Source organism: Eleutherodactylus coqui, chromosome 9, assembly GCF_035609145.1.
Source record: "Eleutherodactylus coqui strain aEleCoq1 chromosome 9, aEleCoq1.hap1, whole genome shotgun sequence".
In the NCBI taxonomy this organism is placed as follows: Eukaryota; Metazoa; Chordata; class Amphibia; order Anura; family Eleutherodactylidae; genus Eleutherodactylus; species Eleutherodactylus coqui.
This window is the reverse complement of record NC_089845.1, coordinates 153,868,086-154,012,264: the sequence shown is the minus strand read 5'-3', so window position 1 is coordinate 154,012,264 and position 144,179 is coordinate 153,868,086. Positions and strand designations below refer to the sequence as shown.

The window sequence follows — 144,179 nt, the reverse complement described above, 5'->3', positions numbered from 1 at the left end:
CTGCGTTCTACTGCAGATCATCTGTGCGGACACAGATTGTGGAATACGCAATTCAAATCCGGTTGTGTGAGGCCGGCCTTGCATGGGGTGATTATCACACAAATTATTGCTGAAAACAATGATTTTTGGTGATAGTCGTCCCATGTACACGCAGCCATTGTCAGGACACTGACCCAGAAATCACTCATTTATCAGTTACCTGGGTTTCAGCTCATCTAGATACCAATAGACGATCGGCCCGTGTAAACAGGAGTTGTTCAATCTTTGAAGGATGGCCTGGTTGCAGCAATTGGGGGCGAGCGGCACCTCTATTTACTGAATGACTACCGCTTCTGTGTGGCAGCCCAACAGCAAGAGTCACTGGGAAATCTGTCCGGCACTTATGCACTCTATAGCTGTCTTGTGTAAAGGTACCTTATATCAATTAGAATGCGGTGAAGATGGCGAGCGTGCAGCATCTAAGATATTCACATACCGTGGTCGGTCATTCATTGTGTATATCCACTGCCGCACTGCACACATAGCGTAGCATCATATAGAGTGCCTATATTATTAGCACAGTGTGCCAGCCATACTGCTTGGCGCTGCTACATCTGCACATAAAACAAAGGGATTTTCCAGTTACAATTAACCATTTTAAATCAAAGCCAAAAGGATTAAAACAAAGAGTACTTACCCGTCTTCAGCACCAATGATCCAGCGCTGCAGGACCAAGATTCCTCTGCTCTCTGTTGTCCGCAGAAGTCAGGTGACCCCTGCCTCCCAATCAAAGGCCGCAGCCTCACCACCTGTTCTCCTGGCATCAGCGCTCACATCCTAGACGCCATGATGCCAAGAGTTGGTAATAGTAATATGACCAGTCATCATTATCCAACTGGTGGGGGTCCGTTACTCAAGAGCCCCACCAGTCAGTTGCTTGAACAGTGGTTGAATGCTATGACCTCTTCTCAGGTCACTGACGTCACGTTCATCAGTCACGTGGCCCGAGAGCAGCTCAGTCCCATTCAAGTAGATGGGATTGAGCTGCTATAAAGGCACCGTAATAATACAATGTATGGAGCTGTACTTGGTGCACAGTGAAGCGGCTGAGGTGCTCACCTGAGTATCGCCGCCACTTGTAATAGCTGATCGATTGGCTTTTTGAGTGGCAGATCTGATAACTATTTCCTATCCTGAGGATCTTAGCCCCAGAACACCCGTTTAATCAATGTATAATGGAACGTTCTGCAAATTTCTCATATAGTTTGTGCTTTAAATCGTTAACGTTTTCAAAACCTCTGCTTGCTGTCTGTGAATGCAAAATTTACATCTAGAAAATAGCTTTCACAGTCAAGGGTCTATAAAAACTGTATCTAGTTACGGCAATGAACTGTTAACCTAACAATCTGAATGGATACATTTTACCTGAACTGATACATTGCAACAAGCTATCAGGACAGGAGAGGTGACAAGTCTATGATCCCTTGGGGGTCCATCCATCACTGGAACAAGGTGTCTTCCATTCTCCCTCATCGTGCGGTCGTGGTAAGGTGACGTTTGAGCGTCGGTGGAACATGCACACTGATGCTCTATATAGTCTTTGGTCTCTACTAGAGATGAGCGAGCGTACTCAGTAAGGACAGACACTCGAGCAAGTATCATCCTTACCGAGTACCTGCCTGCTCGCCCACAAAGATTCAGGTGCCGGCGTGGGTGAGCGCTGTGTTGCGGGAGTGAGCAGGAGGGAGAGGGGAGGGGGAAAGAGAGAGATCTCCCTCCCATTCTCCCCGCCGGCACTCAAATCTTTGCAGGCGAGCGGGCAGGTACTCGGTAAGGACGATACTCGCTCATCTCTAGTCTCTACATAAAACGACACATTTGTGCACCATAAATCCTTACTTTACAATCGAGCGGTATATAAAGGTTTCTACATCAGTCATCTTTATTATAGGTGTACATGTTACATCCGCCAACCGGCCTGCGATCTCCGTAACACAACACACGGACAACGCCACTGATTTCCATAGCAACTCTATGCACAAAAGCTGCAGCGGGCGAGGAGTGACGCCATCTACATAACAGACAGATAAGCAACAAATCATCAAATCAATCAGTAATCCAATTACACCTACTGCCAATGAAGGAGGACACAACTGCATCACTAGCATTATACAGGGTGCTGCAGATGTAGGCAGAGCATGTGTAGTATGTAAGCTCTTTGGAGCAGGACCCTCACCCCTATTGTTTCCATCAACTGATTACTATGTAACCGTGGTTCTGTAATTTTTGTACTTTTGTCTCTCTGTATTCCCCCTGTCTATGTAAGCGCTGCGGAATATGTTGGCGCTATACAAATAAAGACTATTATTATTAAAACCATTAATGACATAAATTGTAACAAATGGAAATGCAGGTGTGGCAAGAGCGAGCCGGACAGTCCACTAGCCCACGTCTGCCTACCCAACGCTCAGGAAGCGTCGCATCTAATCAGTCACGTATGCAGAATGCGTTGGGGGACAACCCCATCCTGCTGCCACCACATCGCTGAAAATATCCCAATTCTGGAGGACGAGACAAACAGAAAAGGGGAACAAGCTTAGCAATCCCGATGCGAGATTCCTGTCTAGATCATCACACCCGGAGAGTAGCCTCGCGCTATTTTCTTACATTGTTGTCAATGGAGAATAGATGCAGATTAAAAGAATTCCGCTTACATCCGTAAGGGAAAAAACTGAACACTTAGGGGACATTTAAAAGGGTTTTATGCCAGAATTCTGTTGAAGTCAAAGGAAGCCGTCCGACCCACAGCCCATCCGCAACTGGCATTGTAGATAGGCTGCGGGTACCAGCGTCATCGCCTAGCAACAGCGTGTGAAAGTTTCTTTTTTAAATATCGGTAGTGTGCATGTCTGACGGCGAGCTGCCACTGTCATCCGCATTACAGAAATGGCAGGTACGCAGGGTTGCAGTACGGAGTCAGAGCCAGATTCTGCTGCGAGCTCCCAAAGCGGAATCCGACTGGCTCATGTGCAACCGGCGTTAGTAAATTCCGCTCTTAGTTTCTGTTTGTTTCAGCGTGGCGCCTGTTTTTCAATCAGTTTATGGGTTGGTGATGGTTCTGTTAACAATGAAAACAAATGGACATACAAGCGCATAGTCATGGCATACATCCACAGCTCAGCTCGGTTTTTGAGGCGGGTTTTGCACCTATATACTATTAGCCCACCGTCACATGGCTGTAAAACTCGCAATAAATGTATGCGTTGCGAGACACACTAATATGAACCCCATTTTTTAATGCAGTCATACACATGAGTGAATCAGGAACAAAAACGGCTGCATGTCCTATCTTTTCACGTCCCTCGGAATGCATCGGCTATTGTTCTCAATGGGACAGTAAAACACATCACGCGGCGTGCGATGTGCATGTGAGATTTCCCATTGAAAACAATGAGAAATACCTGCCGATCCTCCAACTTGGCTGAAAGCCGCGCCGCAGGATCGCTACTTTACTGAATAGATGGAAGGCGCTTTTGACATAAAAATGCATTGCATCGCAGTGTAAACACACGTTGGCGAGTGCGATATCAAGCCGAGTTTCCACTGCTTATAAAACTCCCGATATCCTTAAAAACCTGCCCCTTGCCACCCGGCACACGTCTTCTACGTCACATGTTGCGAACACGCAAACACCGATGATGTTTAAACTTCAGAGATCAAGGAGGCAGAACAGAGAGCGCTTAATCATTTCCTAAACTCTGTAATTGCCCTCATTTTCCTAAGCTTCAGTTTCCCATTCTGTCATCAGTAAAAGGAGGAGGGGATTAGCAGCATAAATACAGTTATTAGGCTCAGAAAACCATTACACAAACCCCGATTATTAAAAAGGATCTGGCTGGCATTAATGTCAGCGCAGGAGCAGAGGCGGCTGAGACTCCAAGACTTTGTTAGCGTCTTCCTTACAGTCGGCGTATTATCAGATCCCTGGAATCGGATACATTTACCGTCTGCTGTGTGTGACATTTCTGAAATGTCAGATTTAAGGCAGCACAATGTATCTCGGCTCAGGTGTGCCAGAAACATAAGAGTCTTTTGTGGTTCATCTGAACCCTTTGATAATTACATCAGAGCTGTCGAGCCTTACGGATTGTGGCTCCATCCATGCTGCTGATTTCCATCACTACAATGATCATCAACACAAATGCGCATCAATAAACGCCAATGAGCCGAGCTACGGATTGCCATTAATCAGCCAAGAAGCTGCACCACCGTCTAAGCAGCTGGCAGCCTGGGCTTATAGTAAAGCATCTCATGTACACGGAGAGGCCACTTTATTAGAGACCCCGCCTAGTAGCGCACTGGACCTCCTTTAGGGCTCATGTCCACGGGCAAAATATGATTTAAGATCCGCAGCGGATCTCCCGCATGCGGATCCGCATCCCATAGGGATGCATTGACCACCCGCGGGTAGATAAATACCCGCGGATCGTCAATAAAAGGGATTTTAAAAAAAATGGAGCATGGAAAAATCCGGACCATGCTCCATTTTCGTGCGGGTCTCCCGCGGGGACGGCTCCCGTGGGCTTCTATTGAAGCCTATGGAAGCCGTCCGGATCCGCGGGAGACCTAAAATAGGAATTTAAAGTATTTACCATCCGGCGCGGGCGGGGAAGGTCAGCTGTTCCTCACGGCCGCATCTTCCTTGCTTCGGCTCGGCGGATGTGCCCGGCGCATGCGCGCGGCACGTCGGCGACGTGCCGCCGGTGTCAGGAATTCATCCGCCGGCCGAAAATGAAGATCCGGCCGTGAGGAACAGCTGATCTTCTCCGCCCGCGCCGGATGGTAAATACTTTTAAATTCTTATTTTCGGCGCTCATGTCCGCGGGGCAGGAGGGACCCGCTGCAGATTCTACATGTAGAATCTGCAGCGGATCTGATTTTCCCCGTGGACATGAGGCCTTAGGCTTCAGAACTGCAGCAGTTCATCGTGGTGTAGATTCCACAAGTTGGTGAAATCGTTCTGCGGGAATATCGGCCCCTGCGGACAGGAAACTTCTTGCAGTCGCTGCAGATTAGATGCAGGTGCTGACATATTTTGACCAGCTGACAAATAGGGCTCATTGATTCATGCCGCTTGCGCCAAATGCTGAGCTCCCATCAGCACGGTGCAACAGAAATCCGGGTCCATCTGACCAGGGGATGTTTTTCCGCTGCTTAGGCATACAACTTTGCACTCTTTTGCCCGCTGGAGTCTCGCCTTTCTGTTACAGGAGGAGAGAAGGGAGAGGAGGACATGATGGAAACCTTTATATATGTTACAGGAGGAGAGAAGGGAGAGGAGGACATGATGGAAACCTTTATATATGTTACAGGAGGAGAGAAGGGAGAGGCGTACATGATGGAAACCTTTATATATGTTACAGGAGGAGAGAAGGGAGAGGAGGACATGATGGAAACCTTTATATATGTTACAGGAGGAGAGAAGGGAGAGGAGGACATGATGGAAACCTTTATATATGTTACAGGAGGAGAGAAGGGAGAGAAGGACATGATGGAAACCTTTATATATGTTACAGGAGGAGAGAAGGGAGAGAAGGACATGATGGAAACCGTTATATGTTATAGGAGGAGAGAAGGGAGAGAGGGACATGATGGAAACCTTTATATATGTTATAGGAGGAGAGAGGGGAAAGGCGGACGTTATGGAAACCTTTATATATGTTACAGGAGGAGAGAAGGGAGAGGAGGACATGATGGAAACCTTTATATATGTTATAGGAGGAGAGAAGGCAGAGGGGGGACATGATGGAAACCTTTATATATGTTACAGGAGAGAAGGGAGAGGAGGACATGATGGAAACCTTTATATATGTTACAGGAGGAGAGAAGGGGACATGATGGAAACCTTTATATATGTTACAGGAGGAGAGAAGGGGACATGATGGAAACCTTTATATATTGGTACCGATCATATTAACATTAACTAGCGAAGTAAACAAAAACCAACTAACGCAGGGTAGATAGTGGAACAGCTCTCGTATTGGGGGGGGGGTTGTGATTCTCTGATCCATATTATAATGTGTACATTCCAGTCAGATGTCTTTTTTACATGCAGCCTGGTAAATATATAAAAGCAGCAGGTCTCTTGACATCCTCCATTCATTCATATGGGGTTCAAACAGATGGCGACGTGCTCATGCTGGCATCGGTCCCGTCAGGACTCTTTTTATTCTCTAGTATAATAAATGCAGTATTCAGTTAGGAAAAAAAGAACCCATTAAAGGATTTAGGTATTTGGGGGGATGGAGGTGGGGGGGTTCTAAGGGTCCGTGGAAATGTCATTTCAGGTTTAAGCCCTTATTCAGACAAGTGCGTGAAAACAGACCAGTGTTAATCAGTGTGTATGTCTGCCTGCATTGAGTGGGTTTGTTTTTTTCCTACTGTGTGTCATCTGTAACATCCGTCTAGTGCATTCAAAAAAATTATAAATTAAACAGAAGGAGGCCCAATTTTTTTTTCTATAGACACTTGGTAACAATCCACGAAACTGAGCGCACATAGAAGGTATCCAGGCATGCTGTGTTTTGGGTTTTTTTTTGCATACCCATTGACTTGAATTAGCAAACTCAGACCAAGATTGAAAACACAGACAGTCAGACTATAAAAAATATTGTGGTTTCCGTTTTTCAACAGGAACATATAGCGTTGCTCGCTGCGCTATTCGTTCCGTTTTAAAAATGGAAACCGGACAGAACAGAAGCAAACGAAAAGCCTAACTTTTTTTGAAAGCCCATTGAAATTTATGGGAGGGGGAAAACGATTATTTCAGTTTTATTCGGCATCTCTACTCCAAAAATGGAACAGAGAAACGGAAGTCCCTAATGGAGGTGTAATGCTGGGGTGAACGAGCCCCCATTGGGACAGGAGTATTCTCAGGCCATATTATAGCCTGTGAGGAAAACCTCTGCATGTCCTAGTCTCATGCATGGTAATAGCACATCAATGTGCAGGGTCTGTGGAGATCAGGTAGCATGCGGACAGGTGTCTTTGTGCTCTCCAATGTGTTTTGAGCCTGATACGATTAGGACTGTGTGAATACAGCCTAATGGAAGGTGCATAAGCATCGGAAAGATCTGCCACAAGTCCAAGGCAAATCAGCAACAAAATCCACATGTAGAAAGAAAATGCAAATGTTACTGGGTATTTAATTCTCCCCTATACAGGGGTAACATTTATTATAAAAATCCGCAGCAGAAATTGACATGCTGTGGATTTAAAAAGTCAATGTCTGCGTGTAAATTTCCCGCAAGCTGTGGATGTCATCCGTTAAAACCCCATTCACCGTGTTGCTACTGTATTCCACTATAGACTTTCCATGCCCAAATCTGCACAGATAATCTGCAGCAGTTCTGCTCCATGTGGACCGCGACTACTTACAAACTGCTCTTTGTAATGCCTGTCATAGGTATACACTGGGAGGGTCTCCTGACGTACCCCTCCAATGGTATTCATTGCCCTGAGGTTCTCATGTTAAAAAAAATGTAAATGGTAACTAATATTATACTGGATGTCTATATTCGTGCTTTTCCAAACAGCAAAATAAAGGTATACCGAGATAAAGTGGCCCGATGGAGGCCAAAGGCATCTGGGAGAGGGGCCTGTGGATACGGATGACATAAGCACAGCGGGCCTTCCCAACATATATGGCAAACGTCTGTACTTTGCTCAGCTTTCTGCATCAGTATGTTTGAGCCGGAAGCAGGAGCGGGTCCGAAACACAGAAAATCTGCAAATGTTTCCATTAGATTTCCGATCTTTTGGTTCTGAATGCTGGTCCACTTTGTAAACATGTCCAGTTGTCCCCACAATCCTCTAATACCTCCAGCTTACGGGGCAGGGATGCCGCGGACGCTGTGTGAACAGGTGTTTATTGACTTATTAGTGGAATCCGCAGCTGTCGTCCTCGTCGTTTTCCTCCCGCAGTCACAATCGCCGGGTCCTCTTTACTGCCCTGCAGTGAATTTCACTAATTAGCTGATTTGCATACGGTCGAGACTGAATGGAGCAATATGCATTCATTGTCAGAAAAAAATCAAGAACCTAGAAGGAGTTGTCCCTCGTACCACTACTAGGGGTGACCGACTGTCATATATACGATGCCCCCCCCCCCCCACCATCACACCAGCAGGGGGCAGTGTGCCGCTCCACAACAAAGTCAGGATTAAGGCGCTACCCCCGAGGTCTCCAGACACGAACACAACCGTCATCAGCGCCCAAACTAAACCAGGATTCATTGTTGAAGACAACCAGATTCCCCTTCGTAGCGTCCAGTTTCATCATTCACGAAATTACTGGAAACAGGTAATGATTCATGGTTTTCAAAAGCCGTACATGTTATGGGCACCATGAGACCAAATGTCCTTCTGCCGTTTGGTGGGCAGCATATCGATACGACCATCCAGCTTCTCCCATCCCAATAATGCGCCCCCTTCTGGTAACGGGGTGAAATCTCTTCTCTGCATCGTAGAGGCGCCTAGTGGCCAATAAGCTCTACAAGCGGATGAAGAGGTCACTCCACACAAGGAGCCTCCGAGAGCCTCTTATAGGCCAAGGGGGGAACCACATGTAGGGCCTCCGGGGACAAGACCGTCCATCTAATCACCACAACGCTCATCATTACAGATCTGCCTGAGATGGAACTGCAGGACGGGTTTCGCAGCAAAGTGACTCATCCACTTTGCTGCTGCTGTAAATGGCACAATTTTCTGTGCGGGAGTCTGGATGGCAAATCCACCCCATGGGAACATAACCAGAAAGGGGTTTCCCAAGTACCCCTAACATCGGAGGCGGTGGGGGGGACGGGGAAACCTCGAATATAAAAGCAAAACAAAATCCTCATTTCCCACGTTGCATTGCTCTGGTTTTCTGTTTTCAAGCACTGCAGCAGTCATGTGGTATGTTTCACCATGTGACCGCTGCAGCCAATGGATCTTGCAACAGGGATGTCACTAATGACATCCTAATAAACCCGCCAGGGGCTTCTACATTAGAAGCCGATGTGACAGGTTTACAGGACTAGGCCTTCTGAACGGGTGATGTGACCACTCAGATGCCGTGGTGACAGAAAGCCGAAGCAACAGTCCGGTGCCATGGGGAGTATAACAGGGAAGCCCAAAACTATATAAAATCAAGTAACTCAGCAAACCCCTCTAATGTCCCTATATACCTGCGACATCCATTTCCCCCGGATCCCCATACACAAGAATGGTCAGTTTGACTGAGCGTTCGTGGGGTTAAGGCGGTAAGTCGCAGCCAGGTGATACAGGCTATCCCCAGTAAGCATTGCATCTAGTTGGGGATATGGAGCCATATAGTAGGACACATAGTAATCACTGGTCTTTATAATGGACTCCATGTAGGGACGGTGCACATGGCTCCCATCATTAATAACACAATGTGCTATTCAGTCCAGGCAGTAAACAGACTTGGTTTTGTCTATGGGGACCAAACACACAGCAAAGAGACTGCAGGGCAGGGATGTTTCATGTCTCCTACAATCTTCATAGCAAGTAATATCACTAGTGATTTACTGATGGAACGGTCCCAGTCAGGCTGTTGTCTGCAGCGAGATCCACGACTAGTCCCCAGCACGGTCTGTGCGAGGCGGGCGGACACACCCAGCACTCCGGCCGCATGCCGCACTCTCACATTACAGCCACATTCATCAGTCGCTCGCTGCTCTCAGATGTCTTCTGCTTGTAGATACATTATTAATGAGTAGCCTTAGAACAAACCTAGTGGTCCATCGCCAGAGATGCGGGATGAGGGACATTTCCAAGAGCCCCCTACTTATATTCCAATACATCTGTATTTTATAGTTATGTCGGCCCAGCATAACTACATGAGAAAAGCCCGCACCCCTATATACTGTACTGTATACTCTGTACTAGCATGAGCCCCATGTACTCATCTGCACATGTGAGTATAGATCCAGCATGAGAGGGAGCCTAGGGCTTGAGCTACAGGGTGGTTTGGGTGGGATCTCAAAGACCTAAGGCTGGGCTGACACAAGAGGATTCCAATTGCGGAACCAGCGATCGGCGTCCGCAGCAAAACGCAGCCATTCAAAGCCTTTTAAAATCCCTTTTTCGTTCACACTCGCGGATACGAATTAAGTATTCTGCGCGCAAAAGAAAAGTCGCAGAATGCTCTATTTTGATGTGGACTCAAAGCGCACACGGACTCCATTGAAGTCAATGGAGACCATCTGACCTGCAGCCCATATGCAATTAGCATTGTGTATAGTCCGTGGGTACCCGCGTCATCGCTTGGAGATGGTGCGGGAAATACAAACATAAAGAAAAAGACTGTATTGCGCACAACCAATGGCGATCCACTGGTACGCAGGGTCGCGGGCCAGGCTCACAGCCAGAATCCCAAGCAAGCCTCCCACATGCAGAACCCAGTCGGCCCATGAGAGCCCAGCCTTATTCAAACGAACATGTCCAACTCTGGGCTGTAAAAAAATGGACCAATTCTAATCCGTGTGTCCATGCTGCCTCTGTACGGATTGCATGTGTCCAGCTTTAACTCTGTTTGCCATCACTGCCGATGCGCCAGATCTGGCGTACATTGTGTACGGGACCACTCAGCCAGTCTCAGGGTTCAATGGTGATTCTTTCACAGTCACTGAAGCCTGTGATTGGCTGAGCACAAAGGCATGTGACCGCCAGGTGGCTTCTTCTGGGCAGCAAGCGTCGAGTCGCCAGCATTGGACAGGAGCCTCTGAAGTAGGTGAACATGTATTTTTTTCTTTATTTTACACAATTTTAAAATCCTGGAAAAAAACGTAAGCCCTGGAAAACGGCTTTACAGCTACCGTCACACGGCAGCATTCTGGTCACTTGTTTGCATCAGTATCTGTAAACAAAAACGAGGAGCAAGAGCATAAAGACGAAGGCTCGCGGAATGATCCGGACGGCTTTGTGAGTTTTAGCATAACTGACTATTCTGTCCTCCAAAATAAGACAGAAAGGATAGAAAACCACGTCAAAAGTGGACAGCCGGCGGTTCTGTCCGGGGCTCCATATGGATGTTGTTTCCAGCCAGGAAGGAAAGACAACCCGCTCACATGTATAACATGCGGGTGAATCACCAGGTGAACCCCAAATACAACATAACCTTTATTTTATTATCTAAAATAATAAAGTACACAAAAAATATATTGTATAAACACAAGGAAGGTACATAGAGGAAGTCAGAGAATGCAGTCTCACCCTATTAGGCCGGCTGCACACAAGCGTGACGGGCTCCGCCGCGGAATATTCCGCGGCGAAGCCCGTCACGGCGCCCCCCTGAGACCCCATGCTTACCAGCGGATCCGCCGTTCTGGGTCCCGCATGACGTTTCCCCGCCCACCGCCGCCGCGTCACATGACACGCCCACTGCGTCACATGACGCTGTGTTACAGAGGGAGATAGCGTGAACGGACAGCTTCCATTGACTACAATGGAAGCCGTCAGCGCGTACACCCGCAGCAAATAGAGCATGCCGCGGGTGAGGATGGGAGATTTCACGGTGCGGAATTCCGCGGTGGAATTCCGCATCGTGAGCATTGTGCTATTAGGTTCAATAGAACCTAATAGCTGCGGGCAACGCAGCGGATTTTCGCCGCGAATTACGCAGCGGAAATCCGTTCGTGGGAAGGAGGCCTTACACCTCTACAATCCTACCCAAAACAGAGGGAGAGCAGCCCTGAAAAGGGTGATCCCACGCAGGAACGTAGCAAACACCCTAATGCATCCTAAAATGAGAACATTTATAAAAGGAGGGTAGATACAGAGAAAGAAAGAAAATGTAAAAAAAAAGTAACATTCAATATGTGAATATGAATTAAAGGGGTCTTCGAGGACTTTACTATTGATGATTTATCCTCAAGAATGGTCATCAATAGTTGATTAGTGGGGGTCCGCCACTCAAGATTTCCGCTAGTCAGCTGTTTACAGGATCTACCGCCAGTGTGGACAGCCTGGAAAAAGACCCTGCCGCAGCCCGGGTTGGTAATGCAGGTATTGGATTTGATGGGAGCTGCGTCTGCAACAATTTTGATGCACATTTCATCTTGGGAAATCGGCATGCTAATCCACAGAGGTAACCTATGTGTGGATCTGGGGCAATTTCAAATGCAAATCCACAGCAGAAATTTGAGGCTCACTTGCGAATTATGAGGTGAACCGCGAGGATTTAATATTGTGTGAATGAGGTGTCAGGGTATACGCACACATGTCACGATTCAGCTGATGTTTCAGATAGATACAGAGGATTTGGCAAATCCTGACATATGCCACCAGGTAACATACTGCCCTGATATATGCCACCAGGTAACATACTGCCCTAACATATGCGCCAGGTAACATACTGCCCTGACATATGCCACCAAGTAACATACTGCCATGACATATACTGCCAGATAACCTACTACCCTGACATGTGCCGCCAGGTAACCTACTACTCTGACATGTGCCGCCAGGTAACCTACTACTCTGACATGTGCCGCAAGGTAACCTACTACCCTGACATGTGCCGCCAGGTAACCTACTACCCTGACATATGCCGTGAGGTAACCTACTGCCATGACATATGCCGCCAGGTAACATACTGCCATGACATATGCCACCAGGTAACATACTGCCCTAACATATGCCGCCAGGTAACATACTGCCCTGACATATGCCACCAAGTAACATACTGCCATGACATATACTGCCAGATATCCTACTAGCCTGACATATGCCGCGAGGTAACCTACTGCCATGACACATGCCACCAGGTAACATACTGCCATGACATATGCCGCCAGGTAACATACAACCCTGACATATGACACCAGGCAACATACTACCCTGACATATGCCACCAAGTAACATACTGCCATGACATATACTGCCAGGTAATCTACTAGCCTGACATATGCCGCCAGGTAATCTACTACCCTGACACATGCCGCCAGGTAACATACTGCCATAACATATGCTGCCAGGTAACATACTGCCATGACACATGCCGCCAGGTAACATACTGCCCTGACATATGCCGCCAGATTGCTGGATGACTTACGTAATGTGTATGACCAGCTGTAGGGCCCTCAGCTTAAAGTCCAGGGGAGAAATCTGTGCCGTTGATGAGTTGCGCTCACGGACTGTCTGCACTGGATAGGATTCTAGTAAACGCTCAGCTAAGAAAAGTAATAGGTCTGTATGTGTTTTCAGTGTCTGGATTGTCCATATTCACTGACAGCAAGCATATATATTGAAATATATGAGAAACTGAAACATAAAGTCTACTGGTGACTAAAACAGTAGCCAATGCACCCAAGACTTTCCAAATGGTGACAAGATTTTTAGTCTTGTTGGCATTTGTGATGACTAATGAAAGGAATGGTTGTGCATGTAGCAGAAATGCTACACGCTGGATACATTTGCTAGATGGCCGGTCCCCGGGCGCAGACACTGCCAAGAATCAGAGGTAATAAAAATCAATATCTGCACTGCCCGTTCTGCTGCTCCCCTCAAAGCTGCATGGCTAGGGACCTGTAGAGAATCACACTGCCAGCAGCTCTTGTTATGAAGAGAAGGGGCGCCTGGCTACTGTCACTGTGATTGGGGGATAAGGGGCGCCTGATTGCTCTTACTGTAACTGGAGGGGGAGAAATGCCTGGCTACTGTCAGAGGGAGGCGGGTGGGGTGGGGAGATACTTGGCTACTGTCACTTTGATTGTAAGAGAGGGGACGCCTTGCCGCTGTCACTGTGATTGGTGGGGGGGGGGCCCTTGCTGCCATTACTATGATGAAGTAAGGGGAGGGCAACTGGCTGCTGTCACTCTGATTAGAGGATGGGGAGAGGGAGGGGCTTATGACTTCTGCTACTGTGATTGGTAGGGAATAGTCGACTGGCTATTCTCACTGTAAATGGGGACATGGCGCCTGGCTACTGTCACAGGGGGTGTCTGACCGCTGCAACTGTGATTAGGGGAATGCATGGCTCCTGTCATTGCGATTGGGGGACCCTGCTGCTGTTAGTGTGATGAGGGAGGGGCAACAAGCTGCTGTCACTAGGATTATGGATGGGGGTGCCTGACTGGCATTACTGTAATTGGGGGGTGCTGGGTACTGTCGCCGTAATTGGGGGCGGCTGGCAATGGTCACTGTGATAGAGGGAAAACATACACACTCGACTGCTGTCACTTTAATTAGGATAAAGGTTATACTGTGTGTGTGTTTGTGTGGGGGGGACAGTCGGCGTGTGATTATACTGTGAGGGGGGCTCTGCGTGTGATCATTATACTGTCAAGGAGGCTCGGCGTGTGACAATTATACCGTGAGGGGGGCTCGGCTTGTGATTATACCGTGAGGGGGGCTCGGCTTGTGATTATACCGTGAGGGGGGGCTCGGCTTGTGATTATACCGTGAGGGGGGGGGGGTCGGCGTGTCATTATACTGTCAAGGAGGCTCGACGTGTGACAATTATACCGTGAAGGGGGCTCGGCGGGTGACTATACCACGAGGGGGGCTCGGCGTGTGATTATACCGTGAGGGGGGGCTCGGCGTGTGATTATACCGTGAGGGGGGGCTCGGCGTGTGATTATACCGTGAGGGGGGGCTCGGCGTGTGATTATACCGTGAGGGGGGGCTCGGCGTGTGATTATACCGTGAGGGGGGGGCTCGGCGTGTGATTATACCGTGGGGGGGGGGGCTCGGCGTGTGATTATACCGTGAGGCGGGGGGGGGGGGCTCGGCGTGTGATAAAACTGTGGGGGGGGGCTCGGCATGTGATTATACTGCGAGGGGGGCTCTGCGCGTGATTATACTGTGAGGAGGGGTTCGGCGTGTGATTATACTGTGAGGAGTGGCCCTGCACGTGATTATACCGTGAGGGGGGGGCTCGGCGTGTGATTGTACTGTGAGGAGGGGCCCTGCACGTGATTATACCGTGAGGGGGGCTCGCCGTGTGATTATTATATATATGGCAAATGTGTATATTACAACAGAGTACTGTGTGTATTATACCATGGGGGGGGCACCTCAGTCTGGATATGTAGATGATTACTGGAAGGAAAGCTGCGGATGATCTGTATCGATTATACTCAGGCTCTGGCGGCACTCTGGGTGTGTACACGGCATTTATAGTACAGGATGTTACAGTCTTCTTTATCACTAATTACGTATTGTATGTATGTGAGATTGGTGACTAAAAATTTCTTTTGCCTCCTAAGTCATTTTTTTTAGTCTGCAGTGCCGTTGGAAAGTTGCAGAAGTTTCCATTTTCCAATGATTGAGCTTTATTTACAGATGAGCGGATGAGCTCTAGCAACATAATGTGCTCCGCGCTCCAAGTATTGGCAGACGCCGCACAGAGATACAAGAACTGGGCACCACAGCGATGAGGAACGGGCAGGACTCCTGGCACAGTACAGTGAACACACATGACAGTGCAGTATGCCGATAACAAGATGCCAAGTCCCAATGCTACATGAAGATGGAAACACTCGCTGCGCACCTCCAACCCTGCGATGAAAGGCGAGGAGTGTCATACCAAAATGGAGATGGATCTCGGAAATAGAAATATGCAAAACGGTGCAGCCGCCGGCGGATCATCTGCATGGTGACCCCAGAGATATAAATAGCCAATGCTATAAGGTTTCATATCATTCAGTCCCATCTTTCTCGGATTGCACACATCTTGGCTCCTCCCTCGGCTCTGAACGTGTCCTCGTAGCGGTGGGTATCACGCTGCCTGCGCCATAGGAGGGCACACGTTATTAATACATCAAGGGAAATAAGAGCCGCTTTATAAAACGGACAATAAAAGGTCTCATTTAATGTGTTTTAGAGAGCGGCAGCCGCGGTCCTGATCCCCTTGGTTCACGGTGATAGCACTGAAGGAGCCGCTCAGTGGCATCACTGCAGATAAACATGTGCCTTGAATATCAAGCAGCCCCGGCATCCATGTCACCTAATCCAACCTGTCACAACAGAGCGAGATGAGCAGGCTGAGCCCACATCATAACCAGCAGAATGAATGAGGATCACAAGCCTTAGCAGGAAATCCTCCCTCGTAATGTCCCTCGATCCGCGGCCCCCGCACCTCCTGGGAGAGGCCGGCATTGTGCTGCAGCAGCCGGGGGACAAGTAAAAGCCCTCTTATACACAACGACTAGCCTTCAAAAAAATCGTTTAAACGAGTAAAAACGAATGATAATCGCTCAGTGTGAACAGCCAACGACTGAACGTCCATTCGCTCATTTCATGTAAGCATAAAAATCATCGTTGGCTCCTTCGCTAATCGTTCGGTTTAAATACTGATCGTTCAGCCGTTCTCATTCACTGGTACAGTGAATGTGAATAAGTGAATGATTTAACAGGTGAAAGAGCAAACGCTTTATCTACCTGTATGAACAGGCGGCAGGAGTGAACGAGCGAACTCTGACCTCATGCGAACTGCAAAGCGTTAGGCATAAAAGCTCCTTAAGCCATCCCAAGTGTGTGGAACGAGACAAGCGCTTGGATGCCATGTGTCCAGCCTGTGCCAGCGATGCCCACTCTATATGTAATAATCGCGTATGGAGCCAGTCTTCACATCATATACACAGCCTAAACCATCGATGCCCAATCCATATGTACTAATCACGTATAGAGCCAGTGATGCCCAGTCGCCCCATGACTTCATGTAATAATCATGTATGAAGCCAGTCTTCACATCATATACACAGCCTGTGCCAGCGATGCCCACTCTATATGTAATAAGTACGTATGGAGACAGTCTTCACATTATATACTCAGTCTGAGCCAGCGATGCCCACTCTATATGTAATAATCGCGTATGGAGACAGTCTTCACATTATATATGCAGCCTGAGCCAGCAATGCTCAGCCTGTATGTAATAATCACGTATGGAGCCAGTCTTCACATCATATACTTAGTCTGAGCCAGCGATGCCCAGTCCATATGTAATAATCACGTATGGAGCCAGTCTTCACATCATATACACTGCCTGTGCCAGCGATGCCCACTCTATATGTAATAATCGCGTATGGAGACAGTCTTCACATTATATATGCAGCCTGAGCCAGCAATGCTCTGCCTGTATGTAATAATCACATACGGAGCCAGTCTTCACATTATATACTCAGTCTGAGCCAGCGATGCCCAGTCCATATGTAATAATCACATATGGAGCCAGTCTTCACATTATATACTCAGTCTGAGCCAGCGATGCCCACTCTATATGAAATAATCACGTTTGGAGCCAGTCTTCACATCATATACACAGCCTGAGCCATCGATGCCCAGTCCATATGTAATAATCAGGTATGGAGCCAGTCTTCACATCATATACACAGCCTAAGCCATCGATGCCCAGTCCATATGTACTAATCACGTATAGAGCCAGTGATGCCCAGTCGTCCCATGACTTCATGTAATAGTCACGTTTGAAGCCAGTCTTCACATCATATACACAGCCTGTGCCATCGATGCCCTGTCCATATGTACCAATCACGTATAGAGCCAGTCTTCACATCATATACACAGCCTGAGCCAGCGATGCCCAGTCCATATGTAATAATCACGTATGGAGCCAGTCTTCACATCATATACACAGCCTGAGCCATCGATGCCCAGTCCATATGTACTAATCACGTATAGAGCCAGTGATGCCCAGTCGTCCCATGACTTCATGTAATAGTCACGTTTGAAGCCAGTCTTCACATCATATACACAGCCTGTGCCAGCGATGCCCACTCTATATGAAATAATCACGTTTGGAGCCAGTCTTCACATCATATACACAGCCTGAGCCATCGATGCCCAGTCCATATGTAATAATCACGTATGGAGCCAGTCTTCACATCATATACACAGCCTGTGCCATCGATGCCCAGTTTATATGTACTAATCACGTATAGAGCCAGTCTTCACATCATATACACAGCCTGAGCCAGCGATGCCCAGTCCATATGTAATAATCACGTATGGTGCCAGTCTTCACATCATATACACAGCCTGAGCCATCGATGCCCAGTCCATATGTACTAATCACGTATAGAGCCAGTGATGCCCAGTCATCCCATGACTTCATGTAATAATCATGTATGAAGCCAGTCTTCACATCATATACACAGCCTGAGCCAGTGATGCCCAGTCCATATGTAATAATCACGTATGGAGCCAGTCTTCACATCATATACACAGCCTGAGCCCACTCTATATGTAATATATGATTACTAATTACTAGTATCTGATTGTATCAAATTTACAATTATAGACAACACAATGTAACTGATAACAAACAAACTGTTGTACCCTGTTCCTGTATTTGGCTCTTTAACTAATCATCTACAGGGGAGAAAAAGTAATTGAACCTTTGTGTCAACTTCTCCAAGAGTTAACTGGCAAAACATGTCTCAGTTAAAAGGGTTGTACCACAATTACAAGTTATCTCCTATCCAAAGAATAGGGCACAACATGCTCATCGGTGTGGGTCTCAGATCTAGAGAAAGGAGGTCCCAAGCCCTCCTCAATGTGGGGTTACTGCACCCCCCCCCCCCTCCCCCCACACACACACACACACAGTGAGGAGGAGACTGAATGGATCACTGGTCACACAAGCGCATCATTCACTTTCAATGGGACTGCGGAGATACCTGAGCGGGTGCCACTTGGCTACTTCCATCAGCCCCATTAAAAGGAGAGCTTTTCAGAAGGATTGTGAGAGCGATATTGGGCCGTCAATCAGGGCCCGATATCGCTCTCGCCAGTGTGCAGGAGGCCTCACAGCGATATCAATGCAGGCTGAAAAGCAAGCCCCGCAGTGACAGGAGAGAGGGACGCAGGAGTCCAGTTCTCAAGATCGGCAAGGATCTCAGTGTTGCGACCCCCACTGATCAGCAAGTTATCCCCCCTGCGGATTGGGGATAACTTGTAATTGTGGTAAAACCCTATTAAGGCGATGAGATTGCAAGTGCAGGTTTTACAGATGCTTTGCTCATTAAATAAAGGCATACAATGCATGGTTACAGGCAGATCTTTTCTCCTCAAGAAAGATTGGTTAGTGTCAATAGCGCCTCGACGTAAGCAACTTCTTTAACACCTGAGAAGTCATGTTATAGAGATGCATGAAGTTGGAAAAGGATACAGAAGCTAAAGCCCTAGATGTACAGCAGTCCACGGTTATCGTCTACAGATGGAGGACATTCAGGACTGTTCTACTTTTCCTAGGAGCGTTCTGTTATATCACACCAAAAGCACAATGGGTAATCCTGAGGCTGGGTTCACATGGGGCGCAATTACCATGCGGAGAGTCCGCACGGCAATTCCGCACGTGGTTCCTAATCCTGTGATTAGCCAGCAAAATGGACGAGATTTGGAAAAATTCTTCTTTACACGCTGCAGCCAAACCGCACAAAAACTGACATGTGGCACGGAATTCAATTCCGTAGCATGTCAATTCTTTTTTCGTTTCCGCAGAGGCCTCTCTCCTCTTTATGGGGAGAGAAAGCCGCAGCAGAATGCTGACGGCGAAACCGCTCCAAAATCTGTGGCTTAGGGCCACGGGTTTTGAAGCTGCACTTAACCCGCGGAAATTTCGTGCTTTTTCAGTGCAGCCATTCCGCTAGAATTCCGCTGAAATTCCGTCCCATATGACCCCAGCCTGAAAGAGGTGAGAAAGAACCCAAAATGAACTGCAAAAGACCTACAGAAGACTCTAAAGACTGCAGAAACTTCGGTTCATGTGTCCGCTATTAGAGGAACACAGACCAACAATGGTGATCACCAAGAGAGAGGGCACTGCAACTTATCTCCAGTTTAGCAGAGATCACATGGACACTCCAAGATGCTTCTGGAAAATGTTCTACGGACGGATGAGACAAAAATGGAAGTTTTTAATCACAAATGCACATCGCTATGTTTGGAGGAAAAACTCTGCACACCAACACCAAACCTCATCCTACCGTGAAGACGGTGGAGGGGCATTATGGCTTGAGGTTTTGCTCCTCAGCACCTGCACGCCTTCTGATTCTTGAGGGAACAATGACATCTAAGGTGGATCAGAACATTTTACAGGAGGAGAATGTAAGGGCCGCCATCCAGGACCTCCAGCTGAAGAGACGTTGGGCGATACAAGACAATAACTCAAATCACACAAGTAAAGAATGGTGAAAGAAGAAGAGGATTTGTATTTTGGAATGGCCAAGTCGGTATTATTGTATCTTGAAGCCACCGGAAGCTAAGGGTTTGACAGGGGAATGCCCCTCTGACACCCCTAGCTTCCGATTGGCTTCATTGAAGAAGGTCCTAGCAGCAGCGTCTGGATAGCTTTCTGCCTGCCCTGGAGGCTTAGGGATTGGTGTTTCTGTGAGGCTTACTTTATTACCTGTCAATGCTTCCATGTTACAGCGGTTACATGGAAGCATTTACAGCAAATAATGTAAGGCTAACAGGAATAGTAATCCCTAACCCTAACCGTCCAGGGCAGGCTAAAAGCAATCCACATTTTGGCAGGGGAGTGTAGACGCCGGCGCCGCTGCAGGCAAACTGCTGCGCTCTTCACACTACGCCCCACTGCCGCTCAGCACTGCTCGCATTTACCACTGCAGCGCTAACATCTAGCGACCACCGGCTCTCACCATCCTCCATGGCGGCCCAGGGAATGTGAATGGAGGTGGCAGAATACAGGCGGCAGGGAGAGTCACTGCGGCCCCGCTAAAAGGGAGCGGAGCGGAGCCGATGACGTTCAGCGGTGCAGCGAGGCCGCCGTCCTCTACAGAACCTGGGACCCCGAGGAATGGGAGACAGGCGTGCAGCAGGGAGAGTCACCAAGGGCCAGCTAAAACAGATCGGAGCCGATCACATTCAGCAGCGCTGCTGGAAGCCCAGCGACTACAGGACCTGTGAGCCCGATGATGGGGGAAACAGGCGTGCAGCCAATCACGAACAGGGGGGCATCAACCCCCTGTATCTTGGCTCCACCACTACTTCTGGTGGCGTCAAGATACAAGAATACCAGCCAAGTCCACGTCCTCACCTTACCCCTATGGAGATGCTGTGGCATAACCTGAAGAGGACTGTGCATGCAAGGCATCCCAGAAATAGTGATGAACTGAAAAACATTTGCAGGGAGGAAAGGTTCAAAAGTCCTTTTCAACATTGTGCAAATCTGATTTGCAGCTACAAGAAACATTTGGTTAGGGTGCTCGCTGCTAAAATGGGATCTGCAGGGTCTTAAATGCAAGGGTTCATTTAGTTTGTCTCCCTGCACTGTGAATGACTACCATAAAAACATGAGCGGTACAACTGTCTGCAGTTACATTGTATTTGCCTACAAAGTAGATACAAATCACACCACATTTTATTAGTAATCACTGCAAAAATCCAGGAAATTCCAAAGGGTTCATTTACTTTTTCTTGCAACAGTAAGTATAATAATGTCACATGGAGTCCAGGCCCCATTCTATACATATCACACATGTTATCAGTGTAGCTCCTCCCACCACATGGCAGTACACGCTGTAATACCCCATCATACAGGCTCCATGGACGCAGCTTTGCACATGGACCAGTAGGATCAGACTTCTATGACGTGAGGGCCAATAAGTGACAAGCAGGAAGCAATAATTTTCTGTTCCTTGGGGTAATTAAGTCTTAACACCTCCTTGCAGCGGTTGCTTCTGCCCCCCTCGGATGATTATTGGCGCTGCCTCGAATTTTACATACATTGGCACCATTTAGAATTATTGCGCTGCTGCCCATGTAATGTGTGAACACGCCACCTTCCCTAAACCAAGGTTTGCTCTTTGCAGCCCCTTCTGTATCCCATCTTATGCACCAAGTAGTCTGCAAACATCCCTTCAGAGTCCTTCTTCAGGCTCCGCCCCTTTTAAGGTTCAACCCCTCATTAGAATATTCTTTTTCCTGCTTATAGTTTATAATCATTCTGTTCTTGACACGGCTCTCTGCCCCCGACTTCCTCCTGATCGCGCGCTTATACATTACCATCAACTGGAGCAAGCAGCGCTGCAGTGTAAAGCATGGGGGGTATGAAAGAGCCGCTAGAAGGGGCTCTGACGAAATACAGCAGTTCTTAGACTACTTAAGACTCCAACACACAACATAGAAGGTAAAAAGCATCCATATGGGGGGCGCGCTAATAACAGGTACCCTACACGCTAATCACATGACCCCTCCTCTGGTGACCCTGACATGTTCCTGTGCCCCCAAGGGCTGACTCCACATTAACCCTTAACTATCCACCTACAAGGCTGATGTGAGCTCAGGAGGACCTGATATTAACCATATCTTCACCAACAGAACAGATTAACCCTTTACTGCTCAGAACAAGGAATAACCAGTTACTCCAGGATACAGTAAGTACCTCACATTAACCCTTCCCTCCCCTCACACATGGATAAGATGCTGATGTTACCTCACATTAACCCTTCCCTCCCCTCACACATGGATAAGATGCTGATGTTACCTCACATTAACCCTTCCCTGCCCTCACACATGGATAAGATGCTGATGTTACCTCACATTAACCCTTCCCTCCCCTCACACATAGATAAGATGCTGATGTTACCTCACATTAACCCTTCCCTCCCCTCACACATATATAAGATGCTGATGTTACCTCACATTAACCCTTCCCTCCCCTCACACATGGATAAGATGCTGATGTTACCTCATATTAACCCTTCCCTGCCCTCACACATAGATAAGATGCTGATGTTATCTCACATTAACCCTTCCCTCCCCTCACACATATATAAGATGCTGATGTTACCTCACATTAACCCTTCCCTCCCCTCACACATGGATAAGATGCTGATGTTACCTCACATTAACCCTTCCCTCCCCTCACACATGGATAAGATGCTGATGTTACCTCACATTAACCCTTCCCTGACCTCACACATGTATAAGATGCTGATGTTACCTCACATTAACCCTTCCCTCCCCTCACACATATATAAGATGCTGATGTTACCTCACATTAACCCTTCCCTCCCCTCACACATGGATAAGATGCTGATGTTACCTCACATTAACCCTTCCCTCCCCTCACACATGGATAAGATGCTGATGTTACCTCACATTAACCCTTCCCTCCCCTCACACATGTATAAGATGCTGATGTTACCTCACATTAACCCTTCCCTCCCCTCACACATAGATAAGATGCTGATGTTACCTCACATTAACCCTTCCCTGCCCTCACACATATATAAGATGCTGATGTTACCTCACATTAACCCTTCCCTCCCCTCACACATGGATAAGATGCTGATGTTACCTCACATTAACCCTTCCCTGCCCTCACACATGGATAAGATGCTGATGTTACCTCACATTAACCCTTCCCTCCCCTCACACATGGATAAGATGCTGATGTTACCTCACATTAACCCTTCCCTCCCCTCACACAGGGATAAGATGCTGATGTTACCTCACATTAACCCTTCCCTCCCCTCACACATGGATAAGATGCTGATGTTACCTCACATTAACCCTTCCCTGCCCTCACACATGGATAAGATGCTGATGTTACCTCACATTAACCCTTCCCTCCCCTCACACATGGATAAGATGCTGATGTTACCTCACATTAACCCTTCCCTGCCCTCACACATGGATAAGATGCTGATGTTACCTCACATTAACCCTTCCCTGCCCTCACACATGGATAAGATGCTGATGTTACCTCACATTAACCCTTCCCTCCCCTCACACAGGGATAAGATGCTGATGTTACCTCACATTAACCTTTCCCTCCCCTCACACACGGTTAAGATGCTGATGTTACCTCACATTAACCCTTCCCTCCCCTCACACATAGATAAGATGCTGATGTTACCTCACATTAACCCTTCCCTCCCCTCACACATGGATAAGATGCTGATGTTACCTCACATTAACCCTTCCCTTCCCTCACACATGGATAAGATGCTGATGTTACCTCACATTAACCCTTCCCTCCCCTCACACATGGATAAGATGCTGATGTTACCTCACATTAACCCTTCCCTTCCCTCACACATGGATAAGATGCTGATGTTACCTCATATTAACCCTTCCCTCCCCTCACACATGGATAAGATGCTGATGTTACCTCACATTAACCCTTCCCTCCCCTCACACATGGATAAGATGCTGATGTTACCTCACATTAACCCTTCCCTCCCCTCACACATGGATAAGATGCTGATGTTACCTCACATTAACCCTTCCCTCCCCTCACACATGGATAAGATGCTGATGTTACCTCACATTAACCCTTCCCTCCCCTCACACATAGATAAGATGCTGATGTTACCTCACATTAACCCTTCCCTCCCCTCACACATGGATAAGATGCTGATGTTACCTCACATTAACCCTTCCCTCCCCTCACACATGGATAAGATGCTGATGTTACCTCACATTAACCCTACCCTCCCCTCACACATGGATAAGATGCTGATGTTACCTCACATTAACCCTTCCCTGCCCTCACACATATATAAGATGCTGATGTTACCTCACATTAACCCTTCCCTCCCCTCACACATAGATAAGATGCTGATGTTACCTCACATTAACCCTTCCCTCCCCTCACACATGGATAAGATGCTGATGTTACCTCACATTAACCCTTCCCTGCCCTCACACATATATAAGATGCTGATGTTACCTCACATTAACCCTTCCCTCCCCTCACACATATATAAGATGCTGATGTTACCTCACATTAACCCTTCCCTCCCCTCACACATATATAGGATGCTGATGTTACCTCACATTAACCCTTCCCTCCCCTCACACATGGATAAGATGCTAATGTTACCTCACATTAACCCTTCCCTGCCCTCACACATGGATAAGATGCTGATGTTACCTCACATTAACCCTTCCCTCCCCTCACACATGGATAAGATGCTGATGTTACCTCACATTAACCCTTCCCTCCCCTCACACATGGATAAGATGCTGATGTTACCTCACATTAACCCTTCCCTCCCCTCACACATGGATAAGATGCTGATGTTACCTCACATTAACCCTTCCCTCCCCTCACACATATATAAGATGCTGATGTTACCTCACATTAACCCTTCCCTCCCCTCACACATGGATAAGATGCTGATGTTACCTCACATTAACCCTTCCCTCCCCTCACACATGGATAAGATGCTGATGTTACCTCACATTAACCCTTCCCTCCCCTCACACATGGATAAGATGCTGATGTTACCTCACATTAACCCTTCCCTCCCCTCACACATGGATAAGATGCTGATGTTACCTCACATTAACCCTTCCCTCCCCTCACACATATATAAGATGCTGATGTTACCTCACATTAACCCTTCCCTGCCCTCACACATGGATAAGATGCTGATGTTACGTCACATTAACCCTTCCCTCCCCTCACACATGGATAAGATGCTGATGTTACCTCACATTAACCCTTCCCTCCCCTCACACATGGATAAGATGCTGATGTTACCTCACATTAACCCTTCCCTGCCCTCACACATGGATAAGATGCTGATGTTACCTCACATTAACCCTTCCCTCCCCTCACACATAGATAAGATGCTGATGTTACCTCACATTAACCCTTCCCTCCCCTCACACATGGATAAGATGCTGATGTTACCTCACATTAACCCTTCCCTCCCCTCACACATGGATAAGATGCTGATGTTACCTCACATTAACCCTTCCCTCCCCTCACACATGGATAAGATGCTGATGTTACCTCACATTAACCCTTCCCTGACCTCACACATAGATAAGATGCTGATGTTACCTCACATTAACCCTTCCCTCCCCTCACACATGGATAAGATGCTGATGTTACCTCACATTAACCCTTTCCTCCCCTCACACATGGATAAGATGCTGATGTTACCTCGCATTAACCCTTCCCTCCCCTCACACATGGATAAGATGCTGATGTTACCTCACATTAACCCTTTCTTCCCCTCACACATGGATAAGATGCTGATGTTACCTCACATTAACCCTTCCCTCCCCTCACACATGGATAAGATGCTGATGTTACCTCACATTAACCCTTCCCTGCCCTCACACATGGATAAGATGCTGATGTTACCTCACATTAACCCTTCCCTGCCCTCACACATATATAAGATGCTGATGTTACCTCACATTAACCCTTCCCTCCCCTCACACATAGATAAGATGCTGATGTTACCTCACATTAACCCTTCCCTCCCCTCACACATGGATAAGATGCTGATGTTACCTCACATTAACCCTTCCCTCCCCTCACACATGGATAAGATGCTGATGTTACCTCACATTAACCCTTCCCTCCCCTCACACATATATAAGATGCTGATGTTACCTCACATTAACCCTTCCCTCCCCTCACACATGGATAAGATGCTGATGTTACCTCACATTAACCCTTCCCTCCCCTCACACATAGATAAGATGTTGATGTTACCTCACATTAACCCTTCCCTGCCCTCACACATAGATAAGATGCTGATGTTACCTCACATTAACCCTTCCCTCCCCTCACACATGGATAAGATGCTGATGTTACCTCACATTAACCCTTCCCTCCCCTCACACATGGATAAGATGCTGATGTTGCCTCACATTAACCCTTCCCTCCCCTCACACATGGATAAGATGCTGATGTTGCCTCACATTAACCCTTCCCTGCCCTCACACACGCAGAGGATACTGCGGTTACCTCTCCGCCATCTTCCCGGCGGTGCTCGTCGCACTGCTCTCCGGTTGCCGGTGCCCCCGGGGTCTCCGGGCCCTGTGGTGCGGGTTAGGATGGAGCTCGGGAGGCCATGAGGATGAGGAGGACGGATGTGGCGGATGATGAGGCCGCCCGTCCCCCCGCGATCACCGACAGTCCTCTCCTCTCGCTCTCTGTCAGGCAGCGGGGCCGCGCGGCTCTCCTCAGTGCGCGCTCCCGCCCAGTCACCTGCTGCTGAGGCGCGCTCCCGCCATCCCCGCGCCCCCCGGGACAGCAGCAGGTGCGGGGCGTATATTGCATACTTGTGTATGATTATTATATGTGTATATATGAGTCCATTATATGTAATTATGTGTACACTGTATATATAAGTGCCATATATGTAATAATTATATGTGTATACTGTGTATGAGTGCAGTATATGTGATTATTATGTGTACTGTATATATGAGTGCAGTACATGTGGTAATTATATGTGTATACTGTATATAAGTGCAGTATGTGTGGTTATTATATGTGTATATATGAGTGCAGTATATGTAATTATGTGTACATTGTATATATAAGTGCCATATATGTAATAATTATATGTGTATACTGTATATATAAGTGCAGTATATATGGTTATTATATGTGTACTGTATATATAAGTGCAGTATATGTGGTTATTATATGTGTACTGTATATATGAGTGCAGTATATGTGGTTATTATATGTGTATTGTATATATGAGTGCAGTATATGTAATTATGTGTACATTGTATATATAAGTGCCATATATGTAATAATTATATGTGTATACTGTGTGTAAGTGCAGTATGTGTGATTATTATGTGGGTACTGTATATATGAGTGCAATATATGTGGTAATTATATGTGTATACTGTATATAAGTGCAGTATATGTGGTTATTATATGTGTATACTGTATATATGAGTGCAGTATATGTGGTAATTATATGTGTATACTGTATATATAAGTGCAGTATATGTGGTTATTATATGTGTACTGTATATATGAGTGCAATATATGTGGTAATTATATGTGTATACTGTATATAAGTGCAGTATATGTGGTTATTATATGTGTATACTGTATATATGAGTGCAGTATATGTGGTAATTATATGTGTATACTGTATATATAAGTGCAGTATATGTGGTTATTATATGTGTACTGTATATATGAGTGCAGTATATGTGGTAATATGTGTATACCGCATATATCAGTGCAGTATATGTGGTTATTATATGCGTATAGCATATATAGGAGTGCAGTATATGTGGTTATTATATGCGTATACTGTATTATATGACTGCAGTATATATGGTTATTATATGTGTATAGTGTATATATAAGTGTAGTATATGTGGTTATTATATGCGTATACTGTATTATATGACTGCAGTATATATGGTTATTATGTGTATAGTCGATATATAATTGTAGTATATGTGGTTATTATATTCGTATACTGTATATATGAGAGCATTATATGTGGTAATTATGTGTGTTGTATATGAGTGCAGTATAGTGTGGTTATTATATGCGTATACTGTGCTATATGTCTGCAGTATATGTGGTTATGTGTTTGTATATGAGTGCAATATATGTGGTTATTATATCTGTATACTGTATATATGAGTGCAGTATATGTGGTTATTATATGTGTGTGTTGTATATGAGTGCAGTATATGTGGTTATTATATGTGTAGATTAGATTTTTTTGCACTGTACAGGACGGCAGGCCGCTGCGCTTTTGTTTCCAGTTGAAAAAACGGATCAGTTGTTTTTTACATTGTAGTCAATAGTAGATGGAAAATAACGGAAAACAATCCGTTGTCAAGCACTCTCCGGGAAAGAGACCGTGAAGACCAAAACGGAAATGATTTCCAGGATTCTGAAGGATCGGTTTAGTGGATTATTGTTATATTATGCATATACCCACGTGATGCACGGAGATTTTATGACTAGCGGTCCTGGAATATACAAAGTGGCCACAAAAATCAGCCAACCGCCGCACTGCTATGGGCGTCGTCCAAAAGAAATCTGTGTTGCCCATAGCAACCAATCACAATGCAGTTTTCATTTTACCTCAGCAGTATAAGAAACAGCAACCAATGACAGCGCAGCTTTCATTTTACCTTAGCACTTTAAGAAATAGCAACCAATCACAGCGCAGCTTTCATTTTACCTCAGCAGTATAATATATAACAACCGATCACAGCGCAGTTTTCATTTTACCTCAGCAGTATAATATATAACAACCAATCACAGTGCAGCTTTCATTTTACCTCAGCAGTATAAGAAATGCAAGCTGTGCTGTGATTGGTTGCTATCAGCAACGAAATTACAGGGGAAGTCGGTGAGTTTTCAATTTTTAATTCCGCCAGACACAGGCGAGCACGATATCGCGTACGTTGTCCCCGCGTATGTGAGGCGTTTTTGTGTCAAACATGTCTCGCATCACGCCAGGGAAGTAACAATCCTTCGGCGCAGCTGAAAGTGTTTCCCATTTTTTTCTAATGGGTAACCTCGCATGCATATCACACGCCGTGCAATATTTTTTCCAGCGCTATTGAAAGCAATGGGAGAGGCGTTCCAAGGGAACACCCAAAGATAAGACATGGCGCAAGTTTTTTCCCACACCGCAATGAGATGCGGATACAATCGTTAATGTATATGGGCCCATTTAAAAGAATGGGGTTCATATTTGTGCGAGATTTGTAGATCTCGCAGCGCACAAATATCGTGCCGCGTACGTGATTATGTGTGTGTATGTCAGTTAGATCATGTGTTAGGCCTCTCTCGGACGAGCGTATTGTCGTTGTGCGTCACAATACGCCATGCCAGTAGCCCATTTGTAACTACGGGGCCACTCACACTTTTACTAGTGCAAAAAAATATCGCAGCATGTACTATTCTGCTGTATTCCGCACACATAATGCCAAGATGGCGTCTGGGGATTGACAGCACGCAGTAAGTGCGCAGGTCATCGCGTAGTCTGAGCCCGGACTGGGATAAGGTCACACGTCCAGGGTTTGCCTCTTACAAATCCAACGGGGGTTAGGTCTCACTCACACAGGCGTTACGTATTCGGGTCATGTAATACGCAGCATATTTACGTGACCGAAATCCGAGGATTCCCTGCGTAATTCTGCGTCTTTTCATCACTACATATTTACACTCTAAAAAAAAAAAAGAAATCGCAGGAAGGTGAAGGCGGTTCTCCTTCCTGCATAATCATGCAGTGAATACGGATGTATCACGCGTGTTTTTACCACTCCCATAGACTTGCGTGGGCTACTGCGGTAATACGGGAAAAATTAGTATAGCCTGCAATGTTTTTCATGTGCGTGAAAAACAGGTTGGAATGCTCCAATGCAAGTCTATGGGCGCTGAGCCTTGTGTATTACGCACATGTAAAATACGCGTCCAAATTCCGCCCGTGTGAGCGAGCCTTTAAAGGGAACCTGTCATCAGTTCTTACCATACTAAACAGACTCAGTGCTAGAATTATCACCTTCATCAGTTTAGAAAACACGTTATCTCTAGAGATGAGCGAGCATACTCGCTAAGGGCAATTACTCGAGCAAGCATTGCCCTTAGCGAGTACCTGCCCGCTCGGGAGCAAAGATGTGGGTGCGGGCGGGGGGGCAGGGAGCAGCGGGGAACAGAGGGGAGATCTCTCTCTCTTCCCCCCGCTCCCCCCTGCTCACTCCTGCAACTCACTGCTCTCCCGCGCCGGAAGCCGAATCTTTTGCTCCCGAACAGGCAAGTACTCGCTAAGGGCAATGCTCGCTCGAGCAATTGTCCTTAGCGAGTATGCTCGCTCATCTCTAGTTATCTCTCTTCTCCTATGACGTGACTGGCAACTAGACGTCATCCACTTAGCGCTGAAAAATCTCGCACCACAGTGAATTCACTAATCCGCCGCGCATGCCCTGTCAATGGCGGCACAATATTTTGCGGCGCAGCATTGAATGATGTGCTATGATAGAGGAAGAGAGGGTTAGGCTTACAGGGAAGAGCGATGGTCCAGGCCGACCACCAGACCAGGCTGCCCAATGTACATGCTGCATGGGAACTTTTTAGGCCTCGTCTGCAGCAAAAATGGAATAAAAAAATCTCTGCGGGTCTCCCGCACATTGCGATCCGCGCCCATAGGGAATCATTGGGCATCCATAGGTAATTAAATACCTGCGGTTTTCATTTTTCCCTGGCGTGCGGATCGCACATGCAGGAAAACAGCCGCAGCGTGCTCTACGTGGTTTTCCCGCACAGACAGCCTCCATTGAAGCAATGGAAGCCGTCCAATCCGCGACACAACCGCGGATGACACTGTGGCTGTGCCGCGGATCCTCCGGAAAGCAGGAGTTTAATAAAAGAAGGCACGACGCATGCGTGCGGCTCGGCATCCCGAGCGCATCCACTGAGCAGAAGGAAGAAGATCCGGCCGTGACGGAGGAGAGCCCCGCAGCGTCCGGACAGATGAGTAAAGTGTAATTTCTGGCCTTATGACTGCGGGATGCTTTCCCTGGGATCCATGCAGGCCCGAGGACATGAGGCCTTAAACTGGTGTTTGTCAGGTACGGATTTATAACATTTGTGGGCGCAATACGCAGAGAATAGAAACCCATCGATTGCAATGGCTTCATTCACATTTCTATATTTTCCGCGCACATTTCGGTCACGCAAAAAAAAAAAAGGGAACATGATCTATTTTTCTGCATATTTATGCACTAAAGGTCCCCAGAGAAGTCAATGGGGGTATGCAAATGCGCAAGAAATACGCAAGGAAATGCGTGGAACACTGCGTAATTCGGCTGGAAGAAGACACGCCTGGAACTAATTATCCATCATTGTGTTTGTTTCGCCAGCGAGCAGAAGTGCAGTAAACTGCCGATACAAGTGTAAAAAGCCTTGTCCATGCGCCAGTACATTGCACTGCCGCTCACTATTCACACTCGTGAAGCCGAGCTAAGGCCGCCTGCACACGGACATATTTGCATTGCCCGCCCGGATTCCGCAGCAAATACCGCCCATAGCATGCTATGGAAAAGTGCTTTTTTTCTGCACACGAGCGGATATCAATTGGGATTTTCTGCTTGCAGAGGGAAAAATCGCAGCATGCTCTGTTTTAGTGCGGCGTCTGCATGAATAGCTTCCATTGAAGTCAATAGAAGCCGTCCGACCCGCGGCCCATCTGCAATTAACATTGTGGAAGGGTCGCAGATTCCGCGTTATCACTTAGCGACGGCGTGGAAAAAATCTTGCACTCAGCCTTTCCGGAAATGGGCGTTCCAACTGAATCGCCTGAAAATGGCATTGAGGCAGAGACCTGCATGAACCGTAGGATTTCATTACTCGAACACGGGCCACTTGGCTCATCGTGTGAGCAGGTTTGCACTCCTTAGCAGAACAAGTGCTCGAAAAGAACGGGATCCAAAGCGGTCTCTGCTTCAGTTTTGGGAGCATCCTGAGCCTGGTCGCCTCGTGTGCCCAAACACATCCACTGGTCCCAACACCTTCTAACAGTCCGGTCAGAACGGCTGGTCGGGGACAATTCATGGATACGACCATCCAGCTTCTCACACCGCAATAATGCGCCCCCTTGTGGTAACGGGGTGAAATCTCTTCTCTGCGCCGTAGAGGCGTCTAGTGGCTAACAAGCTCTACAAGCGGAAGAAGAGGTCACTACACACAAGGAGCCTCTGAGAGCCTCTTATAGGCCAAGGGGTGAACCACTTTTAGGGCCTCCGGTGACAAGACCGTTCATCTAATCACCACAACTCTCATCATTTGCATATCTGCCTGAGATGGAACTGCAGGACGAGTTTTGCAGCAAAACCACTACTCCTTCTAGGTACTTGATTTTTTGTTACAAGTGTATATGCAGGGTTGGGAGTACTAGCACTCAAACAAAGCAACATTTGGTCAACAGCTATCTAACAGGTATGGCCAGTTTAAGAGTTCTAAGGAAAATGTGAACCTTGAGAATGTCACTTGCCTCGAGATGTCTGATTAGTTACATGGTAACATAGTATGTAAGGCTGAAAAAAGACAGATGTCCATCCAGTTCAACCTATTACTCCCCAAATGTTGATCCAGAGGAAGGCAAAAAACCCCAATGAATTGGAAGCCAATTTTTCTAATTTAAGGCAAAAAAATTCCTTCCGGACTCCAATCTGGCAATCGGAATAATCTCTGGATCACCGACTCTTCTGAAGTAATCAAGTGACTATAACGTAATATTGTAATGCTCAAAAAAGGCATCCAGGCCCCTCTGATATCGAATTCGCCATCACCACGTCCTCAGGCAGACAGTTCCATAGTCTCACTGCTTTTACAGTAAAGAACCGCCTTTATGTCAGTGTAAAAGCTTTCTTTCCTCTAGACGTAGAGAGCGCCCCCTTGTTACAGTCCTGGTTATACATAGATGATGAGAGACATCTCTGTATTGACTCCTGATATATCTATACATAATTATTAGTCGCCCCTCAGCCGTCTTTTTCTAAACTAAATAACCCCAATTCTAATAATCTCTCTGGGTATTGTAGTCCGCCCATTCCATTTATTATTTCAGTTGCCCGTTTTTGTACCCGCTCAAGCTCTGATATGTCCTTCTTGACTACTGATCCCTAAAACTACACAATATTCCATGTGTGCAGTTCCAGGCAACCACAGGCATTGCTCTGCTCTTCCTGTGTGTATGGATCCTATATGTCTGTTTTCGTCCAGCACTGAGAGGGTTAACCAGTTCTCTAGTTCTCAGCTGCGCTGTTAAATTACTTGTGGCACTTCCCCTTTGCCTGAGAATTGATGTATGTTAGGTTCTGACACTCAGCTTTCCTAGGTCACTTACTTCTGTGTGCTCAGTCTGCTCTGTGTCTTGTAGGACTCCTTTGGCCTCCCTGTATTGGCTTCTTGAATATCTTTCTGTGTGTTTGTTTGTTTCCTATCATTTCCCATTCCTGTTGTATGGTTTGCTTCTGTCCTTTCCTGAATCTGCGTGCTCCTGCGTCTGCTGCCAATCCCTGCGTTTGGTACCCCATCAGGGATAGTTAGACCTGAGGTTCCAGCACAAGGCTGTCCTTATCAGGGCAATCACCTTGCTTGTAGGCATGGGACTTCCCATTCCCTTTGCAGCCAAGGGTCAGACTCTCATTTCCTGTTAACAGTCCCGCTTACTGTAGGAGTCAGCTGCCAACCAAACCAGGACTGGTCAGAGCCAGGCTGGTTGGTTGGTCCACAATCCTAACCCGGAACACTGACACTGGTTGCTCTGGTTAAGCTTACAGTTAACTAAAATCCCCAAGTCATTTTCCATGATAGTGTTACCTAGTGGTTGCCCATTTGATGTGTAATGGTTACATGTATTTCCTCTGCCCATGTGCATAATCTTACATTTATACTATAGAGTCTTAAATATAAAAAAACAATTGTCTGTCTATTATTGCTTAATACCCTTAGAACTAGGGGGTGTATGCCATCGAGACTCGGGAAATCGTCTATTTTAATTTCTTTAAGATGGCTGTTACGTTAGTCCTGGAGTGTTAACAGGAACCTGGTACGAGGGTAGCCAGAACGGACGCGAAAACTAGAAATACGGATGGCTAGATGCAGACTGAACAGAAAAGTGAGGTTATAGACACAGCGGGGCACTCAGAACCCCTCAGACTGAACCCACCTCGCAGCAGAGAGGACGACCCCACTTTCTTGCACGATGACGGAAGTCCGAGGGCAACCAGAATACTGGCAACAAAGAACAACTAGAGACAGACAAAAAAGTAGATTACTAGACAAACAACAAAAACAAATAGGGAACAAACCCGAGCACAGAAGCTCTGAGCAGGCTGACTGCTCAGGGAACACTGAAAATCATCAGCAACTCCCAGCCAGGAAGAGCTGGAATATATAGGGAAGAGGGAGAAGCCTTGCTGACAATTGCAGGACTAATTAACCTGGACTAGTAAGCACAGGAGATGTTAACCCTAACTAGTCAGGATAGAATCCACAGAAACAAAGGTGTGCTGTCAAATACTCAACCGTGTGCTGACTGTGACATGACAATGGTTCTGCACTTCTTCCTGGGTTAAACTGGTGACATTTAGTGGAGAGTTTACTTTATCACTCTGCATCTCATCTGGCATTTCATTTCCTGTGAATACACTGGAGAAAAAACTATTTAATAGATTTGTTTTCTCTTCATCATTCTCTATAATTTCTGCTACATTATTTATTAAAGGGCCAACACTTCCAGTAGTAATCTTTTTCCTGTTAATATAACTGAAGAAGAGTTTATTACTGTCTTTGGCAATAAGTCTCTCTGTTTCCATCTTTGCTGCTTTTATCTGCTTTTCACATAATTTATTGTTTTCCCTTTAGTCTTTAGTGCTTTTTCACTACCTTTTTGTTTCAGTAGTTTAAACACTTTCTTTTTGCTGTTTATTGCCCCCTTTTCATCTTTATTGAGCCACATTGGTTTCCTCCCATTCCTAACCCTTTAATTCCTGTAAGGTATGACCCACTCACAGTAAGTATTTAAGGTGTTTTCAAACACTTACCTTATTTTTGTGGACATTGTCCCAGTCACTAAGGTTAAGGGCAACTCTTAGCTGATCAAACCTTGCCTTCCTAAAGTTTAGTATTTTGTAGCTCCCCAATAAAACTCTCTCTTTTGAAAGATAAGTTGAAGTTTATTATACTATGGTCACTATTTCCCAGGTGCCCCCAACCTGCACCCCTGTTATTCTGTCAGGTCTGTTGGTTAATGGCCGTCCTTCTAGTCGGGTTCTTTACAAGTTGGGTGAGGTAATTATCTTTACTAATTGACAGAAACTTGTTACCTTTATGAGATCCGCAGGGCTCAGCTTCCAGTTTATATCTGGGTAGTTAAAGTTCCCCCATAATAATGACCTCATTGTGATTTGCTGCTTCATCTATTTGCTCAGTAACAGATTTTCAGGAATTTCTGTTATATTTGGTGGTCTATAAAAAACCCCTATAAGGATATTATTGTTGCTTTAGACTTCACGTGTTCGACGATCCCAATATTTGTATAATTGAGTCCCCCACTACTAAGACCGCCCAGCCTTCCCTGCACTCCTCCGGACACCAGCACCAGGAGAACAAGTTTAATGATATTTGGGCAAGAGTGTGGGAGCGCTACTTAGCCAACATATATAAACACAAATCAAATGAGGTAGTCTTCAACTTTGGAGATCAAGTAGCACAAATACTGTTCTCATTGCCCCAGGTTAAGAATCTGTCAGGAGTCACAAGGCATAAAAACAGAGAGGACCATCTCCCCAATTGTGTCTTGTGTACCTCTCTGTAGTGCTAAGCTGCTGTGCACACATAACATTAAGGTGGTGACTATATAGGGGACGCCCATGGACTCTGCTCTGGGGCGCTCATCACATATCCATTACTTCTATAAAACTGCTCATAACTAGAGATGAGCGAACGTACTCGTCCGAGCTTGATACTCGTTCGAATATTAGCGTGTTCGAGATGCTTGTTACTCGAGACGAGTACCACGCGGTGTTCCGGTTACTTTCAGTTTCCTCTCTGAGACGTTAGCGCGCTTTTCTGGCCAATAGAAAGACAGGGAAGGCATTACAACTTCCCCCTGCGACGTTCAAGCCCTATACCACCCCCCTGCAGTGAGTGGCTGGCGAGATCAGGTGTCACCCGAGTATATAAATCGGCCCCTCCCGCGGCTCGCCAAAGATGCATTCTGACAGAGATCAGGGACAGTGCTGCTGGTGCCGGAGCTGCTATAGGGAGAGCGTTAGGAGTTATTTTAGGCTTCAAGAACCCCAACGGTCCTTCTTAGGGCCACATCTAACCGTGTGCAGTAGTGTGGAGGCTGCTTTTTGCAGTGTTGCACTTTTTTTTTTTTTTTGTATATCGGCCGTGCAGAGCATTGCACCCTGCAGTAATTAGACATTGTCCAGGGCCAGTAGTGGTGAGGCAGGGACAGAAGACATATTTAGTGTATATAGGCAGTGGACCTTTCCAAAAACATTTGGAAAAAAAAATCTATTTGGGCTGCCTGTGACTGTCCTCAGTGTACTGGGTCTCTGCTGGGGGTAGTTGTCCTAATTCATACGCAGCCAGCTAAGTGTTACAGCAGGCTTGCGCAAAATTCTTTCCTGGCTCTGTGTTGCCTGTTATATCACCGCTGTATTCCTGTCCACAGTGAAACAGTCTGCAGTAATTTTACATTGTCCAGGGCCAGTAGTGGTGGGGCAGGGACAGAAGACATATTTAGTGTATATAGGCAGTGGGCCTTTCCAAAAACATTTGGGAAAAATCTATTTGGGCTGCCTGTGACCGTCCTCAGTGTACTGGGTCTCTGCTGGGGGTAGTTGTCCTAATTCATACGCAGCCAGCTAAGTGTTACAGCAGGCTTGCGCAAAATTCTTTCCTGGTTCTGTGTTGCCTGTTACATCACCGCTGTATTCCTGTCCACAGTGAAACAGTCTGCAGTAATTTTACATTGTCCAGGGCCAGTAGTGGTGGGGCAGGGACAGAAGACATATTTAGTGTATATAGGCAGTGGGCCTTTCCAAAAACATTTGGGAAAAATCTATTTTTGCTGCCTGTGACCGTCCTCAGTGTACTGGGTCTCTGCTGGGGGTAGTTGTCCTAATTCATACGCAGCCAGCTAAGTGTTACAGCAGGCTTGCGCAAAATTCTTTCCTGGTTCTGTGTTGCCTGTTACATCACCGCTGTATTCCTGTCCACAGTGAAACAGTCTGCAGTAATTTTACATTGTCCAGGGCCAGTAGTGGTGAGGCAGGGACAGAACACATATTTAGTGTATATAGGCAGTGGGCCTTTCCAAACACATTTGGGAAAAAAAATCTATTTGGGCTGCCTGTGACCGTCCTCAGTGTACTGGGTCTCTGCTGGGGGTAGTTGTCCTAATTCATACGCAGCCAGCTAAGTGTTACAGCAGGCTTGCGCAAAATTCTTTCCTGGCTCTGTGTTGCCTGTTACATCACCGCTGTATTCCTGTCCACAGTGAAACAGTCTGCAGTAATTTTACATTGTCCAGGGCCAGTAGTGGTGAGGCAGGGACAGAAGACATATTTAGTGTATATAGGCAGTGGGCCTTTCCAAAAACATTTGGAAAAAAAAATCTATTTGGGCTGCCTGTGACTGTCCTCAGTGTACTGGGTCTCTGCTGGGGGTAGTTGTCCTAATTCATACGCAGCCAGCTAAGTGTTACAGCAGGCTTGCGCAAAATTCTTTCCTGGCTCTGTGTTGCCTGTTATATCACCGCTGTATTCCTGTCCACAGTGAAACAGTCTGCAGTAATTTTACATTGTCCAGGGCCAGTAGTGGTGGGGCAGGGACAGAAGACATATTTAGTGTATATAGGCAGTGGGCCTTTCCAAAAACATTTGGGAAAAATCTATTTTTGCTGCCTGTGACCGTCCTCAGTGTACTGGGTCTCTGCTGGGGGTAGTTGTCCTAATTCATACGCAGCCAGCTAAGTGTTACAGCAGGCTTGCGCAAAATTCTTTCCTGGCTCTGTGTTGCCTGTTATATCACCGCTGTATTCCTGTCCACAGTGAAACAGTCTGCAGTAATTTTACATTGTCCAGGGCCAGTAGTGGTGGGGCAGGGACAGAAGACATATTTAGTGTATATAGGCAGTGGGCCTTTCCAAAAACATTTGGGAAAAATCTATTTGGGCTGCCTGTGACCGTCCTCAGTGTACTGGGTCTCTGCTGGGGGTAGTTGTCCTAATTCATACGCAGCCAGGTAAGTGTTACAGCAGGCTTGCGCAAAATTCTTTCCTGGTTCTGTGTTGCCTGTTACATCAACGCTGTATTCCTGTCCACAGTGAAACAGTCTGCAGTAATTTTACATTGTCCAGGGCCAGTAGTGGTGAGGCAGGGACAGAACACATATTTAGTGTATATAGGCAGTGGACCTTTCCAAAAACATTTGGGAAAAAAAATCTATTTGGGCTGCCTGTGACTGTCCTCAGTGTACTGGGTCTCTGCTGGGGGTAGTTGTCCTAATTCATACGCAGCCTGCTAAGTGTTACAGCACGCTTGCGCAAAATTCTTATCTGGCTCTGTGTTGCCTGTTACATCACCGCTGTATTCCTGTCCACAGTGAAACAGTCTGCAGTAATTTTACATTGTCCAGGGCCAGTAGTGGTGAGGCAGGGACAGAAGACATATTTAGTGTATATAGGCAGTGGGCCTTTCCAAAAACATTTGGAAAAAAAAATCTATTTGGGCTGCCTGTGACTGTCCTCTGTGTACTGGGTCTCTGCTGGGGGGTAGTTGTCCTAATTCATACGCAGCCAGCTAAGTGTTACAGCAGGCTTGCGCAAAATTCTTTCCTGGCTCTGTGTTGCCTGTTATATCACCGCTGTATTCCTGTCCACAGTGAAACAGTCTGCAGTAATTTTACATTGTCCAGGGCCAGTAGTGGTGGGGCAGGGACAGAAGACATATTTAGTGTATATAGGCAGTGGGCCTTTCCAAAAACATTTGGGAAAAATCTATTTGGGCTGCCTGTGACCGTCCTCAGTGTACTGGGTCTCTGCTGGGGGTAGTTGTCCTAATTCATACGCAGCCAGCTAAGTGTTACAGCAGGCTTGCGCAAAATTCCTTCCTGGCTTTGTGTTGCCTGTTACATCACCGCTGTATTCCTGTCCACAGTGAAACAGTCTGCAGTAATTTTACATTGTCCAGGGCCAGTAGTGGTGAGGCAGGGACAGAAGACATATTTAGTGTATATAGGCATTGGGCCTTTCCAAAAACATTTGGGAAACAAAAAATCTATTTGGGCTGCCTGTGACCGTCCTCAGTGTACTGGGTCTCTGCTGGGGGTAGTTGTCCTAATTCATACGCAGCCAGCTAAGTGTTACAGCAGGCTTGCGCAAAATTCTTTCCTGGCTCTGTGTTGCCTGTTACATCACCGCTGTATTCCTGTCCACAGTGAAACAGTCTGCAGTAATTTTACATTGTCCAGGGCCAGTAGTGGTGAGGCAGGGACAGAAGACATATTTAGTGTATATAGGCAGTGGGCCTTTCCAAAAACATTTGGGAAAAAAAATCTATTTGGGCTGCCTGTGACCGTCTTCAGTGTACTGGGTCTCTGCTGGGGGTAGTTGTCCTAATTCATACGCAGCCAGCTAAGTGTTACAGCAGGCTTGCGCAAAATTCTTTCCTGGCTCTGCTGTGCGTTCCGTAAGCAAAGTCAGCCTCCAACCACAGGCCAATAAGCGGCACATTTAATTACAGCGTTCTGTTTCTGCACTACTGGTAATACACCATGCTGAGGGGTAGGGGTAGGCCTAGAGGACGCGGCCGAGGACGCGGAGGCCCAAGTCAGGGTGTGGGCACAGGCCGAGCTCCTAATCCAGGTGTATCGCAGCCGAGTGCTGCGGGATTAGGAGAGAGGCACGTTTCTGGCGTCCCCACATTCATCTCACAATTAATGGGTCCACGCGGTAGACCTTTATTAGAAAATGAGCAGTGTGAGCAGGTCCTGTCGTGGATGGCAGAAAGTGCATCCAGCAATCTATCGACCACCCAGAGTTCTGCGCCGTCCACTGCTGCAACTCTGAATCCTCTGGCTGCTGCTCCTCCTTCCTCCCAGCCTCCTCACTCCATTACAATGACACATTCTGAGGAGCAGGCAGACTCCCAGGAACTGTTCTCGGGCCCCTGCCCAGAATGGGCAGCAATGGTTCCGAATCCTCTCCCACTGGAGGAGTTTGTCGTGACCGATGCCCAACCTTTAGAAAGTTCCCGGGGTCCGGGGAATGAGGCTGGGGACTTCCGGCAACTATCTCAAGAGCTTTCAGTGGGTGAGGAGGACGATGACGATGAGACACAGTTGTCTATCAGTGAGGTAGTAGTAAGGGCAGCAATCCGAGGGAGGAGCGCACAGAGGATTCGGAGGAAGAGCAGCAGGACGATGAGGTGACTGACCGCACCTGCTTTGCTACGCCTACTGAGGACAGGTCTTCAGAGGGGGAGGCAAGGGCAGCAGCAGGGCAGGTTGGAAGAGGCAGTGCGGTGGCCAGGGGTAGAGGCAGGGCCAGACCGAATAATCCACCAACTGTTTCCCAAAGCGCCCCCTCGCGCCATGCCACCCTGCAGAGGCCGAGGTGCTCAGAGGTCTGGCAGTTTTTCACTGAGAGTGCAGACGACCGACGAACAGTGGTGTGCAACCTGTGTCGCGCCAAGATCAGCCGGGGAGCCACCACCACCAGCCTCACCACCACCAGCATGCGCAGACATATGATGGCCAAGTACCTCACAAGGTGGGACGAAAGCCGTTCACCGCCTCCGGTTTGCACCGCTGCCTCTCCCCCTGTGCCCCAACCTGCCACTGAGATCCAACCCCCCTCTCAGGACACAGGCACTACCGTCTCCTGGCCTGCACCCACACCCTCAACTCCGCTGACCTCGGCCCCATCCACCAATGTCTCTCAGCGCACCGTCCAGCCGTCGCTAGCGCAAGTGTTGGAGCGCAAGCGCAAGTACGCCGCCACGCACCCGCACGCTCAAGCGTTAAACGTGCACATAGCCAAATTTATCAGCCTGGAGATGCTGCCGTTTAGGGTTGTGGAAACGGAGGCTTTCAAAGGTATGATGGCGGCGGCGGCCCCGTGCTACTCAGTTCCCAGTCGCCACTACTTTTCCCGATGTGCCGTCCCAGCCCTGCACGACCACGTCTCCTGCAACATTGTATGCGCCCTCACCAACGCGGTTACTGCCAAGGTCCACTTAACAACGGACACGTGGACAAGCACAGGCGGGCAGGGCCACTATATCTCCCTGACGGCACATTGGGTGAATTTAGTGGAGGCTGGGACAGAGTCAGAGCCTGGGACCGCTCAAGTCCTACCCACCCTCAGAATTGCGGGCCCCAGCTCGGTGGTGGTATCTGCGGCGGTGTATGCTTCCTCCACTAAACGACCCTCCTCCTCCGCAACCTCTGTCTCGCAATCAAGATGTGTCAGCAGCAGCAGTCGGTGTCGCGCGGCGTGGCAGCACAGCGGTGGGCAAGCGTCAGCAGGCCGTGCTGAAACTACTCAGCTTAGGAGATAAGAGGCACACGGCCCACGAACTGCTGCAGGGTCTGACAGAGCAGACCGACCGCTGGCTTGCGCCGCTGAGCCTCCAACCGGGCATGGTCGTGTGTGACAACGGCCGTAACCTGGTGGCGGCTCTGCAGCTCGGCAGCCTCACGCACGTGCCATGCCTGGCCCACGTCTTTAATTTGGTGGGTCAGCGCTTTCTGAAAAGCTACCCACGCTTGTCAGACCTGCTTGGAAAGGTGCGCCGGCTCTGCACACATTTCCGCAAGTCCCACACGGATGCTGCCACCCTGCGCACCCTGCAACATTGGTTTAATCTGCCAGTGCACCGACTGCTGTGCGACGTGCCCACACGGTGGAACTCTACGCTCCACATGTTGGCCAGGCTCTATGAGCAGCGTAGAGCTATAGTGGAATACCAACTCCAACATGGGCGGCGCAGTGGGAGTCAGCCTCCTCAATTCTTTACAGAAGAGTGGGCCTGGTTGGCAGACATCTGCCAGGTCCTTGGAAACTTTGAGGAGTCTACCCAGATGGTGAGCGGGGATGCTGCAATCATTAGCGTCACCATTCCTCTGCTATGCCTCTTGAGAAGTTCCCTGCAAAGCATAAAGGCAGATGCTTTGCGTTCGGAAACAGAGCCGGGGGATAGTCAGAATACCCTCCTGTCTATATCTCAGCGCATTGAGGAGGAGGGGGAAGAGACAGCTTGGCCCACTGCTGAGGGCACCTATGCTGCTTGCCTGTCATCCTTTCAGCGTATATGGCCTGAGGAGGAGGAGGATCCTGAAAGTGATCTTCCGAGTGAGGATAGCCATGTGTTGCGTACAGGTACCCTGGCACACATGGCGGACTTCATGTTAGGATGCCTTTCTCGTGACCCTCGCGTTACACGCATTCTGGCCACTACGGATTACTGGGTGTACACACTGCTCGACCCTCGGTATAAGGAGAACCTTTCCACTCTGATACCCGAAGAGGAAAGGGGTTCGAGAGTGATGCTATACCACAGGACCCTGGCGGACAAGCTGATGATAAAATTCCCATCCGACAGCGCTAGTGGCAGAAGGCGCAGTTCCGAGGGCCAGGTAGCAGGGGAGGCGCGGAGATCAGGCAGCATGTACAGCACAGGCAGGGGAACACTCTCTAAGGCCTTTGACAGCTTTCTGGCTCCCCAGCAAGACTGTGTCACCGCTCCCCAGTCAAGGCTGAGTCGGCGGGAGCACTGTAAAAGGATGGTGAGGGAGTACGTAGCCGATCGCACAACCGTCCTCCGTGACGCCTCTGCCCCCTACAACTACTGGGTGTCAAAGCTGGACACGTGGCCTGAACTCGCGCTGTATGCCCTGGAGGTGCTTGCTTGTCCTGCGGCTAGCGTCTTGTCAGAGAGGGTGTTTAGTGCGGCTGGGGGAATCATCACAGATAAGCGTACCCGCCTGTCAACCGACAGTGCCGACAGGCTTACACTCATCAAGATGAACATAGCCTGGATTTCCCCAGACTTCTCTTCTCCACCAGCGGACAGTAGCGATACCTAAGCAATACGTAGGCTGCACCTGCGGATGGAAGCATCGTTCTCTATCACTATCAAAAACAGAGACATTTTTGCTTCATCAATCTGTGTATAGTATTCATCCTCCTCCTCCTGCACCTCCTCCTGAAACCTCACGTAATCACGCCGAACGGGCAATTTTTCTTAGGCCCACAAGGCTCAGTCATAATTTTTGTAAACAATTTTTATACGTTTCAATGCTCATTAAAGCGTTGAAACTTGCACCTGAACCAATTTTTATTTTAACTGGGCTGCCTCCAGGCCTAGTTACCAATTAAGCCACATTAACCAAAGCGATTAATGGGTTTCACCTGCCCTCTTGGTTGGGCATGGGCAATTTTTCTGAGGTACATTAGTACTGTTGGTACACCAATTTTTGGGGGCCCTCGCCTACAGTGTAATCCAATTAATTTTTGGCCCACCTGCATTAAAGCTGACGTTATCTCAGCTGTGCTGGGCACTGCAATGGGATATATTTATGTACCGCCGGTGGGTTCCAGGGAGCCACCCATGCTGTGGGTGCACACGGAATTCCCATTGCGGAGTTGTACCTGCCTGTGACTATTTATAAAAAACCGTGGTCTGACTGGGGCATGCAGACACCTTGACAGAATGAATAGTGTGTGGCACATAGGTTCCCCATTGCTATGCCCACGTGTGCAGCTCCTGATGGCGGTGGCACATGATTATATTTCTCATTGCTTCTGTACAGCATTGTGGGCTATCGCCCCGCCCCTTTTAAAGAGGGTCGCTGCCTAGCCGTGCCAACCCTCTGCAGTGTGTGCCTGCGGTTCCTCCTCATGGCAGATGCACTTATAAATAGACATGAGGGTGGTGTGGCATGAGGGCAGCTGAAGGCTGCGCAGGGACACTTTTATGTGCGCTTTGGACACTGGGTCATGCGGGGGCGTTGGGCAGCATGTAACCCAGGAGAAGTGGCAGCGGAGTGTCATGCAGGCAGTGATTGTGCTTTGTTGGAGGTAGTGTGGTGCTTTTCAGAAGTAAAAGTTGTTGGGGGGGGGGGCCCACTCTTGCCGCTATTGTGGCCTAATAGTGGGACCTGGGAACTTGAGATGCAGCCCAACATGTAGCCCCTCGCCTGCCCTATCCGTTGCTGTGTCGTTCCCATCACTTTTTTGAATTGCCCAGATTTTCACAAATGGAAACCTTAGCGAGCATCGGCGATATACAAAAATGCTCGAGTCGCCCATTGACTTCAATGGGGTTCGTTACTCGAAACGAACCCTCGAGCATCGCGATAATTTCGTCCCGAGTAACGAGCACCCGAGCATTTTGGTGCTCGCTCATCTCTACTCATAACGTAATCTAATTTTGTGACTCCTGTAAACCAATATAAACCGTACAAACACCCTCAGCCACAGCGTGTTTCATGGTGACCGGTAGCTTGGTGTATTTAGAGACATGACCATGTAATATGAGTGCATAGTAAGATAAGGGTGTTTATGGAAATATAGTGACCTGGAAGTAACAGTAGGAGGCACTGATTGCACTGTTGTGACCCACTGAGTTCTCTGAAGTGTGCGACCCACTGAGTGCCCCGATGTGTACGACCCATTGAGTGCCCCGATGTGTACGACCCATTGAGTGCCCCGATGTGTACGACCCATTGAGTGTCCCGATGTGTACGACACACTGAGTGCCCCGATGTGTACGACCCACTGAGTCCCCCGATGTGTATGACCCACTGAGTGCCCCGATGTGTACGACCCATTGAGTGCCCTGATGTGTACGACGCATTGAGTGCCCCGATGTGTACGACCCACTGAGTGCCCCGATGTGTGCGACCCACTGAGTGCCCCAATGCGTGCCACACACAGTGCCCCGATATGTGCTCCCCCCTAGAATGCTCAAAAGTGTATGACCCACTGAGTGCCCTTATGTTTGTAATCCACTGAGCACCCTGTTTTGCTGTTTTATTCCACTCACTGAGTGTACTGATGTGTTTGACCCACTGAATGCCCTAATGTTTCCCCCAAATGGGCTAAATTGGCTTTTGCCTCATTGGGTTTTTTGCCTTCCTCTGGATTAACAATGAGAAAGGGGGTGGAAACAACTCAACTCTCACAATAATTCGGACGCCGCACAGGGCTTCAGCATACACTGTGCCCGTTCATACTGATCTAACCACAGCCATAACAATATGCCTACGATGTAACTTGCGTCTCCAAAAATATTGTTATGGCTGTGGTTAGATCAGTATGAAGCCCTGTGTGGTGTCCGAACTATCGCAGGAGTTCTAGGACTCTCGCGCATGCGCGGTGGGCATGTGATCTCCGACATTGAGCCACAAAGTACATTGCAGCTTGTGTAGTACCGCGATAGGCTCAGTAATCCTGTGAAAGCGCAATGGGTTTGTAGTATTGGACTATGGCGTACGCCGCAGCTGCTCTCGACATCATGCTTGCTACAGGGATTCTATGATTGCTCCTTGTCACAGGTGAGCCTCTGTCATTTTAATTATGTGTTGGGTGTGGGATGTATTTGATTGGTGCATGTTCTCTATAAAATCTATGATGTTCTGTAGTGGTGGTCAGCTTGAAAAAGACTCAGATGGAGTTAAAACGTTGCTGCCCCATTTTTATGGATTAAATAAAACGACAGCTTTTTGGAAGACCTGTGGTGCTGCTCCGTTTCTTTACAATCATCTGATACTGGGGTCCCAGGAGTGGGGGCCATTGGAGCCTGCATACAGGACCCACGTCTCGCACCAGAGGGTGTTCTATGACCGAGTGCTGCTGCTCCTTTGTGTTAGCTGTTCAGTGAATGACATCACTGAATGGCTGTGATTGGCTCACCGAGCACTGGCTGTGATTGGCTGGTGCTCGATCCAATCACAGCGCCCACTTTGCTGGAGGAGGGTTATTCAAAGCCCCGTTTACCAGAAAGAAACTAAAAATGTCAGCGAGGAGGACACTGCAGCTTGCCACATCGTCGCCGGAGACCATCGCAAGGTATCGGGACGCCACGGACCAAGTGAGTATAAGACACCCCCCCCCAGAAAATAAGACACTGTGCCTTTTCTGGGGCAAAAATTAATATAAGACAGTATCTTATTTGGGGAAACACGGTAGATGGACGCTGAATTAGATGGACATTGCCTTTCCGAAGCCTAACATACTATGTTTCTATGTTTGTAACCTCTGACACCCTGATGTGTGCAACCTACGAAGTGCCTTGATGTGTTTCACCCATTGAGTGCCCCGATGTGGTTGTGACCTACTGTGTGCCCTGATGAGGGTGACGCCTAAGCACTCAGATGTATGTGATCCACTGAAATCATGGTGTGCTGGCTCCAATAGGTTGCAGTTTTTGCACCATGTTGTACATGATAAATAACTCCATAGATCCCAATGGAAATGACCCCTATAGGACAGCAATAGCCCAACTTACAACCCACAAGTATAACTTGAAGCACCTAGACCCCAATATAAAAACTGGTAACAGGACCCCTTCCCCCATTTATGATACTGGTGACATGTTATGAAGCAAAAGGACTCTTGGGCCCCTTCAGAAGCTCCTCGGTTTCCTCTGCATCCCCATAACTTCTGCTGCTTCCATCGGCTTATAAGGAGATCAGAAGTTGCAGGACTTGAGTTGCGCTCCTGCGCATTCTAAGTGTGGCATGTGACTCCTGCTTGTTCCTTCCACTTCACAAAGGACCCGGATGGCAGAGTGTTAATTTCCAATATTCTGCTGTTGTTCTCTTCTTCTTCTGTTTCCCCATCTATTATCTGAGACGTCTTTAGAAGGCGATTAGCCGAGCTGTGTAATTGTGGTGAATAAATAACTTCCTCGGCTCGGTGATATTTTTAGATTTGTCAGGCTGCGCTTTCCACTCCGTGTTTATACAGAACGTTTATCTCGGAGACGGCAGCAGTTGGATTTAGATGTATCCGTCCTCCTGCGCTCCGAGACGGAAGTTGGGCCAGGCCCGTGGTCAGTACCTGTGAAGTCTTCTCCTGTCCCCGGCCGTCACCAGAGCTCCACACGTGTCCCAGATAAGACGCACGTTCGGATGGCGTTTCGCTGGAACTTATCTCAGCCTCATCTTCCAGCACAGAACAAATGTGCTGATAATAAGTGCAAACAAATCTAAGCGTGGACTGAATGCACATAGAAACCCGGAAAATACAGAAGAGGAATTGGTGCAGGTGCTTGTGGGAAAAAGATACCCCCACTACGACGCTTTTGTACTAATCTCTTCTCAAATGAAAAATTGGCACAAGTATGTTGAATAACGTTTATCTGGAAAGGTGTGCCATATTTAGTAATGTTTTGCACCCAGTGATAGGCTGATCACAGGGTGTCCTGCTGTACCTGGCTGTAAACTGTGGGGAAACTTGGTAGCAGGTGTTCAATTTGCCTGCAGCACCTCCACAGGGGAAGAAAAGTATTACACAGGGATATCAGTGATAATGGTGTGCTGGGTCCTCCAGAGAATTTCCACTCTGGCTCTAAATGGGGTTCCCCCATCTATTAACTTAGAATTCCTTAAATGATTTGTGCCAACATGGCAACCCCTTTGTATATTAGAGCCTTCAGTTCATACCATAGGTCCAGCTTTTTGGTCAGCTGCAATGGAAATGTAGTATTATGTACCGACACTTCGGAAGAATTGTTTGGGTCTGCTAGACTAAGAACCGTTGTGGTCCTGAATAGAGATGAGCGAGCGTACTCACTAAGGCAAGTAGTGCCTTATGCGAGTACCTGCCCGCTCGTCTCTAAAGATTCGGGGGGCGGGGGAGAGTGGGGAGGAATGGGGGGGGGGATCTCTCCCCCCCCCCCACTCCTCCCTGCTCCCTGCTCAGGTACTCACATAAGGCACTAATAGCTCCAGTAGTTTGCCTTAGCGAGTACGCTCGCTCATCTCTAGTCCTGAATAGGGGGCTCTCTGTGACATCTGTAAGGGAGGTGGTGAGGGATTCTTTTGATGAGTCCACTCCTGTAATATATCCATGTTTGTATTACACTGCCGTGACCAGATTATCCTATGAGCTTTTACCCACTAGCGTTTTTTTTTAATGCTCCGATATCGCTGCGTTTTTTTCAATGGCACTTTCTAATGTTAAAATTGCATCGCGCAAAAATCGCAACGGCACAAACTTTTCTTGAAAAACACATCGTGATCGCTGGCAAAAATTCCAGGTTTAAGGCCCCCTCACACAGGCATTTGCAAAAATGCTGTGTTTTTCAACGCTGAGTTTGGTATGCGTTTTGACAGCATTTTGGCCAAGGAAGCTGGAAATGCCAGAACTGAGCCAACTGGCATAACAACCTGCGATTAACGCTATAAAAACGCAGTACAAAGTTGTACTAAAAACGCTGCCCATTCATTTCAATGGGAGACACACAGCTGAAAACCGCCAAGAATGGAACATGCAACGCTTTCAAAATGGATAGTTGGAAATGCTGCGTTGTAGGCCTTGTGTGAGCAGCCCCATTGAAATGAATGGGAGCGTGGTACAGCGTTTAGCGCATCACTAAACGCTGTACAAAAATTCCGCTGAATTTCTGCTCATGTGGCAAGACCGTTTTTCAACACGGAATTTCCACTGGGTATGAAATCCGTAGCGCTTTTACAGTATTTTCAGCTGCGGTTTTTGCTAATTACATTGAGGCCTATGGACAAGAAACCACCGCGGAAACGTCCAAAGAATTTACATGCTGCGTCTTCAAAAACCGCGACACAACAACATTTCCGCACTGCGGTAGAGCAGAAAAATTCCCAACTCTGAGAACGGCCTTTTGCCAAAACACGTTGACTTTGGCTTGCTGTGCAAACGCAGCGGTTTGTCCCTTCTGCGGATCTGCAATGGCAAAACACAGCAAATCCGCGGCAATTCTGCCCCACGTGAACCCAGCCTAAGAGTGCAATATAGGTCTGAGTTTCTTCGGATATCTGACTCGCCAATGCGAATGCACCCTCAGGCGGGGTTCACACGGGGCGGACTTTACGCACAGAAATTCCACATGCATTTTAAAACCTGAGACTAAGCAGCAAAGTGGACAAGATTTGCAAGACATCTCATTCACACGCTGCCGAAAGTCTGCTGCGGACAAGCCATATGGAAACTTGACATGCGGCGCGGAATTCAAATCCACAACATGTCAATTTTGGCGCAGTTTCCGCTGCAGGCTCTCTTATCTCTATGGGGAGAGATTTCTGCAGCAAAATATAGGCTGAAAAGATGCTTCAAACCCGCGCCAAATGACACGGTTTTGCAGTAGCCTTTCCGCTGCAGAAATATTGCAGAATTTCCGTGTGGTCCCACTGCAGACATTCCGCTAGATTTTGCAAAAGCGAAAGTATAGGCTTTTAAATACCCGTGTTTTGCCGCTGGTTCTCCGCAGGGACGCCAATCGCGGATTCCGCAATTGGAATCCGCCGGTGTGAGCTCGACCATAGATAGATACTAAATAGGTATGAAATGGTGATAGATATTAGACATAGTCAGATATTACACTCTTTGTAAAAAAAAAACTCTTGCCCCTAGAAGTTGTCGCTTTGCTCCTAAACTCGTCCTGCGGTTCCATCTCAGGCAGATCTGTAAATGATGAGAGTTGTGGTGATTAGATGGACGGTCTTGTCACCTGAGGCCCTAAAATTGGTTCCCCCCTTGGCCTATAAGAGGCTCTCGGAGGCTCCTTGTGTGTAGTGACCTCTTCTTCTGCTTGTGTAGAGCTTGTTGACCACTAGACGCCTCTACGACCCAGAGAAGAGATTTCACCCCGTTACCAGAAGGGGGCGCATTATTGGGATGTGAGAAGCTGGATGGTCGTATCATTGAATTGTTCCCCACCCGCCGTTCTGATGAGACTGTTAGGAGGTGTTGGGACCAGTAGATGTGTGAGGCCACACAAGGTGACCGGGCTCAGGACGCCCCCTACAGACCACCAGTAGAGAGGAGCGTCTGACCAGACTGTTAGGAGGTGTTGGGACCAGTGGATGTGTGAGGGCACACAAGGTGACCAGGCTCAGGACGCCCCCTACAGACCACCAGTAGAGAGGAGCATCTGACCAGACTGTTAGGAGGTGTTGGGAACAGTGGATTGGGGCACACAAGGTGACCGGGCTCAAGAACCCCCTGACAGACAACCAGTATAAAACCACTCCAACAGTTTCATTGTCGGCCATCCAGGCACAGGGGGCGCCATCGGTACACCCTTGTGTCTGTTGGACCCATTTCCAGGCTTTTGGCTGAAGGACATTTGGTCTCATAGCCCCCATTACATGTACGGCCTCTGACACCCACCGTTGCCTCCGTTTTCAACGGTGTCCTGAACGATGAAACTGAACGCTATAAAGGGGAACCGGGTTGTCTTCAGCAGTGGATCCAGGTTTAGTTTGGGCGCTGACGACGGCCGTGTCTGGAGACCTTGGGATTAGCGCCTCAATCCTGCCTTTGCTGTGGAGCGGCACACTGCCCCCTGCTGGTGTGATGGTCTGGGGGGCCATCACATACGACAGGCAGTCGCCCCTAGTGGTGGTACGAGGGACAATGACAGCTCAGCGATATGTTCTGGACATCTTGCAGCCACATGTGTTCCTCTCATGGTGGCTTCCAGCAGGATAATGCTCGGCTGCACACACAAGGGGGTCACAGGAGCCCCCACAACATTGTCACACTCTGTGGCTGCCCGGTCGCCAGATTTATCACCATTAGAACATGAATGAGACCATCTGGGACACCAACTTCGACAACCTATGAGTTTCCATGATCTAGAAGTGCAATTGCAGCAAATATGGAGTGATAAGATGATAGATGGATAGATAGATGACATACAAAATAAAGTAAATCTTGCTATTTGTATAGCACCAACTTATTCCACAGCTCTTTCAGGTAATTTATTTATCACCCCCCCCCCCCCTCCCCAAGCTGGGTGCTCATTTTATCAACCTCTAAAGGATGGAAGGCTGAGTCAACCTTTAGCCGGCTACCTGAACCATGGGGGGGATTGAACTTGCAACCTTCAGGTGTGAGCGAGAGCTTAGGACTTCATTTCTTCTGCCTTAGCACTCTGCAGAATAGAGAGATATGAGATAAACAAACAGATAGATAATTAATGAGAAAAATAGATTACATTGATATAAATTACATATAGATAGCTATAAGATAGATAGATAGATATGAGATAGATAGATAGATAGATAGATAGATAGATATGAGATAGATAGATAGATAGATAGATAGGAGATAGAGAGATAGATAGATAGATAGATAGATAGATAGGAGATAGATAGATATGAGATAGAGAGATAGATAGATAGATATGAGATAGATAGATAGATAGATAGATAGATATGAGATAGATAGATATGAGATAGAGAGATAGATAGATATGAGATAGAGAGATAGATAGATATGAGATAGATAGATAGATAGATAGATAGATAGATAGATAGATAGGAGATAGATAGATAGATAGATAGATAGATAGATAGATAGATAGATAGATAGATAGATAGATAGATAGATAGATAGGAGATAGATAGATATGAGATAGAGAGATAAATAGATAGATATTAGATAGATAGATAGATAGATAGATAGATAGATAGATAGATAGATAGGAGATAGATAGATATGAGATAGAGAGATAGATAGGAGATAGATAGATAGATAGATAGATAGATAGATAGATAGATAGATAGATAGATAGATAGATAGATAGATAGATAGATAGATAGGAGATAGATAGATATGAGATAGAGAGATAAATAGATAGATATGAGATAGAGAGATAGATAGGAGATAGATAGATAGATAGATAGATAGGAGATAGATAGATAGGAGATAGATAGATATGAGATAGAGAGATAAATAGATAGATATGAGATAGATAGATAGATAGATAGATAGATAGATAGATAGATAGATAGGAGATAGATAGATATGAGATAGAGAGATAGATAGGAGATAGATAGATAGATAGATAGATAGATAGATAGATAGATAGATAGATAGATAGATAGATAGATAGATAGATAGATAGGAGATAGATAGATAGGAGATAGATAGATAGATAGATAGATAGATAGATAGATAGATAGATAGATAGATAGGAGATAGATAGATAGGAGATAGATAGATAGGAGATAGATAGATAGGAGATAGATAGATAGGAGATAGAGAGATAGGAGATAGAGAGATAGGAGATAGAGAGATAGATATTAGATAGATATGAAATAAATATATAATATGGATTAGATCAATAGATGTGAGATAGATTAGATATTAGAGATAGAGACATGAGACACATAGACATCATGGCCTTGTTGGCCCCACTCCATCATGTGTCTATGTTCTGTAAGGTGAGAGCTGACATTGATCGTCTCCTTTTCCGCGCTATGTCCATGTTACTATAGAAACAGAGACAATGGTAATTTCCATTTCTTGTGATATCAGATAATATTACACCTCATATGTCACTTTCCATGTGAGTGGAGGATGCGCAGAATGTGGCCCCAGTAACCTGCGCTGCCTCGGGCTGTGTGTTCATATGCAGATCGTCAACATTGCCAATAATTGCTTTGCCTCCATTACTCTCTTAAGGGTCTTTTCACACGTGAAAATAAATATGTATAAACTAGCGATACAGCGAGTGTTACCCATCGAAAAATATGCATCCATGTGGAACAGTACTTAGTTTTTGCTCATTTTGATCACTTTTGAGCTCGCTCGTCTTTCCTTCTGTTTTCTATGATAACAACTAGCAGATGCCGTTTACACAAGGGGGGGGGGGTAAATGCCAATTAATCATTTTAAGGCCATCATGAAAGATTCGATAAACGCACAACTTTTTGATTGTGCATCCTCGGCATGTGTTCGCACTGGACAATGAGTGGGGACGTTTGCTTGATATAACTTTTTTTACACAATCATTCAATGTAAAGGCAGGAGGGGGATATCGTATATCTGAGGGCTCGTGTCCGCAGGCATGTGATGCACGGCCGCTTGATACACAGTGAATGGAGTCAATGACAGTCAAAGGACTTTAATTGATCCATGCACATGTGCGTGTAGACATTGCGTGTATAGATACGCACAAGAAATACATTGTGTATGGGTGGCATTTTTATACGCAACCCCACTATGAAATAGAGTAAGGCCTCATGTCCACGAGGAAAATCAGGCCCGCTACGGATTCTCTATGGAGAATCCGTAGCGGGTCCCTCCTGCCCCGCGGACATGAGCGCTGAAAAGAAGAATGAATAAGAATAAACTTACCCGCAGCGGACCGGGAAGGTCTTCTCTTCTTCACCGCCGGATCTTCTTTCTTCGGCCGGCGGATGTACTCGGCACGCCGGCAGCATGCCGCGCGCATGCTCCGGGCACATCCGCCGGGCCGAAGCAAGAAGATCCGGCCATGAAGAAAAGACCTGCCCGGTCCGCTGTGGGTAAGTTATTCTTATTTTAGGTCTCCCGCGGATCCGGACGGCTTCCATAAGCTTCAATAGAAGCCTGCGGGAGACCCGCACGAAAATGGAGCATGTCACGTTTTTTTCTCATGCTCCATTTTTTTTTTACCATCATTGGGTATTTATCTACCCACGGGTGGTCAATGCATCCCTATGGGATGCGGATCCGCGGGCGGGAGAAGACTTAAAATCCGCTGCGGATTTAAAATCCTATTTTGCCCGTGGACATGAGGCCTAAGGGAATTTTTTTTTTAAGCGTCACACTTGACGACTGCGTGCGTGTGATACACGGGCATGCACAGTACACTTGCTGCCTATACTTGGTCTCCGTGGTACGGCCATGGACATGAGGCCTAATGCAGAATATCTGCTGTAATCTTACTCCTCCAGGAGAACCAGGGTCTATTACTATAAAGGGACCTGTCGTATCTGAAAATAACACTTTATAAACATCGGGAGTCCTTATTGTCTCTGAACTGGTGGGCCCAATTGCTCTTGTGATCTAAAAGTGGTGGACATGGTGTGGAAATATCTTGTCCCATGTCTCCCTCCACATGTGAACTCTCTCAGACATATAGAAGAGTTAATAGAGGATTCTGTGCCGGACCTGTTCATATTATACAAATGGATGAATATGACCCTGATTAATTAGGAGAATGGTGATACACAGCAGATATGAGATATGCAACAGATACCCTGCCGATAAAAACGCTCCGGAAACTATGAGCGTTCAGAGTTTCAGGATGCATATTGGGATTGTTCCCAGAGAAAAAAAACAGGTCACCTTGTAGATATGATACCTTTAATGGCTAACAAAAACACATGATGTTATAGTGAGCTTACCAACCTCTTAGCGTTCTTCCTCAGGCATAATGAAATACATCTGAAGAGGCATATATATATATATATATATATGTATATATACACACACACACACACACATACTTATGACAAGGCACAGACATGGATCTGATTAATTTGCACTTAAAAGAATACTACAACAGAATAAGTAGAGAAATGAATAAATAATTAGTCCACTGATAAAGATGTGACAGTTTTATAATCTCTGAATTAGTGTTAGGGGGTCACCAGGCAAGAGTGTTATCTGTGCTATAGAGTTCTCATACTTCCCAGTTACGCATGAAGCCTCTTGAAGAATTTAGACCTCTGTTGAAAGTGTCAAAAGTTGTTATAAATTTGTATTCTCAAATTCTTCTATGGCTTTGTGTTTTGAAATTGGCTTTTAATATAGTAACTTCCATGTGTGCTACGCTGTGTTCGTGAGAAGTGCTCGGCCACAGGGAATTCTATCTTTCTTTCTTTAATCGTGTGGCCATGAGACCTCATCCTGGCTTTCAGTTCTTGTCCCGTTTCTCCAATATAAAGCCCCCTAACAGGACATTTACTGCACAGGATCAGGTACACAACATCAGACGTGGAACATGTGAATGTCCTGGGGATCCTATAGTCCTGCTGTCTGTTGGGAATCCGTATCCTGTCCGCAGTCCGTACATGTGAGCAGGTCTTACAGCTCCTTACACTGCAGGGATAGGTTCCTTTTTGTGTGTCAGAGGGTAATGCACTCCTGATTATAGAGTTCCTAAGTTTAGGATGCACGAGGACATTTTCTCACTATAATATAACATTACTGTATGCTAGTGACAAGCTACATAGCCCTTTTCATTGCGACCCTTTTTCATATTTTCCTTACCACTTTCAAAAAATCTATTATTTTTCTAATGACATAGTGTTGCGGCGGTTCTGGGATTGCCGCCTTGCTGATAGTCCGGTGCTGGTTTTGGAGATGTTTCTACATCTTTTGGCTCAGTGGGTGTGGTATTTGGTGTGACATGCTTGGTCGCACCTGGGGATGATTACTTGGGCTATTTAACCTGGCTGGAGACTGAGCTGAACTGCGGTTGATTCTCAGTCTCTCCCTGACTCTGGCTAGAAGTCAGAAGGTTCCTGCTGGATCATTCAGTACTTGCTGCAGCTTTAAGCTAAGTACTGCATTTGTTTTGCATTGTTATTTTGGTTTTCTGGTTTTGTTTCTGTTCCCCATGTAGGGTCAACTAGGGGCTGAGGTACGTGGTCGGGCCGTCCTTATTGGGGCGATTGCCCTGCTTTTAGGCAGGGCCGTGCCCAGTGTTTGTTTGCATAGGGATAGTGTTTCCCGTATTTTTGTTCAATTCTTGTTTTGTCGTTTAATTGCATTTCTGGTAGATCTGTGATTGACAGAGCCTGCGCGTCCAGTTTGGACGTAACATATAGCTACATGAGGGCTTGTTTTTTGTGGATCAGGTTGTATTTTTCAATAGTACCATTTAAAGTACTATATAAAGTTTTGGAAAACTTTTATAAAATTTAAAAGTGGACAGAAATAAAAAAAAAACACAAGTGCGCCATTTTGAGGAATTTCCTTTTACAACATTCATAATGCAGTAAAAATGACGTTATCCATATTTTTTTGGTCGATCACAGCTATACCAAATTTGTATCGTCTTTTTATTGTAGTACTACTTATAAAATTCCTATTTTAAAAAAAATTGATTTCTGTCTTCTTTTGAACCTCACAACTTTATTTTTCTGTCAATGAGCTTGTGTGGAGCTTGTTTTTTGCTGGGTAAACTGTAGTTTTTTTTATTCCATTTTGGGGCAAATATGGCTTTTTGATCACTTTTTATTTAATCTTTTATTGGAGTCAAAGAGAATAAAAAAGTGTAGTTCTGGCACTGCGTCCTGTTTTTTTCTGACTGTGTTTGCCGTCTGGGATTAATAGTGTGATATTTTAATTAATTAGACTTCTACAGACATAATTTTTTTCAAATTCTTTTTTCATTTTTTTTTTAATTAAATGACTTGGAAAAGTTTTATTATTTTTTAAACTTTGTATTTATTTTTTACAGTAATAAAAAAAATATATTTAATCATTTTACCTTTTTTCTTATTTAGTTTCCATAGGTGAACTGGACTTGCAATTGGCTGATCGCTTCTACAGTAAAATGCAATGAACTCAGAAAGAGGGTAGGAAGAATCCAATGGCCGGATGTTCTTAAGGACAGAAATGTCCAAGAAGGTTGGGAAATATTGTGAAATGAGATTCTCAAAGCACAATCGTTACCAATCCCTAAAAGAAGGAAGAATGGAAGGCATTTAAAGATACCAGGATGGATGAACACGGAACATGCACACATGTTAAAAAGGAAGAAAAATATGTTTATCAAATGGAAAGAGGGGGGAATATCTAAAGAAAAATATAATGCGGTCTGCAGAAACTGTAGGGAAAGTGTCAGAAAAGCTAAAGCTGATAATGAATTGAGGCTTGCAACAGAGGTCAAAAGCAATAAAAAAGGATTTTGGTGGTATGTCAAAAGCAAAAGAAAAGCCAATGATGCTAACAAGATGAAAATGGTGAATTGATTAAGAATGATGTTGAGAAGGCCAAACTTTTAAATTCCTATTTTGTATCTGTTTTCTCTCAGAAAATAGATGGAACATCAACTGATCTTCCCAGGGCTATTGGGCGAATAAAAGAATGCAGGCTATCTGTAAGCAGAGAGATGGTGAGGGAACACTTAACTAACGTTAATGAATTCAAATCTCAAGGTCCAGATGAATTCCATCCTAGGATACTAAAGGAAGCAGCGGAGGTAATTGCTGAACCACTCGCCAGAATTTTTGAAAATTCCTGGAGAACTGGAGAAGTCCCAGAAGATCGGAAAAGGGCAAATGTTGTCCCTATCTTCAAAAAAGGGAAGAAGGTGGACCCAGGAAACTGCAGGCCTGTGAGCCTGACTTCTATACCTAAAAAGATCTTTGAACAAATTATTAAACAACATGTATGAATGTACTTGGATGAAAATGGAGTAATTAACCAGAGCCTGCATGGGTTTGTAACAAGCAAGTCATGCCAGACTAATCTAATTTCCTTACAGAAAATGGCCATATACTTCCTGACTAAAGAGTGCATATAGATGCATCCTCTCACCATGCAGGTAGCAGACTACCAAATGAGGGAGCTAATTGCACCTGTGAGAGGTAGCTGCCTGGTGTACTATCCCACACTACATGTATCAGAGGGTCTGCCACTTTGCGTCCACTCTGTGTAGGATTGTACAGCAAGCAGCTACCCACCTCTATATTAAGAGGTTGTGTGAGTGGCTGTCTCATCGGTGTCCCTCACAGGTGCAATTAGCTCCCTCATTTGGTAGTCAGCTACCTGCATGTTGAGAAGATGCAGCTATATGCACTCCTTAGTCAGTTAGTATATGGCCGTTTCCTGTGATTGTTTTTATGTTTTTTTATGTTTTTATATTTCCCCTTCTGCGATGTAATTTCCTTCTATGATAGTATCACCGACTGGGTTGATCAGGGAAATGCAGTGGATATAGTATATCTTGACCTTAGTAAAGCATTTGATAAAGTATCTCATACTATACTTATTGAAAAAATGACCAAATATGGGATTGACAAGGCACCTATTAGGTGGATTCAGATCTGGCTTAGTGATCGTACTCAAAGAGTAGTCATAAATGGCTGCACATCCAAGGGAAAGAATGTATCAAATGGGGTACCACAAGGCTCTGTCCTAGGCCCAGTGTTGGTCAATATTTTTATAAATGATCTGGAGAAGGGAATTGATAGGAAACTGATCAAATTTGCTGATGACACAAAGCTAGGAGGGATAGCTAACACTAGGGAAGAGAGAGAGAGTATTCAAAAAGATCTAGGGAAGCTTGAACAGTGAACGCGACTAACAGAATGGTATTTAGCAAGGAGAAATGAAAAGTCCGACATCTGGGAAAGAAAAATGAAAAAAGCACATACAGAATGGGAGGAATTGAGCTAAGCAGCAGCACATGTACAAAAGACATGGTATAATAATGGATCATAGACTGAACATGAGTCAACAATGTGATGCAGCAGCCAAAAAGGCAAACACAATTCTGGGATGTATTAAGAGAAGCATAGAGTCTAGATCACGTGAGGTCATTATCCCCTTCTACTCTTCCTTAGTCAGACCTCATTTGGAACACTGTGTCCAGTTCTAGGCACCCCACTTAAAAAACAAACAAACTGGAGCAAGTTCAGAGAAGAGCTACCAAGATGGTGAGCCGTCTGCAAATCATGTCCTATGAGGAATGGTTAAAGGATCTGGGAATGTTTAGCTTGCAGAAAAGAAGGCTGGGAGGAGACTTAATAGCTGTCTACAAATATCTGCAGGGCTGTCACAGTGCAGAGGGATCAGCCCTATTCTCATCTGCACAAGGCAAGACTAGAAGCAATGGGATGAAACTGAAAGGGAGGAGATGCAGATTAGCTATTAGACAGTGAGGGTGATCAATGAGTGGAACAGGTTACCACGGGAGGTGGGGAGTTCTCCTTCAATGGAAGTGTTCAAACAAAGGCTTGACAGACATCTGTCTGGGATGATTTAGTGATCCTGCACTGAGCGGGGGGGTTGGACCCGATGACCCTGGAGGTCCCTTCCAACTCGACCATTCTAGGATTCTATGCAATAATGTGGTATTTCGTTATACTGTATTCTCACAGCCATTCTATTAAGATGAGCGATAGGGTTGTCTTAGTAGGCACTGACTCATAGCACCCCTAAGTGCCTTCAGAAGACCCCAGGCTGCCATGACACCCACACAGCACCTCACAAAATCATCACGGGGAGGAAAGGGTCATTTGGGGCTTCCGAACGCTAATTAAGGCATTTATATTATACTATCATATTTGACAGTGACGTTTAAGTGTTAACAGCCACAATCAACATGAATGCCGATCGTGGCTGCTGTGGGCTACCGACACCCATCGTGCATGAAGAGCTCAACTCTCAAGCCCACTCTATACACAGACACCCGTCGTGCATCCACTGCACACATCAGGAAGGGGTTAAAGTCAGCATACAGATGACTACAGTGATCCATTTACATCCCGATTGACGCTGTGTCGTTGCCCGTGTTTACAACTGTTTCCGCTGTGTTTCTGCTGTGTTATTGGAAGCTTAGCAACTTGAAATTGACTGCAGAAAGGTAAGAGAAGAGTATCTGATCACAAGGAGTTACGGTAATTATAGTTATTGTTATCACATGATCATTGGGGATCTACTTGGTCATAAGAATTTGTAGCTGGTGAATTGTAGACGGATCCCCAGATGGATCTCCCTATTAATCCACATAAAGAAATTTAGAGTAAAAAGCAGTCATGTGACCTCTCTGAAAGTTCTAGAAGGATTATATATATATAAAGTCCAGGAATATTATATATAGACATATATGCATGGTTATTTAAAGGGGTTGTCTGGTTACTGGGCTAACCCCGCTTCAATAGCGCAGGCTGTTCTAAAATAATACAGTGATCTATATTCACACCTACATGAATGCCGGGATCCCGCGCCGGTCCCGGTGATGGTTGTGACAGATGACGCAACTGGACATCATAAAAAGATAACAGGTAGTCAGCAGCACAATCCAAACACCTGAGTGGCTGGACAACGGTGCAAAGTCACAGAGGAGCAGAATCCACAGACCCAATGTGCAAACCATAAAGTGAATGGAACAGCATCCAGGGGGCAGTAAAACAAGGGCTTTATTCTTCCAGAAACACCAGCAACGTTTCCACCAACAGGTCTTCATCAAGCATACAAATATATTCCTGTATCACGTATATATAGTAAATGGTACAAAACAATTAACCATTCAGAAACACCCTTCACAGGTGTATAACTAGTAAACTTACATCATGGAGAAAGCCAGCATACCAACCCACTGCATACCCATCATGGCACCGGCTGATTAGACCCAGTGTATCCCAGTCAACGCAGGCACAAACAATCATTAATGTGACGCGTGAACCCTTGCCAATGGGCACGCCAATGCACGTGAGTGACCCCCCACTGGCCAGAATGTATGTTCTATTACCAATAAAAAGAGGCATCTAAGTGCTGATATGGCATCTCCCATGTAACTGATTAATACCTGATCACATGATCAAAAAAATCTATGTGCAGTGCATCAATCTCAATTGCTAAACTCGAGAAGTGGGCATCGTCCTATACAGGCGAGAAGATCCAAAATAACGCGACACAAATAGTATGCAACAAAAGACGCAAATAAACATAACAGGAAGAAACACCTTCTATCAACGGATGAAATATGCCACAATCATGATTCATCCATAAGTCACGAATACGTACGTATGCACACAGGTTGGGGCCGGCGACCTCCACGAAGGCTGTAAAGGAACCAACATAAAGTCACATACAACACATGATAAAATCACATCATACACCGAAGAGACCCCAAACCTCAGACGATCTAATTAATATAGAAACCCCAAACCTCAGACGATCTAATTAATATAGAGACCCCAAACCTCAGCCGATCTAATTAATATAGAGACCCCAAACCTCAGCCGATCTAATTAATATAGAGACCCCAAACCTCAGCCGATCTAATTAATATAGAGACCCCAAACCTCAGCCGATCTAATTAATATAGAGACCCCAAACCTCAGCCGATCTAATTAATATGGAGACCCCAAACCTCAGCCGATCTAATTAATATAGAGACCCCAAACCTCAGCCGATCTAATTAATATAGAGACCCCAAACCTCAGCCGATCTAATTAATATAGAGACCCCAAACCTCAGCCGATCTAATTAATATAGAGACCCCAAACCTCAGCCGATCTAATTAATATAGAGACCCCAAACCTCAGCCGATCTAATTAATATAGAGACCCCAAACCTCAGCCGATCTAATTAATATAGAGACCCCAAACCTCAGCCGATCTAATTAATATAGAGACCCCAAACCTCAGCCGATCTAATTAATATAGAGACCCCAAACCTCAGCCGATCTAATTAATATAGAGACCCCAAACCTCAGCCGATCTAATTAATATAGAGACCCCAAACCTCAGCCGATCTAATTAATATAGAGACCCCAAACCTCAGGCGATCTAATTAATACAGAGACCCCAAACCTCAGGCGATCTAATTAATATAGAGACCCCAAACCTCAGGCGATCTAATTAATATAGAGACCCCAAACCTCAGGCGATCTAATTAATATAGAGACCCCAAACCTCAGACGATCTAATTAATATAGAGACCCCAAACCTCAGGCGATCTAATTAATATAGAGACCCCAAACCTCAGCCGATCTAATTAATATAGAGACCCCAAACCTCAGCCGATCTAATTAATATAGAGACCCCAAACCTCAGCCAATCTAATTAATATAGAGACCCCAAACCTCAGCCGATCTAATTAATATAGAGACCCCAAACCTCAGACGATCTAATTAATATAGAGACCCCAAACCTCAGCCGATCTAATTAATATAGAGACCCCAAACCTCAGGCGATCTAATTAATACAGAGACCCCAAACCTCAGGCGATCTAATTAATACAGAGACCCCAAACCTCAGGCGATCTAATTAATATAGAGACCCCAAACCTCAGGCGATCTAATTAATATAGAGACCCCAAACCTCAGACGATCTAATTAATATAGAGACCCCAAACCTCAGCCGATCTAATTAATATAGAGACCCCAAACCTCAGCCGATCTAATTAATATAGAGACCCCAAACCTCAGCCGATCTAATTAATATAGAGACCCCAAACCTCAGCCGATCTAATTAATATAGAGACCCCAAACCTCAGCCGATCTAATTAATATAGAGACCCCAAACCTCAGCCGATCTAATTAATATAGAGACCCCAAACCTCAGACGATCTAATTAATATAGAGACCCCAAACCTCAGCCGATCTAATTAATATAGAGACCCCAAACCTCAGCCGATCTAACTAATATAGGGCTGACCTTTATATTTCACATTACGTCCCTTTGAGAATATACTATCCACTTAGTAAACCCATCTCGGTTCTTCCTCTTTAAGTAATTTCACCCGATCTCCTTCCCTTGTACAACATGGTACATGGTCGATGACCCTAAAATGTAACCTAGAGACTGGTAGGTCCATGGACTTGGTCTGAAAGGTGCTCTTATGTTTGACTCTGCGAGAAGGAGCTTCCATTGTAGTTACACCTACACAGATCAACCCACAAGAGCTCACAATCAAGTACATGTGTACCTATGTTTGATCTTAAGGCCTCCTTTACCCGGGCAACAAGGTCGCGCGATTTTGTAGCGTTGCTACAATGCTACAAGTCGCATGTATGTGAAGCCCATGCATTCCTACGGGTTCCTTCAGACATGCGATGTTTTGTAGCATGCAACAACCCGACACAAAAACCTCACGCAACACGCGAGGTCTTGTAGCCCATGTTTCCCTATGGAGCCTTCCTCTCTGTTGCGGTTTTCGTGTGATGCAACTTTGACAGTAGCAAACTGCAGGAAAATATACACATACATCACCATAGACGCGCTGTCAGCCCGGCCGCAGCTTCTCCCCGGGTCCCGGCACTGATCATTTTCTTCTCTTCTGGCCGGGGATTCAAAAATCCCCGCCTCCTGGAAGCGCTGGCTGTGATTGGCTGCAATCACAGCCAGTGCTCGAAGAATTGCTGGGATTGGAAGATGAAGAAGAAGATCAGTGCCAGGACCTGGGGAGAAGCTGCGGTGGCGCCCCGGTCAGCGCGGGAGAGGTGATGTATACTTTTTTTTTCCCCTTTAGTTACAGCTTATTTTCGGGGTAGGGCTTATATTTCAAGCCCCCCCCCCCAATCCTCGCATGTGATGCTACAAAGTCGCGCGACTTTGCAGCATCACATGCAACTTTGTAGCTCTACAAAATCGCGTTTTTGCCACGAGTAGACGCAGTGATACCACGCGCAACAACTGACTCGACGGTAAGGAGTCACTCATGCTGGATGACAACTCTGGTACGCCTGTCAGTTGGCTTAATAAAAATGTCCGTAACCAAATTTTCACCTTTCCGGGAAACCATCACATTCAAAAATTGTATTTTTTCTATAGAGAATGTTAAAGTGAATTGTATCTCTAGGAAAACTCCATTCTTCTCTGTCTGGAAAGCCAAGAGGTCCCCAACTGAACCCTCCCATATGACAAAAATGTCATCAATGTAACGCCACCAGGCTCGGACCTCCCCACCAAAAATGTGAAGTGTACACATGTTCTTCCTCGAAGACAGCCATAAAGATGTTAGCATAAGTGGGGCTACATTGGACCCCATGGCTGTCCCCTGGTGCTGCTGGTAGAACACCTCCCCAAAAACAAAGAGTTGTTTCTGAGTACAAACACCAACAATGACAGGACAACCGTAGACAGTCGGGCGAAAGGTCAGAGTAAGCAAGTTTTTTACATACAGCTTCCAAAACTTTATCATGAATAATGAAAGTATACGATGAAACCACATCCAGAGAGGCCAGGATGGTCCCCTCCGGTTTTTGTAGGTCCTTGATCTTATTAAGAAAATCCCTATATCTCATACATAGGATCTAACATTGACAAAAACTGGAAATCATGTGACTGCTGCAGCCAATGAGAGGTTGCAGCGTCACGATCCTGGACTTCTGGCATCTTGGCCTTCAGGATGTGAGCAGTTGATGCTAGGAGAAAGAGTGGTGATGTTGGAGCCTCTCATTGGCTGTAGTGTTCACCTGATTTCCTGTGACATCATCTGTCACAACAATCACTGGGACCACAGCGGGGCTGCAGCGTTGGATACCGGAAGCCACTGAGGGGTAAGTATATTTTAGTTTATTAATTTAGTACAGCCTGCCCTATCAAAGCAGGATTGTCTGGTAACCGGACAACCCCTTTAACCCTTTCCAATCCACTGTCTGACGTCTAAAGACATTATGATTTAAGGCTGTACAGCTCCAATGTTGGAAGACGTCCATCAGGGTTCTCTTACTGTATATTGCCAGCCTCTCTGCTGTTGGAGCCTATCCAACGTGTCACATCATGCAGTACTGGCTGTAACCAGCATATAGCGCCGTTGTATAACAGCAGAAAAATAGTAAGCCCCCTAGGAAAACCAGGATACAAATTGGATTGGAAAGGGTTAACCAGTTACATGTTCAATCTTTAACTATAAATGTTCATGTTGTCCAAAGACTTTTGACTGGGATGGATACGGTAGATCTGAGATAGATAGTAAGATAGATGGAGAGATATAAAATAGATAGTGAGATAGATAGATATGAGATAGATAGATAGATAGATGGATAGATATGAGATAGATAGATAAATATAAAATAGATAGATAGATATGAGATAGATAGATATCAGATAGATAGATAGATAGATAGATATAAAATAGATAGATAGATAGATATGGGATAGATAGATGGATAGATATGAGATAGATAGATATGAAATAGATAGATAGATAGATAGATAGATAGATAGATAGATAGATAGATATGAGATATATATAAAATAGATAGATAGATAGATAGATAGATATGGGATAGATAGATAGATAGATAGATAGATAGATAGATAGATAGATAGATAGATAGATAGATAGATAGATATGGGATAGATAGATAGATAGATAGATAGATAGATAGATAGATAGATAGATAGATAGATAGATATGGGATAGATAGATAGATATGGGATAGATAGATAGATAGATAGATAGATATGGGATAGATAGATAGATAGATAGATAGATAGATAGATAGATAGATAGATAGATAGATAGATAGATAGATAGATAGATAGATAGATATGGGATAGATAGATAGATGGATATGAGATAGATATAAAATAGATAGATATAAAATAGATAGGTGATAGATAGATAGGAGGTAGATAGATAGATAGATAGATAGATAGATAGATAGATAGATAGATAGATAGATAGATAGATAGATAGATAGTGTTCCTGGTTATCTTTGCTTTGGGTCCCTGATCCAGCTGACAGGCAGGTGTAACACAAGGTGTACAGTACATGTAGGGTATATTATCACTATACACGTCTTAGATGATGTGGATCTGCTGCCCTCGTCCTCTCACCCCAGAAGATTCCTAATTATCCCAACACTTGTCCTAATAACCCTTTGACTTCCCCTCCTCTGTTCTCCGCAGCCTCCACCTCCAGTCATTGTGCGACCACAGAAAACTGGGACAGGCGGGTCTGTTGTGCTGGGAACACTGGATCCTGTTACTTGCTCTATACAGACTTTTCTGACGTGTTCACTTCCAGTTCTGCGGCCCCTGGGGGCCCCGCTGTTGTACACGTGTGGCGACATGTCACTTGTCCAGAGCCCGATATCCCAGACAGTCAAACAAACCAGTGAGATACGAGGAGGCTTTTGTCTCAAGTGATAAGAAACAAGATATGTGGGGTGACGGGCACTAATGCCAGCGTTACAGGGCCCATCGGGCACAACTGTCGCATCATCAGCAGCCCCTTCACTCTCGCGCTGCCTGTTTACACAGGCAGATTCACCATTAAGCCGATCACTTCTCATTCAGTGTTCACGTTCTCTATGTCAAAGATCGCTGTTTAAACGGAAGGATGATCCGCGGTCTTCCGTGAGCTGAAATAAAATCGTAGCGCGTTTCCTCTTTGTGCGGACTCCGCACAGACGGCTTCCACTGAAGTCAATGATAGCCGTCCGAGCTGCGGCCCATACGCAATTGACATTGTGGAAAGGCCGCAGGGACCCGTGTCATCGCCTGGCGACGGTGCAGGAAATACAAATATGTTTAAAAAAAAATCACTACTGCACATGACCGCCGGCGAGCGTCCACGGTAATCCACAGTAAAGAAATGACAGGTACGTGGTTTTGCCAGCCGCGGTCAGAGCCGGATTCCATTGCACTGCTCCACCTTTGTGGGTGTCAGTCTTCACTGTATTTCTAACATTCTATTCATGAGCCAGGAAGCTGTGGATGAACAGCAGCCCCTAATAAGGGCATGAAGGAAGCGGTGACTGTGAATCTACAATATACATTAACCCCTGTGATGCTGGCCAGTGACAATGCTGCACATCTGGCAGTGATCTATGGGGGTCCTGGTTTATCGCTCCTTTATGCAGTGTTGTTAAGTGAGCTCAGTTGAGTTATGGGAGACCCTGAGCATCCGCTAATTGGAATATTACATGCCAGAGGTCTGTGCTTCTCCCCCAGGGACCCCCAACTGCATGTAGATTTCTGCTGGCTTCCAGTCGGTGTCCTGGGGGGACGGGGCCATCACCGGGGCCGCTGCTCTGTAAATTGATTTTATGCTGAGTATTTAGAGGGCTCAGCGAGGCCGAGCCTCAATCCTCGCGGGTCTAATAGAGTCTGTCAGTCTGTGTCATTTCCGAGAGAAGAAGACGCTGAGCGAATCAGATTAAAAGTCGCCATTTATTTACGGGCAGCAGTGAGGGGTCATGCCTGCGCCTAGGGGGAAGGGAAGTACATGAGGAACAAAAAAAGGATCCTTACAGCAGCCAATGGGACCCCCCAAAATTTTTTGTGTGAGGGATAATATAAGTTCCAGTACCCCATCCCTTGTCTTAACTAGAGGGCATATTTATTAGACCAGCGTTTCATACAGCGGTCTAAGGACTGGCGTCATACGGCGGTCTAAGGACTGGCGTCATACGGCGGTCTAAGGACTGGCGTCACACAGCGGTCTAAGGACTGGCGTCATACGGCGGTCTAAGGACTGGCGTCATACAGAGGTCTAAGGACTGGCGTCATACGGCGGTCTAAGGACTGGCGTCATACGGCGGTCTAAGGACTGGCGTCATACGGCGGTCTAAGGACTGGCGTCACACGGCGGTCTAAGGACTGGCGTCACACAGCGGTCTATGGACTGGCGTCATACAGCGGTCTAAGGACTGGCGTCATACAGCGGTCTAAGGACTGGCGTCATACAGCGGTCTAAGGACTGGCGTCATACAGCGGTCTAAGGACTGGCGTCATACGGCGGTCTAAGGACTGGCGTCATACGGCGGTCTAAGGACTGGCGTCATACGGCGGTCTAAGGACTGGCGTCATACGGCGGTCTAAGGACTGGCGTTATACGGCGGTCTAAGGACTGGCGTCACACAGCGGTCTAAGGACTGGCGTCACACAGCGGTCTATGGACTGGCGTCATACAGCGGTCTAAGGACTGGCGTCACACAGCGGTCTATGGACTGGCGTCATACAGCGGTCTAAGGACTGGCGTCACACAGCGGTCTAAGGACTGGCGTCACACAGCGGTCTATGGACTGGCGTCATACAGCGGTCTAAGGACTGGCATCAGTGTGCAAATGTATTAAGAGGCGCAACCCTCACATCTGACGGCACCTCCGTGCGCCATACCATGCGTTGGCATAGGTTCCATCTATTTACCCGAGTTCCTAGCGAAAACTATGGTAAATATGACAAGCCCTGCACAGCCACACCCCCTAAAGCTGAGCCCCGCCCACTTTTTAAAAAGTGTCTGTCCCAGCAAAAAACTTGTGTCAAAATTGCATATTTTGTTCATGACAGATCTGACGTAGCAGACAATGAATACCCCCATCACACCTGGATTATATATATACAGGGGCGTACATATTACATTTTGGATGCCAGATTTCTGGTGTAAAAAAATTACAATTTTTGTCAAAAGGGGGCAGATCCCTGCAAACTTATCATATTTACTACCAGTATAATGTACATCAGAAACTCATGTCCATTGTGGCAGAAACCTACTTCAACTCAAAGCTGGGGTAGGTTTTTTCTGTTGGTTTCTAAAAGACTATGGTCACATCTCACCTCCTCTCCCTCCCTGCACAGGTAACAGAGCATGCTCACAATAGTCTCCAATAGAACAGAATAAGTAATGTTTGCATCTCACCTCCTCCCCCTCCCTGCATGGGTCACAAAATTTGCTGAATCTTCCTACCTTCCCCTCTAGGGACACATCACAGAGCATGCCCACAACACTTTCATATGGAAGGGAATAGGCGATGTTTACAGCTCACCTCCTCCACCTTCCTGCACAGGTCACAGAACATGAACCAGATATAGCATTATCCATAACAAACAAAAGGTGATGGTCACATCTCACCTCCTTCCCCTCCCTGCACAGCTACAGAGCATGCCCACAACATTCTCCTATAGAAGTCAATGGATCAATGACCATTGATGCTGTACAGAACAGGAGGTCTCAGCCTATTTAAAGTGTGTGCCCCCATATGAAGGGATCCAATGACATGACGCGTGATATACTGGGGTGCAGTTCCTGCTAATGATTGGGGGTCGCTCCTGGGGGGACTATTTGTGGGGAGCGGTGACCTGGGGTAGGGGGGGAGCCTGTGACATCAATGCAGAGGAATGTGTGATGTGCAGACGCTGCGGGAGGATGACAATGGCCGCTGAGCCCTCTCCCCATCCGCCCCCACAGCCGTTACTCTACAAGCAGCGGCCTTTGTGAGCTGAAGAAAAGCGCCATTCAGGCCGCGCTGGTGTCATTGTCCTCGGTCCACAATAAGATGGGGCTGCGGCTCCCGGGGGACGGCGAGGTGGGAGAAGAAAGCCGAGCATTGAGCGGCCCATCACAGCCCCCCATTGTATCACTCAGCCGCACAAGGAACTCCTTATGTGACACCATCAGGATCCGGGGACCCCCAAAGACCCCAAGTGACCTCTGCCCTGTCCCAGCAGCCTGACTCATCTCTTACTGTGCAGGTCAAACTAGTATTCTCTGTTATCAGCCACTTCAGGCTGGGGAGAGGCTGAGTGTAGGACAAGTGAATGCAGTCTATTACTCTCTGTTATCAGCCATTTCAGGATGGGGAGAAGCTGACGGTAGAACAAGTGAATGCAGTCTATTTCTACTCTCTGTTATCAACCATTTCAAGCTGGAGACAGGCTGAGTGTATGGCAGGTGAATACAGTCTATTGCTTCCTGTTATCAGCCAGTTTTAATTTGGGAAGAGACTGACTATAGGACATGTGAATACAAGCTATTGCTCCTTGTTATCCGCCATTTCTGGCTTGGGAGAGGCTGACTGTAGAATGGGGAATACAGGCTATTGTCCTCTGTTATCAGCAATTTCTAACTGGCAAAGATGACTAACAGACAGGTGAATCCAGTTTACTGCTCCCTGTTATCAGCCATTTCAAATGGGAGAAAAGAAGACTGGAATAGGTGAGTACAATCTATTTCTATTGCTCCCTGTTATCAGCCATTTCAATCAGGGGAGAGGTTGACTGTAGGACAGGTGAGTACAGTCTATTGCTCTATGTTATCAGCCATTTCAGGCAGGAGAGAGGATGTCTGTACAACTATTGCCGTCTGGTAATACGGTCTCACGTGACTGGATTTCAATTGTGGGTTCTGCGAACGCTGTCCGGTAAAAGCGACAATTGAAAGGCGTGTAGTATCAAAGTCTCCCTCACATCCGTGGGTGCAAACTGCAAATTCCGCGAGCGGCAGAAAAATCGCAGCGCGCTCTATTATACCGCGCATTCTGCACAGATGGGCTCATTGAGGTCCATGAATGTGTGCAGTCCGCAGTCCATACACAATTAATATTGCGTATGGGCAGCAGAATCGCTCACAACTTGGAGAGGCCGCGGAATTCTACTTTCTGATGTCATTCCCTGCTTGCGATAAACCGCTGACCATCCGCGCAGAGAACCGCACGCCTGCGCAACCAATCGCAAGTCTCCTGCTGTATATACGCAAGTAGAATGCGACGTGTTTGTATGAGCCCGGCCTTAATCGCCATTCCAGCTAGTGGAGAGGCTGACTGTAGGTCAGGTGTGTACAGTCTATTGCTCCCTGTTATCAGCCATTTCAGAATGAGGAGAGGATGCTGTAGGACGGCTGAATACAATCTATTTTCTCCTGTTATCAGCTGTTTTCTGCTGGCGAGTGGCTGACTGCAGTGTTTGTCAAAGGGATGAGTTTCGGCACCTGCGGACATCCCTTCCTATATCAGAGAAATTCAGCAGCGCATGCTGGGAGTTGTAGTGCCATAATGTCTGGAGAGTCTGGCGTTTATATGACCTCTATGTTAAATTCTGCTGCGGAAACGTGCAGAAAAAGCCACTTATACGCAAGCACAACTACGCGGCGCATATTTTGCGCTCCATGTAGACGAAAAATCACTAGAACTCATTCATTTAGCTGGGATTTCTAAAAAACGCTGCGGATTGTACGCTGGAAATGCGTCAGCGAATACTCCACGGCGTATCTGTCCTGTTGCACGGAGGCAGAGACTCCTGATACAATGTATCCTGATTGCTGATTATACTCTGGCAGCGGCATTCACTAGTGGCTGCAAGCGCAGGGAATCCTGTTATCCTGATGATGCACACGGTCACCAGCGGAGGGCGCTGCAGATGGGCATTATTTAACCATATAAATGGGTTTAGCAGCGATCCCACCCAGGTCGTTAATCTGAGATTACACGCAGACGAGCCTATTAATATTGTCATGGTAATCTGCTCCGTTATCCGCAGCGCCGCAGCAGCTGCCACCCCCCTTCCCCCCCGCACATCAGTCCCCGGGCGAGCGCTATCTGCCAGTCACAGGGGTCAGAGAGATGCTTTCATCCATGCTTCATGAGGCAGATTAGGTGACCCCTCTCCGCCTTCAACCCTCATAGGACCCCCATTAGACCCCCAAACAATTATCCCTGACTGATGTATAAAGACGAGTTAATCATCTTACAATCCAATATCGCCGCCGCTTGTTTGCAGGGACCCCCAACTGCATCCAGTTGGAATTAGTAACTGCACCCAAGTGGAACTGCCCAGATGGTGACATGTAGAGTGCAGTGACCTCTAGTGGACAGACCCGGCACAGAAGATATTATATACACTGCATGGCCCCTTTAATAGGCTACTTGCCCGAGATTCTTGGGCACAACTTGCATCAGACAGAACTCGGATATCCCGGCCGTCTGCTGTCCGACGTGCTGAACGCTGCACATTGACACGCGCCATTCTTGTCTGAAAATCAGAAACAAATAGGACACGCTGCGATTTTTTTACTTTTCCTCGGACCAGCAGTGCGTACAGCATTCAAATGAATGGGTTTTACTTCTGTCCAATTTTGGACTGAAAAGCGGAAGGAAAAAAATGTCCGTGTGCAACGAGCCTAAGGCCGCTTTCACACAGCCGAGAAAATTGTGCAAGACATACAAATCTCGCACGACTATGAACCCCATTCTTTTTAATGGGGTCATACACATGAACGATTTTTTCCCCTGACTGCGTTGCGATGGTGGCCTGTCCTATCTCTGGGCGTTCCCTCGGAACGCCTCTCCCATTGTTTTAATAAAATATATGTCGCACGGCGTGCGAGGACCGCTACTTCCCCGAAGTGATGGGACACAGAAACTCCTCGCATCCGCAGGGCGTCGCACGTTCCTGAATGCGATATTGGGCCGAGTTTTACGGATCGATATCTCGCTCACCAATCCGCGATGTGCCTGCTGATGTGAGGCGTTTTTGTGTCAAAGATAGGACATGCCGGCTAAAAGCCGCAGCAGAGGATGGGAAATATCACATCGCACTCGCATACACCTCGCACGCCGTGCGATGCTTTACCAGCGCCATTCAGAACAATGGCCGATGCGAAGGAACGCAATGCACAAATCTCACGTGATTTTCTCGGCCGTGTGTGAGCAGCCTCAGGCAGTAATGGGTTAATTTTATGTTCAAGTTCTATCCGAGTCTGAAACGGACATAACTCGACGGAAAAAGAACCCATCCATCTGAAAGGGTTAATTCATAAATGCGATTTTTCACAAGGGCTGAAAGCTCAAGTTTGAAAAATGTCCCATTTTTGTTCACAAGATCGCACATTATTCTCTTGGAGAGCATTAAAAAAAAAAAATGGATGGCACCCGCCTACCATGTGAGAGCGTACAAGTGCCGTCCATCTTTACCACGTTACTATGGAGACCGTATGAAAGGAAGAAGCAGGAAGCGAAGATCAGTGAAAAACGGGCATGAAAAATACATGCAAATTGTGTGTGAAAATCACAGAAAGGCACGAAAAATCACACAGAAAACGGTCTGCTTTTCACTGGACTAAATTGAACTCGTTTGTGGAGTTACAGACCAGGCCTCTGTGCCACTACAACATTTGCGCAATGTTAAGTGTGCGCAATACACAGAGGATACAACCCATTGATTCCAATATTCGTTCACGTAAGCATATTTTGCACATGCATTATTATACGCAGCATGCTCTATTGCCCTGCGCATTTGCATGGGACCCAACCAAGTTACAGCTGGGGGAGTTTCACAGGGAAAACCCAATCCGCTATTTACCTTGCAGTTCTTGTTGTCACGGGTGACGCCAGCGTTCCGTTCTCTGCGGTGAATCTAGAAGTTGTCACACAGGGATAACTGTCTGAGCAAAACCGGGAACGGTCGGTATGGCAGAAGAAGCCACAGTCATCTGTGGGGTTCTGCTCCCGGCGACTCTCTTCACTCTCTCTCTCTCCAGCTCTCTACCAGTACACACTCACATTTAGAAGTTGCACTCAGTGTTGTGTGGCGGCTCCTCTCTCAGTCACAATATGGCTTAGTAATGCCAAGGCTTCCTGGGTGAAGTGGGCCCAGGGCAAGTAGTCGGCCATTGCTCAGCCTCTTCCATCTTGGGGTTCTCCTAACACGAAGCACAGTTTCTCCTACTCACTAACCGTTTTCTCTCCCCAAGACTCCTGAACTTGCAGACTGACTTCACTCCACACTCTCCACTGCAAGAAGTCCAGAAGACTCACTCACTTCACCTTGCAAAACACACACACACAGATATATATATATATATATATATATATATATATATATATATATATATATAACATGATCACATGACACACAACAAGATACATTTCTCAGACATAACCCAAACATTAACCTATTCAGTGCTGCAGAAGTGCAATACACATCAAATGCACACTACATAGAAGACCCTGACAATACAATTGCAGGAAACAAACACATTCACACTTATAGAGGGGCCCCGTTAACTCTAAAGCACTACATTTGTGTATGAAAATAGTGCATATTGAACTACTTGACTTAGTTGTCCTTTACAATGAATCGGAGCATGGTCGTGTTTTTTTTGTGCGTGTAAAAAGTACAATAAAACCTGCACGTCTGTTTGAATGAGCCTTCAGAGCCCCCATCTAGTAGTCTGACCTTCTTTGGTCCTCAGAACTGCAGCAATTCATCATGCTGTAGATGAAATTGGTTCTGAAGGAATATCGGCCCCTGCAGACAGGAAGCTTCTTGTAGTTGCCACAGATTAGATGGCGGTGCCGGCATGTTCTGACCGGTTGACAGGAAGAGGTCAGGTTATGGTGCATCTTGTCTCCACCGGAACTAGGGGTGGAGACATGGATTGGCCGGCCACAGTGACAGGGAACACCCCCGTTACCCCCCTCCCCGGAATGGGGATGTCTTAGGGTTAGGCCTCATGTCCACGGGGAAAATCAGGCCCGCTACGAATCCGTAGCGGGTCCCTCCTGCCCCGCGGACATGAGGGCTGAAAATAAGAATAAACTTACCTGCAGCAGACCGTGCAGATCTTCTCCTCTTCGCGGCCGTATCTTCTTTCTTCAGCCGGCGGATGTGCTCGGCACACCTGCAGCGTGCCGCGCGCATGCGCCGGGCACATCCGCCGGGCCGAAGAAAGAAGATCCGGCCACGAAGAGGAGAAGATCTGCACGGTCCGCTGCGGGTAAGTTATTCTTATTTTAGGTCTCCCGCGGATCCGGACAGCTTCCATAGACTTCAATAGAAGCCTGCGGGAGACCTGCACCTAAATGGAGCATGTCCATTTTTTCATGCTCCATATTTTTTTTTATTCACTTTTATTGACCATCCGCGGGTATTTATCTACCCGCTGGTGGTCAATGCATCCCTATAGGGTGTGGATCCGCGTGCGGGAGAAGAGTTAAAATCCGCTGCGGATTTTAATTCTTATTTTCCCCGTGGACATGAGGCCTTAGGGTTAGTCTTACAGTTACGGATCTGCTCACTGTTCGGCCGTGGCACACAGCAAGTGGCGGGGAGAGACAGCGGGGCCTCCGTGAGCTGTGCCGCCGGAGGGGATTACAGCTCCGTGCACTGATGGGAGGCCTTCAGGGAGAGTTACAGTGGGGTACGAGAGAAGAGCTCATCCGGCGCTTACATATATGCATCGTAGAGCGGTGCGTGGTTAAGCGCCGGCAGCTCCATGGACAAGCAGTAAGGTAAGAAGGCAGAGCGAACACCACACAGGGCCGGGACATCAACAGGTGATGGAAGCGGAGCCTGAAAGCGGCACGGATGCTGCAGCCCCGTAGCTGGGAGCTTACATGGGCAGTGAGCGAAGGGCCATCGGCCGCTCAGAGCAGCAGGGAGGCCGGAGCTGGGACCTGACGTCAGTCAGTGCAGCGCTGGGGGCTACGGGACACCCAATCAAAAGTTGGGGGCGTTCACTTTGCCTCCACCCATTCTCCTGCCCAGCCAATGAAGTTGTGGGCGTTGTGTGTGGGCGTGCTGTTTGTCTCCACCCATTCTTCTGGTGGAGACAAAATACACCAGTACCAAGGGGTCATCGATTCATGCTGCTTGCGCCTAATTCTGACCTCCCAGCAGCACGGCCACGTTACAAGCAGCAACACGTGGAGACTGACGGATGGGTCCTAACAGAGACTAATGGTCTATATGCCTGGTATCTATTAGTGTTAGGACCCATCTGTAAGCGCGGTCACCGGGACGTTTGTTGATTGGCCAATATATGTAGTAAGAACCTTGCATTTTTTAATGTGGCTAGTATAAATTAGAGTTATGTATTTTTCTGATACCAAATGTACATGAGTGCCGCTGCCACGTGTTTCCGCTTGTACTGTTTAGTCGCGGTTTACGTGCACCTGCAGATTTATAGTTGGCAAGTGCTGACTTTGTTTCTTAACCTGGCGCACTGCATTCCAATAAAGTATAGATTATGACTGACTGATGTGGAAAACATCATTCTTAAAGGAGATGTCCCGAGGCAGCAAGTGGGGTTATACACTTCTGTATGGCCATAATAATGCACTTTGTAATATACATTGTGCATTAATTATGAGCCATACAGAAGTTATAAAAAGTTTTTTACTTACCTGCTCCGTTGCTGGCGTCCTCGTCTCCATGGTGCCGACTAATTTTTGGCCTCCGATGGCCAAATTAGCCGCGCTTGCGCAGTCCGGGTCTTCTGCTGTTCTCTATGGGGCTCCGTGTAGCTCCGTGTAGCTCCGCCCCGTCACGTGCCGATTCCAGCCAATCAGGAGGCTGGAATCGGCAGTGGACCGCACAGAAGAGCTGCGGTCCACGAAGATAGAGGATCCCGGCGGCCATCTTCAGCGGTAAGTATTGAAGTCACCGGACCGCCGGGATTCAGGTAAGCGCTGTGCGGGTGGTTTTTTTAACCCCTGCATCGGGGTTGTCTCGCGCCGAACGGGGGGGGGGTTTAAAAAAAAAAAAACCCGTTTCGGCGCGGGACATCTCCTTTAATCAATTCCTTGCACTGAGAGCTGTACAACTTTCTATGCACTGATTTCCCTCTAGTGGTGACTGCAGGAAACGCTATGAGGTCCGCAGCTGAATTGAAGCCTGCAGATGTGATTTGTGGATCTTTGGATGCAGAAATCAAATCGCAGCATGCTCCATGTCAGTGCGGCGAAGTCAATGGAAGCCGTCTGATCCGCGGGCCGTCCGCAGTTCCCGGAAGAAGAGAGGTCCATGCGGACGCCGCCTGCAGACATAGGTACACAAGGTCGCCAGCCGCGGGCGGGGTCAGATTTCGCTGCGGGTTACCCCATGCAAAATCCCACCCGCCCGTGGACATGAGGCCCTAATGAAGAAGAACAACGATAAAATGATCATATACTGTTGCAGCATAGGTACAGTACCAAAACCAAGCTTATTACTTAGATACAGTACCAGACCCAAGCTTACTACATAGATATGATATGAGAACCAAGCTTACTACATAAAACCGGTACCAGAACCAGAATTACTACAACAAACTGTACTAGAACCAAGCTTATTACATAGATAGCTTACCAGAACCAAGGTTACTGCATAGATACAGTAATGTAAGCAAGCTTACTACATAGACACTTTACCGGAACCAAGGTTACTGCATAGACAGAGTACTTGAAACAAGCTTACTACATAGATATGGTAGTGGAACTAAGCATACTGCATAGAAACAGTACCAGAAGCAAACTTACTTAATAGCTGCAGTACCCGAACCAAGCTTAATACATACATACGGCACCAGAACTAAGCTCACTGCATGGATATGGTAATAGAATCAAGCTTACTACATAGATATGGCACTAGAACAGAGGTTACTTCAAACATATGGTACCAGAACCAAGCTTACATCATAGATATGATAATAGAAACAAGTTGACAACATGGATATGTAGTTGCCCGAAGTCTATATATCTGGCCCCTCCATAACTGTCATGCATGTCATGTCTTCAGTGTGGATGCACTGAGCAAAGTGTCTAGTCTCTAGTTATGTGTATTGCACAGCTGCAGCATGTAAGAGGTTAATGTCTGAGAGTGGCTAGGATATGTCTGGGAAATGTAACAAGTTTGTCTAGTCACATGATGACGCGTGAATATAAATATGGGTGATTGAGAGTTAGGCCGCCTGCAGACGGCCGGGTTGGAATCCGGACCCGTGCCCCTGCACAGCCCTACGGCTCACCTGCTCCCGGCGTCTTCCCTCCGCTCTGCTATGTGCCAGCTGTCTGCCAACCGGTACATGCGCAGAGCGGAACCGGCCCGTCCCTAGTGACGTTTCTGTGCGGGCCTCTGCGAGACCCGCACAGAAATAGAACATGCTGCGATTTGTTTTTCGCACAGGTTTTCACGCGGACAAATCGCGGCCGTCTGCATAGGATTGTATTATCTAATGCAATCTTATGGCAGCGGGCACGGGCGGAAAATCTGCGAGAATTCCCGCCACGGAATTTCCGCCCGTGTGCAGAAGGCCTTAGGTGTGGTCTTCAGCTGAATCCATCTGCTTCATGATTGTGAGAGGAGACAGAGTGCCGGCCACATGGGGGTACCTTCAACCCTCATGTGGTAAAGGGATGGAAGCAGAACAGAGGAATCCTGAGGTCCCCGGTGCCAGAAAAGAGTGAGAGAGAAGAGAAAGAGTCCACCATGCAGCCATTAACATCCTAAATCTCAAGTGAGTGTCAGCGGAGTGTTGTGTCCCCCTGCATCCCAGAGTGTGTGTGTCCAGAAGCTGAGTCATACAGAAAGCTCAACTGTGGGCCCGGTTTCATCCGTGTCCTTCCTCCCTGACCGTCTGCTAAACTGCCTTTCTGCACTGATGAGTAAAGCTGTATCTTGAAAAACAAGAAGCAAAGTTTCCCAATCACCGTCCAATCCCAGTGATGGAGTTTCCAAGTTAAACCGTGTGTGGACTCTCTTATTTTCTACCGCCAGAGAATCAACAGTGTGAAGGAACGGTGGCGTCACGAGTGACAACTTCTACAGTTCACTACACACCTATACAGGTAATCGCTGTCCCAGCGTTGCCTGGAAGAGGCCTAGCGGTGCCTTGCGTCCTTCCCGGGAGAAGTTTGGTAGAGCCACCGTGACAAGTGCCACCTCTACGTCGCCAGCTCCTCAGCGTGGGCCTCGTGTCTCGGTCACTGCAGATACAGTACCAGTGGATCTCATGTCCGATTACAAGGTAATTACATTCTATTATTGCCCTGATGTCAGTAACAGGAGGGGTTATTCCTGTGACAACCTCTCAGACATGATATAGAGGCTGGTTGTCAGAGTATAAGGTATGTGAACCCTCATGTCTGATAACATGTAATTATATCAGTGATGTCATCACCAGGGGGCGGGGCTGTGACAACCTCTCAGCATGGGCGGAAGTGATGCTGGGACTGCATACAAGCAATAGTTTTTATAGGGGCCACTGAAGACTGTGGACCACCTATGTAATGAATGAAGCCTTTTGGTCCTCCCTCAGATCTGAAGACCCCCCCCCACACACACACACAATATTACCCCCATAAAGTAGACGGCCCCTTTAATGCCTCCTCTGATCACAGGATCCATCAGTTGTGTATTCGGCTTCTTGTATCTCTATGTATGTTTCTATGCTTCAGATCAGTGTAAATGCGACCCCCGCCCCTCCCCCACATGGACCTAAGAATGTGCAGACATGATACCATATACCGTGCTGCTTCCAGTGATATTACATGACAGCTGCACCTGCAGGGTACGCAGCGTATTCCAGAATCTTCTGTCTCTGGACTTAAGACCTCAGATGAGCTTTTATACGGGAATGTAGAAATTCAAGAAAGTGGTGACATGTAATAATACATCAGATATAACATTATAGTATCAGGTGACATGTAATAACGCATCACAGCGGATGATATCTAATTGGTGAAATATAATATTACTTAAAGGAGGTAAAAACTATAATAGGTTACCTATGATATTACATTATGGGTGGGGGGCTAACACTATAATATCAGGTGACCTATAATATTACATCATCTAATATTATAAAATTAGGTGACAGGTAATAATATAACATGGGAGATGATAACGTTAGAATATCAACTGTCTAAAAGAAAAGCTCTGTTACCCATAACAACCAATCACAGCGCAGCTTTTATTTTACTTCAGTAGTATAAGAAATTCAAGCTGTGCCGTGATTGGTGGCTATGGGCAACAAATACAGATTTGCTTTTAGATAGCTTTTATAAGAGTGTGGTGCCAGCCTACTTTTCTGTGGCTCAAACTGTATTACATCATGATGGGGGGGGGGGTTACTATATCACGTAACATGCCCTATTACATTATCGGAGTGATAACATTATAATATCAGGTGACCTATAATATTACATTATGGGGGGAATAATATATCGGGGTAACGTATTATATTTTTTTGGGGGGGGGGTGATAATATAAAATCAGTTCACGTGTAATATTACATTATGGCGGGAGATAACATTATAATATCAGATTAGTTAAATTATTACAATATGGGAGGTGATAATATAATATCAGGTGACATATAATATTATATTATGGAGGGGTTATAAAATAATATCAGGTATATCAGGTGACATGTAATATTACATTATGAGGGGGTGATAATATAATATCAGGTGACATGTAATATTATACTATGGATGGGTTATAAAATAATATCAGGTGAATGTAATATTACATTATGGGGGTGAAAATATAATATCAGGTGGCATATTATATTATGGAGGGGTTATAATATAATATAAGGTGACATGTAATATTACATTATGGGGGTTATAATATAATATCATGTGACATATAATATTATGGAGGGGTTATAATATAATATAAGGTGACATGTAATATTACATTATGGGGGTTATAATATAATATCATGTGACATAAAATATTATGGAGGGGTTATAATATAATATAAGGTGACGTGTAATATTATATGATGGAGGGGTTATAAAATAATATCTGGTGACATGTAATATTACATTATGGGGAAGTGATAATATAATGTCAGGTGACATATAATATTATATTATGGAGGGGTTATAAAATAATATCAGATGACATGTAATAATATTACATTATGGGGGGTGATAATATAATATCAGCTGACATATAATATTATATTATGGAGGGATTATAAAATAATATCAGGTGACATGTAATATCGCATTATGGGGGTGATAACATCATAATATCAGCTGTAGGTATGTCCTAACTTACATTTTAGGTACTACAGTCCGGGGACTTCTCTCCAGCAGTGCGGGGGTTAAGCAGGGGGCGTGTCCGGACTACAGCTCCCGGCATGCAGTGCACACGTCACCCGGAAGTGCCGCTGATGGATTGAATGACGGAGAGCGAGCAGGTGAGATGAGATCGTGCGATTCCGAGGACGAGTGAGCGATCTGTATCTGCGGGGAAGGGGAGACCCCAAGACTGTGATGTCGGGGGGGATACAACTCTGTGCCATCTATTGTTATCTGTTATCAGCCAGCTACATTCTGGGGTTTGTGAGCACCAAGTCCTCGTTCTCTCCGTATGTTGGAAAATACGAGCTATTGCTTCCTGTTATCAGCCATGTCAGGCAGAGGTGAGGCACTGATCAACTCTGACTGTTGAATCCGGAGAGACGGAATATTCTACAATCCGCTAACGTGAAACTCCCGGGACAACTTATTCTTCAGCTCCGTGTGAACGAGCCCCGGTGCGCGCCGCACCGCAGAGTCCCCCGTGTGAACGAGCCCCGCGGCGCGCACCGCGGAGTCCGTTCGTGTGAACGAGCCTCTGAAAACTCCTGCAGATCTACTTCTTTCTGTTGCGTGTTTTCTGCGGTTCGGTGCGCGGATTTAGCACTGTCGGGCAAAATCCACGAGCGGAGCGCTGCCAGGTTTCCGCATCAAGAAGGGTCATGTTCGAATTCTAAGCATTGACTTCCATGCCAGCCGTCTGCAAGGAATCCGCACAGAAATAGAGCAGGCTGACGTTTGTTTTTCTCCGCTCTTGGATTTCCGCTCGTGTAAAGGAAAAAGGCGTTTTGCCCCGGGTGGTATCTGCTGGGGGAATCCAGGGGCGGACGCCCACTCCTGATTCCGCAATACAAATCCGCCTTCTCTTGTTACAATGTATCAGTCCGGGATATCTATATCACACAGGGCTGCCTGCGGTGGATACAATGTTACAAACCCTCAGCTGTGACAAGCATTAGGTCAGTACAGGCTTACAGCCTCAGGCTGTGCTCACATGACCGGGTTTGCCGGCGTGCCGCGGGCAAGCATGCAGCAAGTACGGTATGGCATACGTGCTGCGCGCACCAATCCCCATGTGCCATCTCGGCGTGTATATGCACGTATTACGCCTCCAAGGTAGAACATGCTGTGATTTTCTTTCCGCGCAGCTCATGTGAGCGACACAACTGAACGTCTATTGGGGGATTGCTAATGCGTATTCTGCGCAAAAAGAATCCGAGTGCAATAGCATCCGCTCCTGTGAGACCGCCCCCAGCAGGTTCCCATTCACTGACAGCAAGCAGAGATGATGAGACATTGTAACACAGAATATTAGTTGCTGCGCCACGCCCGCTCGCTCTGCACCTGCCGTCTCCTCCCTCATCCTGGAGTTTATCTGCAGTCGCCGGCTCCGGACGACATCCTGGAACGTGTCACATCCCTCTGTACAGGGAGAACATTACAGAGTAACTCACTGGGTGGGACTACAAGTACCAGCATGCCGTATGTTCTATAGACCTCTCCTACATCACGAACACAGAGCCATGACATAATAGTAAAGCTTTGCTATTGTGAGGCTCTTGGTTCGTGAACAGAATGACAGAACTACAGTAAAGACTGACACATGCATAGGGAGAACTAAAGTTGTATAAACCATTCAGGGTCGGCGCGTGATAACTTCGGAGGATATTGTTGCGCCTTGGGAAATTTGACATCACCGCCGGTAAGTGGTCGTGGGAGGGGTGGAGTAGTGGGAGCTGTGATGTGGTTCAGAGTGAGACCACACAGTGCAGGCGGCCAATCCCCATCCACCCCGTATGGCCAGTACTGATCGGTTTCATGGCCACTGTGAGTGGGATTTTGCCTGCTGATGGAATGGATCACACGAGCTGTAATGTCATGTCATGTCGGGGCGGCGTTAGGCTGACGCGCGGGGGTCATGTCGGGGCGGATACGGGGAGACGCGCGGGGGGTCATGTCGGGGCAGTGACTGGGTGATGCGCGGGGGTCATGTCGGGGCAGTGACTGGGTGATGCGCGGGGGTCATGTCGGGGCAGTGACTGGGTGATGCGCGGGGGTCATGTCGGGGCAGTGACTGGGTGATGCGCGGGGGTCATGTCGGGGCAGTGACTGGGTGATGCGCGGGGGTCATGTCGGGGCAGTGACTGGGTGATGCGCGGGGGTCATGTCGGGGCAGTGACTGGGTGATGCGCGGGGGTCATGTCGGGGCAGTGACTGGGTGATGCGCGGGGGTCATGTCGGGGCAGTGACTGGGTGATGCGCGGGGGTCATGTCGGGGCAGTGACTGGGTGATGCGCGGGGGTCATGTCGGGGCAGTGACTGGGTGATGCGCGGGGGTCATGTCGGGGCAGTGACTGGGTGATGCGCGGGGGTCATGTCGGGGCAGTGACTGGGTGATGCGCGGGGGTCATGTCGGGGCAGTGACTGGGTGATGCGCGGGGGTCATGTCGGGGCAGTGACTGGGTGATGCGCGGGGGTCATGTCGGGGCAGTGACTGGGTGATGCGCGGGGGTCATGTCGGGGCAGTGACTGGGTGATGCGCGGGGGTCATGTCGGGGCCGTGACGGGGTGATGCGCGGGGGTCATGTCGGGGCCGTGACGGGGTGATGCGCGGGGGTCATGTCGGGGCCGTGACGGGGTGATGCGCGGGGGTCATGTCGGGGCCGTGACTGGGTGATGCGCGGGGGTCATGTCGGGGCAGTGACGGGGTGACGTGCGGCTTTCATGTCGGGGCGGTGGAGTGACTCGCTCTGTAATGTTTCTTTACAGGATAACTCGCTATGACGGAAAATAAACCAAAGCGAATTCTTGTGACTGGAGGCTCCGGCCTGGTGGGGAAGGCGATCGAGAAGGTCGTGGCGGATGGAGAGGGACGGCCGGACGAGGAATGGATATTCTTATCCTCCAAGGACGCCGATCTCACGTGAGTGTTTACATGAGCGGCAAGTTGGCCCACCGTTGGCGTATAGTCATCCTCTTTCGTCTGCTGGTTCTCACTGCTAGTAGTAGGCCTCCTCTCTGGTCCGAAGGTTCTCACCGCTAGTAGTAGGCCTCCTCTCTCGTCCGCTGGTTCTCACGGCTAGTAGTAGGCCTCCTCTCTGGTCCGCTGGTTCCCACCGCTAGTAGTAGGCCTCCTCTCTGGTCCGCTGGTTCCCACCGCTAGTCGTAGGCCTCCTCTCTGGTCCGCTGGTTCCCACCGCTAGTAGTAGGCCTCCTCTCTCTCGTCCGCTGGTTCTCACCGCTAGTAGTAGTAGGCCTCCTCTCTCTCGTCCGCTGGTTCTCACCGCTAGTAGTAGTAGGCCTCCTCTCTCTCGTCCGCTGGTTCTCACCGCTAGTAGTAGTAGGCCTCCTCTCTCTCGTCCGCTGGTTCTCACCGCTAGTAGTAGTAGGCCTCCTCTCTCTCGTCCGCTGGTTCTCACCGCTAGTAGTAGTAGGCCTCCTCTCTCTCGTCCGCTGGTTCTCACCGCTAGTAGTAGTAGGCCTCCTCTCTCGTCCGCTGGTTCTCACCGCTAGTAGTAGTAGGCCTCCTCTCTCTCGTCCGCTGGTTCTCACGGCTAGTAGTAGGCCTCCTCTCTCGTCCGCTGGTTCGCGCCGCTAGTAGTGGTAGGCCTCCTCTCTCGTCCGCTGGTTCGCGCCGCTAGTAGTGGTAGGCCTCCTCTCTCTCGTCCGCTGGTTCTCACCGCTAGTAGTAGTAGGCCTCCTCTCTCGTCCGCTGGTTCTCACCGCTAGTAGTAGTAGGCCTCCTCTCTCGTCCGCTGGTTCTCACCGCTAGTAGTAGTAGGCCTCCTCTCTCTCGTCCGCTGGTTCTCACCGCTAGTAGTAGTAGGCCTCCTCTCTCTCGTCCGCTGGTTCTCACCGCTAGTAGTAGTAGGCCTCCTCTCTCTCGTCCGCTGGTTCTCACCGCTAGTAGTAGTAGGCCTCCTCTCTCTCGTCCGCTGGTTCTCACCGCTAGTAGTAGTAGGCCTCCTCTCTCGTCCGCTGGTTCTCACCGCTAGTAGTAGTAGGCCTCCTCTCTCTCGTCCGCTGGTTCTCACGGCTAGTAGTAGGCCTCCTCTCTCGTCCGCTGGTTCGCGCCGCTAGTAGTGGTAGGCCTCCTCTCTCGTCCGCTGGTTCGCGCCGCTAGTAGTGGTAGGCCTCCTCTCTCTCGTCCGCTGGTTCTCACCGCTAGTAGTAGTAGGCCTCCTCTCTCGTCCGCTGGTTCTCACCGCTAGTAGTAGTAGGCCTCCTCTCTCTCGTCCGCTGGTTCTCACCGCTAGTAGTAGTAGGCCTCCTCTCTCTCGTCCGCTGGTTCTCACCGCTAGTAGTAGTAGTAGTAGTAGGCCTCCTCTCTCGTCCGCTGGTTCTCGCCGCTAGTAGTGGTAGGCCTCCTCTCTCGTCCGCTGGTTCTCACCGCTAGTAGTGGTAGGCCTCCTCTCTCTCGTCCGCTGGTTCTCACCGCTAGTAGTAGTAGGCCTCCTCTCTCTCGTCCGCTGGTTCTCACCGCTAGTAGTAGTAGTAGTAGTAGGCCTCCTCTCTCTCATCCGCTGGTTCTCGCCGCTAGTAGTAGTAGTGGTAGGCCTCCTCTCTCGTCCGCTGGTTCGCGCCGCTAGTAGTGGTAGGCCTCCTCTCTCGTCCGCTGGTTCGCGCCGCTAGTAGTGGTAGGCCTCCTCTCTCGTCCGCTGGTTCGCGCCGCTAGTAGTAGTAGGCCTCCTCTCTCGTCCGCTGGTTCTCACCGCTAGTAGTAGTAGGCCTCCTCTCTCTCGTCCGCTGGTTCTCACGGCTAGTAGTAGGCCTCCTCTCTCGTCCGCTGGTTCGCGCCGCTAGTAGTGGTAGGCCTCCTCTCTCGTCCGCTGGTTCGCGCCGCTAGTAGTGGTAGGCCTCCTCTCTCTCGTCCGCTGGTTCTCACCGCTAGTAGTAGTAGGCCTCCTCTCTCGTCCGCTGGTTCTCACCGCTAGTAGTAGTAGGCCTCCTCTCTCGTCCGCTGGTTCTCACCGCTAGTAGTAGTAGGCCTCCTCTCTCTCGTCCGCTGGTTCTCACCGCTAGTAGTAGTAGGCCTCCTCTCTCTCGTCCGCTGGTTCTCACCGCTAGTAGTAGTAGGCCTCCTCTCTCTCGTCCGCTGGTTCTCACCGCTAGTAGTAGTAGGCCTCCTCTCTCTCGTCCGCTGGTTCTCACCGCTAGTAGTAGTAGGCCTCCTCTCTCGTCCGCTGGTTCTCACCGCTAGTAGTAGTAGGCCTCCTCTCTCTCGTCCGCTGGTTCTCACGGCTAGTAGTAGGCCTCCTCTCTCGTCCGCTGGTTCGCGCCGCTAGTAGTGGTAGGCCTCCTCTCTCGTCCGCTGGTTCGCGCCGCTAGTAGTGGTAGGCCTCCTCTCTCTCGTCCGCTGGTTCTCACCGCTAGTAGTAGTAGGCCTCCTCTCTCGTCCGCTGGTTCTCACCGCTAGTAGTAGTAGGCCTCCTCTCTCTCGTCCGCTGGTTCTCACCGCTAGTAGTAGTAGGCCTCCTCTCTCTCGTCCGCTGGTTCTCACCGCTAGTAGTAGTAGTAGTAGTAGGCCTCCTCTCTCGTCCGCTGGTTCTCGCCGCTAGTAGTGGTAGGCCTCCTCTCTCGTCCGCTGGTTCTCACCGCTAGTAGTGGTAGGCCTCCTCTCTCTCGTCCGCTGGTTCTCACCGCTAGTAGTAGTAGGCCTCCTCTCTCTCGTCCGCTGGTTCTCACCGCTAGTAGTAGTAGTAGTAGTAGGCCTCCTCTCTCTCATCCGCTGGTTCTCGCCGCTAGTAGTAGTAGTGGTAGGCCTCCTCTCTCGTCCGCTGGTTCGCGCCGCTAGTAGTGGTAGGCCTCCTCTCTCGTCCGCTGGTTCGCGCCGCTAGTGGTTCGCCTTGGTAGGGCCTCGCTAGTTAGTGGTAGGCCTCCCTCTCGTCTCGCGTTGGTTCTCAGCCGCTAGTAGTGGTAGGCCTCCTCTCTCGTCCGCTGGTCTTCGCTAGGGTAGGCCCTGCTCAGTAGTGGTAGGGCTCTTCCGCTGCTCTCTCCGCGTGGTTCGCGCCGCTAGTAGTGGTAGGCCTCTCTCTCTCGTCAGCTGGTTCGCGCCGCTAGTAGTGGTAGGCCTCCTCTCTCTCGTCCGCTGGTTCGCGCCGCTAGTAGTGGTAGGCCTCCTCTCTCTCGTCCGCTGGTTCGCGCCGCTAGTAGTGGTAGGCCTCCTCTCTCTCGTCCGCTGGTTCGCGCCGCTAGTAGTGGTAGGCCTCCTCTCTCTCGTCCGCTGGTTCGCGCCGCTAGTAGTGGTAGGCCTCCTCTCTCTCGTCCGCTGGTTCGCGCCGCTAGTAGTGGTAGGCCTCCTCTCTCTCGTCCGCTGGTTCGCGCCGCTAGTAGTGGTAGGCCTCCTCTCTCTCGTCCGCTGGTTCGCGCCGCTAGTAGTGGTAGGCCTCCTCTCTCTCGTCCGCTGGTTCGCGCCGCTAGTAGTGGTAGGCCTCCTCTCTCTCGTCCGCTGGTTCGCGCCGCTAGTAGTGGTAGGCCTCCTCTCTCTCGTCCGCTGGTTCGCGCCGCTAGTAGTGGTAGGCCTCCTCTCTCTCGTCCGCTGGTTCGCGCCGCTAGTAGTGGTAGGCCTCCTCTCTCTCGTCCGCTGGTTCGCGCCGCTAGTAGTGGTAGGCCTCCTCTCTCTCGTCCGCTGGTTCGCGCCGCTAGTAGTGGTAGGCCTCCTCTCTCTCGTCCGCTGGTTCGCGCCGCTAGTAGTGGTAGGCCTCCTCTCTCTCGTCCGCTGGTTCGCGCCGCTAGTAGTGGTAGGCCTCCTCTCTCTCGTCCGCTGGTTCGCGCCGCTAGTAGTGGTAGGCCTCCTCTCTCTCGTCCGCTGGTTCGCGCCGCTAGTAGTGGTAGGCCTCCTCTCTCTCGTCCGCTGGTTCGCGCCGCTAGTAGTGGTAGGCCTCCTCTCTCTCGTCCGCTGGTTCGCGCCGCTAGTAGTGGTAGGCCTCCTCTCTCTCGTCCGCTGGTTCGCGCCGCTAGTAGTGGTAGGCCTCCTCTCTCTCGTCCGCTGGTTCGCGCCGCTAGTAGTGGTAGGCCTCCTCTCTCGTCCGCTGGTTCGCGCCGCTAGTAGTGGTAGGCCTCCTCTCTCTCGTCCGCTGGTTCGCGCCGCTAGTAGTGGTAGGCCTCCTCTCTCTCGTCCGCTGGTTCGCGCCGCTAGTAGTGGTAGGCCTCCTCTCTCTCGTCCGCTGGTTCGCGCCGCTAGTAGTGGTAGGCCTCCTCTCTCTCGTCCGCTGGTTCGCGCCGCTAGTAGTGGTAGGCCTCCTCTCTCTCGTCCGCTGGTTCGCGCCGCTAGTAGTGGTAGGCCTCCTCTCTCTCGTCCGCTGGTTCGCGCCGCTAGTAGTGGTAGGCCTCCTCTCTCTCGTCCGCTGGTTCGCGCCGCTAGTAGTGGTAGGCCTCCTCTCTCTCGTCCGCTGGTTCGCGCCGCTAGTAGTGGTAGGCCTCCTCTCTCTCGTCCGCTGGTTCGCGCCGCTAGTAGTGGTAGGCCTCCTCTCTCTCGTCCGCTGGTTCGCGCCGCTAGTAGTGGTAGGCCTCCTCTCTCTCGTCCGCTGGTTCGCGCCGCTAGTAGTGGTAGGCCTCCTCTCTCTCGTCCGCTGGTTCGCGCCGCTAGTAGTGGTAGGCCTCCTCTCTCTCGTCCGCTGGTTCGCGCCGCTAGTAGTGGTAGGCCTCCTCTCTCTCGTCCGCTGGTTCGCGCCGCTAGTAGTGGTAGGCCTCCTCTCTCTCGTCCGCTGGTTCGCGCCGCTAGTAGTGGTAGGCCTCCTCTCTCTCGTCCGCTGGTTCGCGCCGCTAGTAGTGGTAGGCCTCCTCTCTCTCGTCCGCTGGTTCGCGCCGCTAGTAGTGGTAGGCCTCCTCTCTCTCGTCCGCTGGTTCGCGCCGCTAGTAGTGGTAGGCCTCCTCTCTCTCGTCCGCTGGTTCGCGCCGCTAGTAGTGGTAGGCCTCCTCTCTCTCGTCCGCTGGTTCGCGCCGCTAGTAGTGGTAGGCCTCCTCTCTCTCGTCCGCTGGTTCGCGCCGCTAGTAGTGGTAGGCCTCCTCTCTCTCGTCCGCTGGTTCGCGCCGCTAGTAGTGGTAGGCCTCCTCTCTCTCGTCCGCTGGTTCGCGCCGCTAGTAGTGGTAGGCCTCCTCTCTCTCGTCCGCTGGTTCGCGCCGCTAGTAGTGGTAGGCCTCCTCTCTCTCGTCCGCTGGTTCGCGCCGCTAGTAGTGGTAGGCCTCCTCTCTCTCGTCCGCTGGTTCGCGCCGCTAGTAGTGGTAGGCCTCCTCTCTCTCGTCCGCTGGTTCGCGCCGCTAGTAGTGGTAGGCCTCCTCTCTCTCGTCCGCTGGTTCGCGCCGCTAGTAGTGGTAGGCCTCCTCTCTCTCGTCCGCTGGTTCGCGCCGCTAGTAGTGGTAGGCCTCCTCTCTCTCGTCCGCTGGTTCGCGCCGCTAGTAGTGGTAGGCCTCCTCTCTCTCGTCCGCTGGTTCGCGCCGCTAGTAGTGGTAGGCCTCCTCTCTCTCGTCCGCTGGTTCGCGCCGCTAGTAGTGGTAGGCCTCCTCTCTCTCGTCCGCTGGTTCGCGCCGCTAGTAGTGGTAGGCCTCCTCTCTCTCGTCCGCTGGTTCGCGCCGCTAGTAGTGGTAGGCCTCCTCTCTCTCGTCCGCTGGTTCGCGCCGCTAGTAGTGGTAGGCCTCCTCTCTCTCGTCCGCTGGTTCGCGCCGCTAGTAGTGGTAGGCCTCCTCTCTCTCGTCCGCTGGTTCGCGCCGCTAGTAGTGGTAGGCCTCCTCTCTCTCGTCCGCTGGTTCGCGCCGCTAGTAGTGGTAGGCCTCCTCTCTCTCGTCCGCTGGTTCGCGCCGCTAGTAGTGGTAGGCCTCCTCTCTCTCGTCCGCTGGTTCGCGCCGCTAGTAGTGGTAGGCCTCCTCTCTCTCGTCCGCTGGTTCGCGCCGCTAGTAGTGGTAGGCCTCCTCTCTCTCGTCCGCTGGTTCGCGCCGCTAGTAGTGGTAGGCCTCCTCTCTCTCGTCCGCTGGTTCGCGCCGCTAGTAGTGGTAGGCCTCCTCTCTCTCGTCCGCTGGTTCGCGCCGCTAGTAGTGGTAGGCCTCCTCTCTCTCGTCCGCTGGTTCGCGCCGCTAGTAGTGGTAGGCCTCCTCTCTCTCGTCCGCTGGTTCGCGCCGCTAGTAGTGGTAGGCCTCCTCTCTCTCGTCCGCTGGTTCGCGCCGCTAGTAGTGGTAGGCCTCCTCTCTCTCGTCCGCTGGTTCGCGCCGCTAGTAGTGGTAGGCCTCCTCTCTCTCGTCCGCTGGTTCGCGCCGCTAGTAGTGGTAGGCCTCCTCTCTCTCGTCCGCTGGTTCGCGCCGCTAGTAGTGGTAGGCCTCCTCTCTCTCGTCCGCTGGTTCGCGCCGCTAGTAGTGGTAGGCCTCCTCTCTCTCGTCCGCTGGTTCGCGCCGCTAGTAGTGGTACGCCTCCTCTCTCTCGTCCGCTGGTTCGCGCCGCTAGTAGTGGTACGCCTCCTCTCTCTCGTCCGCTGGTTCGCGCCGCTAGTAGTGGTAGGCCTCCTCTCTCTCGTCCGCTGGTTCGCGCCGCTAGTAGTGGTAGGCCTCCTCTCTCTCGTCCGCTGGTTCGCGCCGCTAGTAGTGGTAGGCCTCCTCTCTCTCGTCCGCTGGTTCGCGCCGCTAGTAGTGGTACGCCTCCTCTCTCTCGTCCGCTGGTTCGCGCCGCTAGTAGTGGTAGGCCTCCTCTCTCTCGTCCGCTGGTTCGCGCCGCTAGTAGTGGTAGGCCTCCTCTCTCTCGTCCGCTGGTTCGCGCCGCTAGTAGTGGTAGGCCTCCTCTCTCTCGTCCGCTGGTTCGCGCCGCTAGTAGTGGTAGGCCTCCTCTCTCTCGTCCGCTGGTTCGCGCCGCTAGTAGTGGTAGGCCTCCTCTCTCTCGTCCGCTGGTTCGCGCCGCTAGTAGTGGTAGGCCTCCTCTCTCGTCCGCTGGTTCTCGCCGCTAGTAGTAGTAGGCCTCCTCTTTTCAGTTGGCTCAGCGTGTTTTTCTTATCGTTGCAGGGACCCTGCAGACACTCGCACGCTGTTTAAGAAGCACAGGCCCACCCACGTCATCCACCTGGCGGCCATGGTGGGCGGCCTCTTCCGTAACATGAAGTACAACCTGGATTTCCTGGTGAGCCGCATCGACAGCAAATATATGGGGGGCTTCTACTGTACCAGATGATATGCTGGGAGTTGTAGTAGCTGGTTTGGTTTCCTTCCCCTTCACATTAGCCACCTTACAGTCACAGGCTGATGTCCACTAACAAAATGTCTAATGCTCCAGTCACCTCCAGAGCTGCATTCACACTACCACTGACTGACAGCTCTCACAGTGTTGTCATTGCTCCATCAGACTACCATACAGTGTACAGTATATACACTACATCAGAGCAAGCTCTGCAGACACTGACCCAGCAGGGGTACCACAGAGCTAAGAGGAAACAAAGGAGATTGTTAATACAGCTCTGGATGTATTTAGAGTATTAGAAATGTGAATGTGGCAGTTGATATATGTTTGGAAAATAATTGTGAAGGCAGCTCTGGGTGTAACTGGAGTAAAGGAATGGCGAACGCAGCTCTGGGTGTGACTAGACTACTGTAAATGTAGTTTTGTAGGTGACCAGAGACTGGAGTATAAGTACTATAAACGCAGCTCTGGAGGTGACTGGAGTATGGAGTAAGATATAACTAGACCAAACTCACTCTTTAAAGTCCCTTGCGCCGTCCTTACACGGTCAGTGTGTGTGGGGGGGTGTAATATATTTTATATATGCACTGAGCTCAGTGCAGACGTGATGTCCACGACCCCCCATAGTTTACACCCTGAGCCCCCTCAATCTTGTTTCCTTTTTTAGAGAAATAATCTGCACATCAATGACAACGTGCTGCATACCTCGTACGAGCTGGGGGTCCAGAAGGTCGTCTCCTGCCTCTCCACCTGCATCTTCCCAGATAAGACCACCTACCCCATTGATGAGACCATGGTAAGCAGACTGTGCCACGTGTGATAAACCCTTGATAGTGCTGCCCGCTCTCATCCCGCTCCTCCCTGCAGATCCACCTCGGACCCCCGCACACCTCAAACTTCGGGTATTCCTACGCCAAGAGGATGATCGACGTCCAGAACAGGTAACTAAACTCCACCACGCTCAGGATGAAGGACTACGGTTACTGGTCTGCAGATCCTTCTGGGGGGGCTGCTGTAGTCGCAGGCCACTGATATAGGGGGGGCCAGTGCTTGCCACATACAATCCCATAGTGGCTCAGCTAGCACTGGGATTGTCGGGTTGTCACCCAGCTTTCCCAGGAACAGATATAACAAGAAACAAGCCGTGAAGTACTTTATGGTCTGTAGGTTGGAGTGACAGCCTTGTGCAATGACCTCTCCCTCCCCAAACAGGGCTTATTATGAGCAGCATGGATGTAAGTACACCGCCGTCATCCCCACCAACGTCTTCGGCCCCCATGATAACTTCAACATTGAGGACGGTCACGTGCTGCCGGGGCTCATCCACAAAGTGTACCAGGCTAAACGTGAGCATCGCCTGCTGCCAATATCTGTCCCCACCTCCTCTTCCTGGTAGTCACCGCCTGGGAAATAACTGAAATGTACATTATGATTGCAGAAAATGGCTCTGCGCTTTCCATTTGGGGCACCGGGAAACCGCGGCGGCAATTTATCTACTCTCTGGTGAGTTCTCCTTCTGGGGAGGTTTATAGTCTACATATAAGATCAATCTATATAACAACATGTATATTACTTATCCTGATCCTGAGTTACATCCTGTATTATACTCCAGAGCTGCACTCACTATTCTGCTGGTGGAGTCACTGTGTACATACATTACTTATCCTGCTGGTGGAGTCACTGTGTACATACATTACTTATCCTGTACGGATCCAGAGTTACATCCTGTATTATAGTCCAGAGCTGCACTCACTATTCTGCTGGTGGAGTCACTGTGTACATACATTACTTATCCTGTTCCAGAGTTACATCCTGTATTATACTCCAGAGCTGCACTCACTATTCTGCTGGTGGAGTCACTGTGTACATACATTATTTATCCTGTACTGATCCAGAGTTACATCCTATATTATACCCCAGAGCTATACTCACTATTCTGCTGGTGGAGTAACTGTGTATATATATTACTTATCCTGTACTGCTCCTGAGTTACATCCTGTATTATACTCCAGAGCTGCACTCACTATTCTGCTGGTGGAGTCACTGTGTACATACATTACTTATCCTGTACTGATCCTGAGTTACATCCTGTATTATACTCCAGAGCGGCACTCACTATTCTGCTGGTGGAGTCACTGTGTACATATATTACTTATCCTGTACTGATCCTGAGTTACATCCTGTATTATACTCCAGAGCTGCACTCACTATTCTGCTGGTGGAGTCACTGTGTACATACATTACTTATCCTGTACCGATCCTGAGTTACATCCTGTATTATACCCCAGAGCTGCACTCACTATTCTGCTGGTGCAGTCACTGTGTACATACATTACTTATCCTGTACTGATCCTGAGCTAAGGCCCATTTACACGGAGCAATGATCGCTCAAAAGCGATCGTTTGAGTGATAATCGTTGCATCTAAACACGCGGCCATCGTGCGCTTTCCGTGCACTGCCAGCTGATCGATAAATTCAAGCCAGCCTAAAAATGGTCGTTCAGTCTTATCAGGACGGCACGCTGAGTTCTCCATGGGGAGTGCCTTTAACATTGTTACCCGTCGGAGAACAAAGGGACTGAAAGCAGATAAGAGCCCTCCGGCTGCTAACTGCTTTTAGCTAAAGCCTTCATTTGCTATTAACCAGCTGAATAGCTACTTAATAGTTTATGCAAAATAATCGCTCAAAGCTGTCACAAAATCGTTTGAGCGATCATCGCTCCGTGTAAATGGGCCTTAACATCCTGTATTATACTCCAGAGCTGCACTCACTAGTTTGCTGGTTGTTATTGGAAACAGTCAGCAGGTTTGTGGACAGACTTCCCTCCAAGCCTAAGCTACGCTCCTGCGGGGCTCTGTTAGTATTTTCTTCTATATCAGATGACTGCACAGATCTCTGTGTGAAGATGAAGTTCCCAGAATGCAAATCGCCAGCACTCTGTGCAGACACTGAACCAACGGGATGCTGGGAGATTTCAGCTCTGGAGTGTAATACCGGATCAGTTAGTATATTCAGGGACTCTGCGCACGCAGCGGATTATATCAGGATGCGTATACAGCGCTCACGCCTGCGCAGTTGTAACAGTTCCCGTCACGCCGCTTTGCCCGGTTTCGCGGTTGTGTTTATCGTGTTTTCCTTCTCAGGATCTCGCTCGTCTCTTCATCTGGGTGCTGCGGGAATACGATGAGGTGGATCCCATCATCCTCTCCGGTGAGGCCGCGCTGTATACCGTGTAGAGGGTCAGAGGTCGTGTGTATTGTAATAACCCGTGTGTATTGCAGTGGGCGAGGAGGACGAGGTGTCCATCAAGGAGGCCGCAGAGAGTATCGTGTCTGCCATGGACTTCAAGGGGAAAGTTCTCGTATCCTCATGTGTAATACTGCAGTCACAGCCAGAGCTGCAATAACTCAGTTACACCCTAGTTACACTTCAGAGTTGTATTCACAATTCCTATACTCCAGTCACATCCAAACCTGCGGTCACAATAGTTATACTCTAGGCAAATGCAAACCTACAATCACGGTCATTACTCTCTAGGTCCCTTAGAGCCTGCAGTCACAATACTCGAGTCATTTCTAGAGCTGCTGTTACACTGCAGAGCTGCACTCACAATTCTTTTACTCCTTTCACATCCAAAGTCACATTCTCATTTTTGAAATTCCAGTCACATGCAAACCTGAAATCGCATTAGTTGTACTCCAGTCACATTCAAGGCTGCAGTCATAAATGTTACACGTCGTGCTCCAGGCCCCGCCTGGGCCGCCGTCGCGCCCCAGGCCCCGCCAGGGCCGCCGTCGCGCTTGATACACCCATGTTACAGCCAAACTTGCAATCAAAAGTTATACTCTAGTCGCATCCAAGCCTGCAGTCACATTTCTCATACTCTAGTCGCATCCAAGCCTGCAGTCACATTTCTCATACTCTAGTCGCATCCAAGCCTGCAGTCACATTTCTCATACTCTAGTCGCATCCAAGCCTGCAGTCACATTTCTCATACTCTAGTCGCATCCAAGCCTGCAGTCACATTTCTCATACTCTAGTCGCATCCAAGCCTGCAGTCACATTTCTCATACTCTAGTCGCATCCAAGCCTGCAGTCACATTTCTCATACTCTAGTCGCATCCAAGCCTGCAGTCTCATTTCTCATACTCTAGTCGCATCCAAGCCTGCAGTCTCATTTCTCATACTCTAGTCGCATCCAAGCCTGCAGTCACATTTCTCATACTCTAGTCGCATCCAAGCCTGCAGTCACATTTCTCATACTCTAGTCGCATCCAAGCCTGCAGTCTCATTTCTCATACTCTAGTCGCATCCAAGCCTGCAGTCTCATTTCTCATACTCTAGTCGCATCCAAGCCTGCAGTCTCATTTCTCATACTCTAGTCGCATCCAAGCCTGCAGTCACATTTCTCATACTCTAGTCGTATCCAAGCCTGCAGTCACATTTCTCATACTCTAGTCGCATCCAAGCCTGCAGTCACATTTCTCATACTCTAGTCGCATCCAAGCCTGCAGTCACATTTCTCATACTCTAGTCGTATCCAAGCCTGCAGTCACATTTCTCATACTCTAGTCGCATCCAAGCCTGCAGTCACAATAGTTACACCTAAAGCTGTGTCAGTTCTACCCCAGGCATGTCTTGGGCAGATAGATGCGATTGCATTGATACCCCAGGCCCTCGTCATGTGACATCTCTGCTTGCAGCGCTCGTTTCCCTTAACCACTCGCTCAGTTTGACAGCACAAAGTCGGATGGACAATTCAAGAAGACGGCGAGCAACGCCAAACTACGGAAATACCTTCCCGACTTCAAGTTTACACCGTTTCACCAGGGTAAGTGGTGCACCATGAGGGGGCGCTAGTCCTACACCCTATAGTGGGAACAGAACGGCTTTACTGTTCCCAGAGTGGTTTAAGGAAGGAGGCTGAGCTCTGATTGGCTGTTGTGGCGCCTCCGCTGCTTCCTCTTCTCGATGCTTCTGTAGAGACGGGTTTTTATTTTTTAATTGCTCCTGAGTATCAAAAAGGGAACTGATGCCATGTTGTAAATAGTCTTCTAAACCCCTTCCTGATGGGCGCTGTACATGGCTGGCACCCGTGGGGTGTCATTGTTTGGAGCAGACAGACACGCTCCATACACGGCAGGTTGGCCCTCTTGGACAGCTGACGTTGGAGATAATCCTTTAAATGCCGCTGTCAGTTCTCGCAGGGGGCCCCTCTCTCATGGTGGTCCAGTCAGTGTCATGGCAGCTGAGGGTCTTTTGTAGGTCCCCTGGGCTGCCATGAATGATTGTATCCTAATAGGCAATCTTAAAGGGGTTTTCGCTGGTGGGCTCTCCTCAGGATAGGTGAAGAATAGTTGATCAGCAGGGGGCTATCGCTTGGGACCCCGACCGCTCAGCTAATGGGCACCCACTGCGATTACCGCTACACACAGGAACAGAGCAGAAGCTGCGGCAGCGCAAAAATTGCACTTTTTCGGGTCATCGTGTTTGCAAGAAAAAAAGTTAGAAAAATAAGTGACCAAAAAGTCGTATGTGCCCCAAAATGGTACCTATAAAAACTACAGGTCTCCTCCCAAAAACAAGCCCTCATACAGCTGCATAGAGAAGTAGTGATGGGGGTCACAAGATGGCAGCAATTAAAATTATATATATACTGGTAATAATTATTAAAAATAGAACAAAAAAAATTTTACGTTTTGTATCACCATAAAATGAGTGTTCAGCCGTGGAGCGACCCGTTATCGGGGGGGGGGGGGGGGGGGGTCGGAGTGAAAGAGAATTGGTGGCCCTGGGGAAACAAAGATGGCCGCACTGCTTCACACTGGGCATAGTATGCAGTGGCAGTCTAATGCTCCTTCACACGGGTATACTTGGACACGCCAGATGCAGAGAATAGAACCCGCTGCTTTCAATGGGCTCCTTCACACTTCTATATTTTGCGCAGGCATTTTGGATGCACCAAAACTCCCCATAGAAGTCAATGGGTCTGGGGTGCCTGTAGATGTGTAATGCTGATGGGGGGGAGGGGGTAGTGGTGAGTAACCGCTGAGGTGTTATGTTAACACGGGGCGGGTTCCTTTATTTAGACAACCCCTTTAACTAGTTCTGGGAATTGTAAGACTCCCATCTCAGGCCATTGGCTGGGTTCCTGCTTTTGATGGATCCCGTCCCTTCTGTCAGCCCCATTGGGTTCTCTCGTATTTTCCGGCTCCTTCCAGGCTGATATTTTGTGTTTTTCTTCCAGCCGTCCAGGAAACGTGTGACTGGTTTAATGCCAACTACGCCCAGGCCAGAAAATGAGCCGCCGCCGGAGAGATCTGAAGCTCGCAGTGATGAGATGTCGGCCCTTCAGACTGTGGTGGCTATTGGGATATTATTGGTCTTGGGTGTCTGCCGTTACCTCGCCCACCTCCGGATGTAGAGCAGCGCAGACGTGAAGGGTCAGCGGGTCTTTTATATATTCACATGATTCTATGCAAATCACTGACTGATCAGCAGAGGGGTCACTAACTAAGCCGGGACATAGCAGCTGAGGAGGTCCCCACCGGAGTAGTGAAGCAGCAGCTCGTTCTTGATGATGATTACCGTCCCCTTCGAAGACCCCAGCAGCAATCGGCTTCTACGGGCACATGGTGGGGTTGGTCTGCAAACTCAATCCAATGCTGTAATTAAATTCCCTTTGGTGGTTCTCGTTTGGTCTTTCTATAGTTGGGACTGGAGGAGGAAAGAAGAAAAACCTGCGGTATGGGGTGGTCAACTCAGGGCAAAAAGAGTCCCTGCCCCTCAACATGGGAAAGGTGATGGAGGTGGGGTAAGAGGTAGGACCGCTGAGCAAACTTTTGGCAACTATCCCATTGAGGGGTTTGTGGGCTAACCCACTAATAATGGCCAATCCTCCCTGGCGCTGCTCAGAATCTCTGCACTCACTGAAGCCACAACCTGTGCCCAGCCTTATTCACTGTAGCAGATCTGATAACTGAAAGGACCAGCAGTGTGTGCCAGGGTGGCATACCAGACTGGCTAAGGAAGTTGGGGTAATAGCAGACTGCTGTTATTGCCCCTAACCCCCCACCTACCCATTGTATACTATAACTGCTTGGAGTCTCTGCACTCTGAAAGTCAGTAGAAGAAGTTCTAGTGATGGGATCCCATTCTACCGAGGAGAGAACAGATGCCTGTATAGAGATGTCTAGTAGACATGTCTTGGGGGGGAGGGCGCGCGCGCGATCTAAGCAACTCTTAAAGGGGTTTTCCAGGAAGACTACTATTAATGACATATCTTTAGAATAGGTCATCAATAGTTGATCGGCTGGAGTGCAGTGCTCGAGACTCCAACCGCTCAGCTGATTGTGCGCCTGCTGACAGCACCGCAATTACACGGGCCGGAGCAGCAGAAGTCTCTGCTCTTAACTCTGTGTAGGGGCCGATGCTTGGAACTGCAACTCTTATTGAAATCAATGGAAGCCGTGCCTGGAGGTACAAGCACCAGCCACTTCTCCCTGGAAAACCCCTTTAACTCTGACAAGGTAGAGTTTAAAGCTGGTGAGATCCATCATATATGTGCTATGTGGTCAGGAGTATGGGCATTAGGTCAGTGTGGCTGCTGGCTGCATATTCACCTGGTCAGAAGGGGTTAAAGACACCTATAAAAAGGACCAAATGCAGTAAATATTCAGGGCTTGGCCATGGGGCTTTAATCCTGGCAGATAGCAGAAGTGTGGTGTGGGCTTAAATCCTCTGCTCCTGCAATCAAGCAGGTTACCAACCTGCTTGATTGCAGGAGCAGAGGATTTAAGCCCACACCACACTTCTGCTATCTGCCAGGATTAAAGCCCCATGGCCAAGCCCTGAATATTTACTGCCTTTGGTCCTTTTATATGCAACGCCGGCAAAAGTTGCAGCAATACACAGGTCTACACCGCGGCGAGTGGCCGTGTTTATATGCGCAGTGTACAGAATTACAGACCGCACCATGAGGTAATGCGAGGATTTGTGTTGCTTTCCGGCTAGTCTAATACCAGAGTGGGGCCAGTGCACCATTAAAATGCCCCCTTCCCAAAATTGGGACAAAGACCCCTGCACCCCCCCCCCCCCCAAAAAAAAGGTCATACCTCCCACAGACCTCCTTCTCTGCTCACTCTTGGGTCCTATTTCTATAAGCCTTACTCCAATGGGACAGAATCTGCCATGTGTGAATTCAGAGGGATGACACGGCTGTAATGTAGCAGGAGAGCGCAGAAGGGGGTCTTGTATGAGCGGGAATCACACCAACCACCGGGAGAGGAGACCGCGGGGCAATCCGCAAGTGATGCTACTAGATGAGCTAGTGAAGGCAGCAGCACCCTGGACACACAGACCGCTCGCCTGCACGGAGTACCAGGAGCAGGTTATTATTCCAGCTCCCATTGCAGTGACCAGACCAGCAACACATGTGCAACTGCTGCGCCATTCAAGGACACTCGTCCTCAGGATTATTAGGACCCTCTGATCAGTCAGTTATCCCCAACTCTGCAGAGAGGACATAACTTGCTTTGGTTTGACGACCCCCTTGAGCACATTACAAGTCCGATGTCCATCATCTAGGATGGCGACATCAGTCGACAGATCCCCTAGAATCACTGTCAGATGGGCCGAGCCCCCCGCTGCTCATCTCCCCCATTTGACAGAATGGAGAAAACTTCACAGGTTTATTCTAAAACAGGCATTTATAAAAAGTAAAAGCAACAAGTCAGAGAATACAAAAAAGTGATCAGACCCCGCGAGATCGGAAACCACACGGCAGAGGTAAAATACAGAAGCCTACGGAGACACGAGGGTCATCACAGCCCACATCAGGGGCCACACGGCTCCAGAGAACAGACCAGAATACCAGCCACAAAAATGCTCTGTTCGCCAAGAAGTAAATCTGCAGAGTCCCTTCCATATGAAGTCCACCACAGCGACAAGTCCGTTATCTGCCCCACGCTCAGGATGTGATGTAGGAGGTCTGACCGGAGGCGTGGACCCTGCAGAACTCCTGCCCTCCGCTGGCCTTGTTTCTACACGGCTGACCCATCCTGGTGGTCGCTTGACAGAATTGGCGCGGAGACGATGGGACCGACCTGTGTGGGAAGCATAAGATGTGAACAGAAGGTAGACTAACCCTGCCGAGGATCCTCCATGACCTAAATCAATTCTCCATCACATCCAAGGCAATCCGCTGCATTGCATTTTTAGAGATGTGGCCTGCTGCAACACTACAACATGTGGTGGTCCTCCATCCCAGGGGTCTGCCAACTGTGGATCCCCATCTGTTGGGCCACCCATGCTGAGAGTTGTAGTTTTACAGCCACATGTAGCAGACGATTGCAATATACAGACAACCAGCAGGGGGTGGCAGAAAGCCTCACATTCCCTGCTGGTTGCAATCCGTTCCTTTTGCAGACATGCTGAGAGTTGTAGTGCATTCACATAAGTCACTCCAGATTCTGTACTTACAGGTTACTAGAAATGGAGGCATTTGGACTTTGATTCTTAGATTCTGAGAGAGCATCAAACGCTGCGCCCAAGTGTCGCTGAGGAATCTTGTCTGCCGCCACCTGCAGGTACGAGAAGTTACATCAGTTTCATCTTTTGGATTACTGCAGTCTGTACGATGAACACAGGTCTGCACTCTACACACTTCTTAAAGTCCAGGCTACCTGTTCCCACCACTAGGTGGTGCTCTCTATGCAGCTCAATAGGACTTCACACAGCTGCATACAGATCGCCCCTTGTGGAGATTTCAGCAGAGGCATCCAGAGTGTCCGTTACTTTAGACCAGCAGTCCTGACGCAAGACCAAGTACTCACCAGCTTCAAGGGAGTCTCTGGTCCTCGGACTGATTTGGAGACGCTCAGTCGGCGCAGTTTCATGGTGGGAGTGGACTGCTGCGGAGTTCTCAGACACTGCAACTTCCGCTCAAAGTGTGCAGGAGACGCTATGATGGACACATCTTTAATCAAAGACTCGTTACCAAACACAGAATCATCTGGAAGAATAGAAAGAGAAGCTGCATTATCCACAATGCAATGCAGCTGATTTAGGAATGCAGCTCTGGATGTGGTTGGAGTACAAAGTGAAAGTATTTAGAGTATCAGCGCTGCAAATCACACATAAAATAACTTTGGGCACCGTCCAGCAGCCCCTTACCTTCTGGGTAGCAGTAGTCATCCCCCAGCTCCTCCTTCCACGGGGTGTCCTCCCCAATCCTGACAATACAAAGAGAATGTGACCCTAACTAATGTGGCAAAGGCAGGGAATCAGACGATGTTCTTTAAAGAGTTTGTCCATTTACTGAAACCCTCTGTGCTGCTGTGAGCGGTCTGAAGTAGTTCCCAGATCTTTAAAGTACTCACTTTTCAGGAGTTGAGCAACACAACCCAGCGCTCTTCTTGTTAGGCAGCAGCAGTGCCGTTGGCTTTGGAGCGGGCAGCGCAGGCGGCACCATCCTGCTCTTCACCTTCACAAGGCAGCAAATAAAGCTCAGCAGCATCCAGTGACCTGTGAGAAGCATCAGAGTCAATCACGGATTATAGAGGGGCAGTTCCCTAATGTACCTGCAGAGGGAGCTCTCCAAGCTGTAGTGCTGCAGTTACCCAAGTTACCTGCAGAGGGAGCTCTCTGATCTGGTGTTCAACAGAACTAAATGCACCAGCAGAGGGCGTTCTCAGACCTGTAGTACAGCTGTTCTCCAATGCAGTAAGCAAAGGGGGCTCTGACCTAGAGTTTAAAGTCCAGCAGGGCAACCAGCAGAGGGAGATCTCTAACCTGGAGTGCACCAGAACAATGTACCAGTAGAGGGAGCTCTGACATGGGGTGCAGCAGTTCTGCAGTGCACCACTAGATGGAGCTCTACTCTGCGTTATCTGCACTCACCTACCACCGTACACACCAATAACGCTGTTAGCGAACTGAATCCGAGGGACGTGTTGTGGTTGAGCTCACAAAGAGCATTGAGCACGATGAGGACAAGCAGGACCGCTCGAGAGAAGCCGGGGGTCTGCAGGAACGTCATCAGCAGTGCCAGGAGTAGAAAGTAGGCGCCATGAAGTACACACGTGTAAATGGCGTTCAGGTTCCCGCCTGTGAAGAGAAGTCGTGTGACGGTCACATGCAGCGCCCAGTGCCATCCGGGTATCAGGATTAAACCGCAAGAACACTTTCCCCTCTAAGGACAGTTTGACACGGACGCAGCAGAATCTGGCCCTGTCCCCGGGCTGACATCCATGCATGCCTGTATTTATCTGTACTGCGGATGGCTGTGGTGACGATCGCTTGGCAATGACACCGGTACCCGCAGCCAATCTGCAATGTCAATTGCGGATGGGCCACAGGTTGACTACAATGGAGGTCGTTCATGCGGAATCCGCACAATAGAGCATGCTGTGAGAAACTGTCCTTAGGGAAGATGGACACTCCTCGGCCACCTGGATCGCCCCTGTAAGAAGCCATGGTCACCTACCTGCCCAGGTGATGAAGCCCTGGATGTAGGTGAGGCGGTGCTCCACGCTGCGGTGCAGGTGCTCCATGGCGTACAGCACGGTGCTCAGGCTCCGGTTCATGCGCTGCAGCTTCTCCGTCAGCACCTCGTAGTAGAGCGCACTCTGGTTCTGGTACAGCAGGAACAGCTCCAGGTTGGACTCTGCAGACACCAGAGAGCAACAGCAGTCACTGCACCTTAGTAATAAAGGCAGCCAGAAGCAAAGGCAGCCCTGTCTGATCCCATCACTTTGTGTTCCAATTCGTCACCATTTCCAAGATCTCCGCTTGCTGCCAGCAGTTTTTGTTTACATCCTTCTTACATTGTATCAGTGCAGGCGAACACAGCAGCACTCTCCTGGACTTCAATCCCTCTCAGGAGGAAGCTGGAAAGAGTGACAGCAAGCAGAGATCTTGAAAATGGGAAGAAATTTATACAGAAAGATGAAGCTGCAAGACTTCATATAAGTACAGCGCTGGAATAGAATGATAGAATTACAGTGTAGACTGACACAGGGGTGTCATCCAGAATGGAATCCACTCAGCTGGGTGACCATATGGGCACTAATGGCGACTTATCTGCTGTCACTTGTCCTCTCCTTACCTAATGTAGTCACCAGTACAGAAGAACAGGTAGTTAGTCATGACTCTCAAACCCTCTAGTCACAACCCAATCTGCTGCAACCAACTAATTCATATTGCAATCCCACTTCAATGGTGGTAACCTTCACACTGGTTACCAGTGGCTCCAGTACGCACCCACCAGGTGACTTACCAATTTTGGAGTAGATTTCTTGTGTTCTGTTGCGGACTTCGGAGAGGTCGGCCAGGGTGGTTTTATGCCCCTTGTGCAGCTCGGCGTCCTGTTCTTTCAGGTGACCACTTACATTCTCTAGAAGTCACAAGAGGAGAAAAGTCAAGTGAGCATCATTAGTCTACATTCACATCCAAAGCTGCATCCAGAAGTCTGCTGGCTCTCAGTTTCATCTAAAAGCGCAAAGCAATGACTCTGCTGCCCCCTGCTGGTGCAGTGTCTATATAGCAGTGGTTTGTAGCAGCAGCTCTCCATCTGTTGTGAAACTACAGCTCCCAGCAAGAGCAGTCGTGTATAGAGATGTAATGTTACCACTTCAGAACATATAGAGCCCCATACAACAATACAAGCAGAGGCCCTCTTACACGGTCGATAAATCATTCAGCCACCGGCATCCAGTGAGAATCTGAAGACGACCGTTCAGTATAAATCAGCGAATGAGAATTCGTTCACTTCCTTAGTCACTCAGTTTCTGCACACATTTAGGCCTCCTGCCCACGGGTGATTTGTCCTGGCGTGATCCACAGTGATCAATTGCAAGCTTAGCATGCATGACACATAGGATAGCCATGGAAAGCGCAGCTCAATGTACACGAGTGGAAATTCGCGGTGACATTAGTGCTCCCCCACGGCGGAATATTGCTCACGATATCCCGTTCCGCCCGTGGACACTCAGCCTTACACTGACCCATGTGAACAGGCAGTATCACTTATGAATAACTGCCTGTTTACGGTGAATGGAGGCAGGCAGGAATGATCCCCGACCTCCAGTCACTGAGTGATGATCGTTCCTATGTAAAAGCACAAGAACGATTATTGCTGGGACGACCTGTTGGACATTCGCGCCCGATGGGTCGTTCTGGCCCTAAGCTTGTTGTCACCAGCTGCAAGGATGTTTGGGGCTTTTCTAGAGGGCCCTTTTACACAGGACAACCTACCAGGTGCAGATGCCCAACAGGTCGTCCCAGCAATAATCCTTCCTGTACTTTTACATAGGAACGATCATCTCTCAGTGATTTAAGGCGGAGCAGGTCGGGGATCATTCCATCCCACCCACCTCCAGTCACAGTAAACAGGTAGTTGTGCATAGATACTTCCTGTTCACACGGACCGATCCATCATTCAGTCTTCTGCATGCAGAAACTGGACAAGTTCTTGTTAGTCCTTCAGTTGGAGCGGCATTTACACTGAACTCATTCCTGCTGGATGCCAAATCTAATTATTTATTGGCCCGTGTACAAGGGCCCTAAAACAAGCCATAGGGTGTAGGAAGCTCCTCATTCACCATCCAGCCAGGTGATGTAGTTATGTGATTATTTATATATATCTATATCTGGTTGGACGGCTGCAGCCTGATCTTTTGGCCATTGCAAGATAGATATTTAAGCTTGGGTCTACCATTCCCCAGATATCAGGGAAGTTGGAGCCCTTTTATACGGGATGACCTGTTCGGCACAGATACCCGACAGCTCATGCCAGTGATGATCGTTCTTGTGCTTACACAGAGCACTGCTCAGTGAATGGAGACGGAGCGCAGAAGATCATTCCATCCACCGCCATTCACAGTGAACAGGCAGTCATTCATACATACTGCCTGTTTACGCAGGCGGATCGTTCAGTTTTTATGCATGCCTAAACAGAATGATGAATGAGAAGTGAATGAAGTGTCGTTTGTTGTTTATTTGGGGCAGCATGTATACTGAATGATAATTGTTCAGATTTCTGCAGGATGTGGGAATTTGAATGATCAGCCCGTGTAAAAGGGCCCAAGTAAAGAAGGATAGGGAGGTCGGTGTTTCCACGTGTTCCAAGACATAAAGAGTTGGGAAGGATTATCATTAAGTTCAATCTGCCACTGACAGTGGAAGAAGTTTACAGGCAAGTATGAGATGGGAGTGAATGGAACAGGTTACCACGGGAGGTGGGGAGTTCTCCTTTAATGGAGGTGTTCAAACAAAGGCTGAACAGACATCTTTCTGGGATGATTCAGTGATCCTGCACTAAGCAGAGGGTTGGACCCGATGATCTTGAAGGTCCCTTCCATTCTATGATTCTAAGTTGTAGAACAGCTGGAGAGACGCATTGTGCGGAGTACTCCCTGCTGCGGTGCATTGTGGGAGCTGTTGTGTGCAGACCAGCCGTCCTCCAGAGCAAGTATCAATACCAGTAATGGAAAGAAGTAAAACCCTTCTGTACCCATCTTTCTAGCGATCCCTTCGATCATGTCCGCCACCAGGTGGTGCCCGCTAGCGATCAGCGCCTTCTCGTCAGCCAGCAGCTCCAGGTTCCCGCCGATGCTGCCCTCTATCTTCTCCTGGTTGCTCTGCAGCTGCTGCTGTCGGGTGAGGAGGTCATTCTGGCTGCTCAGGACCCTCTGCAGGGACTCTGCGGTCAGCTCCTTCAGCTCTTCTTGGCTGTCCTATGGGACAAAGTCAAGAGATGTGTCATGTGGCCATGGGGGGGGGGGGGGGGGTCATGTAACTGCAGCTCCCAGCATGCCGTGCCAGCCAAGGAAAAGATGAGAAATGTGCCATGACCTAAAATACATTGGCACGCAATACATTCATAGTAAGGACTGAGAAGGTCTCACCTGAGGGTTTGTTACAGTTGTATCAAGTCTTTACAGTTCTGATCTAAAAATAGCCACAGAGTCTGAGAAGTTTGTTACAATGTATCAGAGCAGGTAACCCCTTCAGCTCACAGCTTACTGTCTAGACCAGTGTTGGCAACTAGTGGTGCCACGCACAAACAACTATTTTTTGGGTAAGCAGTGGCTGCCCCCTTCATTATGAGAGAGGAGGCAAAGAGGCAAGCGACACTTGGCGGCTTCCATTATGAGAGAAGAGGGGAGATGGTGAGTGGTACCTATGGCTGCCCTAATTATCAGTGGGGAAGAGGGGAGGTGAATAGCACACCTGGCTGCCGCTGATGAGAAGTGAGCAGCGGAGGAGAGTGGCTCACCTAGCTGCCTTCATTATGAAAGGAGGTGAATAGCACACCTGGCTGCCCCTGATGAGAAGTGAGCAGCGGAGGAGAGGGGCTCACCTAGCTGCCTTCGTTATGAGAGGAGGTGAGCAGCACACCCGGTTGCCCCCATTATCAATGGAAAGAAGAGGAGACGAGCCGCACACTTCACTGGCATCGATAAATTAGAGAAGGCGAGCAGCAAACCTGGCTAGCCCTGTTATGAGAGGGGAGGTGATAAGTGGCATACCTAGCTGTCCCCATTCTGGGAGGAGAGGAGACGAGTGGCATAACTAGCTGCCCCCATTATGAGAGGTGAGCGGTGCACCTTGCGCTCGCCATTATACTCTCCCACTGCGCCATTACCTTCAGCATCTTCATGGCCTCCAGCTGGTTCACCGCCGTTGACACCAGTGTGTTGACCGTGAGCTCAGTCTGGCGGCGGAAGTGAAGCTGTCGTGTGGCATAGCAGACTGAGCGCGCCCGGTTACTGACGATATGGTAGGCATTCCAGGTGTCGGGGTCCATAGACGACGTGCACTCCGCCAGGGTCTGCGCAAAGATAAAGATGGTCAGGACAGCAGACAAGGACGGACGGTGAGCAGCTCTACAGACTTCAGGTTCTTAGGGGGACATTTCCCCTTCATCATCTTGAGCTTCCTGGTTCATGAATAAAACACCAGAACTGCAGTAAAGACTGACACTTAAGGGGCTAGTCCAGTAAACCGCTTATTCTTTGTATAGAGAAGCTTTGACAATTTTGAATATACTTTATTTCACTTCCTCAGGAACTCTGCTTGCTTTCATGAATAGAAACTTTCATCATCTATAGCCAGAGGTTGACAACCAGACCTTGTTCTGCTCACAGCTGAGGGTTTGCCACCATGTATCCGGGTGACACTCACCATGTCATCAGTACAGGGATACGTCCTGCGCTCCTCGACCTCCGCCTGGCAGTTGAATAGGGAAACCCCAAGTTTGGCGATCTCTTCTTCCGACATCTCTGTGCACGACACCCGCAGCTGACTCACCACCTGTAATGACACGAGTCGCCATCACAAGGCTATAGAGCAGTGCCCGAGTGCAGGGAGAACTGAGTCCACAATGCCTTATACTCCAGTCACACCCAGAGCCGCGTGCACTAGTTGGTAAGCGGCACTAGATTGACCAAGAGCCCCTCATTCCCTCCAGAGAAATATGCCCGACTGGCATGGGCAAACAGGGTTAATGTGATGAATTTGGAAATATTGCTGCTTGCTGTGGGTGCAGCTTTGGATGTGACTGGAGTATAACACCTTGGGAGTATAACAAGTAGCACACATAATGAACATTATACATTGTTAAACAGTTCAGCAGTAGTGAAAGGCATAAGAGCTAACAATCTAGTGAGACAGTGGACATGCTAAAACCATCAGGGACACTAGATGACTACTCCCATCATCCTTACCCTGTAGTGGCAGCCATCCAGGGGGGACAGCTCCAGGTGTTTGGCTTCTGCTAGAAACTTGTCATCGGTTGTGGTCATCTCAAAGGGGGCTCTGGGGAGAGACTGGGAGTCCGGGGCCGGCTGCTTCTGGGGTGCAGATGTCCCACCGGAAGACTTGCGGGTAAACCAGCCAAACAGCGCCCCACTGTGGGCAGGAAGGCTGATGATGATGATAAGAAGTAAAACATGGCAGCCAAGCAACATTGTGAGACCTGTGTGAGAAAAGGCGAATCGTAGATTTATCACTAAAATGGTATACAGGCAAGTGCAATACACACCAAAGCACTGCAGGGGGTAGTAGAGAGTCTAGAGCAATACCCAGGAGAAGTGCAGGGGGTAGTATAGTCAGGTGTAATATTTTGCCATATCACCAGAGGGAGTAGTATATACACAGGTGCATAATGTCACCACATCCCCAGAGCAGCACACAGTCCAGTACAATATATACCTGCAGGGGGTGGCAATGACAATATACAGTCTACGGGTCCCATACAGCCCCGCAGAGGGGGCAGCCTACGGGTCCCATACAGCCCCGCAGAGGGGGCAGCCTACGGGTCCCATACAGCCCCGCAGAGGGGGCAGCCTACGGGTCCCATACAGCCCCGCAGAGGGGGCAGCCTACGGGTCCCATACAGCCCCGCAGAGGGGGCAGCCTACGGGTCCCATACAGCCCCGCAGAGGGGGCAGCCTACGGGTCCCATACAGCCCCGCAGAGGGGGCAGCCTACGGGTCCCATACAGCCCCGCAGAGGGGGCAGCCTACGGGTCCCATACAGCCCCGCAGAGGGGGCAGCCTACGGGTCCCATACAGCCCCGCAGAGGGGGCAGCCTACAGTCTAGTAGCATCTGCAGAGAGCAGCGTGACACTCACCTGCTCCTGCGGCCCTGGCTCTTTCATGTGCCGGCTGCCAGCGCATGCGCAGAGCGGAGCTGGCAGCCGGTGAGTGACGTTCCTGTGCGGGGCTCTGAGAGCCCTGCACAGAAATAGAGCATGCCGCGATTTGTTTGCCGCGCGGCCAAATTGCGGCGGTCTGCATAGGATTGCGTTTGTTAACGCTATCCTATGGCAGCTTCCAGGGGCAGAAATTCCGTGGGAAATCCCGCCGCAGAATTTCCGCCCGTCTGCAGGCAGCCTTTGTCCCCACTGTTTACGCAAGTGGCAGACTTCTGATACAATGTTGCAAAAAGGCACACCCATCAGAATAGAAGCCCCTTAACCACTGTGAAGATGGCATAAGGGTGGTCATAAAGGGGCTAACATCAGTTTTAGGTTTGTAGTCCCAGGTGCTTGAACTCTCTGGGTAGACAAAACTGAGTTACTCCACTTTCTCTACTTTTTTTTTTTTTTAAACCTACCTGGTTCTTTCTTAGCAGCTGACCGTCGTGGATCATGGTGGTGGTAAGATCACTGAAGAACAGCAGTGAATACATGTGGTTCCTGTGTAATACTATCACTTACCTGCACTGTCAGAGCTGCAGCAGGATGTCTGCTCTGAGGCTTGTAGAGGCAGCCCAGCTGCAAGCCAAGGATATTATAAGGAGACCCTGAACAGGATTGTGGGAGTTTCTGCTTATATCAAAGGGTCACAAACTGCAATCAGAGGTAGGTGGGCAGCAGATTGTGACAATATAAAGAAGGTCTACAGGTGATATAATCCCTCTTTGGGCGCCGTCACATGGGCGTATTTGCACATGGAACACGCAGAGAATAGAATCTGTTGATCTCAGTGGGTTTGTACACAAGTGGCGCAAAATCAGATAATAGTAGGACCTGCTCTATTCTGTGCATGAAGGGTCCCTAGATGTTTATGGGAGGCGTGCACAGATGCGGAATACGCTGCGCAATTCTGTGAGAAAGATCACATCTGGATCTCATTAGGCTAAATAGCCATTTAAATTAGGGTGTGTTCGTCTGCTGTGCGGCATAAAAATACGCACTGATTGAAATGGCTAATTAGTCTAATGAGTTCCAGATGTGTTATTTTTCCCGCGCAATTACGCAGAGTTTCACTCATCTAACGCATTTTGCGCACATTTACGCATCCTCATTGACTTTTGGTGCACAAATGCTGTGGGGTTTTTTCCCGCAACTGAAATGCGCAGAAAATACACGAATATGAATCAACCCATTGAAATTACTGGGCAATATTTCCTGCATATTGTGCTCGCAAATACAACCATGTGCATCCGGCCTGAGGCTGCATTCACACGAACGTATATCGGCTCGGTTTTCACGCCGAGCCGATATACGTCATCCTCCTCTGCAGGTGGGGGGGATGGAAGAGCCAGGAGCAGGAACTAAGCTCCCGCCCCCTCTCTGCCTCCTCTCCACCCCTCTGCACTATTTGCAATGGGGAGAGGCGGGATGTGGGCGGGGCTAATTCGGGAAACTTAGCCCCGCCCCCTTGCATTGCAAATAGTGCAGAGGGGTGGAGAGAGAGAGGGGGCGGGAGCTCAGTTCCTGCTCCTGGCTCTGCTCTTCCATCCCCCCCCCCCCCGCAGATGAGGACGACGTATATCGGCTCGGCGTGAAAACCGAGCCGATATACGTTCGTGTGAATGCAGCCTGAGGGTGCATTTAAGTGGCCAATCGTGTTAGGAGTCTGCGGGCTCCTTCACACTGGAAATCTCGGTTTTGCTACGAGAAATTGTGCTCAAGTTTTTTTGGCAGACTGTTCTTGCGGGTTGGTTTGCCATTGCCTTCCTCAGTCATCTTTTACCCCCCAGCAAGCTGGGCCCTCATTCTACCAACCTCGGAAGGATGGAAGGCTGAGTCAACCTTGAGCCGGCAACCTGAACCATGCGGGGATCGAACTCGCAACCTGAGCGGACTGTATTTCTGCTGCCCTTGTGCCACACAGGGCTCCTAGGCAAAGAGGGGAGGAGTTCAAAATGCAAAGTTATTTCCAGATTCCAAGAGTCACTTGGAAGACTGAGCTGTTATAAACACTGACATCGTAAAGCATTGAGATTTTGGACTATTCGTAATATTACATTTTTATTGGATGTTTCCAAAATTCTCTAGAATCCTGTAATAATGTAACCGTTCATTATCCGGTTGGGTTCACACGGGACGGATGTGTAGATGAGATTTTGAAGTGGCAGCCACAGCATGTCAATTCTTTTTTTTCCGTCGCGGCCTCTCTCCCCCCGGGGAGAGAAAGTCGCAACAGAATGCCGGCGGCCGAACCAATCCAAAACCTGAGGCAGTTTGAAGCAGCGCTTATCCCGCGGAAATCTCACGGTTTTTCAGTGCAGCTAAACCACGAGATTTCCATCCTGTGGGAACCTTAATCTTCTAAAAAAAACACAACATTTTCATTAACATCAAAATAAACGTAACAATTTATTACAGAACTTTATTGTTAAATGTGAAAAGTGCATTTTGGGGCCATTTTTTATTCATATCTATTGTGGCTGCAATGTAGAAGAAAAACCACATGTGGAGGTCCATGATCTGGGGGACATGAGAAGACAACATTGTGGAGGTCCATGATCTGGGGGACATGAGAAGACAACATTGTGGAAGTCCATGATCTGGGGGACATGAGAAGACAACATTGTGGAAGTCCATGATCTGGGGGACATGAGAAGACAACATTGTGGAAGTCCATGATCTGGGGAACATGAGAAGACAACATTGTGGAGGTCCATGATCTGGGGAACATGAGAAGACAACATTGTGGAGGTCCATGATCTGGGGGACATGAGAAGATAACATTGTGGAGGTCCATGATCTGGGTGGGGGACATGAGAAGACAACATTGTGGAGGTCCATGATCTGGGGGACATGAGAAGATAACATTGTGGAGGTCCATGATCTAGGGGAAATGAGAAGACAACATTGTGGAGGTCCATGATCTAGGGGAAATGAGAAGACAACATTGTGGAGGTCCATGATCTGGGGGACATGAGAAGACAACATTGTGGAGGTCCATGATCTGGGGGACATGAGAAGACAACATTGTGGAGGTCCATGATCTAGGGTAAACGAGAAAACAACATTGTGGAGGTCCATGATCTAGGGGAAATGAGAAGACAACATTGTGGAGGTCCATGATCTGGGGGACATGAGAAGACAACATTGTGGAGGTCCATGATCAGGGAAGTATCAGAAGGTAATAGCCCTTTCACATTTGCCAAATTCTCGGACTAATGTGTTGAGCGTCAATCGACCCATGCATGTCGATCGGTGCTCTTTTTATTTTCATTTAGACGGGACAAGAATCGGCTTATGGGAGCAAAATATCATAATTATGACCGTTTGTCCCCATAGACTGTAGGTACATTCCCCCATTCACAAGGGCTTGATTGTCAGGTGAATGAATGTATGGAGGAATGTTCATGCCTGATAATGAGACTATGTAATAGGACCTTTATATCGTGGAGGTCCATGATCTTAGATCTATTAAAAAATAACATTGTGGAGGTCCCTGATCTTAGATCTATCACAAGGTAACATTGTGGAGGTCCATGATCTTGGATTTATGACAAGGTAACATTGTGGGGGTCCATGATCTGGGAAGAATCAGATGGTAACGTGGAAGTCCATGATCTCAGATCGTATTAGATAACATTATGGAGTTCTATGACCTAGAATGTATCAGAAGATACTGTGGAGGCCCAGGATTTCAGCTCTATTGGAAGATAACATTGTGGACATCTATGATCTCGGATGTATCATCAAAAAGGAGTATTGTATGGGCGCTTTACTTGAGAATACCTCATTAGATAACATTGCAGGAGTCCATGAGATCAGACAAATCAGAAGATAACATTGTGGATGTCCTTGGCATCGGACATGTCAGAAGACGACACTGTAGGAATCCATGAGCTGGTAAAGTGCAATAGATGATAGGGATTTTCAGAAGATAGCATTTGATAATATTGTAGGAGTGCTTGATCTCGGATACATGAGAAGACAACATTGGGTGTCCATGAGATGGGAGATACTAAAAGATAAAGTTCTGGGGCCTGTTGGAAGACACACTAAAAACAATGCACCCTGCATACTCTATGGTTTTATATGCAAATGGAAGATGTTACAGTACCTCTACAACGCCACCTATTGGAAGATATCATTCCTGAAATTCAATATCTGATCTTTTATCACACCTACCATGTTTCCCCAAAAATAAGACAGTGTCATATATTAATTTTTGCCCAAAAGAGGCACAGTATCTTATTTTCGGGGGATGTCTTATACTCACATAGTCACCGGCATCTTTGTCCCTTGTGCTGGTCTCCCTGGCGCTGCGGCAGTGTCCTCAGCGCTGACAGAGGATTCTCTCATTGGTAATGGGGCTTTAAATACCCTGTCTTCAGCAAGCGAGCGCTGGGATTGGATTGAGCGCCAGCCAGTCAGAGCCAGCGCTCGATGATGTCATTCACTGAATGGCTGTGAATGATTGAGCGCCGGCTCCGATTGGCTGATGCTCAAACGAATCTCAGTGCTCGCTTGCTGGAGGCAGGGTATTCAAAGGCAAGTTACCAAAAAGAGAATCCTCTGTCAGCGCGGAGGACACTGCAGCCTGCCACAGCGCCAGAGAGACCAGCGCGAGGGAGCAAGACGCTGGCGGCTAGGTGAGTATTGTTGTTTTTTTTTTTGTTTTTTTTACCTAGGTGGCCCCCCAAAAATCAGAGTAGGGACTATTATCAGGGCAGGGCTTATTTTTGGGGAAACATGGTAGTAAAATGACTGGGAATATAGGTCAAGGCCAAAGATAACCATGGACAGACGGACTGTTTCAGGGTTTTTGCCCCTCATAAGTGTACAACCTGGCTAGGTGAGAGGCCTATGATGTGGGTCAGAAGGGGTAAAGTTTCTCTTTAGGGAAAACACCTTGTAGGTAGGAGGAGACTTATAAGACCGTGTATGCTCCTCTGGGAAATTTTGTATGCAAATATGAAGATGAACAATGACTCTACAGCGCCACCTATTAGAAGGTAGAAGGCTTCTTAAAAGGTCAGACATTGACTTGCAGGAATGCTACCTTCTAATAGATGGAACTGCATACATTTCCTAGAGGAGCATGCATGGCCTTCTAAGTCTCCTCCCAACTACTAGGTGCTCTTCCTAAGAAAAAACTTTACCCCTACTGACTATGGTTTTATCTAATAGACTGATATATTATCCCTTGACTGAGTTATTACCCAGGAAAACTGATATAATCCCGTGCATTTTAGATATTCTTGCCCCAATAACTTAAAAATTCCTCACATATCTGACACATTACCTTAAAGATATGAGATATTCTACACTGAGATACTCGCCAACAGGCTGAGACATTATTCCACAAATCTCAGATATTACCCCACAGACTAAGGGCCCATTTAGACAGGACGAATGTTGGGCAAACGATGCCCGACACTCATCCTCGTGTCCTCGCTCTCGTGCTGTTGCACGGGAGCTAGTATCGCTGGCTCGCTCACAGAGCAGCCAGCAGGGAGGCTGCAAGAGATTTCTCTCTCTCGCTCCCCGCCCCTCTCCATTGATTTAACATAGCGGCTGTTTAATACTGAACGGCTGCTATTTACACTGAACGATCAGCGGTCAGATCATCGTCCTGCTCCATATGCTGCATAAATGATGGACGATGAGCTGATCACTGATCGTTCAGTGTAAATAGCAGCCGTTCAGTATTGAACGGCCGCTATGTTAAGTCAATTGAGAGGGGTGGGGGGAGCGCGAGGACTGAAATCTCTTCCAGCCGCCCCGCTGTGAGCAAGCAATACTAGCTCCCATGCAGTAACTCCAGAGCGAGTATGTGCCTGACATTTGTCCCGTCTAAATGGACCTTAAGAAATTAAAAGGGTTTTCCACATAAAATACTATGATGACCTATCCTCATGATCCGGAGTGGCAGATCCCATCCGATCAACTATTGATGACCTATCCTGCGGAGAGGTCTTGGATAGTATTTTGTTTGGAAAACCTTTTTAATTCACAAGTATGAGGATGTATCCTACAAACAAGGATGTTATCACTTAGATATTACCCCGCAGATCAGAGATATTATCCAAAGACTGAAATATTACCCAACGCATGAGATACTATTCCACAACTGCAAGATATTACCCCACAGACTGTAATATTGAGCCACAAATCTGAGAAATTACCCCAACGCCTGAGATAATACTCTTACAGGCTGAGATATTACCCCTGAGGGTGCGTTCACACGAGCGCATAAACGGCGCGTTTTTACGCCCAATCGTATAAACGTGACCATCTGAGGCGTTGGTTTCGAATGTATTCGTTCACACGGGCGATTTTACGGCGTGTAAAAACCGCAACCCGAAAAAAAACGGAACATACGCGACCGAAATACGCGTCAACGCATATTCGATGGCCGAAAAGATAGTTTGCAAAGTAGGAACAAACGAAAATACGCTTTCTAGCTCTGGTCGTGATCGCCGAAAAACGTTCTTTCCGGTGATTATACGCTGCGCACGTGCGAACGTAAATACGCCTACGCTCGTGTGAATGCACCCTAAGGCTGGGTTCACACAGGGCGGATTTGCTGCGGTTTTGCCGCAGAAGAACTGCTTCTGCGGCAAAACCGCTTCAAAGGTTAATTTTGGCTTGCGGAATTTCCTGCAGATTTTCTTGCGGAAAAATCCGCAAGCGTTTTTTTCCGCAGCGCTTTTTTACTTTTTGCAGCGGATTTTGCTGCGTCCATAGAGATCTATAGACAAAAAAGCGCTGCGGAAAAGACAGAAGAATGGACATGCTGCATCTTTGAAAACCGCGCCGCAGTTGCATTTCCGCACTGCGGCTGTGCGGAAAAAATTTGTCCTGTGAAAACAGCTTTTTTCTAAAACTCATTTGGGCTGCATTGCACTGCAAACGCCGCGGTTTTGCCGCAGTGCGGATATGCAACGGCAGACCGCAGCAAATCCGCACTGTTTGAACCCAGCCTAAGGGTTCATTCACACGGGCGTATGCATATTCAGTCATGTAAATACGCAGTGTATTTACTGCCTGTATATTGCGCTTTTTGCAGCGTATTTGGCATGTGTGCATATTTCTTCACACGCTCTTTCTGCGTATGCACTGCAAATTTACACACAAAGAACCACACGAAGGTTCTTCTTGATATCTCCTGCCTTCATGCGTAAATACACAGTGAATAAGCATGTGTTATGCGTGATCCCATTGACTTGAATGGGTACTATTGGTCCGTAAAGAAGTATACAAATAGGACAAGCAGCATTGTTTCCACATGACCAAAATACACTGAATCTGAAGAACCCAATACAATGCAGTTTTATTCTGTGCGTATTACATGCGTAATACACAGCGCATATACGCTGCCCGTTTGCATGAGGCCTAAGAATATGCTATTACCACACAGATCTGGAGTATTAACCCAGACATTGAAATACTACCCCAAAGACTGTAATATTATACCACTGATATGAGATATCCCAAAACTGAGATATTACCCCACAGATCTGAGATATTAACCCACAGATCTGAGATATTACCCCACAAAACTGAGATATTACCCCACAGATCTGAGATATTAACCCACAGATCTGAGATATTACCCCACAAAACTGAGATATTAACCCGCAGATCTGAGATATTACCCCACAGATCTGACATATTAACCCGCAGGTCTGAGATATTACCTCACACAGTTAAGTATTACTCGACAGTTACGATCTATGTGGATCAGAGAAGTGTTATAAGTGAATTATTTTTTGGCCCCAGAGCGTCTGTAATGAGTCTAAAATATTTATTAAAAAAACAAATTTAAATATTTCTCGATATAAAATGTTATGACAGAGATGTCCGACCGATGAAACCGCGACGTAATACATATATTAAAGTCACAGGTTACAGCTAAACAGATAAAACTGCCTAATAGTGCAATATTTCCTGAGGAACTACCATGACATAAGAATGCATATTACAGGGGTGTATATTACACGTCATATATCTCCATACCCTGCTACCTCCAAACCCTTCTGCCTATCTCTGATGCCACCCACATCCCTCACACTTCATCACTTAGGAGCTGCCGCCGTCGGCGCCTTTGGTTTGTGATTGCATTTCTGGAAGCGCTGTGTTGTGGCGATTAATGAACGCAACTGCGCTATTTCTACAGGAGCCACTTTCCGTGGCTCCTGGGCTTCAAACCAACATAGAGCAGTCTGCAGCCCCTGAACGGCCTCGGCTGCAGTTGGGTTAAAGTCGTGCTCTGTGTCATCATCATCATCATCACTGGTGTTGTCGTTGTCACAGGAGGGGTCCGAGGTCTTCCCCTCTAAGGAGTCCTGCATGGCCGGGATGGAGTCATCAAGGTGCACCCACTCCACAACGTCCTCAGGGGATAAATGTTTGTAAACCAAAGCAGCCAAGTTGGTCAAGTCCGAGAAGACCTTGTTATGGTCATCGCCAACCGTGTCCGCCATGGTGCTGCTCTCGAAAGCAGCTCTGAGGCCGTAGAGCCAACATTTCTCAATACTTCCGGCCTGTATCATGCCCCACGCCTGGCCGGACAGGTAGATCATGTCTTTCAAGAAAAAGGTCTTCAGAAAATCGGAAGTAGATCCCTCAGCAGACATGGCCAGTCTCAGGAGCTCACGCTTGTAGAGTTGTTTGAAGGAAGAGATGACTCCTTGGTCCATGGATGGGATCTTATTTCTAGTGTTTTTGGAAAGGAACAAGACCCGTATGCTGCCATCGGGGGTCTGAAGCTCCTTTTCCACGTGGTTTTCGGCACCTTGGTTAACGAGGAGAACCGCTTTCTGTTGGAGACAACATCGTGTCAAGTAGCGCTGGGCACTGGGCACAAACTCCTCGAAGAACCACTGTCGGAGTAGATCTGGAGTCATCTGTGCCTTCTTGCAGTATCTGTAGTGGGACGGGAACTTGTCTTGCTTGTGGAATCGAAGACTTGGTGGATCCCGCAGCTTTCCAACGACCAGGGGTTTCAGCTTGTGGTTGCCCGTAAGGTTGGCGGCCAAGAGAATGGTGACTCTGTCCTTCACCTTTCGGTAGCCTCTGGGCTGCCTTGCCGTTGCAATTTCGTGATTTTGGTCTGGAAGGAGCTTCCAATATAACCCGGTGATGTTGGCGTTGTAGATCTGTTCATCTCCATAGCCTGCATCATTTGTGGGTGTCTTGGGTTGTTCTTCTGGGTACGGCACTGGCTCAGCATCGGTCGGCCTGACTTCCGGTTCGCCATAGATGCGCTGACTGGAGATACCGTGTCTTCTCTGCCAGCGCCAAAACCAACCGTGGCTGGCCTTGAAGGTGCAATCGTCTCCGTAGATCTGCTTGGCAAATGTCTCGGCTTGAGCTTGGATAATTGGCCCCGACAGAGGAACGCCTTGTTGTCGTAAGGTGATGAACCACGAATACACGGCGCGGTCAATCTCTTCTTCGTTGGCAAGGCGCATCTTTTTCCTCTGCGTCCCTACATCCCCTCCGAGTTGGTCCAGGAACCACCTGAGCTTCTGCTCGTCCTTCAGCCACCCTCGGAGGGTTCCTCCCGGCACTCCGAAATCTCTGGAGACGCTAGCCTGGCGTTCTCCGTTCTTAACTCTGTCTATGGCTTCCAACTTGTCTTTGATGGAGTAAGCCTTCCGAAACGCCATCTTCACCATGGTCTGCGTGCACTCTGCGTCGCCCAGTCTGGTCTCTAGGATGCGCTGTCCCTGGCAGGACATGGCAGCGGGCACTAGCTGTGGGCACAGGCTGGGTAGTCCACAGGGAGAGGGGCAGCTGTGCATGCCATGCCCTGCACGCTCTGCTGGAGGCTGCCTGGCATGCTGCTGGGGTGCCAAGCTGTGCCCAGCTGCAGAGTGTTTACATACAGCAGTGTCTTCCTTTTGTTTCTTCTTCTGTCTCAGCCCCCTTCCTCTCCACTACCCAAACTCTGCCCAGTCAGGGAGAGACGCACCTACATCCGCGCATGCGCCGTGACAACACCCTGACGTGCGCACTGCGCAGGCGTTTGTTTTCCCAGCTGTCGCCTTATGTCATATAAGTACGCATGCGCAGACCTCTGTAACTCACGTCTTTACTGCGTATGAGTTGGCTTTTGGCTACGTAGGAGACTGAACCATCACATTAATGGAGCCGGATAACGAACCAAGGTACAATTAGCTGCTCGCCCACTAGTTGATAGAGAAGTGAGATGTTATGAGAGGCATTGCTTCCAGTAACGTGTAAATCTGTCAGTGGCCGTTAGTGTAGAAGCCGGTTTTCCTCTAAGTGTCACCCCTCTCGTGTGTAGTGGTGCGGTCGGGCCTATGGGCTGGTTACTAGAGCGGGTCACGTGCTCTGGTCCTTCCCTCCCGCTCTCTCCTGGCCCGGCGGCGGCTGCAGTGTGAGTACCGGGCGGCTCGGGGTCCTGAAACCCCTGCAATATGAGGCTAGATGTGTAACGGGGGGCCCAGGGGATCCACTGAGAACTGCCGGGGGGCGTCCGAACCGGCAAACCAATTAACGGTTGGGAGGGAATGAAGTAAACGAGGTCTGTAAATGGCATGTGGGGGGCGTATATACAGTATGTTAGAGAGAGGATATGTCAGACGGGGCTTAGTGTATGATATGATGGGGGAGGGCCGTTAGTATATGATATGGGATATCAGTGGGATTAGTGTATGGTATGGGGGGGAGGAGATATATTTCAGGTGTGGGGGGGAGTTAGTGTATGACATGGAGTCAATATATAAGGGGTGTGTGATATTGGGGGGAGAGGATATATATCAGGTGGGGAGGGTAAGCGTATAATATGGGGGGGTAGTGTATGATATGGGGGACAGGATATAAATCATGTGGGGGGGGGTAGCGTATGATTTGGGGGACGGGGGATATATATCAGGCGAGGGGTTAGTGTATGATTTGGGGGACGGGGGATATATATCAGGCGAGGGGTTAGCGTATGATTTGGGGGACGGGGGATATATATCAGGCGAGGGGTTAGCGTATGATTTGGGGGACGGGGGATATATATCAGGCGAGGGGTTAGCGTATGATTTGGGGGACGGGGGATATATATCAGGCGAGGGGTTAGCGTATGATTTGGGGGACGGGGGATATATATCAGGCGAGGGGTTAGCGTATGATTTGGGGGACGGGGGATATATATCAGGCGAGGGGTTAGCGTATGATTTGGGGGACGGGGGACATATATCAGGCGAGGGGTTAGCGTATGATTTGGGGGACATATATCAGGCGAGGGGTTAGCGTATGATTTGGGGGACGGGGGATATATATCAGGCGAGGGGTTAGCGTATGATTTGGGGGACGGGGGATATATATCAGGCGAGGGGTTAGCGTATGATTTGGGGGACGGGGGATATATATCAGGCGAGGGGTTAGCGTATGATTTGGGGGACGGGGGATATATATCAGGCGAGGGGTTAGCGTATGATTTGGGGGACGGGGGATATATATCAGGCGAGGGGTTAGCGTATGATTTGGGGGACGGGGGATATATATCAGGCGAGGGGTTAGCGTATGATTTGGGGGACGGGGGATATATATCAGGCGAGGGGTTAGCGTATGATTTGGGGGACGGGGGATATATATCAGGCGAGGGGTTAGCGTATGATTTGAGGGACGGGGGATATATATCAGGCGAGGGGTTAGCGTATGATTTGAGGGACGGGGATATATATCAGGCGAGGGGTTAGCGTATGATTTGAGGGACGGGGATATATATCAGGCGGTTGGTTAGCGCATGATGTGGGGGACGGGGGTGATACGTCAGGCGGGGGTTAGTGTATGATATGGTGGACGGGATATTTCAGGCGGGGAGGAGGGGTATGTGGATAATATGGGGGACGGGTGACACGTCAGGCGGGGGGGTTAGTGTATGATGTGGGAGACGGGTGATACGTCAGGCGGGGGCTTAGTGTATGATGTGGGGGACGGGATATATCAGGCGGAGAGGTGGGGAATGTGGATTATATGGGGGACGGGTGAAATGTCAGTCGAGGGGGTTAGTGTATGATATGGGGGACAGGATATATATCAGGCGGGGTTTTAGTGTATGACATGGGGGACAGGGGTGATACATCAGGCCGTGGGGTTAGTGTATGGTATGGGGGACAGGGGTGATGCGTCAGGCCGGAGGGTTAGTGCATGACGTGGGGGATAGGGATGATGCATCAGGGGGGGTGGGGGTTAGTGTATGATTTGGGGGACGGGTGATACGTCAGGCCGGGGGGTTAGTGTATGACATGGGGGACAGGGGTGATACGTCAGGCGCGCGCGCGGGGGGGGGGGGGTTAGTGTATGATATGGGGGACAGGGGTGATACATCAGGCAGGGGGTTAGTGTATGATATGGGGGACAGGGGTGATGCGTCAGGCGAGGGGGTTAGTGTATGATATGGGGGACAGGGGTGATGCGTCAGGCGAGGGGGTTAGTGTATGATGTATCTATCAGACAGTCCAGTGCTGTTTTGACAATTCTCATCTCTTATGGCCGCCTGCACTCGGACGGGTTCTGCATGTAGGATCCCGCAGCGGATACAGACCCAGTGCCCGGCCGGCGACCCTGCATACCTGTCTGCAGTGTCTTCATCTGTATGCGGTTGTGCGGGCCGGCACACGTGCAGTACAGATGACGCCGCGCCGTCGCTAGGGCATGGCCCGGATTCTGCGGCCCGTCTGCAGTGATAGCTAGAGCCAGGCTACGTATCAGATGGCTTCCATTGACCTCAAAGGAAACCGTCCGCGTGGAAATGGCGCTAGAATCGGATATGCTGCGACTTTCCTTCCACTTGTGGACATGGAAAAGCGATATTGCATAGCAGGTCTATGGGCGGTATTTGCTGTGGAATCCGTAGGCGAATGTCCACTCCGAATTACGCAATGCAAATACGCCCGTGTGCAGGCGGCCTGAAGGTTCGCTCTCACTGGTCCCTGACTCTTGTTTTTTTTGTGTGTGTGTATATGTGATATACGTCAAGCGGGATATATACACAATATCTATATCATGGCTAATCACAGGTCACAAATTCATATATAGAATGAATCTAAGCAGCTTGTATTATACTACAGAGCTGCACTCACTATTCTGCAGCTTCAGAGCTGAAATCTCCCAGCATTCCCTGCTTGTTCAGTGTCTGCACTGAGTTCTGGAGTCTCTGGGAAGTGTCCTCCTTACTCCCAGGTTCTCTAGGGTCCTCAGATGTTGGAGCTTACCCCCTGTATGACAGCAGCTGAGATCTCGGGGAGCATCTGTTCACCAGATTGTTTGTTTCCAATGAGCAGAATTATGAGTGCAGCTCCGACTTGCATTAGATTTGTAATTTAATGTTCCATTTACTCAAGAGCCTAGCTCTGCCATCCGTAATAATGAGTCCGGCTGACAGCTGCCGCCTCCGGTAGTGACAGATGATGAGTGGTCTCGGCCCGCGCAGCTTTTCTTGCCCCTTGTGTCTTTACGCAGAGGAAGCCGACGTGGATTTTTCCACCTGACCCCCACTGGGCTGCGGCGATACGAATGACCAGGAAACCACGTGCAGCTTTAGTCCTTTTCAATGGGCGACTCTGTGTGTGGCATTCGTGGCGCAGCGTTGTGACATGCCGCTACGGTTTTAGCTCACCTAAAAACAAAGTCCCTATCCTCCCGTGTGAACAGGCAGCGGTTACTCTATGAATGACTGCCTGTTTACTGTGATTGGAGGCGGGCAGCTGGAAGAGATCTTTGGCGCTCCACCCTCATTCACTCAATGACTCGCTCCTGTGCGAGGAGGTGGTGGGGTGCCGATTGTCTGCCAACAGATGTGGGGGTGGGTGGGTGGTGTCAGTTGTCTGCCAATGGGGAGGTTGGAAGAGATGGCCTGAGCGATGGCACTGGTGGCTGTCATTTAGCCTTGGGATGTGGTTGATTGCCCGTGTCCTGAAGACGCTCTCCGGACCGCCCTCTCCTAGCGGGCAGCCTCAGAGAAAAGTGGGACAACCTGATGAAGAAATATGTGCAAATGCCTAAAATTGTTGCAGTTTCTGTAAACTTTTCTAAATAAATGTGGTTTCTCTTGTCTTGCATGCCTTGTGACTGTCTGCATCGCTGGGTGCAGTGCTCTCCTCTAACGTTGCTGCTTTCTCTTTCCTGCTGCCTCAGTTCTCCTGCGGGACATAGTGAGTATGCTCCATGTCGTCGCTCCACGTCTGCATGTCCGTCCGTCGCTCCATCCATCCGTCCGTCCATCGCTCCATCCATCCATCGCTTCATCTTACTGTTACTGGGAGGATGTAGTGAGACAGATGTCTATATGGAGATGTAGCAGAGCCGGGCGCGTTCACCGTCCCACTGCATACAACTGATTATTGTTGGACGGACACGTACATTACTGACTTCAGTGCCACCCAATATCCAGAAGCCATAATGTGCGGGGGGGACACCTTCTGCGTCCCCCCGCCTGTCACTTTGTATAAAAGTACTTTCTGATTAGCTGATTTATGCTTTGACCGCGCGAAAGACGTCCCCGTTGGCGGTTTATACAGCAGCTACATCTTCGCTCAGTCAAACAAGAATCCTTCAGCCTTTCATGTTCACCTTACAAGCGAATGAGAACGACCGATTGCGGTTTAAACCGAGCGATTAGCGAACGCGCTAACGCGGAGTTAATAATCTCGCATAAAATGAGCGAAAAGCGAACTTTATCGCTCCCCCTTCAGCCATCGGCCGCGTTTAGACCGATTATCGTTTTCGCTCGTTAGAATGATGTTTTTGAAAAAATAAAAGCTGCTTCCGTGACCCGTGCGAACCGCGCTCGCTGCGTCTGGCCATTAGAGATTAGAAGCTCGTGACTCCCTGAGACCCAGAATGGAAATTAAAGGGTCGCAGCGGCCTGTCGATTGTTGGGGCCCATTTATACGACGTATTTCCTGTCCGTGTTCAGTCCGTACTTGATCGACTGATTCCGGATCGCACGCGGCCCGCTGATTTAAGCTTGTGTATTCGGATCTGATCTTTTACACGGATCAATATCGCACATCAGAAAAAATAACACGGCAGCGCGTCCGATTTACGGACCAAAGTTGGTCATTAAAGACTACGGGCTGTAAAGAAAAAAGCCTGCCATCGATGCGCATCGGTATTCATGCCACTTATTTGCCTGTTTTCTGTTACTTCGGACAGAACAGGCGTCACTTGAGCCGTCGTGCTTTTTTTTGTTTCCCCCGCACGTAAAAAATGCAGTGACCACGGACGCCACGCGGACGTAAAACACGAATGCCCAAGAAACACCCTGAGAATGGTGCATTTTTCACGGACCATGTGAACGTCCCCCAAAGCCCTGAAAACCACTTGGACCGATGCGCACAAGTCAAAACTTTAAGACGAGAACTTTTTCGCGCCCGCCTCTCACGGCCGGAGCGCTGAAGTCGGGGGGGTTTGCAAAAGTTGGTCATAGAAATAGTGTAACTGCCCTGTCAGGGAGGGAGGTGAGCGCTCTGCATCTGTCTGACTTATCCTGGACTGTCTCAGCGGGTTCTGTAGCCTCCATCGCATGCCGCTATCTGAAGTGCAATGACACAACCATAAAGTGTAACCAGAGGGGTCCGGGAAGTCCAAGCTCACACTGCCCCCCTCTAGTATATACAGGAGGGGGGGGGGGGGTTACTACCTTCAATCCACTCCCCAGTTGTATGACGCAACTCTTCCGTGGAACCGGAGAGGGTCTATTACCTGCAGTTCTCGCCCGTCCCTCCAGTTTGCTGGATTCGAGTCCTGGTGGTCCAAGATGGCCGACACAATCTTCAGACTACCTAATCCGTCAGTGCATTGGTCGTGTTGGATTACTACCTGCTCCCTGATTAGCCAGTATTGCTCATGTGTTCAGCACTGGCCAATCAGAGTAATGCATTAGGTAGTTAAAAGGTGGCAGCCATCTTGTAGGCCGTGGATGGGAGAGAATGACTGCAGGTAAGTACCCTCCGCCACTTCGGTCTCAGGATGGAAGTTTTCAGTGAAACTAGAGGGTCGCTAGGATATGATGAGAGATCGGCAATGCAAAATATCAACCCCATATATAATTTTATATTGACCGGGTGGGTTTATGGGAGCCTGCGTGATAAGGGGGTCCCCCATAGTGGAATCTGCTGGATGCGGTGCTGATATTCTACATGGCGCTAGTGTTATTACACACGCTGCATCTGGTTGGTCTGCACCCTGTAGCCCCAGTACTAGTAATGTTACCGTCTACAGTTAGTGTATTATTGGGGTTCCGCACAGAGCTGGTTGGGGTGCAGCTTCCTTCCCTCATCGGTTCCTGAGCTTCCCCTTATAGGTGGCGACTTCTTCCTCCGGTTCTGCCGCCTCGTCCGGTTTCTCTTGGTGGTCGTGTCAATGTAATCGCAGTGAATGGACTTCATTCTTTCTCTTCTGCAGCAATGTGGGGTCTTCATCATCCGCTTCACCCGCTCGGACTACGACGCCTACGGAGGGCGCTGAACCTGGTGCCGCTTCTGCAGACGGAGCTGGCACCTCGTTCATCGCTCCCCGACATTTAGCTTCTCTGTCCTACAGATCATTGCATGATTCGGCTTCGTAGAAATGTGTTTTTACCAGAGAAGACGTCTGCCAGATCCCCCCCCCCCCCCCTCTAATGCTGCAGACCACCAAGGTCAGAGGAAGGGGCTCCGATAACTAAAAGTAGCAGTTGGTCGTGAGTTGCTAATTTAAGGGGCAATTGTAGCCACTGAGGCTGGAAACACACGAGGACTTGGAGGTCCTTTATTCTATCCTCCATATCTCCGTTATATGCTTCCAGCCTTACAGGGATGGGGCAGAGCGGCATCCCGGACATGATGCGGATTGGGGCGCTACCTTTACATGGCTGCTACTAGTACTTGGGATTTACCAGTAATTGCTGGGCTGCAACTCGGACGAGTCGCTTCAACCCAGCAATTACCCATAAATCACCGGCATTAGCAGCTTCTGCTGGCTCATGTAATAGCAGCCTTGAAGGGTTGTCCGGGGTGTAATATTTCTGTAAACCCTGTTCCCATGCACTAACATAACTCGCCGCTCCCACGCCGGGTCTCCCCTCTGATGTCATGTTTACAGGCTGCCGCAGCCCATTTACTGGCTGCCGCAGCGATTGATCACCGAACTGTTATTTGCCTGTGACGTCCCATAAATCAGACAGGAATGGAGCCTGTACACAGCACTGGAGGACCCGACAGCGGGAGCAGAGGAAGGCGGGCATATGCCGCTGTTACATTGGTGCCCGGCGGACGGGTTTTACAGAAATATTACAACTCGGGGACCCCTTTATATCCTTGTATAATGAGAAATTCAGCTACTTTCTCACTTAATGTGGATTCCTCACTGTCTTCAAAGCCTCTGCTTGCTGTCAGGGAATGTTGTCTAACGAGCTATATAAGCAGGACTCTAATGGGGCAGGCTTTCAAGCTAGGAATTTAACCCCTTAGCACCAAAGCACACTTTTATGCTTCAAGCCTTCTGGGGTTTGTTTGGTTGCGCAACAGCAAGTTTTAGAAAAGTTGCACCTCCAAAAAAAAAAAACAATCCGCGCCCCGTGCTGTCGGGCAGCAGTTGTAGAGCTGCGATTCGGGGCGTGACAACTCTATAATAATGAAGCCGAGTCCATTAAAACACTAAAGGTTAGTGATACTAACCTGACCACCGCAGCCAATCAGAAGCCACAGCATGCCGTTCTCCTGGCATCAGCGCTTGGAGGAGAATGTCCCGTCTGCTGTGCGGTCGCACCTGACTCGTATTGCAGTCTGTGATGGCCAAAGTTGTGGCCTCTGAGCAAAAATCTCACCGTTGTGGTGACTGGTGTCACATTTTGTTGCGACGCCAGCGGTAATCACTAGATGCACACGACAGGTCATACTTTAGCCCCAGCTTGAGGCTGCCTACACACGGGCGAGTGTGAGCTCGGGCAGAGCCACTCGGCCTGATATTGCGCTCGCCAACGTGCGTCTTCATGGCAATGCCAGGTGTTTTTCGGACATAACGGCCTCCCATCACGTATGTGAAGTAGCGATTCCCCGGCGCAGCTTTCAGACATATTAAGAGTATCGGCAAGTGTCTTCCATTGTTTTCAACAGGAAGCCTGGCATCGCGCTCGCGTACACATCGGGCGCTGTGCAATGTGCTTTACTGTCCCATTAAAAAATTAAAAACGGGCAACGTATTCCGAGGATTTTTTTAAATTTACGTTTTTTTTCCTCCCCAGAATCTCATATGTGACTCCATTCAAAAGAATGGGGTTCATATTCGCGTGTCTTGCAACTCACAAACACTTGCGCGGGATCCTCGGCCGCGTGAAGCCGGCCTTCTAGTGCGTTTGTGGCACTTGAGTCACTTAAGGATCAGCATTGCTTCCAATCATGGCGGCTGTAGTCTCTGCATTGATCATGTCTGAAGTCCCTCCAGGCCCTGACGATGGTGGAACCAGAGATTAGAAAAGGTTTTCATTCCCTAACAGCAAGCACAGTACAAAGGTGTGCACAAATATTTGCATCACATGCTGCATTCAGCGTTGGGTACTAAAAACAGCAAGTAAGCTGCAGAAAACCTCCGTGAAATGTTGCCAATAGAAAGAAAATTAAAATGTTAAATTAATTTAAAAAACCTTTCCAGCGGGCCCCGGAGGCTTCCAGCTGCCTACTTACGGTTTCCAGCTGCCTACTTACGGTTTCCAGCTGCCTACTTACGGTTTCCAGCTGCCTACTTACGGTTTCCAGCTGCCTACTTACGGTTTCCAGCTGCCTACTTACGGTTTCCAGCTGCCTACTTACGGTTTCCAGCTGCCTACTTGCGGTTTCCAGCATCAAACCCTGAATGTTGCATCCGATGCGATGGTTTTGCACGTCTCTATAGGTTTGTAAGTTGCTGAACTTCCATTTTGCACGGGTTTACTTTACATAGAAGATTTGGAGGGGCGCTCTACATACGGCGGGGTGTCACTGCCCCCTCAGATCACCGCCAGCCGCTCCGGCCATAGACGGACTCAGCATTTATCAGCTCACTATTGTCCCTGCAGCTTCGGCGGTGGGACGTCCCGCTGGCAACAATCACTAATCCGCCGGGACCAGACTTCAGCATAAAGTTGCTGTCGGCTGCAGCTTCTGCGATGCCTAATCCTGTGGGATTCATTTCTATTGTCCGACCAGAGAAAAGTTATTTCCATTGTTGCTGCCACATTGTAGCCTCTGTGGCCTCTTTACTTGCCCTCTGCCCCCCACCCCTATCCACCCCGGTGTCTTCTCTGGTAAATGCCCTGTGTTGTACCTTTCTGTTCCAGCGTTACAGCTCTTGTTATCTTTTAATGTTGCTTTACGGTGAAGATGAGGACGAGGAAGCTTCAAAGCCCCGCAGAATCCGGCTGGGTGGACAAACACAAGTACGAAGACGGTGCCAAGCTAGCGGGTGAGGAGCATTCAACGCCAACCCCTAAGAAGATCGAAACGCCAAACGGAAACCAGTCCGAACCCGCGGAGAACTCCCTGAACATCGACCCAAAAAAAGTCAACGGCAAAAAGCAAAAAAAGAGGCGAAAGTCCCCCAGAAGCAAAGCCTCCCCTCCTAAGCTGGACGCTGTGCTGCTCGGCATGATGGGTGATGCCGTGTGGTTGGACAAGTTTGTCTACGACGATGCTGAATGTTATTACCACGCCAGGCTTGCTGCAGCGCAGTCCGGGGCATCGAGGGACCCACCTGCCAACCAAGTGGCAGCCATTACTGAACACAAGATCAATGCCGCAGGCGGCTGCTGCCACAGCAGTATGGTGGCATGTCACCACGTCAGCAGAGGCATCTGGCTCAACAAGTTCAACTTTGAGGATGCTGAGAGCCAATTTGTCATGCAGTTCTCCTCCCCTCTCTCTTCACGTATGCTAAACCTTAATCTGTCCTCCCCTGACCATGCAAGGTCTGCCCAGAAGACGCCTGATGAAGGGTATGCAAGTGCCACCCCTACTCCAGCCGCTGCGCCCAATCCACTGTCCTTGAACTCTATAGTATCGGACCCCACTGTGAACGGGAAGCCTCACTGGGCGGGTTTGCACAGCCTGCTGTCAGAAGTGTGGATGGACAAGTCCCTGTATGACCAGGCGGAACGATGTTACTATGAGCATGTGGCGCAGGCGTCCTCGCAGGCCAAACCGGGCCTGAATTACTGGGGCCAGAACACGCCGAAAAGGGGGAAAAAGGATCGATGGAGCAAAAAATCTGCAGGAAAGCAACTGTCCACCAGGAGGAAGGAGCTAGCAAGTATTCCGGAAGAGACTAGCAACGCCCTGTATTATCCTGCGTACTACCTGCACGCCGACAGCGAGAGGGTGTGGCTCGATAAAAGCGCTTACGACAAAGCCGAAGAGGACTTCTACGCAGCGCAAAGCCATAAGATGTCCAACGTTGGGAAATTCAACAAGCCGTCAGCTGTAGCCAAACGCCCCAAGCCGGTAAAAACCAGGCATGGAGGCAAGAAGTAGGAGTCTATTATATACTATATATACTTCTGTAGTGATGTCACTTGTGCGGTTGTGTGAGATTTGCTTTCATGGTGGTTTTACTTTACGACTTGAGTGCTGATTTTCCCATTCCCTTAAGACCCCTCTAGTCCTGGAGCCGTTAGTCTTATGTCTGAGACCATCCGTATTGTCATCCCTTGACTAAGCTGTCGCCAAAGCCTTCTACTTCCCCCATGCCCACTAGCAGCGCCATGTCTCTGCTGCTGAAGGTGGGTACCAGCCATGGGTAATATGGTGATGCCTGAGTAAAACACTTCAGCACAGGTCATTAGCGTTGTCTTACAGGAGCTTCACGTGATTGAAGTCCACGGCGGAAAAATCTGATGTGGATTAGCGGCAGAAAGGTGTTGTTGACAATCGTCCTCCGGCAGCCAAGATCGCTGGTTGTGGGTCCAAGGTTAAACCTTGTAACCCGGGACCTTAGAACCCCCGTTTTGCCATATGTACCTACCTATTAGGCTGCGGTTATATTGCGGTCGATGCATTTCTCACTATGCAAATTACAACTAAAACCATTTATTGGGTGGTTCCTCTCCAGCAGTGGCCCGGGCGTTCTCTCGCCCTTCTTTAGTGTCAACTTGCTCCTTCGAGTCTTGATTGAAGTCTGCTCTGCAAAGAGGACGGCGTGCGATGTGGTGTATGATGTGCACGACTGTGAGGGGTACTGCGCACGCAGCTGTTCCTCTAGGGTGGTGCAGGCGCAGGGTGTTCGAAACGCACAGGAGGCTGGAGACATCAATCGAGGTTCAGAGGGGTGTGAGGAGGGCGAGCTCCCGGACCACTGCTGGATGCGAACTGCCCATTGGACAGCTGTAACGGTTATGGCGATTATTTTGGCTTTAGAGCATCTGATGAACAGAACGTTACCTTTTTACAAAAAAAATAAATTAAGGCTTTAAAGATGAAATATCGTGATTGACGCACTTACCGCGTGGGATGCAGACGACCGCTAAAACCGCCCGATTGGCAGTTCATGTGTAGAACCGGTCCGGGGTCTCGCACTTCTTTGATGTAAATAACCCCCTCCAAGTCTTGGTTGATGTCGTGCGCTGGTGACGCTGTGCATTTCAAGCACTCGGTGCCACCCTGTAGGGTCTGGCACTTGTGCAGTGACATACTCATAAATGGCGTCACGCGCATGCACCGTCCACTTAGCGGCACAGTGTATGTGAAACACACTGTCTCCAGACACATCAGGACTCTGTCATGTTTACCGCAAAGAAAGGGAAAAGAGCCTGGGCCACTACTGCATGTAAAGCGGTCATCTGCATACTGCCATACTACACAGCAATCTCAATATTGCAGTTTAAAGGTGCCGCCATGTTTATCTACCTGTCGTACACGTTATATACAAGTGGAGTGCACTGCTAAAATCAACTGGCAGACCTCTTTAAGCCCTGGGATATCTGTACCCAAAGATGGTGCCATTAAAAGTTGTATTCATCATCGCACTCTCGATACTCCCTGTGGCCTGAGACTTAAGGAAGCATATGATATAAGTGCGCTCATGCTCCAGCAGATGGACGACCAGCGCAATCTCCAGGTCCACTGCAGCGTAAACGGCTGTCCAACAAGAACTCGGGTGCTGCCATATTTGTAATCTGCCATATCAACCCTGCAAATTTCTGGAAGATAGCACCCACTCTCCTCAGTCGAGTCTGGCAACAGTAATGATGAATGGCCCGAGCATGTGCTCCAGAGTTGCTTGATGCAATGCTGAAGTCGGAGCACGGTTGCTGTGCTCCAAGCATGCTCAGACTGCAATGAAGAATATGCCAAAATGATACACCACCTGAAAAAAAACCCACCTACATGCGTGTAAACGTAATGTTATAGCTGTCGGAACACGGGCTAAGTAAACTCTGGCGGTAGTCACATCCTATAAAGTGATGGCAAATCCTAGCAGCAGGCTGTTGCTTTGACTAGCAGGGATCTGACCTCTGGGACCCCCTCTGATCAGGTGAATGGGGGTCTCACTACAGACTGCACACCTAGAAGCGCTGTTGTGCAGTACCTTTGTCCTCAGAGGTAGGACCCTTACCAATCAAAGCGATGGGGATAAAAAAGGGGGTGGGGGGGGGGGTATGGGTGCTAATATCTATTCAACCATCCTATTAGGTCATGGCTTCCTTGATTTGTTGGATATCGTGAACCAGTAGGGTAGACTGAGTATGCGGGGTGCTGGTGCAAGTACCCAGCTGAAGCCGCTGTGGGGTATACAGGACGTTGCATAGGACCAGTATACGTGGCAATGAGGCAGCGTGAGCTGACGCTAACGGCACAATGATCTTACTAGATCACGGTTATGCCCCAGGGTTGTGTGTCGGGACGGTGGCAGCTGGTAAAAGCTGCTCATACCCGTTATATACCTCTTGGCTTGCGCTGCAGTCGTTGGCTTTGACCATAAACGCGTGGTGTTGTATATTTTGCAGAGAAATGGCAGCTTCATTCTTGAGCACCGAGAAGATCTGGTTTGATAAATGCAAGTACGATGATGCCGAGAAGCAGTATTACGAGCGCCTGAGCATGAAGTCTGCACCCAACTCACAGAACCATACACAGGTGAGTGCGGACGGAGGGGTTAGATCACACAAGTGCATGAGCTGCGGGGTCCGATGCGGACGATAACCGGCTAACACCTTTATTAAGAGCTTTGCTCTCCAACACTCCATATCGCCCAGATGTAGAAGTAATAGCCCCCATGCTTCTAGTAACTAGGTACGGCAAGGAGTGCAAAAGGACGCTTTCTATTGCAGCTTTGTGTCCTGCACTTCTCTGCGGCGATTCACATTCTGGGAGGTTTTCCTGTATGAACTGTGTTTGAGACCCAGCTGCAGAGTCTCTATATTGGGTTTAATCCACAACCTACATGTAGTCCTTCATCTTTAGCATTGCTCTTGTCTTGGATCCTTGTTCAAGTCTTGAGTTAAAGCGGTTGATAAAGGCTGTGGATGAGATGAAACGCGTCGCGCTACAGGCCTTAAATGGGTATTCCCATCTCGGCAAGTTATCCCCGTTCCACAGGATAGGGAGTAACTTGCTGATCAGTAGGGACGCGGCTGCTGGAACCCCCACGGACCCGGAGAAATCGCAATGGCACATCCTTGCATTTTGACTGTAGGGAGAATTTTTGTGTTTATCTAAGAGAAGACTCTCCCAGATTTCGTGTAGAAGTCTGGACCCAGGAGAAATACAAATCACACCAGCCTGTGCGGTATCAGATGATTTCTAATTTATTCTAAGGCATATGTGGTTTATATACCATAAATGACATCACAGGAAAAGTACATACCTCCAAAATTAATAATACATGATAGGCTGAAACTAAAATGATTAACGTAAGTTACACCTTTTAAGGTGTTACTATAACATACAATGAAACCGTTGTGAATTCCGTGAAAAGGAATGGAGGGGAAGGGGGGGTGGTGCTCATGTCCCGTACCATGCACGCTATAGAAAGGTTTCGTTTAACCCCTTCACTACTTATACTAGCATCATTCTATAGCCTTCTAGTCTACAGTGCAATAAAAGAACAATTACCTGATACATCGATCTACAGTGTTCTTAACATTGACAATGATGGCTGTGCATTCAGCACTCACTTCAATGGGAGCTGCCGGAGATGGTAGAGTTCATGTACTCTGCAACTTTCGGCGGTCCCATTCAATTAATTGGAAACTTGATATTATGGCGTGCTTAATATCTATTTCCAGCAGTCCGATTGGCGTGAGTGTTGTGATGGTGCGCATGAGTGGCCACCACTGTCACAATTTGGGGATGTGCCGGAGGCAAGTTCTCTGGATTGGTAGGGATTCCAGCTGTTGTATCCCCATCGATTGGCACGTTATCCCCTGTTCTGTGGATAGGTGATAACTTGTCGAGATGGGACGACCCCTTTAAGAAAACTACAAGTGAACTCCAGCAAGTTTTTGTATTAGTGGATTTGACTCCTCCACATGCACAACGCTCAGATGGGAGGAGTACAGGGGCATTTATTACTTCATGCAGGCGATATGGTTATTGGATAAATGTGCATCTTTAACTCCGTCCCTTTTGTGTTCTCTGCTAAATGTTACGCATTGTCTCAAGACCAGAAACCATGCAGTACCTGGGGCGGTCAGGGAGGGGCGTCAATACTTACTGCACTTGGGATACAAAAATATTAAACCGGAACAAAATTCAAAATTTGTTATAAATGTTAAATTTCCCCCGACTCTGCTGGACCGCTGGGATGTGAAGGCAGGGACATAAAGCAGCTCCATATTGTGAGCCCCCCGACCTCCGGAACCCGGTATAGCAGTGATGGAGGTTGTTACAGACCAATGGTACACCTTCAGTACCACAGGAAGGCTCATAGGGAGTCCTTCCTGATACAAGTGCAGTATGTCCGGCCTGAATTTTCATTTGCTCACTGTTTTAAGATCTCTGCTTGCTGCCAAAAGCATTCTTGATTTTGTGAGACTGAAAATCAATGCAGTGCTAGTACAACTCGCACATCTGCAGGACGTAGTGGTGGAGAGTCCAGGACGGAGCGAATCAGGCTGCCTCTGTGATAAGTTGCCACTTGTCTACTCCGGGACAAACCACTGCAGCAAGCAGAGATCTTGAAAACACGATGGAATTTGAACTCCAAAGTATTAGACGGGCCAATTAAGCTTTGAAGAAAGGACGAGCCTTTTTAAAGGGGTTTTCTGGTTTTATTATAAAACGTAATGTATAAATTAAGTTTTATTAACTTTTGAATACTTTGTTTTGCATAATGTCTAAAGTATCTGCATGCTGTCAGTGAATGAGAGCACTGGGTTACAATCAGAGACTGGAACCATTTACATAGGGCTGCTGTCAGCTGAGGAGTGGATACAAGTGTATCGGTGTAGACAACGCTCTGTGTGCTGAACGGCACGGACGCCAGACTAGTACTGTACACGGGCTAACTTCACACCAGCGTCTTCTGTTTCAGTCCAGAGCAGCTAAATGGGAAGAAAACTCTTCAGTTTTTGTGCCCACAGACGTGCGCTGAACCTGAAGACCTTCAGTATCAATCTGTTAATTTTCCGTCTCTTCAGCTTTTAGTAATGCCGCACTTTTGTTTACAGTTTTAAGGGAAAAAAACAGAACCTAAACAGACTACAATGTTTCCATTTTTTTATTTTTTTAACATTGCTCTCAATGGACAATTAAATCAAACCGAAAGTTATTCGTTTACTTCTGTGTTTCATTTCCATTTTTTTTTTTTTGGTTTAGCTGCTCCCACAAGGGAACAGCTGGACGGAAACAAAAGACCCGAGTGTGAACGGAGCCGTAGGTAGTACTGCTGATTGAATGCATCCAATTGGATCCGTTCTAGACCAGTATCCTGGATTCCTGTCTGATACATTGTAGCAAGCTAGCAGAGAGGTGTAGCTCACAGAGCATAGTCTACACTGGATACCATTGTAACAAACCCTCCGTTGACATCAGACCTGTGTGTACAGGTTTACTACATCTGAATGTATAGAACTACTCATTCACTGATGGAAAGCAGGGATCCTGAAAATGGTGAGACATTGCAGCGTAAAGTATTTAAAAGTTGTAGAACTTTTTATATGGCACTTTAAAGGGTTTTTTCCACTAAAGATATTTATCCCATATGGACTGAATAGGGAATAAATGTCTGATAATGGGGTGTCCAACCTCTGGGATCCCCAGCAGTCCCGATACGGTACATCTGAATTCCCCATATGAATGGAGGGGTGGTATACATGCTCGACCGCTGCTTCATTCACTTCTGTGTTTAGCAATCTCCTTTTGTCTCAGAAGTGAATGGAGCTATGTTCGTGTCATGCATGTGCACTTCCATTCAAATGGGGCATTCGGGACGCTGGTGGTCCCAAAGCTCAGACCCTCAGCAATCAGACAGTTCTCCTGTATCCACAATAGGGAATAAATGTTTTTTAGTGGGAAAACTCCTGTAAGCTATAGTTATTAAAAAAACTGGAGGACCCTTTTCAGCTCGCAGTGTCCTGTATTCTGCGCTGACTCCATATACCTTCCCCTATGTCTCTACTGATGGTCAATGTGTTATTTCTCGTGGGTGTATGTGCTGACAGCTTTCTCCCCTTTCTGGCTGGCATCTGCTTCTCTTACCCCTGGCTGTGCCTATTGCTCTGTGTTCACCTGTACCCGCCTCGTCGTGGCATTACCCCAATCAGCTAGATCTTCACTCTGGCTCATCAGTGAAGCCTTTACTCTGATTCCTGCGCTTTTCCACCTGGTAACATGTAAAATGTGTGTGTGGTTCTTTGTGCACGGCCTACAGGATGACGGAGCAAGCACAATCCTCAGGGACATTGCCAGAGCCAGGGAGAATATCCAGAAATCGCTGGCCGGAGTGAGTACCAGCAGGCGGTGCTGCCGTCCCGTAACCCAGAAGCGGCTGCGCTGCTGCTCTCTAACCTCCTGTGTGTCCTGATACCCCATGTGCCTTCCGGAGATCCTCCATTCGTCCCTCATCACTAATACTTATGTCTCTGCTTCATCTCCACAATGTGCCAAGTGTGAGGAATACGTTCTGCAGATGTTTAAAGGGGTTGTCCCACCAAAATGTTCTCCCCCCTATCTACAGGATAAGGGATAACTAGCTTATCAGTGGGGATCTGACTGCTGGGATACCCACTGATTCAGAGAACTGACCTCCAGAGCATCCCTGAATAATATGTAGTATTACAGGATGATGTCCGTTAACTTGAATGGCTGTCCTGTAATACGAAGACAACTCAAAATCCGCCCATAGTGGCTTTCCTTTCCAGGACATAGAGGGAAACCCTGCTATATGTGGTTCATATGATCTAATGGGACATGTGAGCGCAGGCGTTGTGATTTCCTTCCCCCAGGATCAGGGGTAATTTGCAGGGAAACAGTCTTCACTTTCCCTGCAGCTCCTCCGCAGGGGAAATGAAGTATTACACTATGTCCATTCATATCATTGGGTTGTCTGTGTAATACGGGACAGATCTGGTCCTCCAGAGACTCCTTTTATAACCTCACTCCATTCTGGCCAGGGGGTGAGGATCCTGGATGGAGGAGACTCACCCTACCTAAAAAGGATCTTTTTAAACTGGACAACCCCTTGAAGGTTAAACCTTTGTGTAATCCTTAAAGTAACTCTCCAGTCCCAGGGCAAAAGTATAAAATTACTTGCCGTTGATCTCCTGTCATCCTTCCAATCTGCTAATTCCAGGTTGTGTTTTTGGCGGTCCAGGATGGCTGCTGCAATTTTCTACTGTGCTCTGATTGGCTAGCTCTGCTCATGTGACCAGCACTGGCAAATCAGAGTAGATATAGTGCATTGGTAATTGGGTAGTCTGAAGAAAGCTATCTTGGACTGCCAAACAAAAGGCCCTGCAATCAGATCAAAGGGATATCGGCAGAGAAGGCAAACTGCAAGTAATAGAACGGTCCCTACCAATCAAAGACAAAGGTTTTCTCCCAGAACTGGAAGGTTGCTCTTATGGGGGGTGTTGCCTGTTTTTTGTTTTTCTTTGGTTTTTTTCTGTTGCTTTGCGTGGATCTTGAGTTGCGTTGTGTTTTATACTTCGGTCACCTCCAGAGCTGCATTCACAGTTCTGCCTTTAAGGTTCTGTGCTGACAAAAAACATAACCTCTCAGATGAGATCCCCTTGTGATGCTGTAGTCCCGTCATACGGACTGCAGTAGGCTCTTTTGTTAAAACTGGCGCCATAGTCTGATATGGAATTACATCTACAGAGTGGTAGACCAGAATATGGGGGGAATGTTGGCCAGGTGCGAGGGAATCTGAAGGCTTGTAAATGCAGCCCTGGGTGTGACTAGAGTATAACCCCTCATGGTGCAAAATAAAATATATTCTGGCATCATTGTTGTAGGTTTAATTTGTTTGATTACTTAAAGCGGCGGCACACATTAAATATGGGTTGGGGGTGTTTGGTCTACATTGACATTACACAGAGGCCCTATCTGACCTCTGTGGAGACTGCATAGATGAATAAGTGGCCTTTTACATAAGATGATTGGCGGGCGCTAAAGTTCCCAGCAGTCGTACCAGCGATATTCACTCCTGTACTTTCACGCAGGAGCAATGATCACTCAGTGAATGGAGGCGCAGCGGGTTGAAGATCATTGCGGCCGCCCACCTCCATTCACAGTAAACAGGCCGTCGTTCATAGATGACCAACTGCCTGTTTACACGGGCCGATCAGCGTTTGATTTTTATGCCTGCCAAAACTTGAACTGTAAGCGAACTAATTCTTCATCGTTCAGTCGCTGGCAGCGTTTACACTGAACGATCATCATTCCGATTCCCTCGATCCGGAGAGACTGAACGATAATCGTTCCATGTAAAGGTCCGTTATTCTCAGTCTGCTTCATCGGGTGTCCTTCATGCTCTCCATTAATCGCCCCAGTCCTTGCTCTGCATGGCTCCTCTTGTTTCTTTCCCCCCCACTCGCCTGCTTCATTGGTGTTTGCAATCATTAAACAAATCCACATTTCTCCCCTTTCTAGCTGAGGACAGTCCTGCATAGTCCTAAGGAAGGCCAGGCTCCCCCTCCCCCGACCCAACCAGGGTCCTGTACTGTAAGTCAATCGCCAATCACTCCTTAGATGGGTGCAGCATCCAGTAGGTTAGGGGCTGAAGCTGGGTGAACGGTGGATATTCCACCAGTCATCTGGGTATCTACCAGTACCCCTTTTAGGGCATTTTTTGTTTATACTTAAAACCCCATTGCAATAATCATTTTAGGCAAAAAAAAATAGTACATTTATTTTTTTAATTTGCAGCATTTTTCTTCTGCATCTTCTCTGTATCACTGTGTATAAGAAACTGCAGAATCACTAGCAAATCTGTCAGTAAGCTTCTCTCGGAAGCTCATTCAGGAGAGAAGGGGTGTACAGGGAGGGAGACTGGAGTTCCAGCAGTTAGGAGAGAGGGCGGGGATTGAGACGCCGCCAGGAGGGGGGGGGGGCAGCGCGGGGCCGGAGGCTGGGCCGCCTGGAGGGGGAGGCTGGACCGCCAGGATCGGGGCCGGCGGCTGGGCCACCTTGGGACGCTCACTGATTTGTTAGCGATCTGCATTCTGCAGCCTCTTGTATATACAGTGATGGATGGAAGTTGTTGGAGGCAAACGCTGCAAAACTTTGAAAAACGCCTGTTATAAAAAAAAAAAAACTTACATGCCAAAGTAATACTAAAATGTAAGCATAAAGGGGTTGTCTCAGGACAAGTACTTATCTCATTAGTGGGACCCCCACTGAGCGCCCTCCATATGAACGGACATTTGTACTTGGCTATCTTCAGCAGTCCCATTATAATGAATGAAGTCGTAGTGACCCCCCCCCCCCTCCGCCATTCATTCTAGGACACAGTCCATTCTCATGATTGGTGGGTAGGGGATAGTACTTTAACTGGGACAACCCCTTTAACATGTAAGTGATGGGTTCTCCTGCCCTACATTGGTTGTAGTCTGAGCTTATCTGCAGTCTCGCCCCATAGGCCGGGTCCAGACGCAGCTGCCAATTTTCACAATGGGATTTGCCACGTATCTGCAGCAAACCTGCAACAACTACACTTCAGTGTCTGCAGGACATGTGGATGAGGTGTTCAAAACCGCCATTTACTTGTGCTGTAAATCGTGGCACCTATGTGGAGTGGTATCCACCGCATCTGGACCTGGTCTGACAGTCCAGTCAGTCAGATGACCCCCCCTGCATGCTGGCCCCCCTAGTTTCTGCTCCTGGCTGCTGGGGTTCTGCTGTGTCTCGGTGAGGCGTCCTCCGGTTAGGCTGGCTTTACGCCTTTGGCTGCACTAAAATGTTCTCAATCTGCTCCCTGTACCTAAAGTCCACCCCCTGCCAGTCATCCTCTAACAGCAGCGGGTATATTACACCCCATGCCCGCTGCTGCTCATCCTGTATCACAGCCAGCACTCATCTTCCATACGTTGTGGGTCTGCTAAGGTTTGTGCTTTGTTCTTGCAGTTTTTATAATCCTCCTCTTGATTCATTTTGCAGAGCATGGCCGCCGCCCCTGGCGGGGAGAACAGCGAGCTCCTGTCACGGGTCGCCAGTCTAGAAGATGAGAACCAGAGCCTAAAAAAAGGTGCCACCACCCACTTATAGACTGCATGTGACATATCTATCTGGTGGTGGACAGCATGCCACACGCTGTCCGTGCCGGATACACCGGGGTTGGAGTAGAAGCTGCTGCTCTGACCCCATATAGTGGCCAGCACTCTTAATTACAGGCTAGGGTTCCATTGGTTTCAGTAGAACTGTCTGCAATTACACGGGTCGGAGCAGCGGCTTCCGTTCTGACCCTGGTGTATCCTGGCACGGACAGCAGATGCTGCCTGGAAGACCACTTTAATTCCGTAATCGTACATTTGTTCTCCGAGAATGTGTATTTTGGAATTTGCTCATTTTGTAATTGCAAGGAGGTTGGTGACGTGACTGAAGGCCTCGGGCCAGAGCTTAGACCCCATTTAGACAACGATTATCGCTCAAAAGCTGTCTTTTGAGCGATAATCATTGACTAAACGCGCGGCCATCGTGCACAATTCGTTCACCATTGTCTTTCAGCTAGCTGAAAGGCAAGGATGCGTCTTATCAGGACCGCGCGCTGCGTTCTCAGCGGGATATCGCTGATACTATTGCTTCAGCTGGTATCCTGCTCGGAGAACACAGCCGGAGTATGCAGAAGACCATCGGTCCTGCTGTCTTCTGTGTACCCTGCTCTTAAGTGAACACAGCAGGAGTATGCAGAAGACAGCGCTCCAGCTGTGTTCTGCACACTCCGCTCGGAACGCTCAGCTGGAAACCACAGAACACAGTTCTCTGAGCGCGTAAAAGCACACAACGATTATCGCTCCAAAGATTGCCTTTGAGTGAATCTTGAGCGATAATCGTCTCAGTGGGCCTTTCCTCTCTGCTATTGTCTTGTTTTTTTATGTGCTAATGTACCTTTGTTTGCCGGTTTTAGTGGTGAAGGACCTTCATTCGGCCATCTCCAAACTGGAGCAGCGGATCGCTACACTGGAGAAGTCTGCTACCTCAAAAGTGTCAGCCCCCCACGCTCCAGCTGTGTGCAAGGTAAACGCGGTATATAGACAGGACACCTCTGAACCAGCATGGGGTCCTCTTTGTAAGGGCATATCTAATATCTGCCTGTCACATATCGTAATAGGATGCCTGTCAGAATACAATATAATGCAGTACTATGGTATACTCCCCCCTTTCAGCCTCCATTCCTCATTTATTTTTCCTCTCTCAGCTTCCTGCCCCTACACCCACGCGCCAACCTGCAGCGGCCCCACAGCCGAAGGCAGAGGAGGACGACGACGATGATGATATCGATCTGTTCGGTAGTGATGAGGAAGAGGAAGACGCAGAAGCAACCAGGATCAGAGAGGAGAGACTGCGTCAGTATGCTGAGAAGAAATCCAAGAAACCCGGACTGATCGCCAAGTCCTCCATCTTGTTGGATGTGAAACCGGTAAGTGGCGTAAATGTATCTAGTATTACTGTGTTTTGGCACACCTCTTGGAGGGTAACCTGCAGGTTTGTATTGAATAGTGGAAAGCATGGTTCACCAGTAGATGAGCTTTTGGAATTCAACTCATCTTGACAGTTACGGCTGATTTACACCCAATGATTATCGCTCAACGTTCGTCCAAGCGACGGTTTTTGAGTGATAGCTGTTGTGTGTAAATGTGTGCCCATCGTACACTCTCTGTTCAGCTCAGCATAAAATCTGTTGTCCCTGATGAGAGGGACAGCATGCTGTGTTCTCCACGGCCAGTGCTGATAGCATTGTATGCATCCAGCAGAACAAAGCAGATGTATTTAGAGAACAGACCACCCTCTGTTCTCGAAATACATGCAGGTGAAGCTAGTTAGCTACTAATAAGCTGATTAGCCCATTTATACCTAACGCAAGATGATCGCTCAAAACTGTCAGTTTCTGACCCATGCATTATGAGAGTTGGCTTCTGGTGTGGATTTCAAATCCACCATGTATCAATTGTTTGCTGTGGACTTCACCTTTTTGCAAAGCAGAGGTAAATCTGCAGCATTTCTGCACTGAAGTACATGTTTAAAATGACACATTATGTGGTTCCTGCTACTGTGGGATTTCCACTGCAGAGAATCCATAGTAAACCGGCCCCATGTGGCCAAACCCCAGCTGTCATGTCCTGCTGAATCTGGATGGTATAACCCTTGTTTCAGCTCGCTGGGTCTCTTCAGAATCTCACTTGTTCTGTTCTCCATAGTGGGATGACGAGACGGACATGGCGAAGCTGGAAGAATGCGTGCGCTCCGTGCAGATGGACGGGCTGCTGTGGGGATCCTCCAAGCTGGTGCCTGTGGGTTACGGCATCAAGAAGCTGCAGATCCAGTGCGTGGTGGAGGATGACAAGGTCGGAACGGACATACTGGAGGAGGAGATCACCAAATTCGAGGACTATGTAAGTGTTGCCGGTCTGCAGGGTTCACACTAATAGCAACTGATCTAAGACAGACCCTCACATCCTATAGATGACCAATCTTTAACCCCTTAGTGGCACGGCCTATTTTGGACCTAAGGATGTGATGGTATTTTTTGGCATTTTTATCTCGATTATCAAGAGACGTAACGTTATTTTTCCATTACAATTTTTTTTCCTGTTTTTCTTTTTTTTTTTTTTATAGAGGGCTTGAACCTATGGAGCTATAATTGCACTGATAAAACATTACAGTACTTTTATACTGCAATGTATTATTGCTAATAGCGTTCATAGGCCATGGCAGACCCAGACACCATTGGCTTGGTGTCCGGTTGCTATGGCAACCCATCGGCCCTCCACAATTACATAGCAGAGGGCCAGTGATAGAGGGTGCGCCCTCCCTCCGCAAACTCTTGACATGCCGCAGTCAATATTGATTGCCACATGTAAAGGGTTAACAGTTGGGATCTGTGTTCTCACCTAGATCCACTATTGCAGTGGGAGGCCACAGCTGTCAGTCACAGATGACTCCTGCTTTGGATCGGGGAGGTAAGGGGTTGTCTGCCTTTGAACTATGACTGATCTATCCTCACCTGCTGTCCAGATTTGGCTCCAATAGTTCCATTGTTGCATGTAGGTGTAACCCAATGTTAAATCCCATTCAGAGCTGCACTTATACTCGTGGTAGACCCCTCAGATGGATGAGCGCACTGCCGGTGTACACCGCATAGGAGATACCATAGTGGTGCGCTACATTGTGGAAGACACAACCTTTCATTACATGAAATGATTGTCTGGACACTGAAGTTCCCAGTAGGACACTCTAAATGCCGTAAACCGGCAGCGGCGAGATGTGAAGTCCTGCAGCCTGAGGAATAACGCAGCTCTGGATGTGACTGGAGAATAAGTGGTCCACACTTAGTACAGAATCCGTAAAGTTACGCGAAGATCCAAACTTCAATCCTAGCGGGAAAATTTATCGCAAACTATGTGCTAATATTTGCTTGAAAACTTGCTACTTCTCTTCTCGCCAGTTTTGGGAAGTGCAAGTGGCCTCAAAAAAACTGCAGATCTGTGTTTTGATAGCGGATGTGGGTTTTTTGTTTTCTTTCCAAAATGTAGCAGATTACGAGGTGTGAGCCTTTATTTTTGGCGCAGTTTAATCCAGATATATAGTGGTGTGGGAACTACTAGCCTTCATGTCGGTGTGTCCAGCGGGCGATTGCCTGTCCCTGTGTCACGATGTCTGACATTTCTTGTTTTTGTCTTCAGGTTCAGAGCGTGGACATCGCAGCGTTCAACAAGATTTAGCACCGGCCGTACAGACTGGAGTGTCAATAAAGAGCAGCGTTAACAGCCTTGTCTTGTCTGTCAGTCTGTCACTACACTATGCACAATGACCAGGAAAGCTGCATCCCCTGCTGGAAATACTGGGGGCAGTACAAATGTACCGCTGTATGCAAAGGAGCAACCCTAAAGGGCTCACTCACACGGATGTGTCATCCACGTGTTACATGTACTTTCCACAAGTAAAATACACAGTACACCGCACATACGCATGTGACATGTATTTATGGTGTCAAATCCCCATATTGCTACATACTACACACCCAAGTGTGAGCGGTCCAATAGAATTCAATGGGCTTTTATATTTTACACCTGCAACATAAGCCGATGTGAGTGAGCCCTAAGTGTGCCATGGAGCAATTCCCTCAGTCTTCAGTGATTGCTAGTCCTGGGCTCACACAACCATATAGTAATATACTGTGTAAAAATCGCCCTACTTTACCAGTGTATGGAACTGCGTATGGTTACGTTTTGTTAACTCGTGTATGCCTTCTGATGTAACCCTTTCCAATCCACTGTCTGACCTCTGACGACATTATGATTTAAGGCTGTACAGCTCCGATGTTGGAAGACGTCCATCGGGGTTCCCTTACTGTATATTGCCAGCCTCTCTGCTGTCGGAGCCTATCCAACGTGTCACCTCATGCAGTACTGGCTTTAGCCAGCAGATAGCTCCGTTGTATAACGACAGAAAAAGAGTAAGCCCCCTAGGAAAACCAGGATACAAATTGGATTGGAAAGGGTTAAGGGCCTTTTACACATAATTATCGCTCAAGAGCCATCTTTTGAGCGATAATCATTGTGTGTAAATGTGCGCCCATTGTGCATATACCATTCACTTTTCGCCCATTGCTGACTCCAGGTCCGCATGAAATCCTCATTCTTCAGGGCGATGGGATAAGGCGGGCAGTGCTGATAACATTCTTTAACAGCTGTTAACAGCCACTGTCCTGCTGGAGAAGAATAGCGATGTATTTAGAGAACAGACCACCCGCTGTTCTCTAAATACATTCAATGAAGTACCAAAGGGCTGATGAGCCAATTAGTTCCTATGCAAAATGATCAGTCAAAACTTGTCAGTTTCTGAGGAATTTTGAGTGATCATCTGTGTGTAATTGCGCCTTTAGGCACGCCATCCTCCACTGGCTTTCATGTTTTTTTGTTTTTTAATTTCCTTTGCATGCCTCCTAGCAACATGCATAAAAAAAACAAAAGAAACCCCTAAAAAACGCTGCCCCCATAGGGAACAGTAGGGCTCTTGCACGCATAAAATGCTGTAAAATAGAACATGCTGCGTTTTTTCTAATGTGTGTAACATACATAATCAATGTACTTTCACTGCCACCTTTTACTGCATATTATGCTTGTATACATTGCACATGTAATACGCAATG

General features: G+C 48.4%; 5 protein-coding genes across 11 annotated transcripts in view; 2 read left to right on the top strand and 3 right to left on the bottom strand.

The window, feature by feature from the left end:
• ARHGAP39 (Rho GTPase activating protein 39) overlaps positions 1-26,906 on the bottom strand; it is a 164,420-nt gene extending 137,514 nt beyond the window's left edge. The window contains exon 1 of the mRNA XM_066578706.1: positions 26,743-26,906. Within this exon, the coding sequence (XP_066434803.1) occupies positions 26,743-26,753 (11 nt within the window). The 5' untranslated portion in view covers positions 26,754-26,906. The remainder of the gene's footprint in view (positions 1-26,742) is intronic.
• Positions 26,907-80,560: 53,654 nt separating this feature from the next.
• Positions 80,561-97,384, top strand: GFUS (GDP-L-fucose synthase). 3 transcript variants are annotated; one of them, XM_066578702.1, is made up of 11 exons: positions 80,561-80,659; positions 83,310-83,463; positions 90,522-90,636; positions 91,361-91,489; positions 91,561-91,634; positions 91,906-92,039; positions 92,132-92,196; positions 93,837-93,903; positions 93,975-94,054; positions 95,425-95,524; positions 96,941-97,384. In XM_066578702.1, the coding sequence occupies exons 2-11, from the start codon at positions 83,321-83,323 to the stop codon at positions 96,994-96,996; spliced, it is 963 nt and encodes a 320-aa protein (XP_066434799.1). In that variant the 5' UTR covers positions 80,561-80,659; positions 83,310-83,320; the 3' UTR covers positions 96,997-97,384. The 3 variants fall into 3 exon arrangements, with proteins under 3 accessions (XP_066434799.1, XP_066434800.1, XP_066434801.1); XM_066578703.1 differs by lacking the exon at positions 80,561-80,659 and adding an exon at positions 80,666-80,800; XM_066578704.1 differs by lacking the exon at positions 80,561-80,659 and adding an exon at positions 80,714-80,884.
• Positions 97,385-99,594: 2,210 nt separating this feature from the next.
• Positions 99,595-111,276, bottom strand: LOC136578721 (protein brambleberry-like). The gene is made up of 14 exons (XM_066578898.1): positions 110,899-111,276; positions 110,702-110,756; positions 108,918-108,974; positions 107,421-107,671; positions 106,879-107,007; positions 106,340-106,525; positions 105,206-105,428; positions 102,971-103,087; positions 102,179-102,358; positions 101,593-101,799; positions 101,073-101,217; positions 100,527-100,770; positions 100,174-100,274; positions 99,595-99,797 (listed from the first exon to the last, which is right to left on the bottom strand). The coding sequence occupies exons 1-14, from the start codon at positions 111,274-111,276 to the stop codon at positions 99,662-99,664; spliced, it is 2,409 nt and encodes an 802-aa protein (XP_066434995.1). The 3' UTR covers positions 99,595-99,661.
• A 3,463-nt stretch (positions 111,277-114,739) lies between these two features.
• On the bottom strand, positions 114,740-118,362 carry TIGD5 (tigger transposable element derived 5). The gene is given in 2 exon segments (XM_066578701.1): positions 114,740-116,518; positions 116,521-118,362. Coding segments are annotated over 2 exon segments (1,725 nt in total). The 5' UTR covers positions 118,202-118,362; the 3' UTR covers positions 114,740-116,474.
• Positions 118,363-118,548: 186 nt separating this feature from the next.
• Positions 118,549-142,797, top strand: EEF1D (eukaryotic translation elongation factor 1 delta). 5 transcript variants are annotated; one of them, XM_066578700.1, is made up of 9 exons: positions 118,549-118,567; positions 131,374-131,503; positions 135,240-135,311; positions 137,462-137,533; positions 138,968-139,055; positions 139,935-140,044; positions 140,226-140,447; positions 141,226-141,420; positions 142,711-142,797. In XM_066578700.1, the coding sequence occupies exons 2-9, from the start codon at positions 131,378-131,380 to the stop codon at positions 142,747-142,749; spliced, it is 924 nt and encodes a 307-aa protein (XP_066434797.1). In that variant the 5' UTR covers positions 118,549-118,567; positions 131,374-131,377; the 3' UTR covers positions 142,750-142,797. The 5 variants fall into 5 exon arrangements, with proteins under 5 accessions (XP_066434797.1, XP_066434796.1, XP_066434794.1 ...); XM_066578699.1 differs by lacking the exon at positions 118,549-118,567 and adding an exon at positions 118,717-118,800; XM_066578697.1 differs by lacking the exons at positions 118,549-118,567; positions 135,240-135,311.
• The last annotated feature ends 1,382 nt before the right edge of the window (positions 142,798-144,179 follow it).

What these genes read in the sequence shown, in the direction of transcription:
- GFUS (XM_066578702.1), top strand. Translation starts at nt 83,321, where the DNA reads ATGACGGAAAATAAACCAAAGCGAATTCTTGTGACTGGAGGCTCCGGC. An exon ending in TCCAAGGACGCCGATCTCAC is followed by an intron (nt 83,464 to 90,521) that starts GTGAGTGTTTAC and finishes TTATCGTTGCAG; the next exon opens with GGACCCTGCAGACACTCGCA. An exon ending in ATGATCGACGTCCAGAACAG is followed by an intron (nt 91,635 to 91,905) that starts GTAACTAAACTC and finishes CTCCCCAAACAG; the next exon opens with GGCTTATTATGAGCAGCATG.
- EEF1D (XM_066578699.1), top strand. Translation starts at nt 118,724, where the DNA reads ATGGGCTGGTTACTAGAGCGGGTCACGTGCTCTGGTCCTTCCCTCCCG. An exon ending in CCCAACCAGGGTCCTGTACT is followed by an intron (nt 137,534 to 138,967) that starts GTAAGTCAATCG and finishes TTCATTTTGCAG; the next exon opens with AGCATGGCCGCCGCCCCTGG. An exon ending in GAACCAGAGCCTAAAAAAAG is followed by an intron (nt 139,056 to 139,934) that starts GTGCCACCACCC and finishes TGCCGGTTTTAG; the next exon opens with TGGTGAAGGACCTTCATTCG.
- LOC136578721 (XM_066578898.1), bottom strand. Translation starts at nt 111,276, where the DNA reads ATGGACCTCCACAATGTTATCTTCTCATGTCCCCCAGATCATGGACCT. An exon ending in GGGCTTCATCACCTGGGCAG is followed by an intron (nt 101,800 to 102,178) that starts GTAGGTGACCAT and finishes TTCTCTTCACAG; the next exon opens with GCGGGAACCTGAACGCCATT. An exon ending in ATTGGTGTGTACGGTGGTAG is followed by an intron (nt 101,218 to 101,592) that starts GTGAGTGCAGAT and finishes TGCTTCTCACAG; the next exon opens with GTCACTGGATGCTGCTGAGC.